The 134,762-nt window shown below is 42.3% G+C and overlaps 2 protein-coding genes across 3 annotated transcripts; one reads left to right on the top strand and one right to left on the bottom strand.

The window, feature by feature from the left end:
• Positions 1-26,734: 26,734 nt before the first annotated feature.
• Positions 26,735-52,809, bottom strand: gabra6b (gamma-aminobutyric acid type A receptor subunit alpha6b). Of its 2 annotated transcripts, none has more exons than XR_009924264.1 (10): positions 52,447-52,809; positions 52,154-52,278; positions 51,673-51,740; positions 50,386-50,606; positions 49,698-49,780; positions 48,527-48,670; positions 48,083-48,235; positions 43,803-44,083; positions 36,835-37,174; positions 26,735-30,124 (listed from the first exon to the last, which is right to left on the bottom strand). XR_009924264.1 is itself a non-coding variant. In XM_062406819.1 (10 exons), exons 1-10 carry the CDS (start codon positions 52,533-52,535, stop codon positions 30,112-30,114), a joined length of 1,434 nt encoding a protein of 477 aa, XP_062262803.1. In that variant the 5' UTR covers positions 52,536-52,808; the 3' UTR covers positions 26,735-30,111. The 2 variants fall into 2 exon arrangements, 1 of the variants encoding a protein (XP_062262803.1); XM_062406819.1 differs by having other exon boundaries at positions 36,918-37,174; positions 52,447-52,808.
• An 11,996-nt stretch (positions 52,810-64,805) lies between these two features.
• LOC133970181 (gamma-aminobutyric acid receptor subunit beta-2-like) lies at positions 64,806-119,574 on the top strand. The gene is made up of 10 exons (XM_062407050.1): positions 64,806-64,994; positions 65,138-65,235; positions 65,885-65,952; positions 88,169-88,389; positions 99,232-99,314; positions 109,110-109,247; positions 111,782-111,934; positions 113,807-114,051; positions 114,691-114,831; positions 115,100-119,574. Exons 1-10 carry the CDS (start codon positions 64,912-64,914, stop codon positions 115,445-115,447), a joined length of 1,578 nt encoding a protein of 525 aa, XP_062263034.1. The 5' UTR covers positions 64,806-64,911; the 3' UTR covers positions 115,448-119,574.
• Positions 119,575-134,762: the final 15,188 nt, after the last annotated feature.

The raw sequence follows: 134,762 nt of genomic DNA, 5'->3' as shown, positions 1-134,762 counted from the left end.
GTATGTGAGTGTGTATGAGTGTGAGAGAGGTTATGTGTGTGTGTTACCTCTTCACGCGTGCAAAGTAGTGCATGTGTCTGATTAGTAATGAGGGACATTGTGGATGTATATGTTATATCTATCTCTATCTATCTGTCTATCTATGTATCTATGTATGTATGTATGTATGTATGTATGTATGTATGTATGTATGTATGTATGTATGTATGTATGTATGTATGTATGTATGTATGTATGTATGTATGTATCTATCTATCTATCTATCTATCTATCTATCTATCTATCTATCTAACTGTCTGTCTGTCCCTCTGTCTAACTATCTATCTATCTATCTACCCATCCATCCATCCATCCATCCATCAATCTATCAATATATTTCTGACATGGACTCATCTTCTCCCTCTTCTCGCCTTCTGTTCATATTTCGTCCCCATTACCTGATGCTGCAGGTGCACGCGCTTATTTTAATAATCGTAATGAGAGAAAGAGAGAGAGAGAGAGAGAGAGAGAGAGAGAGAACTCCACGCCGAGTTCCTTCCGTGGAATTAATGTCATTATAATGCGAGGGGAGTATCATTTCAAGCTGCTTCCCTTCTCTCAAAGCCCAGACGCCACCGCTGCATGTGACTCCCGATTTGCCTTGTGAGCGCGCGTGCACGTGAGAGCATGCTTACCCAACACGTGCCCGCGTGCGCGCTGCGTTGACGCACGCGCGACTCATAGCGGAGAGCTGGGGAGAAGAAGAGCGACTCCCGTTTCTCCCTCAGTCCTCATCCTCCTCCTCGTCCACGTTTTAATAAGCTCCAGCTCTGCCAACGAGGAGAGTTTGTTCATGGGCAACAATAGTCGAGCGTCTGCACGAAAAACAAGCGATCATTCCACTGAATTTACAGTTCAAATATACAGCTCCATCTCTTGGAAGGTGTGTGTGTGCGTGCGTGCTTGTATGTGTGTGTGTACGTGTGTTTGTGTGCGTGTATGTATGTGTGTGTATGCAGGGCTAAACGAGTGAGATGGATGATGGTAATTTAGGTGAGAGATGTGCAGGTTATGGGAAAATAATAATTCAAAGTGAGCTGTGCTTCTGAATTTTTAAAGAAGAGGATATTGATAGACTCCCCCTATATATTAATGTGTTGACAATTGGTCTCATTCCACTAAAAAACCTTCAACTGTGTTGAACTGACTCAGGATCACTGTGTGGCACAATCGGCCTTGCATCAATGACACGTTAACACCAAAAGAAGTAACCTGCTGCGGTCACCTCTGAGTGTTTGCACTTAATTGTGTCTTATCGGTGTGTTTGTGTATGTTTGGATCAGTGGTCTCATACATGTCAGTCAGTCAGTTTTACTATTGGTTTCATCCCTTTGACCTTTTAAAGTCATTCAAACTGTACTATTATCATTGTGCATTCATGCGTGTGGCTACACATACAAGTGCACAACCATTTTTTTTTTTCTCTTTCCGCAATGTCCCATGGAGCCTTTGTCCGACACTTAAAGAGCCAGGATTGGTGTCTCACAAAGGAGAAGTGGTCCTTTGAGCAGATGTGCTCCCGACAGGTTCCGCTGACCCCGTTTCCGTTTAGTGAACACCTGCCTTTTAATGACTGTTAACACAAACCCCAACCCCCGCTAACACTCTATTTCAACCCTTGTCCACATAAACACAGGCGCAGCGGTCTCAGTTTGAAGTCTGGGGCTCAGCATTTTAAACAGGGAAGAAAGTGGGACAGTTGGGCGAGGGTTTTTCCAGGCTCCTCTTCACAGGGGAGGAATGTCTTAACTTGGCACGTGTGACGTCACTGGATTGGAGATTCCTGAGGCTTAGCGAGTCTCTGCGCTCATGGCGTCGTGCTGGGCCATGTTTTAGCTCCGGTTAGGTCATGGCTGCTCCTCCTTGAAGAGGTCGCTCAAGACCACTCTCCGTCCAGTAGGCAACAGCAGGCACGGCTCCCCTCTGACTGCGTCCAACTGGGGCTACAGCAGGAGAGATGAAGGGAAATACAAGCTCAATACTTCAGTTCACTGCAGTAAAGCTTGATTTGCACTTTTTTCTTTTTAGCCCCTTGTGCCGGTGCATTACACAGCACCGCCCGGTTGATACTCTGCTTCCTGAACCGAGCTCGTGTCTGCTGCATAAAATTTTGTAAATTTGCTTCTGTCCAGCTCCTGGTGTCAGTTTACTTTTAATCACTTCATCTGGATTCAGCAGACTAACTGTGACTGTCCACAGGTGCAGCTAAATATGTTCTGTCGGGTGTTAATCACACGTGTTTCGGGGAAAGAGGAGAAGCACTCGCTCGGTATGGAGGACGGCTGACACCAGAGTGGACCAGCATGCACTGTCAGAAGTAACAGTTTTACACAGAGGCTGACGCCCTGCAGTTTCCATTGTGCACTGTGACTTGCCTCAATCAGGCGTCCCGAGGAATAAATCCGGATGTTGCTGGAGACAAAGGAGCGTTTCCCCTCTGTGAGCTGCTCTCTGCAAACAGCCGTAAGCTGGGATCTTCTCTGACTCACCGCTTGAGGCCGAGTCCAGTGTGACATATAAGCACAGGTGCACCGATACACATTTGCTCATGTAGGCGGACATGCATGCTTATATAAATATAGATACACTTATATGATTATATGCATACCTATTGACATGCAGAAATTCCCATTGCACAATCCCATGGGGACTTTATCTGCACACCACACATAGATGTAACTGAAGAGATCTTATGTGGAAAAGAAAACAAATAGTCCTTCCAGCAACTATCAGATTATTTATCACTGCTGTGCTTGCATTACGATTACAGTAAAAGCATCATGAGCATGTGACATTAAAGACATTTGCAAAGACGGTGAAAGAATGGACACTGGATTACTGACCAAATATTCTGTGTATTAGTTTAGACTCAAACGTAGCTTTACGAAACGTGTTAAAGGAACTAAAGAGCATTGATATACAGCTTAGCGTACATTAGACACACCGGGAGTTCTTTCTCTATTAAAGCTGACTACAAAAATGTATTAAACACTTGATCCTCTCCCACATGTTGCATTATTATACAGCCTACCAGCATGCTGCGGAAACCAGTCATTACTGTTGTAAACAAACACCGAGCAGCACTGGAAAACAGGAATAACTTAGATCTATGCATTGTTTATTTGGTGATTAAAAGATCTGTCATTCCTTGTACATGGTTTAAAGTTTGGTGGTTGAAAATGCAGATTGTACTTTTAAATTGGAAATAGAAAGTCACTTTGTGCACTGCACTTGAGTGCTGTCAATTAGTGATTTTACTCAAATGTTAAGTCTGGTACGTACAATTAGGAACAACTTGTTCTCTCCTCTTTTATGCCACCGCATCTGTCTTCAGGCAGAGCACATCATGACATTCTGTAGAAAGGCTTCCATGAAGGATTACTCTGTACCTTTTAGTTGTACCTTGGCAGTCAGGAGTTTCCGTTTAAACCACCGCCCAATGGAGTGATGTGAGAGATGATGAGAGATTTGACAGACATACAAATGTATCTTCAATATTTATACTCTACCTGTTCACAATTAAGAAAGTGTAACCTTAAGCTTGATGGGTAGTTTTACCCAGTTGCTGTTGTAATTGGAATAATCATCCAAATAATTATTGGTGTAATAAAAGTAAAAGTTGATTCTGTAACGATCCCAAAATATAAAAAAAAATAATTTTGCATTAACATACATTAGTGCATAGGTGTAAATAAAGGTGCATAAATATTCCTTTATATACTTCTTATATATATTCTGTGATACCGGCTTTTGAATAAGCAAAAATCATACACACCGGCTCCGTCCACTTAGAAACACAAACACTCACACAACACACGCACAACACAATGCAGGACAAAATAAGGAGGCAAATCCGAAGCTAAAGCTGGAGATAGTTTGCAAATCTCTGCAGGCGACTCTCTGTATTATGCAACCAGTGGATTTTTTCACACTCAAATATTCATGATGGCCAATGGAACGCCATGATTTATAAACACCCTGTGAATAAATATCAAAAGAAGTAACACTGCTCAGAGTGTGGCATCTAATGTGCAACCCTGGTGTAAAGAACCCAGAGCCCTCTGCTGCATCCTCATACCGCACAGTACACCATTGATGTTCGGTACACCAAGAAAACCCGATGGAATTATGCATGTGAACTGTACAGGTGTGTGCACGTGTGTGCATGTGTGTGAATGCTCTCTACCGGCAATACCCTTGTACTTCTCAGTGTTTTCAGAGTGACAGCTTATGAAGTTAATTTGATCAACACTGAACCATAACTTCGACGGCCCTGCAGGAGACGCAGTCAAACAGACAGAACTCAAACTGATTGACAAACCGTCTCCATCTATTTCAGAATGCATGCTCGTCACATACACAATGTGTATAAAGTGTACACATGTGTTGCAAGTACTCACAACACATGTGGCCGTGGAGAGGAAATTGGCGACAGCAAATAAGAAAACACGTGTCCGCTGCATGCATCTCATCAGTGACGAGTCCTGCTGCTAGCGGTTACCTGCCTTTTTGTTTAGTACTTTGTGGTTTTTTGTGATTTGTTGTTGTCTAATGTGGTGCAAATTCACCACACACTAAAAAATAGACAAATGTGCTGCATGTACACACAACACAACAGACGACAACAGAGGTGTTTCCAGGGAACAACTGAAATGTGTTGGCTCATTTTCCAACATCTGACCCCTGCAACAGTAACTGAACACCGAGTGTGTGTCAGCCATGTTGTCGTCATTTGCTTCCTGCAGTGCGCGTCTGTATTCACCCCTGCACCTCTGTGTTGGATTGCATTGTAATTATTTGCAGCACACTTGTCTGTTGCGCTGTGACAGTTTATTTGAAGTAGAATAATGTTTTTGTCTGTCTACTCCAGAGAGGCACAGTGTCTGCAAGGTTAAATATGACACGTCCTCTTCATGGTAAGGAATTCATTTTCCACTCTGTGTCTTTCGAAGCCTTCTGATCTATGTAGAGTTCCACATCATGTCAAGCCATAATTCACACAATTAGCTCCCATGCTAATAACAACATGAGTGTACATGCTATTTGAGGATAATACAGCACTTGCATGGTCAAAAACACATTATTCCATGTTACAATTGTTTCAAGCACGTGCCTTACACACACACATCCCCTGTTTCTTGCAGTTTATTCAAATAGCTGTTTGCACTATACCTGTATTTTGCATTTCTTTACCGCTAGTACTTGTTCCCATGAAGCTAAACTTCTCTTCGATGTTTGGAGTAATAGGGAGGATTCCTCTTCCTTTCACTGCAATTTCTTGGAGCCAGCCTCTAGTGGCCATTATCAGAAGTGCTCCTGTAGATCCATCACACTGGCCTCAGTGTTCAGCTGTTCTCTGTGTCGAGCTGACGTCCTCTTTTGGCCTTGAACACGTCACTCGACCGCTTCCACCATAGGGAGCTTATTCAAATTTTTACCGAACATCTGAATTTGTCCGTGTCATTTCCTGCTGGCCTCGATCTGCCCCGTGTTTTCTCTGTGTCCTCTTGCTTGGCTCGTGTTCCGGAAATAGCAGCTCACACACACAAACACACACATGCACACGTCAGCTCATGAATACATGCTAAACCTACACATACAAACAGAGCTGTGGATGCAAGGGAATGGGGCCACGGAGCGGAGGCAGACCGCACAGCAGCAGCAGCAGCAGCAGCAGAGCCCTCACTTGTCAGTTTACATAACACTGATTATAACCCTGAGCTTTAGCCAACCAACGCGCAACAGTTTACTTTGGCCTGGGCATTAAAAATCGCACTGACCATCTGTTCCACTGTTTAGTTGCTTTTCTTCAAATACTTTTCCTGGACACTGACTCTACCTCAGGAGACACTGCCACTCACACATCAGAGCAAAACAAGATGTTTACTATCAACATCTATTAAATAGTCGTTTAGCCTGGAAAGCTCCTGTGTCTATTGACTTGGAATGAATATTTTTATATGTAGTGTGTCACTAATATCATTTTTTTTGATTTTTTCTTCTTGAGAAGCACTTGAAGCTACTTTAGACCTTTTGCATAATTGATAAATGTCATTACGAAAATAGGTAAATACGGAAATCGAAATCATGGCAGACTTTTTGGCAGCTGTTTTGTAAAATTACGGTGAAGAAAAATAAATACGCTCGTCTATTATCCCGAATTTGATCATTCGTCATTGTTAAAGTGTCAGACAACGCAAGGCAGAAATTTGCTTAAGAGACCGAAGCCATTTGATGAACCCGGAGAACAAATTTGCTCGAAAGAAACCGATGACAGTTTTAATCATTCTAATGTCAAAGTTAGTTTGCAGGACAGACAGTCAGGACTGTGTATCAGGAGCTGTATGAGCCTAGAAGACAGACACACTTAGCTGGTGTCAGTAGGATGAAAGTTACCAGGTTTCTAATTCACAAAGTTAATGTTACATGTTGACCATATCGGGGCAAGCTAATCACATATTTAATTACTGATTGATTGATAGCAGAGATATGAACAAACTGATCAAGAATGTAAAATAAAAGTTTTATCTAATGATTGTTGAAATTTGAGGTGAAAGACAAACTTTCAAAACAAGACTCTTGAGTGTGAACAGACTCTTCTCTTCTCTTCTCTTCTCTTCTCTTCTCTTCTCTTCTCTTCTCTTCTCTTCTCCTCTCTTCTGTTCTGTTCTGTTCTGTTCTGTTCTCTTCTCTTCTCTTCACTTCTCTTCTCCTCTTCTCTCCTCTTCTCTCGATCCCAATCTTACACAATGAGCCTTAGGAAATCAACACAGTGATTAATTGCATGTGCTATAATATGATAACCCATAACTGCTCCACACTGAACAACAGGTTTTATTTCATGTATTACAATGACAGCTACATATTTATTCCATTAGTGAATTAGCAGAGTGTGTTCATTACATTCATTACGTATTATCCTGAATATTAAATCAATGCTTTCTCGGCAACTAACGTTAAGATGAGGAAATTTCAACCAGACACAACTACCTGTCTCAAAAGAACAAACAACTAGGATCTGTGGTTTTCCTGCATGGAGAGGTGGTTCTCTGAGAACTGATCAGTGGTTATGTCAGCGCTCTTCTGCTTTGTGAAGATCTGCTGAAAGTTGCAGTCGATGAGTCCTCAGTAATTATGACACAGCCTCCTCTGCGATGGACCTTGCCTCCATCCCCGTCCTCCCTTTGTCTCCTGCTTCCGCCGAGTGCAGTTTACAAGTTAGAGTACTGACAATAATGGATCATAAACTCTTTCCTCTCCAGACGAGATGCCGAAATTGCAGTGTAGCACCATTAACCACGGCAATTATATGGAATGACGGCTCCTCTCAAACATATCACTGATCCTAAAATAAAGACGGAGCGAGGGAGATAGAGACACAGGGAGAGAGAGAGAGAGATACAGACAGAGAAGGATGTTCTCTGATTGTTAGCACAAGGTAATGAAACACTGAAAAGGTGACATTATCAACATGTGGGCTGAGAGATTCAGTGAGACTGTTGCTGCCTCTATTTCTGGAGGTGTAGGAGTATTCGTGTATCCGAACGTGTGTGTGTGTGCGTGTGCGTGCACATTTGTGTGTATTTGTGATTGAGAGAGAAACTTGTGGTGGCAGACATTGAATGCATGTGTGTGTCAACGACAGAAAGTGACAGACTAACAGAGATGGAGGGAATGCAGGACAAAGAAAAGATCTTTCACTCATCTCCTCCCTCATTAGAGTCCATCATTCAGTCATTCAGCAAAACTGTGAATTTGTATGTAGGTGCTATTCTGGGTCGCAGCCGAGAAAAGTTGCTCTGCTATTCTCCCAATCGCAGGCAAGCCTGACGTTTCCTTTTTAACTCGTATCATTATGATTAATTCCTGAAGAGTTAGCATTCATCAGCGTGTCGAATGGCGATTTATGCTGAACAATGCTGCCTGCCCCTGTTTCAAAAAGGAGAAAACAAACTCAGAGAAAAGTCAATTTCTACGATTAATTCATCTCCTGGTTGCTGTCGATCCCCGCACTGTGCTGCATTGCTTTGAAACAATCACAGATTCCACCCCCCCCGTGTGGACTCCTCATTAAAACGTGTGAAATCGGTGAACTCAATGCTTTTTGCTTGTGCAGTGTTGTATCTTTATCATTAGGCTTCTGCAGGAGAACCGGCTCAACCACTCAAAAGTTTGGAGCATTTTTCCAACTGTTAAAACTTAAGCAGTTCAAGACCAATACAAAACCTTAATCGGTTGAAAGGTCAGTGGCAAAAGTAGATAATAAAAAAGAGACCGTAAGTCAAGTAAATGTCATTGAAAACAGATTTTTCAGGGATTGAAATTGGTTATTTTATAACTTTCCTGCAGCAAAGGAATTAATGAAGCCTTGAAAGTTAAGGTGACGACCTATTAACCCTCTGTCTGTATTAAAGTATTATACATTATACATGACATGTTATATGTATATGTTATATGTTGCATTCACTTTCATCTCTTGTTGCTTTAATTCAACAGTCACTGACCTCCTCGATTAAGTCTAAAACTTGACAATTTATTTGTTTTCACTCTTTTAGAAGTTTTTCTGCATAAGAAGCTTCTCAGAATACATTTGGAGCAACAAGATTGACAGACACAGACACAGAAACACACAAAGACACCCACCCGCACACACACACACACACACACACACACAGAGAGAGTCATATTTTGAATAACAGCAAAACAAGTGTCTGCCTCTAAGCTGTTCACTGTCAGCTGCTGGCCTAAAGCAGTCTTACTTACATGTTGTTAAAATGAGGCAAAACAGTGTAATACAGAGGGCAATACATTCATATAAAACAGAAGGATTTTTGCATTAGGTTATATTAACCCACAAAGAACAGGATCACTGTGCATTCATCTAGTTTGAATTTACTGTGGTGGACAAAGTAACATTGAACTAACCTGCAGTTATATATATAATCTGTCTCCAAATATGATCCATTCCTCATCTAAGCTAACGAACAACAAGAATTCCATTTTAACTTATAAGACACCATTGCATTGTTAATGTAAATACCGAATACATTTTTTAAAGGTTTACATTGTGGGTTGAAAATGAATGGGAGCCCATTTTGTCATCAGACAAACAAAAGCTACCTAAACCCAGGAGTGACCGAACCTGGAGTCCATTTAAGTTTGGAGCTGTGGGATAGAACTACGGCTAATTATAAATAGAAAATTACAACATTTTGAATTGGCTCCTCTCCAGAAACATGAATCATACCCGACAAAAAACACAAATGAGAAAACTCCCCATCAAGACTTGTTGAGTAGCATAAGGCTCGGGAAGGGTTTGCATGGTTCACTTTAAATAATCATCAGTCCTGTAAAACAATCTCACTGAAACTGAAAGACAGTTTAGTTCTGTGGTTACTCATCCAAGATGTAGGCGTCCAGCTAAGATGATAGCAGCTGGTTAACATCTCTGCTTATGAGCCTGCATGGCAACATTACCCTTAACTAACAAAAGGTGTCTTTTGGAGCTTAACCCCATAAAAATGCTTCGGAATAATCTCAGAAATCTGTTCACATTTGATTTCCTTAGGCTACGGCTGATCTGAAAACATTCTGATGATCCAAAATGTCTCTTGAACTTTGTGCAGGTCTGACTTCTGCTACAAAAGATTGATCCACGACACCACATCACTAAATCGTTTCCTTATTCTCCTGCGGATGAATGTGTTATAAATCCAACACCGATTTTATTTATGTCAGTGTTATAGCTCAAGCACGTTGTGTTTGCCTGAACTCTTCACTTAAATGAAGATCAGATCACACTTTATGGCTAAAAGTACACACACTTTTATTTATATGGGAGTAACTTTCACTTTCCTTACAGATACAGAGCACATATCCACTCCTGTTAATCCCGGTCTGCTCCGAAATGGAATGGATTTTCCTTTGGGTCAAATCCCGACCTTCCGCACGGAAATGGGTTCAGTAGTTTTCAGTAGAGTAATCCTGCAGACAGACAGACAAACAAACAAATGGCAAAGAGAGCATAATCTCCTTGGTGAACAGTCAGTGCTCTCCCAAAATATACGCTGTCACTTGCAGCTGCTGCCGGCGTCAGGGCAGCTCCTGTTCATATAGCATTTCAAAAGACGCCCTGTAGGCTCTGAGTCGACGCCCCCCCCGAGCTGGAATTTATTATCGTGGCACCACAATCCCTGGTGTGTTGTTTGCTAGTGGGGAGTAACCAGGTCAGAGCAAAGACGTCAGAAATCAACCTTGTACATGTTCGACTGTCACACAACGAACAGTTTCAATTCGCAGAACAAAACGTTTGTTAATGTGCTGCAGCAAGAATTTACTCTGACGACCTCGAAGCCACAATAATGTAATAAAACCAATATTCAGTCAGTAAGTAATCAAAAGCAGCGGTTATAATAACAACGAGTGCACCATGTTGTTCAGGGTAAAATCAACACACCAGACTCAGACGTTTGCTTTTGACCAACTCTCATTGTCCCCCTGGACCAAACCCTCAGGGACGGACACCAGCGTCTCCCCTCACACAGATCTGCCTTCATCCAAAGACCTTCAGCCGTGCAACTGTTGTGAACACGGAAAACTGTTGTGATGTCGTTGTGTTATCAGATAAACAGCAGGATGTACTGTTTACTGATGTCACACACACTGAAGGAGCTCATATAGTTGAGGGGTTACTAACCGTGTTATAAATGTGTTATACGAGGTAAAAGGGGGAACCTGTTCCTAGCCTATGAATTACAGCCTTTCTGCCCTAATTTGAATTGATGAGAAATCCAGAGCCGACCCGCTGCTGACCCAGTTGCAAGCATTTGGAATCATAATGTACAAAAAAAAATCCAGTTTCCCCCACAAATGTTCCCTTTTTTCGTTTGCCAGTTATATAAAGGTGTCGAAAATAGACTGTTAAATAAACACAGACAAAAAAAACAAGCTCCTCATAGCTGATATGAATGATTTCCGAACACACACCGCTGCCCGTATTGCTGTGTTGACATGCAGTACCGCCATAATAGTCTTATAAACAAGATTGTTTTTTTTCTGCCGTTTGGGTAAGAAAGGAGCGAGTAAATGAGTTCTGCTGTGACATAACGACTGCGGTGCTGCACAGTGAAGACACAAAATGTGTATGAAGGCAAGAGCATGAATACGTAGCATTTATTTATATTTGGTTATTCTATCACGAAGACAAATACACCCTCAGCAAAACACACACACACCCAAGTAAGTACACAATGGCCCTCTGGCTTTGTGCTAGGTGATATCCATCCATGCTTCGACGGTCACATCCAAGGTCAAGTGCCGTGTAATGATGATTGATGTTTGTGTGATGTGACACCTAAATTGACGACTGTGCAACGCGGCGGGTGTGTGATTGTGTGTGTGTGTGTGTGTAAACATGCATGAATACAAAACTGTAAAGTGAGAAGGCGAATGTGTGTAAACAGCCCGTTGGGGTTTTGATATTTTCAAGCAGCTCTATCAGGCGTTTGAGTAAAATTCTGATCAAGTGTCATATAAATCTGTAAACGGCACACGCAGACATTCCACCGGGCCAAGTGCTTCTCCACCCTCACCATGCCTCCATCCCGCCTCTATAGCTGGTTGACCATGATTGATGAAAGGCACAAGCCCACATTGGTGAGGGAGAGGTGACCAGCGGAGCCTACAGAGGTAATAAGGTGTGATGGTGGTTGAGAGAGCTCCAGTGGATGTATTACGGCCTCATACTGGAGAATGGTGGTTCACACTCTCTGGAGCATCAATCCTATTTTGGAAGAAGGGCTTCGACTGTAAAGACCTCACAGGATATGACTCGAGATTGGATGGTTATTTATGTATGCAGGAAACATGTCACTACACAATGAGAATGGAAATAAAAGAGTTACTTTGCAGGCTCTTGGTGTACAAAACAATCCGAGCCCTGTTTCAACAGAATACGGAGCCATTTTTTTAAAATATCCGTCAGGACGCTCTCAGTGATACGGCAGAAGGATCTATTAGCATATGTACATCACATAAAACCACTCTTCATCAAGGTTCTGGCACTTACTCTTGTTTCTCACACTTTGAAACAGTTAGCGAGACACTCGGCCGGAGGTAATATGGGTTCGGAGCTGACAGACCTTGTACCGAGTTGCTTGTGTGAGGATGAAGACTCAAGGGAGGAGGAATGAGGAATAATTGAGAAAGGAGGTCCCTCGGTAGTGTTTTTGTTTGTAACTTTTTATCTCATTAGACTCACTTTAATAAGAGTTTGCCTGCCATAAATACTGCATGTAGAAATGGTTTATTTTAACAAAGTAGTTGGGGAAACTTGAAATTCAGGAATTTAGTTTTCTCCAATTAATTAACTTAATTAATCGATAAAATTGGTCGAGACAATTGGTTGGATTTGATAAATTATGGATACATTCTGGTGCTGTTGTAATACTCCAAACATGTCAGGATGCATGAGGTTCTATGGATTTTTGCTGCTTTGTCAGTTATACGTTTATACATTTGAAGAACCTTTGAACCTGTAATACAAATCGACTCACCATATATCACATGGACCCTGTAGCCAGCACTGGTCTTCTCCACAGCTCTGTCCCATGTGTTTCCTGCACCTGTGGCATTTCTCCGGCTCCGATTTGGAATTGACATATTAATGCTTTTTCTGACCTCCGGGGTCGAGACATCAATCTCTGAAGAGCGAATAGATTTTTGTCGGACACCTGGAGCCATTCACTTTGCTAAGAGGACCTGTCCACTTTACGATGATGGCACTTGTGTCAAGTGGTAAATTCCGAGACTCAGGATTATTTCAGCTTCCGAGTGGAGGGCCGGTGTTCGTCTGAGGCAGATGTTGAGTATGGTTACGGTCCTAGTGATGAGAAATCACAAAGCAATCTATTTAGCTTTTACTTATTTTGAAAGCAGCTGAACTAAAACCAAGTCATGGCTCGTTTCTTCTTCTCGCTCCCTTGACATTGCTGTAACGAAGTATAGATTGACCCTTGTACTCGTTTCTTAAAGGACACTCGATGTGTGGTCACCCATATTTTATTTGCATGTTTGCATGCAGCTGGTGCTCAGCCAGAGCTCTTTAAAATGGGCAGGGGATGGTTCAGGGTCGAGCTTAATGACAGAGTGACAGCGGGAACACGTCGGCTGCTGAGACGGCAGATTGGAGGTTTAGCTGTTCCAATATTTTCTGGAGACCGAGGTTAATTCTCAATTAATACAGAAAATAATTAGAGTTCCCTTGACATGACCCGCGTTCAAAGTCGATACTGTAACGACACAATAATACCAAATGGGAATTGAGTAACAAGTTGCTAAATTACGTCAGTTTTTGCTTGAAAAAATGTATTTATTTTTGACTGTGCTGTGAATTTAAATTATTGTCCCAAAATTCAATGCACAAATAAAAGGAAGAACCTGGAATTCAAGGACTTCAATTAAAATGCTAAAGCTAAACGACTCCAGAAGGATTTAGAGAAAAAGGTGTAAAATCTGTGTTGCCAGCTGGAGCAGAATCTTGTATCGTGCTCATTGCTACATCACACTTTTAAAACATGTGAAAAATTAAAAATTCATGACACCAATGCAGGTGTTAAACTAGTAGAGATTTGTGGCTGTGTTTTGTCGCTGCAGTGTTTTCACCAAATTGTGAAACCTGGACAGAGATAATTGCTGCTTTGGTGAGGAGCCACGGTTTCATTTAGAGATGTGGATACTGTTCAGAAACGCCAGCCCATAAACATTCCAATGAGAACTGCTCGGCCGCCCATAAAGCATCTGCATCAGAGTTTTTGTGTGTTTGCTGAATGGATATAAATGAATTTGCACTACATATAAATGACTTTACAGCTGCCTGCTTTCTTTTTGGACCAGACTAAATCACATAACCTATAATTCTGACTTTTACCACGTCACTAAAATCGCCCGTCAGTCCCACACTGCTTGAGGAAGCTTTTCAGAAGCAAACGTTGAACAAATCATTGACGAAAACAACGATCTGCACCTTATATCTGTTTTTGTTGACCTTCTTCCCAGCACTTTCGCCGTTAAGTCAATCGCTAAGAAATTTAAATTTATTGCAGAACACATGACACCTTCGACCTTTATGTTACCTGCTTGCCTGGAAGCAATCGTTTTCAGGGGATCTGTTGTTGGCTGCGCTTTTGTGGGACGACAGCTGTGCTTCCGAGGGCCACAGGGAGAAGGGAATGTTTTCTTTTGTTTGCGTCGAGCGTCAGGCCCCGAGAATATGTGCTGATGTGAAATATGTCAACGCAACGCCGGGCCTGAAGGTTCTCCTTGGAGCAGGTATTTGCTTTACCACCGTCAGCATATTGGACCAGGCTGCAAACCGGTTGATGTACAATACAGCTGCTCCATGTGTATTTCTATGGGAAGCAATTTTTGATGAGCAGGCCGGGAGGGCAGATAATAGAGGGGTTGGGCGTCAAGAGGTACAGCGTCACCACCGTCATCACGGCCATTATTATTTTCGTTTACCAATCAGTTCATACTGAAATCTCTATATACTCGTTTTCTGTCATTGATCTCCGCTCAAATCAGTTATCTGTTATTTACGGCTTTCTTCCTTCTTAACTCTCACTGACCGTGTTCTTCACATGCCTTCTCTTTTCATTTACTTTATCTGGCAAGCCCATTTCCATCAATCCATCCATCCATCCATCCATCCATCCATCAATCCATCCATCTGTCTGTCTGTCTGTCCATCCATCCATCCAAACCATTGTCTTGCTCCCACAGTGTCCATTTCATCAGCCTTCTCCATCCCCTATCCAGAGTTCACCTGTTCTGTTCTGTCTCTCATCCGTCTGCTTTCTTCTTCAACCCCCCCCCCCCCCCCCCCCTTTCGGGCCCACACTCCCTTTGCCTCGGCTCGATTTAACCTTCGCTCCAACATCTGTCACAAACTTCCTTGTCCTTGACGGTTATAGTCTCTCCTCCTCTGTCCCTAATTCTTTATCCCCCTTTTATCCCTTTGGCCCATTCACTAATTTGTTCACCTTTAAATGTGGCCAGGTGTCTGCCTTCCCGATTGCGTTCTTCATCAATCCACATCAAAACCATTCATTCCCCCCCTCCCGGTTTTTGTAATGGCACATCCAGCGTCTCTCGTGCTTTCCCTCCCCTCCCCCCCGTTGTCCTTTTTTCCCCTTAAATCCGACATGCCCCGTAGTGTGCAGTCCCGAGTCTCATTTGGGGTGGTGAGATTATTCACAGACTTTTAAATTGAAACTATTGTTAAATGAAGAGGGAGCAGCTCTTCATGTGCTCGTCATTACTGAAATTCTTGAAGCTGTCTTTTTTCAGTGACCTGGTTTGGAGATGATTCATAGATGAACGTGTGAAAAAAAAAAACTGTTTGGTAAAACTGGAATTTTTTTACTGTCAAAATGAACAGAAAATGTTCTGTTTTAAAGCACATTATATAAAGCCACATTATGCTGTGGCCTGTTACACAGAAGGAAAACATCATGACAGGCCGTATATATATATCGCCAGGAAAGAAAAGCTGTTTAATTAATGGGAAACAAAAATCCATCTTTCTCATGCAGCAAGATCAACAGGGATTATTTAGGTTTGCTTTCAGGTTGGTCATTCAAAACCACCCACCACTGGGAAACAAACAGCTTTTACATAAGATCGACTGCATAGCCTTCGGCAAATACTCGGGGATCAGTGATGCTATGGATTATGCTTAACTCATTGACAAACTATAGCCCACGGTAACCTAAACTGAAAGAGCTCTGCGATGTCTTCAGAGCTTTGTTTGTTTCAGTCTAGCACAAATTAGCGAGACTGTTTTTCCACTGTGTTGTGGGTGGTAAAGAAAAAACCCACCTGTGTATTTCAACCACAATCTTTCCCTCAGCGCAACTGTGAATGCCTCGGTGTAACCATTAAAAATGATGCTGCCATCTACAATAAGATATTTAGGAGGCGCAGTTAGGAGGTTGCGGTTACTCATAATAAGTCAGAGTCATGAAGACTAATGAAATGTACTAAATAATATCTGTGTTTGTTGTTACAACCATGACAATTAGGCTCCTCTCACATTTAAAAAGTACTTATTCACATCAAACAGGGTTAAATAATGCATTGGCTGGTTTCTTTTAACTATAACAAAACAGACGATCCCAAACCACACAAGGACCATAATACTGATCATGATGTACTCCCGACCATACATCACTGTTTTGTGCCTTTTTTCTGGACCGGGTGTGCAGTGGCCTTAAGACTCCATCATATTTGTCCATTTTATCAGGGTGAGGCAATCAGGAGGCGCTGGAAGTGTTCAGGCAGACGAGGGAACCAGTCAACCACAGCAGCCAATGCCTTGACCCTGTGCCACAACTGTCCGGTCAAGGCTCATCATTCACTAAGAGGTTTGTTAGGGAAGGGTTGTTCTGGTTCTGTATTTCAGATCGACCACCGTCTCGATGTAATTTTCTTCTTAGACACTCTTGAAATTGCACTGCCCTGGAGAAACGATATTTCAATCGACAAGGCCTAGTTGTTTGCTTTGGCTAGAACACACACACACACACACACACATACACACACACACACACACACACACACACAAACAAACAAACACAGACACACACTGATCACTGAGACAAAACCATCCAACCATATATCCATGAATGTATGAATTCATCTATCCACTCATGTATCCTGTCCTCGTCCCATCATCCATCCACCCACCCATCCACAGGGCCAGCCAGCCATAGCTAGCCATCTGTTATTCTCTCAACTTTGTCCATTGCTCCCTACTCTCTCTCTCTCTCTCTCTATCTCTCTCTCTCTCTCTCTCTCTCTCTCTCTCTCGATCAAAGCCGGATCTTGTGAGCGGTGTGCTTTTTTATCCCCAGACATTCTGACAGAGGGAGAAAACCTTGGAAGAAGACTTTATGTAAGCAGTTCATTAGCTTCTCTGCTTGGACCCCCCCCCCACACACACACACTCACATGATAATCAGAACTGTTGCCATGGTGAGAAATTATACCCTGAAAAATATCCATTTGAAATGCAGACGGACGAAACTCCAGCCAGACATGCACCGCCACTGTGAACCTGGTTTGTTTGCAGCTGCAGAGGTGAATGCACTGCTGAGCGGAAAGAGCCAGACCGTTGATTAAGAGGACAAATTAAAAGAGGCTTCATTTCACTGCTCTTTTTAAACTGTCACTTTATCCATAGGAGACACATCCCACTCTCACGTTTGGGAGCCCAGCACTGGGTTATGATATAATTGATTCCACAGCAGAGGGCTGTTACTATACCTCACCTGTCACTTGCAATGGAAAGCAGTAAGCAGTGGTGGTTGAAGAAGATGGAGAGGGGGATATTCAGCCACTGGGACATTTCACTGCTTTCCACTCATCTTTAAGTTGAGAATTTTTTTTCATAAGTAAAGGATCCATATACTTTTTGGAGAATATGGTTTGAAGGCCCACATTTCTGACATGTAGGAGAAGTGAAGAGTATTTGTTTAATTGACAGGTTTACAGTTTGTGGTAGGCAGGCAGACAAAGTCCGTTAGGAACAGCAAACCAAGTAGAATAAACGCGCAAGCACAAGGCAAGACAGACAACGACGAGTTGGAAGATAGGGAAAACTGGGGAGACAAATGGATGAACTGACTGGGAGCACAAGCCTCGGGCTGGTATGACGGCTGGCGCCAGGACATTCGGCAGCAGGTTGGTGCCGGCCCCACCACAGGGGGTCCACTGTTGTGGGGCTAGGTGACAATGGGAGCTAACGGTTCAAGGCCAGAATGGACAGGAATGGATGACTGTGAAACAGAAGCTGGATTGCCTTATTGGAAACTGGTGATCGGGAGCTGGTAGCCAGTATTGAGGCTCAGATTTGGGATCAGGACCTGGTGTCAGCTGGACCACCGCCCAGAGATCCGGACCAAATGTTCCCCAGACCGTCAACAGAGAATCAGCAATAGGAATTAGCCATGACCCCCATCACTGGAGCAGAGTGGACATAGGGTGGGACCACCAACACTGGAGAATAATAGATGTTGGCCAGGGTCTGGCAGGCTGTCATGGGGGTGCTGGGCGGATGAGGCTGTGGAGTGCTGGACAGCTTGAAAATGTTAACGTGACATTAGTTGCCAAACTGTTCATCACAATCAAACCAAAATAATTCCATCAACATCTTTCTGAGTTTTAAAACCAGATGTGTACATGAAGTGACTTTCCTCAAACGGTCTTGAGCTGAAGAAAATAAGGCCCCGATGCTCAGACAGAGCTGGTGACCTTCATCACCCACGGCACAGAAACACTCCAGAAAAGCCAGACTTCTTTCTTTCAGCAAAAATGACAAATTCAATAGTCCCATTTCTTTCTGACCTTTTCTTGTAGCTAAAAGGAAGCATTGTTTGTTTGTTACATTTGATTCGAGCCGGTGCAGTGAACACTGAGTGGGAATGTCTTCTTACTGTTTCTGTGCTCTATTAACACGTTCCTCAGAATTGGATTCCAGGGAAAGTGAACAGCATAAGATGTTGCTGCTCGGGCGAGAACACCGATCCTGTGTGGCCATAACAACAGCAGCTGGTACGAGGTGTGGGAGAACCGAATCGAAGTTAGCTGAGGAACAGATGGACCAGCTGGTCTCTTCTGGTGGGTTACCATGGTAATGTGGGTTTGACCTTATTTATGTCTAATATTTTGACCACCACCACACCATACCAGATCCTCTCTTTAATAAGATAAGGCCAATATCTCCATATTTATGCACACTTGTACTCATATTGATATCCACTTAAATGCACATTACTCAGCCTTCACCAAACACACACACACACACACACACACACACACACACACACACACACACACACACACACACACACACACACACACTTTTACCCGTGCGCAAACACAAATAATGTATGTACACACCTTTTCAAGCAGAATCAGGCAGCACCTGCTGAGTCTGGAGTTGCTGTTGCCTTTCCTCATTCAGTTTGCGTTCTAAACCCAGGGGAGGTCTCCTGTGTCCCTCATTAGCATAGGCTCTGTCCACAGCAGGTAGCCTGCCATCAAACTTCCACTTAAGATATGCAGACACGAAAAAAAAAAAAATAACATAACGCAGAAGACAGTGGGTCCATTTTACACTACATTTGCTGTCTTTGTGGATTTCCCAGAATGGATTTTAAAAGAATTTGCTTTTTCCACGTAATCCTCGTGGTTTTGTGGCTTTGTGTACAGAACGGGACAAAGTACCTGTAATAAAAGCTGGTTAGAGTGTCACCTCTGTCCAGGCAGCAATAGCATTTAACTCTACGGTACGTGTTAGTGCTTCATAAAGTCATAAAAGACCCACTAAGTTCTATTCTTCACACCGATAAAGGATTCCTGTGGCCACTCCGCTGATAAAGGGGGTGTATTTAAATGGCCTGTTGTACTTCTACTGTTGTTATTCAATGAACTTCCAGCTCCTTATCGCAGAGATGATTACCTCTTTTTTTCATGCTCACTTTACTGGTGCTAAACTCTCTCTTCCCTGCATCCTTGCTCCATTCCCTCTCATCACCCTGTCTTAATGGCTGCAACAAAAGAATCCCTAAGAAGTAAAATGCTTATTACATTGATTTGAAATATTTTAATGGGTCCTACCTTCTAAGAGGACAGGGGTTTTTCTGCCAGTAAAAATATTTTACCTCTTGTGCTCATTGATCCGTGACATATCGATGTGCTTGAATGCAAAAATCATGGCGCCTTATATACTGTTGGTGGCTGTAAATTCCTTGCATAGCTGTTTATATACTATATATATATATATATACTCTTTATTTACTGTAAGTGCTGGACAGATTAGAGGATGTGTGTATACTTTTACCTTTTGCACATGTTATTATGCTTGTACCAAAGTTATATACATTTATATGTATAAATATACAATATATATATAGAAACCAATGTATTATCTATAACATATCAGCTACTTTCTTCCCTGATGTGGTATGGATTAATAGTCAAGTGTGCCCATGGTACTGTCTATCTCCAGTATAATCTAGATGTTGAGGTCACACCAAGCTGCTTAAAAAAAGTGGTTTCTCTGTAAGTACAGATCGGCTTTTACGTGATGTGCTCTCTCTCTCTCTCTCTCTCTCTCTCTCGCGCTCTCGCTCTCTCTCTCTCTCTCTCTCTCTCTCTCTCTCTCTCTCTCTTCTGTAATCCTCACAATGAATGTCTTCTGCCTAGACTGCAGTTCCAGGAGAGTAACACTGTGCTTTACACTCTGAATGAATGTGGGATTATTTAGGTGCACCAGTTAGAGGGCGGGAACAGAGGTAATACATGACATCACCGGGGCACCTGGACATCCGGCGTTAGTGTGTGTCCACATTGTCGAGACAGTTTGTGGTCGTGGCGTGATGGATTGCAACCCAATGAAAGGTATCTCAGTTAATCTGTTCATGTATGTAATATTGAATTTAAAATTAGTTTATTAAACCACGAGGCGTCACCAACTATTCCTGAGGAAACATTAAAATGTGAGTGATAAATTAAATTAAATCAAATCAAATACTTAATATTGACCTTAGGTCTTGTTTGCTTAATTGTTTGAGGATCAATAAAACCAATCAGGCTTAAATGCTCCCATCCTCACCAGCTCTCCGATTCTTCTCATTAAGACCAAACTGGGAGTCAGCCATCAGCACTGTTTGGTCTGACACATCGTCAATATGACCTGTCTCTGTTGACACATATTCACAGTGGCAAGCTGTGTCTTGGCCTGAAATATATCAAAGAGAAGCATTTCATTTGATTTAGCTTTTCCTGGTTGTGGTGGAGCAATTAAAAGATGTTTTCCTTAATTTTTGGTTTCTCACCCGGTTGCTGCTACCTTGTGTCAGAGGACATTTGTGTAAAAAATTCAAACTTCACTGGGGTCACGCCGCTGGCCTAATTTTGAGTCTTGACTCATGGTGGGAGGCACAGGGACGTTATTTCAAGGTTCAATTAACATCCTGTGGAGCCTCTGGTGTGAGTGTGCACATGCAATGTCAGAAAAAAAAGAGCCTTGATTATTATTTTCTAAAACAGTCATTATAATTTAGAATATTTCAGTTATCATGTGGTTCTATGTTTAAAAAAAATTCTTGACCAACTTTTCTCCCCAGTAAGGTAAAGTCTGCAGGTAAGAAAAGAAAAAGCAAGAATAACGTTGTTGTTTCTAATCCTGGAAATAAAACCTGACACATTTGACGGGTCCTAATAAAACATATAACACAGGCTACACAGGGGCTGGTGAGAGCACATGTGTCCCTGTAATGTCAGTGAGTTGACAGACTTCTGTTGCCATGATGTGATTTATATAAATAAATGTCCACATCTATGACTAACTGTGAACAAACACTGGAGGAACTTCTTTCACCTCTTCACGAGTTTTAGGATCAGTTATCTACACTTTATTCAAAATGTGTTTTACAGCTACTTTGAGTGGAAATCACTGTATGCTTGATTAATTTTTACACAGTTGTATTATTTTGAAAACAAACAAACACAAAGCCAAGCTGTTCATCTGTAACGTCTTGTTTTAATAAACTGCTTTTGATGAGAATTCAGTTCACCGGTCGCCCATAATCTCTCCCTGTAAAAAGTCATTGTACAAACTGCAGCAACTTTCATATTCAAACTATAGACCTCAACTGAAATTAATCTGTTACTACCTCAAATCAAGTGTTATTTCGTTACCCCGGCATTCACAAGCTATATATAATACTTAAGTTTTAATTAATTGACAAAGGGGCTCGCTGAACCAATATTTATTAATCGTGCTCTCAGAGTCAAATGTACGAGACATGAGTCGCCCAGGGAGCAGATAAATTAAGATGTTTCTCTTCTCCTCGCTGGCAGCACGGTCTCGTGTGAAAGGTGTTTGTGAAAGGTGGTGAGAAAACCAAGAGCCGAAATAACAAGTCTGAATGTTGACTGAGGGCTGCAGCAGGGTGACAGGAAAAGAACGGCGAGAGTGTGAGCAGCACAACACAAAGACACAGATGCGTCGTGAGTCATTTGTTTGGAGGAGAGTGCGAGCCTGGATGCAAGAGGCATGTGCAGAAGTTGAGATGTGATCTTTCACCTGGCAGCTCGGGAGACCCGGCCGCTGGTTTCCTGTCATCTTCTCCACGAGCTGCAGCTGACCCCAGTGCGATAAGAAATAAAAGTGGTTGCTATGGTATCGAGAGATATTTTAATGATATGCTCGGGGGTGCTGCTATTGAGAGAGAGACCAGCTTAATGCTGCCAAAGAGTGCACCGCATCTCCATGGCTGCACGGCAATAGGTCATAGGAACTGCTCCGAGTGATTAGAACAATGCTTTGTGAGAAGCGGGGCCCAGCTGCTGGTGCATATTGCTTCAAACTTTGTATGGATATCGCACAGAATATCATTTAGACAAGAATATCAGCTGGTTACACTTAATAGATGCAGGAACATTTATTTAATATAAACACCACCTTCATTGCAGAGCATTAGACATATTTATTTCCCCCTTGACATCAAATTGATCATATCACTTTCATTCCTACAAACAATCACAGATGCTGTTTTTGCCATGTAATTTAAAATGATTGTATTTTCTATAGCTGGACTTGTTAATCAAGGATATTGTATAAGGGCTAATCATTTTAATTATGAGCTCTTCTGCTATACGACAGCGCCAGGATGTGCCTGAAGTCATTTCTCATACCAAAGTATTACATATCATGGCCAAGATGACTGAGGCTATTATTATTATTCTCAGTTTACCAGAGCCTAAAGCCAGTGTATTAATCATGGTTGAAATAAAACTACTTTCATGTATGTGTTTTATATTTTGCAAGCAGAACTTGTAAAGGCCGAAATGTCAATAGTAGACGAATAAACAGCTGAACAGCCTATGTGACAGGATGAGTCACAATTGCCTTGTATTTATTGATTCACATGGTGTTTGTGTGAGAATAAGAAACTGGAATGGAACAACAATTGCTTCTATCAGTTTGCAAAAGCACCATCACTTTGATATTGTCTCTACAGCCTCAGCTGAATGTCAGACTAGCTGCTTCAACTCAAGTACGTGTTGAACACTTGGAAGTTTAGCAAAAACTTAGAAGGGCTCTCCTGCTGCCTGACTCGCATGCAAAACAGAATGTGTAGCTCAAGTTTTAATAACTGGAGACTGGTTAAACTTTGTAGTGATCACCTGATATAATAAATTCATAACATGTACTGCACAATGATAATTATTCCCTGTATCTATCGTTATGCCTGAATAGAAAAACGGACACATTTTAGAGTTATAATCTATTCAAAGTCTATATTTTGGATCATTGGAATCCCGAAATTCTCCTCATTTTCCCAGGGTGGTATTTCCATTCCAGGAGTGTGTGGAGCTCTGGAGTGTATTGAAAGAGGTCGTCTGTCACTGATTCTCTGGTTATTTTTAACCGTCCCCCGTGTGCAGGTCTAATCAGAACAGGATGTTCCCCTCATCAAATCAAACAGGAAATATATTTTCATGAGACGTGACTGGGTCTGTACATAGGCCCGACCATGATGTGGCAGACATGAGGTGAATTACCACGGAGGGTTTCTGGGGCTAAACGCAGACCACGGTTGAGGTTTGCAATTTCTCCACTAATGGTTTAGAATTGGGAAGGTTTAATGATTAGTTTCTTTTGTTGTTATTTCATCATGGGGCGAGAACCCGAAGAAAAAGCCACATTTTAAATTCTATGTTGAGTTATTTATATTGATTCTTTACACTAGTAGCTGAAAATGCAAATTAGGAAAATGCAATTTAATTCCTCTATTCCTGGCACCCCCCAGCATTAGGAAATTAAGGACAAGAACATAAGAATCTTAATGTGTAAAGCCCATTCTCCTCACTGGTTTTATTATCAGTGTTTTCCTCCTGCAGTAGCCAAAGATTAACTCCAGGGGCGCTTCCCGTGTTTTTGAAGGAAACCAGAACTCATAATTGATGCTGTCATCAGTCTAGAGAGGAAGCTCCCCCTTCCTTCCAGGTGAAGGTCTGAGAGTCACTCACGTGTGATGAGGTCCTTCAGATATTTGTGTCACTGAGTATTTTCTCCTTGAGTCGATGAGAGAGCTGCTGCATAAGGACCACAGAAGCCACACCGCATTACATCCTTCAGAGGAAAAAGGAGATGGAACGAAATGAGATCCGATTCAGCCGGCACCTCCGAACAAAACACCAGCACCAGAGTTTCTGTGCTTCTGTCACACAGAGACAGAAAGAGGTCTTGAGTATGTTTTCCATCAATGTGACTCTCTGTGTGTTTCCTCTCCAACATCTGTCAGTCACAAGCGAGCTGGACTTCTGCTCCTCTGCCCCTTTTACTTATTCATTTTTTCTAATCCTCTATCCCCATCCCTCCTTCTACCTCTTTAAAAATCACTCCTTCTGTTTTTCTCTCCACCCACTAGTTAGTTTCCTCGCCTACTTTTCTCTCGCCTTTTCCATCTTTGCACATATCCTCGTGTTTCCCTCTCCCCCCCCCGCCCCGTCTCACCCTGGGTTGACGTTGTGGAAAGTTGATGAATCACACTGCATGTGACGAACTGGCATTTGAGCGAATCTCATGGAGTTAATATGGTGTGCGCTGAGACACAGCAACGCTCTGGCTCGGCTGCTCGCATTCACTCTGCTGGCTGTGTGTGTGTGTGTGGGGAGCATATGTTTAGATGTGCTTGTGTGTGTTTGTGTGTGTGTGTGTGTGTGTGTGTATATATACCAGTTTTTTTTCCTGGCGGTCAAAGGTCAGCAGAATAAGCCGCCCTCGTTTGTCTCTGCCTACACGTATCATCCTTGTTCTAACACCTATTCCTCCCAGAGTTGCATCACCATGACTGTGAAAGCCGAGCACCTTCACCAGATGAATTCAAGTGATACATATAAATTGAGCTTAAGAGAAAAACAAGAGACAGTTTAGGTGCTTAACAGTGGATTCACTATTAATGATTCTCTCTGGGTAACTTTAGATTCTTCTGAGTATACTTTTCACTTTAACACAGTAAATACTGAGCAATACTTTTGCATAAAAAGAAACCCTTGTTTTTAAAGTATAAGACATGAGATACTCTTTAACCTTGCACTACAGATTTCATTGTCATATTTGTTGTAGACAGTAAAATGTGTTGATTTATTGTTTTGTTTCTTCGGTTTGATAACTTTGACTTAAATTAAGTGATATTTTTATTACGATTATATAAAGAACACATTATCAATACTAATTGAAATGTTTTTCTCGTTGAATTGTTTGAATTCAATTTAATAAACAGGTTTCGACTTCCTACCGTAAACGACTAAATCATCAATACATCTCGACACCAAGATTTATGCGATGTTATTGAGACGGATTATCGTGCTTCATGGTTGCTTGACACAAACATGAAAAACGCTCTCGTTATATTTGTTTATCTGTGTAACTCAATCCGAGCACCGATTAACCATCAAATGTATTTTGCATTTAATTAATTTGATGATTATCTCTGACTTGTGAGTATTTGTCATCTTTTGCATTGGAATGAATCAGTCTGCTGTGATTCTGTGCATTTCAGTGCCGCGTGCGTGCATGCTCGCGTATACACATGCAGCGGGATGTCAGTCAGCGCGTGTGCGTGCGTCAAACTGTGATTCTTTTCTCTGTCAATGCATAAAAACATATGGTGAGTCAGTGTGTAGGAGGCGAGTGCCAACGCGTGTGTGGGAGGAGGGAGATGGGATACGAGGTGATGGAGAGGAGAGGGAGAGGATTCAGGTTGTGCACCAATAGGTGGCACTCTACCCTTTTGTGATTGGCTATGGTGACCCAGACTAAGAGAGGTCTGGCTGCACATGCGTTTGCATCAGAATAGAACAGGAAGTTGGATGATAAAATGTCCCTTTTCTCCCTCTTTCTTTCAGTTCTCCGATTATTTCTGCCCGCCGGCTGCTCTTAGTGTGGAGGCATGAAAGCAGAGACAGAGGATGTGGGTTACACCACTCTGGGTGGATGAATGGAGACTGAACACTGCTGGGGTTAGAGACTCACGTTCCCTCAGGGCTAAATGCCTCTATGGCAAAAAGCTCCGGCCGACGCAGTGTTCCTGTTTATATTGCAAAGTTTAAAAAAAAGTTTGTTTGTGTGTGTAAGCGAAGTAGTAAAGCAACAAACGCTGCAGGTTTGCTGAAGTGTAACCCATTCAAAGAGAGGAGCAGAATGAGTTAGTGAGTTACACAAACACGTGAGTCACTGACCACAAACGACACCTCATATCACATCATTACTATGATAATTGCAAGTAAAGGAGTCGTAGCATTCATGTGTGAAATGAGAATGATCATACTGTGCGGCGGATGGTAACAAGTGAAAGTGGATCATTTAAAAACAACAGTGAGCTTCCTTACAACGACGTGGTACAGTAATTATCAAGAAATGTAATCGGGTTTATGGTTGTTGTTGTTTTTTTTTATCCATACATGTCACACAACACAAATAGAGGCAACAATGATAAAAAAAGAACACACGGCTAAGGAGGTCCTTCAGAGACTGCATCTGCATCACAAGGAGCAGATCCCCGCTTGTTACTTTAAAACACAGAACGGTAGTTTTACACAAGAAGACTTGGGAGGAGAGAAAAAACATAATTGTCTTTATTGAATACAGTCATATACAATTCTGTGGGAAAAGTGAGTAGGAGCTAATTTCTGCGATTTATTTGAAGGACTTTATTTTCTCTTCTTCATAAATTCGGGGGGGACAAAACACCTGAATATGCAAATATCTTTTTCAATGTTGCAATACAGCAGGCTAACATCGTGACAATAGAAACTAATAGAGAGCGACGTGTACACGGAGCACAGGTGGAGGAACTAAACTCCCACATTACATAAGTTGTGGTTTGTCATTCAAACCAGTATGGCTAACGCAGATCATCAAGCAGGGTTATACAGTTGGAATACAAATAGCAACCTACAGAAATTCTTAATGATATTCACAAAATATACACACAAAAAAAACCCAGAGTTAAGCATTCATCGTCTTCTAAATTTCGTCCGCAGTTTCTAGGCGAGAGGAAAGTGTGGAAACGAATTAAAAACCGGCGAAATGAAAGAATCGAAAAAAGCTCATGAGACGAAGTGACTAAAAAGAACGGTTTATGGCTCCAGTCACCATGGCGATATAATTCTATTTTCCTATGGAGTTCACAACCTTCTACATTCAACGCCCCTAACAAGCAAATAAAGGGCTGGAGGTCATGCAAGTGCGGATTTCCCAGTGGTGCGATGGAGCCGAGCAGCTAGGCCGGGGTCAGAGGGCAGATCAAACGGGTCGCTGATAAAAGCAAATGAGCCCAGTCGTGTTTAAAAAAAAGAAACTGCACGCACGCACACCCACACACAGCTTATCTTTTTCTTTTTTACTACTCGACTGAAGTTTGTCCTGCAGAAAACACACCACTCCTGGAGGTGGGAGGTCGTCAGTTTTTCCGAGGCTCCACTGGGCGCTAGGGCCGGCAAGTTGTGTGGCGGCCTGAGTTCCCATGGGAGTCGGCTTTTCCCACAGCAGAGGCTGACACACAGGGCAACGAGAGCTGAGGTGCCCCGTCTCTTCAGCCTCTGCCTCACAGACGGAGGGAGAGGAGGGTGATGAACGGAGCGGAGAAAGGGGGAGGAAGGATCACAAGGTCTGACACCACTTTTATTTCAGTCCACTGGTGCACACACAGGAGGAGAAGTAACATGCAACAACAGGTCTTAGAAATGGACCAATCCTCTCGGCACTCCCGAAAATTGACAACACAAGGCCATCGTTACGCTTCATTCCATTGTTGACTTAACAAAGTTTCACAGTCGTGTGTCCGATAATAAGTCGAGATTTTCATTTTTCACCGTGACCCCTCCGAGTTTCAGTAGTAAACTAAACTTTGCCTTAGTCACATCATTAGCTGCCATGCACAGAGATACAGAAAGCGACAATTTAAAATCCTTGGCACTGCTCAGTTTTAACAGATTTGTAAAATACGGACAGTCTTGTGTGGCGATAGAATTGCTTGTTTGCAACCAGACCATTAAAGCTTTGCAGCATCAGTTAATGGTTTGAAGCCACAGATCCCAATTTCGAGGCTCCAGCTAGAGTCTATATTACATTTATTGATTTCATTGCATATTTTTATTCTTCCAAAAAAAGAAGAAAAATGATGTATAACATGACCAGTTGTAATCATGCGCTATTGATATATCACTGATGTTGAACCATGCTGCTCTGTTCACAAATCAAAGTGCTCATGAGATGTAAACATAATTGCATTACAACAAAAGAAGAGATTAATTCCCCAAGTGGAATTAAAAATAAAAATCATAATACTCTATTAAGAGAAGTAGAAAACAAACTCACTCCCTCATTGAGAACACAGGGGCCCTTTCCAGTCACTGTACAGTTGTCTTTGTATAGTTTGTGTGACAATTCCCATCAGACCTCAGCTGAAGAACCAGAGGAAGTGCACAGATTCCAGCACGTGTGTAATCCTTTGGCACACTCTGCAGGTTTACCATTTAAAAAGAAAAGGTGCCTGTGTTAATAAGAGACACCTTTAATGAGAGCGTCCTTGTGGATGATGGATGTCATGAGGAAGCAAACACACAGCTTATATTTAGACGCCACATGGCTTTAACATGTTACCCTCTCTACTTAATTGGAAACAGTGCATAATCATATGCAAATCCGCCCAAGTGGATTATTAATGAATACGTTTTGGCATTTGGTATAATTGATGATGATAGCTTTAGCTTTCTGTTTAATGCAGGTTTTGAAAAAATAAAAAAAATTATAAAGAAGACCAGAAGCCAGAGCTTCCATCTCAGGAGATAATTTGTATAGAAATGATTTAACTCCAATTAAGATGATAACAATAGAAACAATTAAGATATAAAGAAAACCATATCAGTGTTGGAATGAAAAGGCCTAAATCTCTCCAAAGACAGGTTACAGCCGAGATAACCCGATGCTTATGGTAGAACACGTGCAGTAGATTACTTTCTGTCGTTCTCCTTTGTATGCAGGTAATGCATTTTTCAGTGATTCTTCCTGAAATGGATCACAGCAGCTTTTAGCTGTAACGACTTACTTAATGCTACAGGACATAAAATCCTGTTAATATGAACAATTCGAAAAAAATGAAGAGTGTGTGTGTGTGAGTGCATTAAACGTTGATTATTTTATATTTGCATGAGCACATTTCTCCATAGTGTCACCTGCACTTGACATTGAATATTTAACCCGGGCCAATTTATCTGCAGTTCACACTGTAAAAATATCTTTGAAGATTTCGCTCCACATCCTTTGCACTCCATCAGCAGAGGGAAATTAAACCCATGGACCAGAAAAAGAGTGTGTTTTTTTAAGGGGGGGAAATGAAGAGCGGAAGGATGAACAAAGAGTGAGAGAGTTCTTTCCAGTTGGTCACACTGGCCGGAGTCGGGGCAACTGGTACACTCACTGCCTCAAATGTCAGGGAGGGGAATGCGTAATTTCAAACACGTGCACATTTTGCTCTTCTGTGTGTGGAAATGCGTGCTTGTTGTACACACACAGAATAAAAAAAAAACACAAAAGGTTCTGCCTCTGGTTCTGCAGCCTGGCTTACTTAACTTTCACATACCCCCATCCCCCCCTCATCCACTCGAGCAGGGGACCAAGGATGGACATCTAACTTTTTAATCTCAAATAGGTGGGGATGAAATGAGAGGGACGGAGAGAGATGCAGTACCTGTTTGAAATAGTTCCAGCGCCTGGTTCCCACAGGCTGCGGGCTCCCGGGTCACGTTGGCAAAAGGAACTGGTGCATCTGCCCTCAAAACACTCACTTTCCAAGATGTGAAAATAAAAACAATGCACTGAGGCGGCATGAAAGAGTGCTTGGCAAGCGTCTGTCATCTATTTATTGTGCATGTATGTGTGCATGTAAAGTGTGTGTGTGTGTGTGTGTGTGTGTGATTTCCAGGAGGAGAGGTTTAGACGGTATCCCTGTAAGAGAGAAAGAACAGAAACAGAGGTAGAATAAGTCAATGATGATAACTGTGTGTACCATGTGTGTTAAAGAGAGGCAGAGGGAGAAAGACGTGCGCCCCAGTATCCTGCCTTACAGGTCTCCTCTTAGAATTATGGAATGCATTTTAGCGTATTCAAGCATGTGTATGAATGCGGACACCTACACAAACTCCTACACCGTTTCACATCTGTCTACATCTGCAAGCACAAATGAGCCCTGGTGTGATGTAATACTGCGCTCCTGTTCAGCCTGGATGCGAAGGCTGGCAATCCGTTCCGGGCTGAATTTAAAAATCTTAATTTATTCGGTCCCCTCGCTGCCAGAACTGTTTCGCAAAAGACCTCGTGAAACTTGTCTGGGAACCTCTGCCAGGTAGTTCACACCTCCACCTCCTCCCCCGCCTGATGTGGTAATGCAGGAGATACTCTTGACAGCACTCAGAGCCATTTATCCTGCCAGAGGAGCTAGCAGCCGGCAAAATAAAATAACTAAAATAATAATGGTAATGATAATAATGAATGCAAGATTTCTGTGGGTTTTTCGTCTGGTAGATACTTGAGAAAGGAAACTGGGGACGGAGTTGGCGAATGAGAAATCTCAATTACGGTCAATTCTATTGATTACGGAGATAAAAGCAATTTATAACTGGTGTCTAATATATGAAAGTTTCAGTTGCATGTCACATATAACATGCATGAGTGTGAGACTGTGTGAGAGTCTTGGCTCAATAATAGGCACCATGGTCATATGCCCATTACTGTATATTGACTTATAGAACAGTCATTTATATTAATATTAATGCACGACACTATATCGATCCACTTGCTGGATTTTAATGAGCCATCTTGAACATTTGTGTCCACGTACAATGATAAAATAATTTATTGCACTTCAGGGATGGATCGGTCTAAATCGATTCCATAGCAACAAAGAAAATCAAATCAATCTTTTTTCAAACAATAACAAATTTTCCCAGACGACTGAGAAACAAAAGCTCATATGAAATCGATGAACACGCTAGTTTCATCGAACCACAGATCTTTTTTTTGTTTGATGCCGTAACACATGAGCAATAATACAACATAGTTAAAACAATATTCTCATGAATACACACACACACAATAATACAAACTGCAGAAGAAGAAGAATCCCATGGCACACAGTGCATGAATTCAACTACTTATAGATTTCTTGCTGTTTTGTCTGTGAGTCAATAAACACACTCGAAACAAGAACTGTCGATATTCATCTGGTGTATTGAGTTTTTCAAACTGTTAACTTATACAATTTTTTTTTAATGATGCTTCCAAGCCAGGTAGAGCGATGACATGTCTGTGCCGTTCTGTTCTGCCATGTGGTCATTGTTGACTACACCTCTAGATTATTCGTGACTAATACTTTTATTTAAGACACTTAAAGGTTCAGTGCGTAGAATTTAGTGACATCTAGTGGTGGAGTTGCATGTTTGCAGCTGAATACCCCCATCACCTCACCCTCCTCTTCAAAACATGGAAGAGAACCTGTGGAAACCTTCAGTTGTCATAAAAACTCAAGTATTTCAATGTAAATGGCTTATTCTAGGGTAAAAAAAACTACAATTACTGCAATTTAGATGAAATACACTATGATGACATCACTAGGAGTCTTTTATATTCCATTTCTGCCAATAGATCCCTTTCACCTATATTTTACACACTGGACCTTTAAATGGTGACAAGTCATAGCTGCATCTAGGGAGACTTTGAGTGAGCCTCTTGATTTGTGACTAGAATTACACCCAATGACAGACTCACGTTGGTTCTTGCAGAGACTGAACTTGTGACCTTTCGTTGATGGGACCATTTCTCTTCAGACAAAGCTGCCCTGCCACATTAACTGTATTTCCCCCCATGTCACCAGATGGCCTATATGCATTTACAGAGTGAGTAAACAGGACTAATAGACACACACGTTCCTACACAGACAGAATTCCTCCTTGCTCTGATGTGGTGGGACGCTTAATGCAGAGTAGATGAGGTAGAGGGACAGCACTCTGTCCTGGCTTATATGAAAGAGGGAGCAGAGTACTGGCAGCTCACCAGGGGAAGCAGAGAGAGATGGGCGTTTGTGTGTGTGTGTGTGGGGGGGGGGGGGGCAGCAGAGAGAGGGAGAGAGTGTTTCTGCAAGAGTGACACGGAGATAAAGTGAGAAATAGAGGAAGCAATTGAGTGTGAGGGATAGTAGGAGAGGGAGACACGACATGTATATGTTGAGAGTAAGTCTGGAGCACAGAGCAGGTTTCTGGTGTGATAGCAGTTTGTCTTATCGGGATTTTACCAACGCCAAATAGATGTTCATGTAAATTCAGGTATACACGCGTGTGAGGAGTGCATTGATGCGAGCACACACAAACGAGGTAACAAAGGCGGATGCAGCAATTCCCACAAGGCCACCGGGAGAAATGTGATAGATAGGGGGTCGCTGTTTATATCGGTCTTCATTGCTTCCTGACTGAGTGGCCTATAATTGAATGATCATTACACCAAAGTTATGGCCGCGGCCCCACATTCGGAAAAATAGGAATTGGGCTGGAAACAGCGTTTAGTGGCTTTGATTTACGAGCAACAATGAGGAAGTTGTTTTTTTCCAAGCGTGGCACTCTGGTGGGCAATAAAGAGGAGCGGGGCTTATCGCCCGCTGTACCCACTCTGACACACATACACCAGTCAGCTTGCCAACCAGCCGGCAAACCAGTCAGCCAACCAGCTGGGGCCCTCCATGGAAAGGAAGTGTTCACTGCAAATTTGTTTCCTTCATGTCTCGCCCTGAATGGCGCTATTCATTTAAAATCGCCTCCAGTCGGCGGGCACTGCTGCCACGGCACATTTATGCACTTGTGTCCTCACAGAAGTAGACACACGCACACAAGTCCACCTGCGTACACACTCTCACAAAAAACACACTCCTTTCTTCTGGTCCGGCTCCTCTTTGCAGGAGGGCCCTCTATAATAAAAGCAAAGTTGAAAAGAGAGACAAAGTGTTTTTCTTATACAGCGTCATCTGTTTTCAGTTGGGGTCATTGGAGCCGTGTATTTATGTCTCCGGTGTGAAAAGGACTGGACGCTTTCATTTGCTAGTTGTGATATCTGGTTTGAGTTGGATCTCACTCAGAATGAAGGGGTCACCGGTGTGGGCGGTGCTAAGTAAAGGCATTGATGAAATACAATGGATTAACTGTGGACGTGTGATTCTACAGCATATTCAGATATTTTTGATCGCCGCCTCCGAATGGAACAGAGCTGAGCCGCAGTACAGAGCACAAGGCTTCACACTTCCACAAACACATTCAATTTCATTACTATCTCAACATAATGTGTTTACTCCAGTCAGCAGGGTTCTGGTAATGCACCTGGAATGATTCACTCATTGTCATAGGCTCATGTCACCGACTCACCCATACAGATCACTCAGTGGATGTGGATCAGATGAACAAGAGCAAGTTACACCACGCTGCACATTTAATATAAATTAAAGTCATATATTGAATATGCTGACCCCCTTATTTCATGTCATTGTATTTGTAATCTCTAAAAAAAATGGATTTGCAGAATCTGTAGTCGAGGGAAAAGAGTTTTGAAGCGGGGGGGGGGGGGGGGGGGGGGGGATGTGATTGCTTCCAGATGCCTCCATTTTATTAAGAACGGATATATTTGGTGAAAAAGGAAAAAAACAAATTTTCCTTGACGTATAAATGACCATTACACCAACATGGATGGAGACCCAGCCGTTGGATTACCAGACTCGTCGGTGGCCGCAGCAGAGTCCGAGTGAACTCAGCCGTAAATTCCACCAGGCAATCTGCAGCCACCATATCTGCTGACAGCTCAACATGCCAGCTATCTTGACTTTTACACCGAGGTGAATGTGACCACAGCTGATCACAGTGACAAGCTGTGGTCGGACCGTTTATTTGCTCTGACCTGTGACCACCTCTGGGAGTTTCAGCTGGCTGCCCCGGGGCCCTGTGTGTGACATCACCTCCTCTTTTCTTTCATCGCTCCCCCCACCCGCTGCACTGGCTCCGTCATACAATGAATGCATCTGCAGAGTGATGTATTTAGGAACACACATTCATAAGAAGTGTTATCTCCTTATTTTATTTTTATGTTGTATCACTGAGCCTTGAGGCCTCCACTTCCGCTGCTTCCTGACAAGCCATTTGTCTGGATCTGCTTGTTGCTCCCGGTCCCTATCAATTAATTGAAAAAGTTAAGAGAGTGTCACAAAGGGGGTTAGTCACACGGAGCTATCCCAATGGCTGCCGACGCTGACGTGTCATCGGACTTGTCTCAGTTCAGGCCCTCAGGCATTTTCTCTTATTAGAGAGAGAGCATGGAAGGGGAATGAAAGAAGCTGAAACCACACAGTTGAAAAGCCTCAAGAGTGTGGGGGGGCACAATGATAGCGTGAACATATATGCACACGCAGGCATAACCGTCTGTTTAGAAGAAATGGTTGGAACAAATCAAACACACACACACACACACACACACACACACTTGAAAATGGATTTCTCTGTCATCAAATAAAACCATTGACAATCTGTCAAAGTGTCGAAGCCCAAAGGATCCAACGAGTTAATGAGTACAACTTGATGTCATCGTAATACTGCTACGTGATTTCTTGACAGACATTTTGTTTTGGCTATTTCTTGCTTTAGACTATTTCACATATCTGTTATCAATGACAAACTGGGGGTCACGTAAATGAAATTCACAATTTATCTTGACAAAGTGGTTTTGTTTGTTTGCTGATTAAAGTGATGTAAATTGTTTGGATTATTAAACTCTAAGACAGTTCAGTGGTACACTCTTGTTTGGGGTGTGGATTATAAAAAGAGTTTGGGCTTGAAGTCATTTTATTGATCTATCATATAAAACAAGGTTATCGCTTTTTAACAACTGCAAGACAAAGATTCATTGAATATCTTAAACCGCATTTTGTTGGCTGAGGATTGGAAATACAAATTAAATGAATGTCGGACTTCCAATGGTCGATTATTTTTGCTTTCGGAGAAACCACAGTGGTTCGGACCAATCAGTGTCCGATGTGTGAGCGCCTGCTGGAGGCTCCGGGCGTGTCTCAGAGGGAGAGGGCTGTTCATTCACAACAACAGCTGCTCCTACATAGGTTAGCCATAGTGGACACAGCCTCAATTGTATCAGAACTGGAGAGCATTCCTTCATTGAAAGAAAAGCAAAGAACTGCACTGACGGCTTTTCTCAATCGGGAAAATGATTTCTCTCTCCTCTCCTTACCGGCTTTGGCGACTGCACTGACGGCGATGGACAGATGGTTTATCCAATCACCTGCCAAGCATACTTTTTGAAGCCGTCTGCCCTTTTTCCAAATAATTCCCAACTAAGTTCTCCCGGGCAGTTCAGTGAAACAAACCATCTGGTGAATCAGATTGATTTTCAAACCGAAGCACTAGAACTCGGAGGACTGTTGTTATGACTATTTGCTGGTCCACATGGGGATATGCTGTCATTCATTGGGTCATCAGCTCCGGACCAAACTGAAGCATCTCAAAAAACAGGATGGACGTGTTCAGAGCAGATCAACAAATACAGCGTAGTAAAATGCCGGATAATATTTTCTCATTGAGTAGGCTGAATTTAGCCGTAAGCCCAGTTGTGCCTTGGTACAGGGTTATATATAGCTATTACGTCTGGTAATGTATGAACAATAAAAAGTCTTCCAGTGGTGCCTGTGTATCTGGTTTTGCAATTCCATCTTAACTGCTGTATAAAGCCTATAACCACACTGCCGTCATATTTGGAAAAGCCACATGGCAAATTATAGGCTACGGCTAAAGGTGTGACAGGTGTAGCTGCTGGATCTAAAGTATATCTCCCACATGCATGAAAAGAACACGTATGATGGAGACAGATTTACACCACATGACACACACAGACTCACGTGTGTACAAACAAAAGCTGCCAAACAAAGCAAGGTAAATCTGTAACATAGAACCTGCGACACATTTTATGTATTTGATTGTGAGCCACGTTATGTGCTTTGAACTGTGGCTTTAATTATTGTTTCTTGTGCTCAGAATCTACACATATAATACACTCAGGATCAGTCAAACACACAGTATGTGATGTGATATTTTTTGCCCCAAAGTACTTCGATACAAACTGAAATACATATAGTATATATATGTATATAGGCTTTCATTGATTACATAAGTCCTGCTTTCCCCTCCTTTAACAATTCAAAGTTATTATGTTAAATAATAAGCTTCCACAAGGTTTCATGAACTCATCAACATCCACACCAACTGTGTCAATAAGCTTTGCAGACTCTATTTTATTTTATGGCACCAATCTGCTATTTCATTGAGCCTTAGATGATCACAGTTACTCTTGTTAAACAAATTCTTGAGAAGTTATTTCATTTCACCCAATTGTCAGGATCAACCCATCTGCTAGGTGCCTGAACGTACTGGCTGTTCTAAACTAAGTCTTCCTATTGGAATAATGGGTTATAATGAAGCAATTTAATGTACACACACGTGCAGAAGGTGTGCATATGTTTCACTGTATCCTGCCTGAGGATTGTGCGAGATTTAAACAAACTAATTATATTCTGTAAGGAGGTAGTTGCACAGAAACAGTCACGCCATCGCCATCTGACTTACGCAATGAACACCGCCCTTCATGTGCTTCGTGAGCAACAAAGCAAATACTGGAATCGGTTGTAAGAACCGTGCCATCTGTTCACCTGGACAACTCCATGGTGTCCTTGGTGAGATACACGATCCAGTAGACCAGGTTGAACGCGCCGAACGAAAGGGGGAAGAGGATGCGGGAGTATTTGTCGATGATGCTGGTGCCGGTCAGCATGTTGTTGTCCGGTACAGCTGAGCCCTGCTGCAGGAAGGCCTGGGCATTGACCGGTGGGTTGGGAAACGTTTTGGCCGGGCGGTCGAACAGCGGAGCGGAGTTCATCCTCTTCTTCAGCACACTAGAGGCATCCACCTTGGAGAGGCACAGGGGATAAAAAAAACATAGAAACTGTGAGAAGGGGTTTCACATTAAAGAGAATATTGCATGATGTAATATGAGGGTATTAATAATAAAGCTGGGGCTGTGCTGTTGTACTCTGACGTTCGTGACGCATTCCCACAGCTGTGAGTCGATCGGTGAGGAATGTGTGCGTCTGCAGAATGCGAGGTCTCGCATAACAATGAGGACCACATTTAGTTCACTACTAAAACAGACAGAAAAAGGAAAAGCACATCAGGGATTTGGGTCAGGGAACAGTGTGTGTCCTGTAGGTATAGAGTGAAACTAAACAGAGAGAGAGAGCAATCCTCTTTCAAACCAAAGAAATTGTAGAAAGTCTAATATCGACCGGAGGACCACGGAAATAGAACTGACTGTAACTTCTTGATCCTTTGATTTAGGATAATGTCGTCAGGAAATGAGCTTTACAAACAATTAAAGAGAAACATAATTGAATATTTAGCATGTCCTGTAAGACCTTATAATTGCAAGACAATATTCTAGATAGGGAGATATGACTATTCTCTATATTAGTTATATTTAGATTTTTAAACTAATTTCTTTCTGAAAAACATGATATTTATTGTACTTAAGCTCATTCGTTACATTTGCCGATGAGAAAGCAAAACCAATGATTTAGAAATGAACCATACATTTGCAGAGTGATGTTCAGTCTGTGATTAAGAGTTCACCGACTCGTTCAGCCGCGCTGTTGGACTCAATTCAGAACACGGTGGATGTTTTTCCAGACTAGGGTCTTGGAGCCAAAACGGATCTTGCGAGATTTGCGTTGGATTTGTCAGGCTAAAGGATTACACGCCCCCTCTACAGGTTGAGAAACTATTAAACCGTAACAATCCTCTGATTGAGGGAAACCCTTCCAAAACTGAACGGCGGCCAATAGGAAATGAGATAAGATAAGTCCCTGATTTCACAGAACTCATCGACATATTTGCCGATGTAAGGGTTGCAACCAACAGTGAATGTGCAATTCTGATTTGTGCAGAATGTTTAATAAAATATTTCACTGTTTTTAGTATGACTTTTCCTTCATGCTCAACTCATCAGGTGTTCATTTAAAATATCGTGCAACACTATAGGTTTGATTATGTTGAGTCAACCTTATTATTCCAATATAACAGAGGAAAAATTCCACATAGAGAATTTCTGTTACCTCTGGAAGGGAGGTTATGTTTTCAACCCCGTCCATTAGTTGATTTGTTTGTTTAGGGAAGAACAAAAACAATTTTGGAGCAGATCGGGATCAGGGTGAATATCCAGGAATTGTATTCCTCTTTAACATTGCAAGATCAGGCGTATTTCAACATTTACATTTTTTTTCCAAGGGAATGATTCGTGGATCTTGATGAAAAAATCGTACCCCCCGACTCGCTCACGGTGCATCCAGGGGGGGGGGGGGTCCCCTGCTATGTTCACATATCGACTTCTCCTACATTACTACAGGAATTACCCTTGTAGGTCAGGCGGATAAAGTCCGTAGAAACCGCAGAGTGTCTCACATGGACATTTGCGTTCACACATTCACCTCCTCCGGAACTGCGGAGTCCAGTGTATGTCTGAAAGCAGCCTAAGTGGCGGACATTACAAGAGCTGGTCAAATTCAGAGTTTTCTTGTTCATCTTTACTTGATCTCATGATGTTTTCCATTGAGAACGAGGACAATTGGTGCAGAAATTAGATTCTGGAACAAATACAGAATGTCTTTCTTTCTCTCTGTGTAACTATTGTAATGATATCGACTTTCACTGTGTTGTAGCACCGCGGGTTGCCAAGTGCGAGTGTGAAAAAAGAGGGAGGACAAAGAGAGAGAGAAAAAACGGAATCTGCTCTGTGATTTAAAAAATTGCAATCATCGGTACAATAATCGTATCTGCATTTTACTCTAGATAGACAGGGTGATCAAACAGCTGATCACCCAGACATTAGGTTTCATTAGCCAGTGAAATAGAGTGTGTTCCCTGTGACCCTGTGCGTCTCCTCCAGTCGTATCAGTGTTTATTTATCAGGTCAAAGTTAATTTGAGTATTGGAGGATTTGTGCTCGAATAGGAATTTGGCTGCTCCTCCAAATGTCGGCGGCCTATCACTGTAATGGTTCCTACACGTTGACCGCATTGCCGTGTGCCATGTGGCATCCTCTACTGTAGGTATGTACAGATAATCCGATACACAAGCTATTTTTGATAATGAAAACAGGCTTTTTCCTGGTAAAATCCTGCAGGGATCAGCTCCTCTTCTCTTTATCCACTGCTCTACATTCCGACTGCCTTGACCAGCGACTGATGGATATATGGCTGGTGTTTAGGCGCGAATGTTCACATGTGGTGGGGGCTGGGGAGTGGGAGCCACTGTGTGTTTATATGTGTTTAATACTGTGTGTTACACCATCAGCGCGCACTACCACTATGCTTTGCATGCGAGTTCACGTCCGTGGGTGTTGAGTGGGTGTACATACGCTTGTGGATGAATATTGCGAGGCGGCAGAGATGGATTTCATGTAAATTTACTTTTTGAAATTGTGTATTTAAAGCAAGGCAATGAGTTTCCTCAAGATTGCAGCTGTTAGACTAATCACTTGTTGTTAAGGTGTTTTAAGAGAATAAGAAAGTACACAATAAGTATTAATATGTGTCATATTTAAGTAGAAGCATGTGAAAAGTTGATTAAAGTTGACACTAGACCTGCTGAAAATAAAATATATTTCAACATCCCCTAAATATTAGACTCCACTCTTAACGTGGAAAAAGCTTCAACTTGATGAACTCATTAATCTATAACCACTAACTTGCTTTGTAACTTGATCCCCAGGGAACTGTAACATTTCTAGCGCCAACACCTCTTTGCCAAATCAACAAAATGATTAGGTCACTTAGTGATCCCCGAAGGAAGCATTGGAGAAATATCCAACCAGAGCAGAAGTGACTTCTTGTAAATATAAAACAATTGCCCGGGGGCGAAGTCATTCTTAAGACCAAATATTGGATTTAAACATTGATTCTGACCGGAGCAGATGGAAGACATCTGCTGTATTATTAAAACAGCTTTTCGAGATGCAAACCATTGCTGCTTGATAAAGTGTGGACTTAATTTGTTTAAAATATGTGTAGGGAACACTGTGCGTCTGTGTGCTCTCCGGCAGGGGCCATTAATGATCCTCAGGTTTCATTATTGTGATGTGGAATAATGAAAGAATAATGAAAGAATGGCTCTCAGCAGATTTCAGACCTCCACCAAGGACCAAAAGTTCCCTTAAGTTCAATCAGGCTGCAACCTTCTGAATTTACACACACTTATACATATCATCAAGATTTATAATTCCCAGGGAAATCAGTGAAAATGTCAGAAAACAAAGTGACAAATATTTCTATGATCCTTCCTGTGTTTTTTGTGTAATCTACCAACAACCAATCCACATACAAATGGTCTGAGGTGAAAACACAAACCCACCATGCGGCTGCAAGCACGATGGTGCATGAAATCCTGTGTCGACAGCGATCTTGCCGAGGCTTGAAATTCTTTCATTCATTCAGTCTAATTATAGGGACACTGGGACGCCGGGACAAATGCATGAAAAATCTAAACTGTCCCAATTCAATCAGAGCGCTCCTTCAGCCAGGCAGCGATCACTAATCTACCTGTGGCTGGGCCAATAAATAAAGTTGCCTTCTTTCTATCACCCTCTCTTCTCCTTCATTTCCTCCCACGACTGCTTTATTTTTCCTTAATTTCCTGTACCACGCACTCCGCCACCCACTCACACAAACACACACACACACACACACGGACACACACACCATCGACAATGCACACAGCCCCTCCCCCTCTACACTGTCTATATTTGATTCATTAGATGAACCATTAAACTTGTGCTGCTGGGAGTTTGCTGTTCCTGTAGTGGTTCTGCCCGACATTCACAACAGGTCCTTGTGTTTTAAAATCCTGAAGGAGGAGCAGCTATTTCCGGTGATACACCATTGTTTGGTTTTATTTCGCTGTCTTTTTCTCTCTGTGTAAATGGAAAGTCTTCCCTCCTACATATTTTTGTGAAAGCAGTCATTTTCCATGATGCCTCCCTCCCACTCTCTCTCCTTCTCTCTGTGTAACTTTCTCTCATGCAAACACAAAAACAAAAGCACGCCGGCCCCTCGCGTCCGTCCCTCCATCCTCGCTCCACTAAAACGGACTGGGCCAGCTTTCTCGCCGCCCCCACCCCCCCACCCCCCACTCTGCATCAGCGTGGTGGCCGCCCTGCTGCTTGTGAGCCCGCAGTGATCTGCTGGATATTCCCTTAATCTATGGCTCTTACATAATCTGTAGCAACATCGTTCACAGAGCCACTGGCTGTCTCCTCGTGTCACTCTCTGTGGTTATCACACGGTTACAGGGCAGATTAGAGGACCGGGAGAAGAGCGATGGATGATAGATACATCGCGGATGGATGGATGGATAAGACATTGTATAGAGTGGATTGCACGGATCTGAGGGCCATCATTTGCTGCAGATTACATGAATGCATATATATATATATATATACGTGCCTGTATGTGTTTGAGTGTGTGCTGCAGATTAAGTGGGGATGTGTGTCCTTGTGTGAGGAGAAGCGTGGACAAAGTGGAGATTGTGTCGTCCCAGTGCGAGTGTGTAGTTACATTCAATAAAAAAAAATAAGGAGGGTTGGTCAGGAGATACTGTGTGAATAGAACATGGGGGGTGCACAGGCAGAGCACAGCAGGAGGTCACAGAGTTGAGGCAGAAAAAGAAGGATTCATGTTAAATGTTGCATTTTTGCGTGTGTGCGAGAGGGGGAAGACAGGAAGGAGGGATGTGGGGGTTTGTACGTATGTGATGTAAGCAAGATTATGGTTTTCTTTGGGCTGAGGCGGGGGATCAACAAGGTTTGTGTTTTGTTTGCATTGCACAGGCTGCACGTGGGATCGCAACGGGAAAGGAGAAGGGGAGCTGCAGCGGGGGCAAGTCAGAAGGGAGAGAAGAGTCACACACAAGTCATATAAACAGACTCTAAACCTCCTCGTCTGCTGAGTAATCAGTGCTTTGTGGGTATAACACCACTGAAGGAGCCGGGGATGACCTTCACCACTCATCATGAGAGCCACAGAGCTGTCTCATTCATCGGAGCATGTGAGATGTGACACCTTAGAAAAGATTCCAGGACACAAGCAACAGAAGAAAAGGGAGTGATCTTCGAAAACAAACCCTGAATGAACGGAGGCAAGATTTGAACCAATCGAAGAGTAAAAAATGAACCACGGATTTATTTGATTTTTTTATCTGATATCTAAAAAGATCATTAGGTGCATGTAACTATAAACTGGAACTTCTACATTTAATCTGTGAGTGTAAAAATATAAAACCACATGAGATAAGAAATATTAAAGCCTTCACATCTCTGGTTAATGAAAAAGATTCTGTTGAATGGCTATCGGCTTTATTTTTGTTTGTATAAATATTTGTGTGTATTTTCATATTTCTTTCAATAAATAAAAACATTTAACTTTAGATGTAGCTTCAATATGACAAGTGAGTGTGAAATATGACTGCATATCCCCAAAAAGTATCTGTAAACATCGAAAATCGCAGCCAAGCTTATATCCCAGGCTATCTACGCACTGGCCACATTTTCTGTCAGTTTCTTTTTAACCTCTCCCATTGCAATGATGCATATAGTATCAAACATCATATTCCTCCGTTTGTGAGTCATAATTTAGCCAAACCGAAGTCAATAATAAATCAAACACACGTTCTGCTGGAATCTCTTACAAGTGATTGCAGTGAAACCAGCAGCTTCATGTAAAACATCTGAAGTCATGATGCAATTTCATCAAAACCCATCCAAAAAGAGTTTTAACACATTAGCTGAAGATTGTTTATTTCTTTATTGTCTGTGGTTTAAATTTTCTACACATGCTTCAATGTATTCTATTGTACAGGTAGTGATAATGACTCTGACACCAGGAGTGTGGGGGGTAAGCTTACTAACATGTTTCACAATATGCCTTTTATAATTTGGACATTTAAAGTAGGTACGTTTTTTTTATTACAGCTCAGAAAACGGGTTCTGACGTCATGATGACAAACTTCCAGCAACAGACTTAAAAGCTCTGAGTAAAGTCAAGCTGTTTAGCAGCTTATGTCACATGTTAGGATGTTAATAAAGTCATTGTATTGTCAGATTTTCATAAACTTTCCTAACAATACTATTAAGAGTACAGGAGCTTCTCAGCTTATTGTTCAGAACTTTAACAGTCCCGTACTTTGAGGTTTGCATATGTTTGCATATTGAGATAGAGGGAAAAATTAATGGACTGCCAAATTCTTTGTTTTCTCTATCAAGTTTAAGAATGTGAATCGTCAGCAGGAAAGAAAAAGTTAAAACAGTGGAGCCCAGATTTTTTCCTTTTAAGCTTCTTTCTGTTCCTATCATCCCTCTAAGTGAAGAAAACAAATTTAAACTCGGTTGAACATTTGCATCTTTTCCTGGTTCCCTTTCCTAAACACACAGGTATAACATTTTGTGTAACATGCTAAAACAACAAATGTGAAAAATGGGGGAACACACTTACCGAGGAATCTTCTCCATTGGTCCCCGTGGCCACAGGCGGCGCCGCAGCTGCAGCCGCCGCCGCCTCCTGAGCCGCCACCTTCATAGCTGCTGCCTTCCGCAGCTCCCTGTTGGCTTGCAGGGTGGAGAAGTAGTTGACGGCCGCAAACTCAATCAGGGCGGAGAAGACGAAGGCAAAGCAAACGGCGATGAACCAGTCCATGGCGGTGGCGTAGGAAACTTTGGGGAGGGAGTGGCGGGCGCTGATACTGAGCGTCGTCATGGTCAAGACGGTGGTGATCCCTGCAAACAGGGATGAGACAGAGGTAAGTGGTCACAGGCACTTTGTTGGTGGGAACTTCTTTTTTCTCTCAAGTTAAATATACATATTATGTATACATGCATTTTTCTGCAGAGAGTTAAATAATAAAATCAGTGGCCTACAACATTTCTACGTATGACTTAAAATCTATAGCCCGAAGGTTGGCTCTCTCCAAATTTCACAAATATTCCTTTCATATCTTCATAACTACGAATGGAGCGCCCCAGGAAATCACAACTTCTTCATTTATTAATAGTCCATTTATTCTACATTTATATTTATGTGGGATCAAACAAATAACCTATAACCTGTGAAATTATCTTACTTCAGAGGCGCATGCAGGCATAATTCGCTTGCAGTGTTTATGCTAACCTAGGCTGATTGCCTCTTGGCTCTGAATTCATATTTAATGCTCAGACATGAGTGGTATCGATCTTGGAAGCGGATACACATTTTCTCTGAAATCTTTTCCTCCCGTCACATCTCTGCGATGGGGAGGAAACATATCAATGTCTCCTGAACAGGCTTCTTAATGTTTCAGGGATGTTGTTATAATCTGTATGAATTAGAAGAACACAATTCTGCCACAATACTGCAAAGAATGAGCAGAGAATAAATGGATGGACTGTTTGCAGGAATAGTACATTCACTGGTGTGTGTGCATTTGTGTGTGTGTGTGTGTGTCTGTGCATGTTTTTGGGTTTGTGTGTGTGTGTGTGTGTGTGTGTGTGTGTTTGTGTGTGCGTGTGATACTTTCAATCCTGATAAATATAACTCAAGGCCTGTAGGACCATTGGTCAATGAAAAACCACAGGCTTGATTGTGAGCGACCACTGCAATCAGCTTGATTAGGACACACACTCTAGATGCACTTGAGCTAGCAAAGATACATTTGCTAGCTCAAGTCGAATTGTTTTTCCAATTCGTTCTTGTAGAGACTTGAAATATAATTTGGACAATCACTAGGCAAATCATAGTGCTGCTTTTTGAATCCATGATAACAGGTAAAGTGAATTCTCAAAAGCTGCAGAACCCTCTTGAAAGTTACCAGTTCAGCCATTTTACCAAGAATCACCATTTGCCAATTGACCCCTGAGCTCCTTTCAGCTCTGCACAGATTGTAGCAGTTGACGCACTCGTGCTGCAGCTGCAGTGATACAAAGCTTCTTCTGAGGACTTGGCGTGCACCACAGTCGATCATTGACATGTGTGCTGAAAGTTAAAAATAGTCTTTACAACAGGGTGCATAAGCTGTTTATAGTATTACGCTCTTTTCCATGGTATATGTCGGGTGTCAGGACATTTCAGCTCGGCAAGGTTTGTCCAACTTCACTACAGGGGACGATGATCTGTCAATGAGCAGGCGGACTTCACATCCGCACTGGCACATCAAACAAAGATCAACTATCTGTAAACTGTCTCGAGAAAACCATCCGGTGAGGTGAGCGCACAAAAGCTCCAAAGCATCGGCTAATATTGTGTTGATCATGAGCCTATGAGGAATAGAGCCGATAATGCAAGTGAGGAATGATGAAGATTATTGAGGAAAGAAAGCTGTGGGTTGTACCGGGGGAGAGGTTAGACAGTAAAAGCATTTTTTGTTTAGATGGAGTAAACTCAGCTTTTCAGACGTCTGTAAAAACTTCCTCCAGACTTCTGGCCATGGCTCAGAAAATGAAGCGGTCTCTTTGTTTACAGTCTCAAAGTAAAGAAAAGATGGAAGAAAGAAAAACACTGTTTAGATCCGCGGCTGTTCACACCTTCTGTTAGTAGCTGAGAGTGCTCCACAATATATTAAACATCCTTAAGTCTGTGTTGCTCAAATTCTTTTCTTATTAAGTCAGACAAAGATGCTGACAATCAACATCTCCTTTAATGGCCAATTAACAAAGTACATATCTAATTCACTTCCATCAAGCTAAAGCGTAAGGGGCCATTTAACACTGCTGCCCATGCTTTTACCAAATGTGCGCTGTAGCTGTGCACTTGCCATTAGGATCTCATGGGGGATTTAATGCACCCGGCAATATATCAAAAGCATTTTCCAAGCGGCACTTTAGCAGTGGAAGTCAACGACTCTTAAAGAGAGCCTCCTCCAGAAGCCCAGCCGGTGCCGACTGTCTCAAGCTCCAGCAGAAGTTAAATGTGCGTAGGGGAGGAGGGATGAGAAGCTGTCAGGGTGGGAGGGAGAAGCTCAAGAAAGAGAAAAGAAAGAAAAGAAGGAACGAGTGTAGGAGGGAAGGGGGATGGCAAGTATAAAGGCAGGATAGAAATTAAATGCTTTGGGGCATTTCTGTGCTTTTATAGGGAAAAAGCAAGGTACAAATTAGGCCACACTCAATTAAGTCTGTGAGACTTGTGCTCAAGGGACTTTGAGCTCTTAGAGAAGTTGTTGACAATCCAGCGCACAACATACAATGGCTTAATGTACTGTCAGGGTGGAGCGCATCCATGAAGCTACTTCTCTCCTCTTCTCTTTTCTCCTCTCCTCTCTTCTCCTCTCATCTCCTCTTCTACTCTTCCCCTCTTTTCCTCTGCTTCACTTCTCACCTCTTCTCTCCTCTCCTCCCATCCTCAGCAGTAATAAAACTTAGTTAGATAATGGATTTCCACAGCACATCCTGTAACTCCCGGATACTTTAAGAGCACTCTCACAAGACACTCTAAATTTAGACCCAAACTATATATCGCAGTTTGAATATGATGCTCTGCCATTTGTGATGACAAATCCAATCTGAATTTGCCTTTATTACCTCTTCTAAAATACCCAGCGTCCCTGGCGTTCACCCAGAGCTCCTATTCAACGACAGCCAATCCAGAGATAAAGCCGTTTTTTTTAATCGTATACCCAATATTGAGCGAAATGGCAAACAGCAGGACGAGTGAGGTTAACGAGTTGCCACAGATGCTCTTGCCACATGGGGGCCTCGACTTCCACGCCAACGCTAACGATTGGTATCTCTTCGCCGAAGAAGTTCGTGGGCTCGCCCAAGCGCTGGCTCCCGTCCAATCACAAGTGCAGACCCCAGAACCGTAATCGACAAGGGCCAGCAGTGTCACTCTGATCAGCTGCAGCTTGTAGGTAATTAACACGAGCGGAATCAAAAAATGTTTTCAACGGTTTCATTTCCCCCCATTTTTTCCCTCCTTTGTTTCGTCCCAGTCTTATTTGTCTACCTCTTTTCTCGTAGCCTCTCTGTCTTTGTTCAGTGTCTCTCACACTCTCCGCTCCCGAGGCTAGAGCTTGGTGGCAAGTGTAGCGTGATGTAATGTGAGCAAGCGGAACCTGTGAGTGCTCGGAAGAGGGCCAAGCAAACATCCTCCCCCTCTCGGCCCTTCCATGACCAATTTCAAAAAAGGACATTTATTCTCTATTAATTCAGCTGCACCACAGTGGAGGAGGAATGGAGATAATGAGGAGAGGTTAAAAACATACGGTGATGACTGAGTCGCTCTTTGTTTTTCCTGCAGTAGACTGTATTTCAGGGGCCAATCTGGGTGGTTTTAAACCAATCAGCGTGCAGAGAATGCAGAACTACTTTAAGTTTCCCAAGCTGGAGTCACAGTGAAGTCAAGCAGTGGATGGGGAGTCGATAAATAAGAGATATATTTGATTCACATTTTGGATACATGCAGTAAAGAAAGTTGAATTTAAAGAGCTGAAAACTTGTTGAGCGCAGAGACTCATGCAACTCTGGCTAGACCCTTTAATCTAATGGGTTGTGTAACACAGTGTTGGAGATTCTTGTTCTGTTTAGTGAACCGACTTGATTTCCCCCCCACACTATGCTTCTCTTTTAGGTGATTGCAATCATGCAAAACCGCAACTGAAAAGACCATTTTGTTGCAATTACCATTTCACCAGTAATGCACTGAGCGGTGCGTCCTCGCTTTGCACTTGAGACTTTCAGGAATAGGCCTGTAACTTGCAATGGTATTTATAGACCATAATGAGTACAGTGAGTTTAAAGAGAACTCACCGAACACAGTCCGAGCTGGGACTGATTCCTTGTTAATCCAGAAGGAGACTTGGGCCAAGATCACGGTCATGATACAGGGAATGTAGGTCTGGATCAGGAAGAAGCCCATCTTCCTCTGCAGGTGGAAGTGGACCGTCATGATGACGTATTCACCTGAGACAGACAACAACAAAGACATGTGATCACACATCGGAGAATAGAAGGACTGACCCCAAAAACTTTATTTAAATGAGGCTGATTAATTTATTACCGTAAAAATATTACAATAATTTGATTTCATGTCTGAGTTATGTATTCAAATCTTTTTTTGGTTTAGATATTAGATATTGGATCACATAACCACAGAGAAACCTGAAACCCTTCAACGGTGTTCACAATATCACCACAACAGCAACGTTACTGTCTCATTGGACCTGCACAGAACCTCCTGGGGTGTTTTCTCACCTGTGTTGGACTTGAGCATCTCGCTCGACACCGTCTGACCAATCAGGTCGTACTGCAGCAGACTGGAGGATTCCTGTGGCACCTCGACGGAGGAGAGAGGACCTTTCTTCCACGTGTACACGATCTCACTGATGGGGTAAGCATCTGGACGGGGGGGGGGGGGGGAATGAAGAACTGTGTTAAAATCATAACATTGAGGGGTTTGTTCTTTATTTGTTATATATTCACAGGTGCAGAAAACCTTTGCATTGAATTGATTCAATCATTACAATTCACTCTTTTGTTGGTCTGGTTCTCTTGATAAATATCGAATGACCAGGCAAAGGATTTGTTGGTAACACCGGATAACACGTCCCACTTCTAACTGTGGAATTAAGGAGGAAGTATGGGAAGCATTCAATTACAACCCACATAACCTATTCTTACCATTTAATTGAAAAAAATAACAATTACTAGGTTCCTCCTCCATCATTAAAGGTAAGCTACTGTTGATTTACTTCTGGTTTGTTTATTTCTTACATTAATTTCTTTCTAATTCTTCCTCCTCAGGTGAGATAAGAAACTTTCTATAATTATGCACTTGAGGACGGTTTGTTTGTTGCACGCGACGTGCACCTTCAGTCGATTATGCACTGCAGGGTCCCATCTTCACATGCACTCACTTATTCCTTGACTTGATAATAAATCTCTACAGTGTGCATCTAATTATCTTACCATCAGATATACCATAATAAGGATAAGGTACTGTAGCTGTAATACTCTGCTTACACACTATATAAGCTAAGTTGTTTTCACCATCTTTCCCCAATGTTCCCTGTAGAAGTCTAGTATTTACATAAATAATTTATTTATCCCTTCCACTAACACGCCTAGTTGTTTATCCCTTATTCCCCTATGGTTTCCTTCTACTGTACCCCGTGAGCTTGTAACTATTGTATTTGTACCTGATTAATCCAACACTGTAAATCTGTGGAATCGTATTACTAAGTGTTACCGCATTGTGTGTATTTTTTTTTTTTTACAGTTCCTCTAATGCACCCCGTGTGACACTTCAAATTAAAATCTTCCGACATCCTGTCAGCTCGTCAGTTAGGCGGTGACAGAGCGATCATTTGATATTGACACCATCTGTCAGAGCAGTGAGGCTGAAGAGAAAAAAAAACAAACTCACAACTCCCAAACTTGAGCGGGCAGGCGTGGCCGTCCATCGGGAAGTTCATCAGACGCATCGGGCACTCTGCATTTATAGTTAATCTGTCAGAATAGATACGGGTTGAAAGACATGTTTGATTCATATTTCATTCACTGTTACCGCATTGGCTAAGAAATTAATGTTTTAGAACTGGATCCAGGCGCTGTGGCACAACGGCGGACACATTGTGTCACTAAACCAGAGACTCGAACCAGAGACATCTAAAGATTGGAGGATATATATGTAATATGTTAGTTTTTGTCTTGTTATACTTCTTTCTGAAAGGAAACTCAGCACCTCTTGCAAAAGGTAACTAAGAAAGAAAGTTAAGAATAAGGATTAAACTAAGCCAAACTCAACCAAATGTTTTAAAGCGAAGTAATTTAATCTATTAATCTAATTATTTGAGAGAAAAACTGATTCTGTGCCATCAGTAACTCCGGGGACGTGGTTCGTCCTTTTGGAACAAACTGGAGTCCTGTTTGTTTGAATTGCTTTCCAGGCCTGTTTTTTTTTTCAGATGGCACATATCTTGTTTTTTTTGGGGGGGAATGGCCCTCCTCATTTCTTTTAATGTCTCGGATGCTTGTTTGTTTGATTTGCCATCCAGGTCTGTGCTGTGCTCCGGTGTTGGCTGGGTTTGGCGCTCACTGTCCAGCCCTGTTACCTCATGGTGTACAGGATGGTTCCGTTCTGCATGATGCGGAACAGCTTGTTGGGGGTGGTCATGTTGTGAGAGATCGACCTCTTGCCGTTCCGGAAGAAGGTGTCCGGCGTCCAGATCTTGCTGACCATCAGGTTGTTGAGCCGCAGGATCTCAATGGGGCCCTCGAATTTCAACCGCTCGTCGATCCACGTCTGACGAAAGAACACGTCCATGGTGTATTCCTGGAGGGACGGAAGCATTTGTTTACTACGGTTTGAACCACTCCTACCACTGGGGCTGCTCCTGCCGCTACTATCTCCACTCCCCCTAGAGCGAATGGCAGATGGATTTGTGAGCCATGGTTTCGCTGGAACCTGCTGGAGAGAGCACTGGCAATGTGATGAGTTTTTTTTTTTCTTCTATTTCTGGAATGCTTCTATTATTGCTGCCAGTAATAGGGAAATTTTAAAGTTGGGTTTTTGCGTTTCACAATCAAGAAATTTGACTTAATTTAATGGCAGTTAAAATGGGATTTTTAGATATCTCGTGGGAGACAGACTTCTCCATAATAGCAATTAGATCATGTGTCTTTATAAAGTTTATAAGTTCCTTCAAAAGATGATGCAATTGATACTGAAGCGCAAGCATAAGATATATTTTCCTTCTATGTTTTTATTTTGATTTCTTTATCTTATTATATGAACAACCAGGTCTATAAATGAACCGACTGAATCATCTGATGAACATGAATGTAGATTACTTCACGTACAGAGTCAGCGTATAGTCAACAATACCATCCTGGATGCTTTTAGATGAAATGGATGCTCCTGCTGCTCTTAAGAGCCTTTTACACGCCTCACTATAGAACGGCCACCAGCGCATCACATGACCGTTCAAGTGGGCTTTAGATGCAATGAAACAGTATCTAAAGCCTAAAGCCTCAACAGTGTCGAGGACAACAGACATACAGAGTTCAGCCTATCCCATGGCAGGAGTCGTCGGCCGGTCCTATCCCAACATCAGCCAGATCTCTCCCTCTCAGACGAGGGGGGGGATGTCAGCCAGATTAAAGTCCTAAGCTGCACTAATGACATCCTGCCCACATGCTGGAATAATGAAGGCTAGGGTTACTTGAAGCTATATGAATTGAATCGCAGGGGGAATCTGTACATAATGTCTTAAGTGTGTTGACCAATGAAGCTGGCTCTTTAAACCAGTATTATAAAATCGAATGTTTGGACAGTAAGTGCACGTCAGTTTAGCCTTTGCCTCCCGTATCGGTCTCAGAGGTCAGAGGGGCTTACGTACCATCTCGACATCTGACACTGGTCCAAAGCTGGTGACAAAGATGTCGGTTTTAACCTCTGTGACTGGACCTGCAGCGGAGAAAGGGAATGGTTGCACAGAAACAAAATACAACTTTGGTTATCATCTAGAATCAGGCATTATTATATTTAATTAAAAGAATATAAATATAAAGCAGTTAAAGCTATATCGAATGTGTAGCTCATACACAAAGACAACATGCCACTGCAAATCACATTCATTTACAAACCTGAAAAGAACATGACAGTGACAATAAGTACAATTTTTTTTGTTCACTTGTAATTGTGTCATAATTGCGTTAAAAAAAAAACATTTAATTATAGCAGCACAGAAACCAAATGGACAATGACGCACACAACTGCTGGAGACAAAGTTTATCCACTAAAAAAAAAAAGGAAGCTCGATTCCATCATGCATGAGGCAACATTATATAAATAGTGATATGACTCGGTCATTAGCATACCTCCAAATCCAGGTCGCAGTCTGTTGTCATAGCCATCCAATAATCTGTCCAATATACGCGTGATGTTATCCAAATAGATGCTGGTGTCACCGTTCTGACTCCCCCGAACACCGCTCGCACTAAAACTAAAGTACAAATCGCACCGATGGAGAAAAATCATGTCAACACATTAGAAAGACAGTTACAGGAAAACAACACAGAGTTTCTCCAGCGCACATTCATCCACGGTCGTTTGGACGCCGTGCGTAAAAAGTGAGGAGAACATGCAGGGAGAAGAGTTGCCTCACACTCACCATGACAGGAGGAAGCAAGTTAAAATGAGAGCCATGCCTCGCAAACACCCCACGACGAGAAATCCCTGGTCAACTTTTAAAATCAGCATGGTCCATCATTTAAAAAGCATGATTGGAGGCGAGGGTCGCTCTTCTTTGGAGTTGTGAACCGTGCGAGGATATCGCGCCAGTCCAGCACGACTTGACTTCCCCCTCTAGTGCGGTTGCGCCCGCCTCAGCCTGAATCTGCTCAGTCGGAAAAAAAAAAAAAAAAAAAAACCTGAAGAGTTTTTAAGAGAGTGAAGAGGAGGGACGAGGGGGGACATCCACGTTAAGCGAGGAAGGCTTTTCTTTTTACGTGCACAAGGGTCTTTGGTGTCTCATATTTAGGAAAGAAAAATGTTTGTGCTTGATGGAAATATTGACGGTCACGGTGCGTGTTTGATGAGGAAGGTTGGAAGGGAGAAGCGATGAAGAGGAGGAGAAGCAGAGAGGGGAGGAGGGGAGGAGGGGAAGAAGCTTGTGCAAATACAGGAACATCATATCAGTGGACTGTGGTGACACTTTGAGTGCAGTGTACTTTTTGAAATGATTTCAGCCATGCCAGCTTTTGTCACCTTTGTGTGAGTGTGTGTGTGTGTGTGTGTGTGTGTGTGAGAGAGAGAGAGAGAGAGAGAGAGAGAGAGAGAGAGAGAGAGAGAGAGAGAGAGAGAGAGAGCAGCGAATGGCCATGCAGAGACAGAAAATTGCTACTAGAGATAACACATGATGAACTGTGATTCATATAGTGGTTGAGTGGAGTGGGCGGTAGATACGTTTAGTGCAACTTCAAACTCACAATATCTATAGTGTGAGAGCGAGGGGGGAGGTGTGTGGGTGGGTGGGTGGGGGACACACACACACACACACCGCACAGTGTCAAAAGTCAGCTGTATACCCACCGACACCAGTTTTTCTCAGTTGCACAAACACAATAGGAGAAATTGCATCACTTTCACCCGGTGCTCATTAGAGGCGAGCTCGCACAGTGGCACGTCCAGCAGTGAGCCTCGGCTAACGGGTTGCGACACCGAGCCACAGCGAATGTTAAACCTTGTCAGCCAAGTGCAAAAGTGGACTTTGCTTTTCAGTCGCTGTGGTTTAAAGGGTGGGGAGGAAAAAACTGCTCCCATGTTCAATTATCAGCCGAGGAAAAAGGTTGGCGGACAAATGAGAGAACGAGGCACGTAGACGATCTTTTGTGACTTAAAAGATAATTTTAACTCTTGTGCTAAGGACAACGCAGCGCACCCCAGCTTGACCTTTAAGCTGGAGAAATAAATAAAAAAAACATTAAAGTAACAGGGAAGAAGAGCCGTGGATCCATTGTTTCTGGCGTTCCAACTTCAGTGAGCGTCTTCTCTTTGTTATGTCTCCATTGATCAATGAACTAGAATACTTGATTCCAGCACAGCATTACTTTTTCATTATAAGTGGTATCATAGTCATGTTATCAATAATTCACCCAAGGGAAAGAATATAGGATGTTCTTCTGACAGCATGCGAAGACTGATTATGCAATACAACCAATAAACTCTATCTTCTACTCAAAACACAAGTTATATAATGATCTCAAAACTACGAGTCATATCAGGGATTGCTTTAAGTTCAAGTGCATCGATTCTGGCTGGTTTTTATCACTGTTTCGCAGATTTGTCTCAGATTCACCAAGGTATACATAAGGTAACCGGAATCTGTGTTCTTCTCGTGTTCGACACAAACAGGAGAACATATGTATTCCTCTGAGAAGTCGGTGAAATCGGATGTTATGGTGCAACACTACAGAGGAGCTGGACGCCAAAAGATACATGGATTCCTTGCTGGGTGTGTTGGGGGATTAGACCCAAAGATCGTTTGATATTGTTCTTCTTCCTTTGTATTCGCAGCTCGCCATCCGGGTAGTGGAGGCAGCAGCAGGAGTAGGAGTACAAGTGGCAGGCGTAACATTATTTTAATAGCAGTGTCGAGGGAATAGTGCAAGTGGTAGACACAGTAGTAGCAGTTGCAAAGAAAGTATCATCGTGTTGTAAACAATGTTCCTGTAAAAAAATATTTCCACATAACATCATTTGATATTTGAACTTAATGCCGTGATCAACTTGATCTCGTCAACTGTGAGGTCATCTCATCTGACCGAGCACGGAGCACTGACCATGAACGGCCCCCGACCCGATTCCCTTAGCAGGCCACTGGCCGAGGATGAGCCGCAACGAGAACCAACCTATTCCGTTCATCACTGGTACAAATGTGCTTGGCATGCTATGCAATGGCAAACACACACATGCGAGCAGAGGCACACACACGCGTCCACAGAGTCACACACACGCGTCCACAGAGTCACATGACACAAACAGGAGTCATTAATCCACCTCTGTAGCTCTGAGAATAAAGGCATGAACGCACCTAAACGTTATTAAAGTCTGTACGACATTCAATGAAGCAACATTAATCTATACTTTTCTTTAAATAAACATGACTTATTAGTCTGCACTTGAACGCATCTTCCTGTCCACACGTCTGTCTGTTTACCCAGCGTCAGTACAGTTGAGTATTGTCCTCCATGTACAGGTTTGCAGGCTGATTAATTGCCTGACAGGCTGGCTAAATGGCCAGTTGATAAAAAGGCTGGCAGAGTACCTGAACGCATCCCCTGAACGGCTGGATGACCGACCGACCGACTGACTTATAGACAGCTATTAAAATCAAAATGCTCGTCTTCCTGACTGGATCACTGTCTTCCTGTACACCGAGCCTCGAAGGAAGCCAGCTCCCCAGTCTCCCCAGCCAATAAGTACAGCACAGAGCCCAGAAGCAGATGGCTGCACTGGCTCAAGCCGGAGCTATGTAAATGCCAGTGATTATATGAGAGAGATATTAATCCTGCAACCTGCAAGTCGGTGGAGACGATGCCCGGCTCAGGTGACTCTTTCAAAGACCCCTTTATGTTTTTCCTGCCACAGCCGACATGTTCCAACATCTCATTCTCTACCCAGCTCGTACCTGCTCTGTAATTGGTCATTAGGGTTTTTAAAGCCCGTGTCAAGTGAACAATGTTAAATTAAGGGGGGCCATTATATCTAATAGACATTATTTCCACAAAATATAATCGCTGAGCCATTCATTAGACTTAAGGTCTGCAAAGAGATGAAAAGGCGCGGTGATTGTGATGGATCACAATTAGGTGTGCTCCGCTCCTCGAGAACAATTCACCTCGTATTCCGGGATGGGTAGCAATTCAATTACGTCAATTCAGGAAGCACAATTACTTGGGGAAGATAAGGGAACACACTTCGAAATACAATGTCCCTTTGACGGAGGGGGGGGGGGGGGGGGGAGACGGGACTTCAGAAGGAGTTTGTTAATTAGTTCCTTATTCAACAAAACAGGGATTTAATTAACCATTGCATGATATGTGACTCTGGGTTTGATTCCACGCGAACACATATTGCAGCCTCGTAGGCGGCTGCTTGGCGGAGCTTGCACATTTGCTGTAAGAAACTTTCCAAAACTGGCTGACCTATCGAGGGGAGGGGAGCTGTCAGAAGGCAGAATCAGAGTGAGTGTGTGTGTTTGTGTGTGTGTTGTCGAGCTGTGGAAGTAATTCACGTTTTTCTGTGGGAAACACTGGACTGTCACTGGGAGAAGACGAATCAGGTGCAGAAGCAGGATGTTTTAGTGTTCACCCCCCTCCACCCCTGAAGTGCTGCACACGAGTCAAAGTTAAAACACTCTGGTACTGGTACCTCTTACCCACTGCGGCACTTCATCGCTTATTACTCACACCACGAAAAAAAGAAGAAGCATTGTCTAAACTCATTTCTGGCCACACCACAGTGCTTCTATAAATACAAAATATCTCCCACGTGAGAGAGACCCACTGTACTTCATGAGCCTCACCGTGTGGTATCTATGGTAACCAGTTACAGTAGGAGAAACCGAGCTTCTCTCTGCGTGTGTGTGTGTGTGTGTGTGTGTGTGTGTGTGTGTGTGTGTGTGCGTGTGTGTGTGTGTGTGTGTGTGTGTGTGTATTTCTGCACTATTTAGAACTAATTGTCTTTACAGGAATAGAAAGGTGAGGAGTTCCTGGTCAGCGCTTCGACATGTGTGGGTTTGGGGTTAAAGTAAGGATTAAGTTTGGGGTAAAGGGTAAATTCAGGTCAGCTGGTATGTGCTGGTCATGAAATGTAAGGATTCTATTTCAGTAGCGATAGAGGGTGGAGTATTATATGTTATATGTGCATGCTGGTTGGAGGTTTGGGTTGTTTCGATGCATCCACCAATGGTTGGGTGGGCGTAAAGCATGCGCTTGTGAATGTGTCTGTGTCAGTGACCTGATTACTTGAGACCCGCATCAAACTTACTGATTTAAAACAACTTTTGTAAAGTTTCTGATTCGAAAGTCTTTCTCCCTCCCTCTCAACCCACCCCCCCCCCCACCCCCACATGCAAAACACTGTAACCACACAGCAGTTCTTTAAAACCTCTCCTCCTCAGACGTGATGTGCTGCACCACCTCTAGTGGATTCGATGTCAGAAAAAAAAATAAAAATAAAAACGAGATTCCTCTGCAGTTTCCATGGATACCAAACCATATCATAGTAAGGTAAAATAAATGTTGATTATGAGGAAAGCGTTGTGCTCGCTGCCTCGGCTGACCTCTCACCCCACTGCGGCCAAAAGCTTCACGGTGGACTGAGCTGAACAAACTGCCCACACAGCCTGAAGAGAGAGAGAGAAACAAGAAGTCAATCAAAAAGAAACACACAACTTTATTGCCTCAAGGGCTATGTTTGAACAGTGAATGGGGTAGAGCGGGTTGTCCACTAATCAGTAGGTCGGTGGTTTGATCCCCAACTTCTACATGTTGAAGGGTCCTTAGGCAAGACACTGAGACCATGAGTGCTTCCTATCTCTCTCTCTCTCTCTCTCTCTCTCTCTCTCTCTCTCTCTCTATATATATATATATATATATATATATATATATATATATATATACCGAGCAATGAGTAAGAGCACTCTATCACATCCTGTTCACTTACTGATGGAGCAGGCATGGCACTGTATGAATGTGTGTGCGAACGGGTGATTGTGAGTACAGCAGTGAGATTATAGTCGTCATTAAAGACAACATGAGCAATAAATAAATGCTTTCCATTTGTCTTTTATGTAAATTACACCAAACAGTCAACACAGAGCACTGAAACCCCCTTTATTTTTATTTATTAATTTGCATGTATAGGGTATATGTGATCTAACTCAAATCCCCTACGCACATAATGGGAGCAGATTGAAAACAAACATGTTGGTAGAAAATCAATTTGTGCTGCAATTTTATTTTGGTGACTGCATCAGCTCACATAGAATACTGCCGACAAAAACAGCAGGGGAAGTTACGCAGCCGAAAACTGCCAACAGCCCGCAGTGAGATACAAACAAGACACAACACAAGCTGAAATGAACAATGATAACAACTCTAAGAGAAGGACACTGCCTTTAACAGTTCATATATTTACTGGATTTTGGTCCGGGGGGGTCCGGATGTTTTAAATATATACATAGAATGTGTATGTTTATTTGTGATTTGTGCTCAGTCATTTAAGTCTGTTTATACTTGCAACACAACTAGAATTTGTTTATGTATGTTTTCTAAATATACTATATACACACCTATCAAACAGTAAACTGCCGGAACGCACAGGAGACCACTCATACATCCTTTCAGGCAAATGCTTCTTGTTTCTTATATAATACAGATGCTAGATTTGTGCACCCTCTTTCAAACATGACTGTGCTATACTGTCATATTTCTTCTCCTACACATGTAGTAATAGAGAGTTAGTATTTATTTAGTCACTATGCTAACTTCTTTTAGTAATGGGAAAAAAAATCAATGTGTAGTTAAAGTCAGCAGGTGTGCAGAGGTGGAACTTGGCTGACTGTCCTCAAACTGACTTGATCCAATTAAGCTGGACCTTGGCTAACCAGCGGGTTGTGGGGTTACAGTGAACCCCCCCCCCCCCTTAACTTCTAGTTAAAAAATAAATGTGTTATATTTGTCATATTGCACCACTGTGAAATGGAACGATAAACACATCGAGAAAAGAGTTTGGAAGTAAATGTCGAGTAAAAAGTGAAAAGTTTGAGAGCAGGTCTTGGTTTTTAATGGCCGTCACAGTATTTCTTCTATAAGAGCAGGGCCTCTTTATCTGAATTGCTGACATCCCATGCTGAAACCAAAGTGACTCTTTGAGTGCAGGTCTCGCTGTGTTACAGCCGCTCTTGATCTTTGCAATCCGCAGGTGGCACAGTGGAATGGCAACACCGGAGGCCGACTGCTGTGTCATCATCCTGTGTCACCGACTAAATCATCACTTCTGACGCCAAGACACCAAAAGAGGGGCTTCTGGCAGAGGCCCTCAAATAATCCTCCCATCCTTCCCCCCCTTCGTTCCGCCCATTCCAACTGTGGCTAAAGCTGACACTCGCCCCGGCCCCCTGTCAGCAGCTCTGGCAGCGATGATCAACGTCTGTCAGGGGTTACAGCGAGAGACGGAGAGCGGGAAAGATGAGGGGCGAGGAACCGAGGAGCTGACCGACTGTCTGCAGCTACGGGCCGAGAAGGACACCGCGACTTTGAAGATAGCAGGTGGCGCCTCCGCTGGTAGAGGGAGAGTGATGAGGCGTAGAGGTTGGTTGATGGACTTGTGTTTGTCCAGCTCACACCTCAGAGGTCACCACCACCACCGACGTGATGTTTTTAATGGGACAGGTGGAGATCCATGGCCAGCAGCACTAGCCCTCTGGTGGTGCCAGGACTTGGGTCCTATATCCAGGGCCAAGGAATTTAAAACTGATGAAAGGTTGTTCTGCCTTGAGTAAGTGAGCAGTGAAGGATGGATTGCCACACTGGTAGATAACATAGTGATCTATGAGGGATGGGGAGAAATTCAAGAACGGAGCTGGTGGGAAGCGTTGGACCATCAAGGCTTCTTCACAGGAAGAAAACAGAATAATGGTGGTGACTGGATTGGATGATGATAAACGATTTGTCACTAATAAAAAAAAGTACATGAGGAGGAATCGACACAAAAAAGACGAATGAGAGATTTTATATTAACCAGCCGACTTTAACTATCTAGGCTTCACTTACTGTACTGAGCACTTACCTGGAGGTGCTAAACACATGTTTTATTAATTTAATCTTTTATTTTGAGGATTCTGCAGGAAAATACATTTCTTACTGATCTGGATATATTCGCTGATCTTTGGGCACATGTCAAGTATAGCAACATTCAAATTCAAAATTCTGCTTTACATTGTGTAGTTTTATCTTTGAACGCTGCTCATTCAAATATTTAATTTCCTCAAATTTGACCAAAGGATGCTTCTTTGCAATGGAGCATTTTTGTGTTGTTGTATTGACACAAAAATCCGCGCTTCACTACTGCACAACTCTAAGTATTAGTACTTTAGCATTTCCTTTCCCAGTAATAAATTAATATATTAATTATATCAATCGTTTACCACAACTATAAGTACACTTTCCTGGTCATCAGTGTCGGGGTTCTTGAATTGTCATTGACATAAATATTCTCCTTGTCAATAATTGGAAAGGCTATAATTCTAATGTGCCTTTCCCAGACCTTTAACAGAGCCCTCCTGTTAAGTTAAAGAGCTCTAATCAGCTATGCCAGGGCTCTAATTGCAGTACACATAAAAGAGAAATACAGAGAGGCGTTTTAATTACAGGGAAAGACAGGGGGCATTTATTTCTTTTTTATTTCCTGCTGACAAATTGTGTCTGATTACACCATAAATGTTATGTACACGGCCGGTCAGAAGTTTTTGAACACCTCAGTATTACTGATATGTATCGAGTGGGATGTTTCTGAAATTGAGACAAGGAGCAGTCAAATAAAATCCTTGCACCCACAGGATGTTTTGCTTTCACCATTAGCCCTGTTCAACCCAAACCGGCCGCAGGGGGTTAGGTCTGGATATTCTGCTGTTTGTTCCATCGTTTGAAGCCACAGTCTGGTTCTGTTCTCCTGATGCTTTGTGTCATTAACTTGCTGTATGATGAACCACTGACCAGCCAGCCCATCTTCTGCTGTGGCTCGTCTTTTTCTCAGCGATCTGACAAAAATATTCCGTATCCTGCAGTAACAGTGTTGTGCTCAGATTGCATCAGAGCCGGTGCGAATAGACAGTTTGAAATTCAGCACCTTTATGAACCGTTTGCATCAACTTTCAAAGCTTCATTAACGGCTGCAGGAAGGGGCCGAGGCAAATTTACATTCTTGTCTATTTTTAGGGGACATTTCCCTTTATTGCAGGACTTTGAAATAACTGAAACATTAATCTTTTTATTAAATAAGGGGAAATTCACAGTGCTGTGCAAAAATATCATTCAGTAGATTTAAGCATTTGTTAGACATCTTTGATTTGACAGTTATTTGAGTAAGAAATCAGCTAATTTAATGAATCGAGGGATAGGTAGGTATATATATGTAGATAGATAGATAGATAGATAGATAGATAGATAGATAGATAGATAGATAGAAAGAGAGATAGAAAAAATTCCCTGTGGCCATTTCAAAGTCACATTCATGACAGCACGAGCATGAGATGATGCCACTCTATTTTGGCCAGGAGCTCTGGCACATTGCCGCTGCGTCTCCACAGGGCTGGATGGATATCAGACAGTTGATCCGTGGGAGGCGTTACCTGCTGAGAACAGACCAGGTGCAAACTCCACAGTAAGACCACAAGCTGTAGAGGTTTATTAAGCACTGCTTAGTAATCCGCCCTCTTCACTTACATCCCTCTGGACATGCCCGAAATGTGTGAATAACTAAGGGCTGATTGCGTTTGCTTTAATAGTTTAACAGCAGCTTCGTGAGATTTTATTGAGGACAAACAATTCTTGAATGAGACATGTAATTGGCAGAGGGAGAATTATACATGAACCACTTTACATGGATAACCCCCCCTTCACATTGAATCTGAATCTGAATTGTTGTGTGACAGTGAATGACAGCGTTTCTGTGTATTCTTCATATTGTGTATTGCAGATAGAAATGTCGATGTCATCGCAGAAAATGGACTGAGATGTTTTATCTGTGTACTCAGGAGCCCTCACATACACACACACACAAACACACACACACACACACACACACACAAATAGAGCGATTGCGAGCCTGCTCCCCACACATGCACATTTTCCATTAACTTTCATCTTGCCAAGATGCCAGCAAACAAACCCTTGTTTACTGACATGAAATGACACAAATGCAATTTTTTTATTCTTCCCAACAGAGTTAGTGGACATCCTGTTATATTCATAAGCACAGGACAACCTGAATATTGCACCGGCCAAAATGCATTTACAAAGAATCTCGGAGAGGCAGTTATTATGTTCCTCTCAGTGCAAAGATGCAGAAAGAAGAGGAAAGCTGCTAGAGCCCTTTTGGGAATGTTAAACAATGCAGTAAATCAAGCATTAAGAACAGCAGGGCAGGTCAAAATATTTGTTTGCTTGACTCAGTGCCAGTTTCAGAAGGATGTCAACATCCACCCACTGACATTGAAGGGTTACAATGCTAGTTTCCCCCCCCCCACACCCTCTCTACTCGCTGTGTTGCAATTGGCGAAGCGTTGGTGTGGCTCCACCATCTGTTTGCACTCTGACAGAGTAAGATATAAAAAATCTGATATAAAAAATCAAATCTGTGTTTTAAAAAAAAAAAAGATTTACTGTGACGCCGTCCTTCTCGTGCCACACAACTAAACCTGTGCGTTACTTAAATAGATTGGCTTTTCAAGTCAGTCACTTCAAATCTGCACCCCCCCACCCACCCCCACTCCTTTTTTTTTGGTTGATTACATAATTGATATAAGATAAGCTGGCAGGCCCATTAGCAATAGATATAGCAAATGTCACGAAGGCTATGCACGGTGCTGATCCCACTGCGTGCCCTGGAGCAGGCTCAGGAACCTACCGGAGTTCTCAGTGTTCCACAACAGTAGGTGACCAGGTATCACAACAAGTACTCGACACACATCCTGGTCATCTGAATGCACGATATATTGAATTAAATTACGTCTATGCTCTTATCTTATAGGTTTGACTCAAATTGTATACAGGATTTAAATAATTTCAACAAATGCCTTATAAATAATTTGGTATTACATATAAATTCAATGGAAAGGAAAAAGCGATGCAGACTCAATTAAAAAATGTAGTTTAGCTCTCAAGTAATTCAGTCTGAGTCTTTGCTACAATGGCTCAGTAGATCCCAAACCTCAACCAAGGCCCCACAGCCCCTCATGAAACCAAATTTAAATTGACTAGATCCCGCTTTTCAAAGGGATCTGCACCAAACTGCACCAAACTGCACTCACTCACATCATCACGATATCAGTCCCCTAAACATACCAACTGTTTTCCCTCAAGATGCATGAATTATTCTGTGAGAAACCAATGAAAATGTTGAAAACACCGTATCACGCAATATTTAAGAAAGTAAAAATAGAAATCCTGGATCTGACCAAGATTTCCGCAGGTTCTTCCCTGACCCCCAGGTTTAATAGAAATCGGTTCAGGAATTTGTTATGTAATACTGCTAGATAACAAAAGAGTGAACAAAGAAACCAAACATACAGATAAAAACATAATCTCTTTGGTGGAGGTAAATAAAAAAACAGTGTCATATCAGATTTGAATGTCAACTTTCCGCTACACTAAAGAGTTTATGTCAAGACCCATTTTAATATGTGAGTCCTCTGTGTTTGGTTGGCTCCAAATAATCTGTTCAGGAGCCACGGTTTAAATGTATGAAACAATTTCCTTTTTCATAGAAAACAAACTGGGAAAAGCAAATTCTAGGTATTAAGACGCGAGAAACATTTTAATTGGTTTTTGAAAGTAGCGTGGGTGATACAGTTAATTAAAATCCAGAAATATACAGCGCCTAAACCAGTCATTGACTCTCAGTAATTTCATACCAACCCCCTGCTGACAAATCACCAATTTGTTTTCTGAATCTTAAACTCAGCGCCTCCATCAGGTCAAAAGCGGTATGTCATGTTTTAATAATAGAATACATTTCAATTTTTACAGTTGAAAAATCAATAACATATTTCTAATCGTTTTTATGTTAGCTTTTACAGTTGCCCACATTTAGCTCAGCATCCCTCCTGTTCTCCTCCTCTCTCTCTCTCTCAGATACAGAGCTGCTCCTACACGGGGCTCACTTCTCTAACATCCGCCTCTGATCCCACCACATCCACGATCAGCCGCGTCCGAGTTTACGCAGTATAGCCCACATCCAGCTCCAGAGTGCGTGGAGCCACGAGCGTGCACGTGTGTGAGTGATGCGCGGTCAGGCTCTGACTATATACCGCTCTGCTCGATGCATGTATACCGCTTCCAGCCCCGAGGCACTGGCAGCACCTCGCCTCTCGGGGTCTTAATCCACGCTCCTCGTTTTAGTCCGAGGGCCGAATGCGTGCAGATCAATGAGGACGAGTGTTGGTGCAATGACGCGTTAGCAGAAGCACAGACAGCCACAGGAAGTGAGTGGATTCAGCACCATGGACAGAGTCACTGACTGAACACTTGATACTGGGTTTCTGTCTTTCATTCTTTCTATCTTTCTTTCTTTCTCTAAGTATCTATTTATTTATTGGAAAGGGGGTGAGCATGTGTAACTGTTCCCTCCTGACTCACCCCAAGAACAGTTTGATCTCCCTTTGGTATATAAGTTCACGCCAATGCACCAAGAGTTTGATATCATTGATCCAAATACATAACAAATAGAATAACAAAATAAAAGATTTTGTTATTCTATTTTGTAATAAACAGCAATCGTATCCTTATTATAGAAAATAATCTTTCTCATTATCCTTGTATCGTTAATATTACAAAATGGAAGTATTCTGTATTCTATAGCTGCATGAAAGTTGTTTTCTTCACTGTTTTGCTTCGTGCTGCCCACATGCCCAGTAAGTGTCCAGTCCAGATTCCAGAGCAGCAGGGTTAAGTGCCTTGCTCAGGGACAACTAGCTGAGTTGGTTGACGGACTTGTGCGTAACACGCTGACAACCACACCCACATTTTTCTACTTCATCTCCGCGGATTCGAACCAGCGACTCCCCCCCCCCCCCATTCAGAGTTCCGGCTTCTCCAGCAATGACACTGGTTGTAAAGAAACCGGGGATAGACCCGTGTGAGCCCCCGAGTAACTTGTAGTCCTGATTCCCCTTTAAATTTCCCAGGCTGACTACTACCCCTGCCACTACCATCAGCAGCGGCGGCGCTGCTTCTGGATGTTGTGGTCGGGAATACGCATGCGCCCGGCATTGGAATTACTGCACTGGAAAGAATAAGTTGGACGCCGTGTGTCTTCACTAAAAGAAAAAACAACAACACACAAGTAAAGTATGGCAGTGTTCAGAATACGAAGGATGCGGTGTCTTTGCGTGTGGTCGATCTGCATCTTCGTGTTCGTGGTGTGCGCGCAAAGGTAAGTGGAAAGGGTCGGAGGATGCTCCACTCGTTTTTTCCCTAAGTGTGACAGTGTCGGAGACGGCGTGGAGAATACTTGGACACTTTGTGGTGGAAGAATAATGTGTGATCTGATCCCTGTTCTCTGTGTTTTCTCTCTAGCGCCGCTGTTAACGACCCTAGCAATATGTCTGTGGTTAAAGAAACGGTGGATAGGCTGTTGAAAGGTTATGACATACGATTGAGGCCAGATTTCGGAGGTAAATGAACTCATGTTATCGCCAACTCGGCTCCAGTGTGCGTCTTGTCAGCCTGTATAATAGCACGGGGGGGTTTTCAAATCGCCACGGCGATCGCGGATAACTCAGTGACTGTTTCGGGAAGTGAAGAGGAGACTGCTCTCTCGGCTCGTGCAGGTGCCACGGGTCTGACGTCCTGTGAGATGCAGCCGAGGCAGAAGATGTGAAAATCAACCCAGAATACGCACATCGTGGACGGGGGACACGCGAGGGATGTGATGCTCGGCTGATAAAAAACACTGCAGCTCGTTTATCTGAATGACAAATCACGACAGAATGAGAAAAAAGGGGGGGAGGCTGTATACCCCCCCCCCTCCCACGGTTACACGTCTGCTGGAATTTAAGACAAATAGATGTGTTTTACCGATGCTCCATCACAGGTGGAGACTGCGACGCACACATGTTCAGAGCTGGAGGATTCCATGTCAACAACTTTTCAGGCGCATCAGAACAATCCACCCTGTGAACTGTTATACGGGCTGACAACAGCACCCATTCCCAAGTGTTGTGACCTGATTTGCACGTATCATATTATTAACACTTTCCCCATAAAGGCTGCCTCTGCTGTGTTGTGTGTCTGCTGCTCACGGCTGTTCTCTATCTGCCATAGGTGCTCCTGTCGGAGTGGGGATGAATATAGACATAGCCAGTATAGACATGGTGTCAGAAGTAAATATGGTAAGTTGGCTCATCATCACCTTCTATACACCTTTGACTATGGCTCCCCACTGCCTGAGCTAATGCCCCCCGCTGTGCACAGACCCACCAGGGGGAAACTCCCTCTCGAAGCAGCGGGGGAAACCCCTCTGAACACCGGTGTGTGTCAATGTGTCCTCCCCTCCCTTCCGATCCCTCGCATCGACTCGTGTGTTCGAGAGCTCAAAGGCGACGGTCGTGTTATTGTTGAGGGGTTGATGTTATGAACCAGAAAAAAAAAAACTCTCCTGGGGTTTGGGGATCGATTGACACGGATGGAGGATGAAAGATGTTTTTTGGGGTTTCTTAATTTGCTCAGCAGATTCCCACAGCCTCCCTGAAAGCATCCATTTAAGGGGGTTCAAGTTAAATGTGCTCATCTTCTAAATGCCCGGTGCAGGGGACCCTATCAAAGAACATTAGTCCAAGTGTCAACCTACATGGGCACGTTTCACCACGACATGCAGCACACATGTGTTGCCTCAGGAGACATGTTTTGCACTGTGCTGTCAGAGCTGCTCTGTAAATGCTTTAGTGACAGTGGGAGAACTCGAGGGCTGTGGATGCGAGGAGTGGAGATCAAGTTTTGCTTCATACAAGTGCACCTCCTAGTGATGAGAGGCTAGAATTGCAGCCAGGTTTGCAGAGAAATGCTGCATTTTTATCACGATGGAAGGTCACATCTGACACTTTCCATAGATTCGACAAAGTTGAGCAAAGATTGAAATGAATGGTATTACTCGAGGGATTTGAATAGGTCAACTGTCCCGTGTGTTTTATTGTTTATTGATATTTTTGTACGTTGGGTTGATCTGTACTCTTGGACTTGTCACATTTCCATCTGCAGCGTCTTCATGCTTTGCACGGATGTGTCCTGCTGTTGCGGTTTGTTTTGCTTTTCCTATGATGTGAGTCATGCTGTGATATCAGGGAGTGATTACATGCTGGAGTATTTTTGGCAGCAGCACCCAAAGGCACGTTGCTCATATTGTTATCTCTGTGCTCCCGTTGAGAAGTGGAGATGAGGAAAAGAAAATGGATGATGCCATGTCTATTTCATGCATTCACACAGAAGATCTGCACAACCATAGGTGCACACAAGCGCTCGTGTAAACAACGCAGGTCCACAGAGCCCCTCCACTGTGGCTTTGAATCCTTAATTAAGGAATCTTCCCTGGGTAAACAATGCACATCCTCGAATCCTGCATTGCATTGTGTTTGTGCATGTGTGTGGGTGCCTGCAAGGGTAGTGAGATTACTGTTAGTGTGTACACAGGAACTTCAAACTTATTCCTTCAATTTACATGGAGCTTTCCTCACACGGTTCCTTCTCACAGTCGAGCTAATCAACAAAATACATGTAGATTTTTGGGTTTATTTGCTCTTAATAGATTGTATAGAGCAGAGTGTGAAATCCCGGGATGAGAGAAGCCTGCACAAGCTAGATTTGTATCCATGGCGTTGCAAACATATGATGTGAAGCAGCAGTTACACACGTGAGCCGTCCGGATACTGCAAAGTTTGGTGTGCATTGTAAAGTTTTTTCTCCCCGGCTGATTTCAGAAAGATAAGTGAATTCACCAGAAGTACATTGGGACGGGTTGGTTTTATATTCACACACACCCACACATGGCCAGGAAAAAGAAAATCTCCATCTGAACACACAAAGCCAGCTCTGCACGGCTTCTTTGATGGTCCCATCCCTTTGTCGGCACTGGCCCACTAAACGCCCTCTAACGCAAAAAAGGGGAGTCGTCGCCACCTGACCCATTGGAGTCTCATGAAAAAGAAGAGGCCACATGTGTGCCTAATGGCTTGAGCATCTCTGATCTGCTCCCCTTCCTACAAATGTAACCACTTTTCAGGATAGCAGCTGGTGTAGAAGCACTTTCCTTTCTTCCATTTCCTCTCCCCCATCTGGCTCTCTGTCTGCCACTTATTTTGGTGAGAGGGTAGAGCCGCCCTGTGTACTTTCTTTTGAGAACAGATAAGGCTGAAGGGCTGAGGATAATGGACAGATGTCACTGAGGACCGTATCTAACTGTCCCCTCCATTAGCCACGAGGGCAGGGCCAAACATCCAAGCTTGTATTAGAAAACATCTTCTTCCGTCGCTCATTAACTGCTCTCTGTCCGAGGCCTCACATTACAAGTAGACACATGAGCGTTCGATAACAGAGTATAAATGTTGTTTTCTGGACGAGCCTTTAAAATAAACGCAGAGAAACAGTTTTGCTTTAAATCCTCTGCTTCATCATTGTTTCCAAAGTCTCAGAGCAGAACGCCATTAAGAAACATCACAGGCCTTTCCCTCACCTCGGATGAGTCACCAAAGTACTTTTGCCAGCCTTGGAGCGCGAGTGGCCCAGAGAACAAGGAGTCCTCTCTGGTCTTGGTCCCAGAGGCTGTTCCAATGTCCAAACGCAACATGTTTGTCCGGCATTTTGCAAGGTCTTAGCCCGAAGATCTGTTCCTCAGTGAGAAGTTAGTAAATAATGACTGTGAGTCCCCCCCCCCCCCCCCCCCGATATCAGCACACTGCTCTGTCCTGAGTCACGTAGCATGTAGAGAACGCTACATTATACCACGGCATTACATACATGTCACCGAGGCCCAGAGCCAGTTAGTAGACGAGGAGGCTGGTGTTTGTTACATTCCCATGAAAGGTCATTTGTTCCAGGGCGTTGGAGCCAAAGTCCCGAGCCTGCGAGGGTGGAAAGGGCTGGGGTAAGATTGTATAAGACCGAGGGGTCAAATCTCCCAGTCCTGTGTATGTGAATGAGAGAACACCCACAGAGAGAGAGAGAGAGAGAGAGAGAGAGAGAGAGAGAGAGAGAGAGAGAGAGAGAGAGAGAGAGAGAGATGGAGGGAGAGCTCTGACTAACAAGTTTCCACATGGAGAGCCAGCAGTGGTGCTGGTATTGGAGGGAAGGTCATGTACCGAGTGCTGCTGAGGGTTCATTCTGCATAACTCAGAGGTGGACATACAGAGAGGGGCCTACACACTGAATGCCAATGTTATGTTAGACATTCACCCCGAGGCAAGTGGCTCGACAAGCCTTGGCTCATGCACTGGTCAGAGGGAAGAATGGGAAATACAATGCACGCATGTATAGGCATGGGTTGAATCCTTTTCTCTGTGCAATTATCTTCTTGTACACTTCCTGCGCTGCTGTTTAAGTCTCAATATTTGCTCTCGCTTGAGCTCCTGAGCACTTGAATCCTAAGCCAACAGTTTCCAGAGGGGGAAGAAATTCTCTGAAGTTCTTATCCTCAACCAAAAGGCAGAAATACCATTATTGACGCATATAAAGGTCAAGAGGAGCTTATTGATCGTTGGAGTAAAATTCAGTGTCCCCCCCCCCCCATCTTACAGTACCCATTATTTCCGACTACCAGCAGAGGATACACCCGATGGGATGTCGGCTGTTAATGCATCAAGATTGCATTGAAAACTAGGCCTGTATTACACATAATGGACGTTGGATGGAAGCCAAGAAACTATTACTTGCCATTTGATAATAAAAGGGGAAACCCGAGCGATGGAAGCACTTATGTGGTATTGCATAATATCTCATCCGGACCTGAGAGCTTTAGAATCTTGTAGCATCTGCAGTCGTGTCAAAATCGATTCAACAGCTGCCGTCAGTGTTGTGTTGTTGACGCTGGCACAACTGTCAGTTGATGAAGTGGACATGTTGTAAACAATCCAACTTTCACGGCATTTAAACATTCACTGCCCAGGAATTAATGGCAATGATGAGGAAAGCTTCACCTCACCCACCTTATTTTAATGTTATTAATACTCTGTTATACTACATGGAGGACGAAAAAATAATCTTCGAAGATGATGAAAGGGACTTAATTGAATCTTCTTTAAAGATTATAATGACGCCATTACCTGCACGCTCACTCTCGTCCATTCTTCACCAAAGTCATGGACGTGCAGTGATCACTGGACTCTTTATTAGTCCTGAGATTGTCAACAAACCCCCGCTACGCGACGGTGGCGTGTCGACCAATGAGAGCGCAGAGAGGCCGTTCCACTCGTGGAGGGAGTTAAATAAAGAGAAAGGTGCTAAACTCAATTAAAATGTGAGAATTTATGAACTCACACTTTCTGGTGCGTCCTGTTGTAAAATGAACCGTCGCATTAAAATGATCTCCACACTATATTTATACCGTATAACAAGCTAATGAGCAGATGGGGATTGACCCCAGTCCGCACATGTAATCCTGGGTGATAAAGTATTTAGGAGACAAGTACAGTTTAAGATATTAATGTAACATGGGCCCAAGGGCTGTTGCTGGTTGGATTGTGTATTGTGTTTCGGATATTGTGCAGCGCGGTGGTTAATTATTCGAATAAATATCCTGAGTTGGTTGTAAAGGGTCTTTTTAAAATACACTACTGTATTCAAAGTTACCGAAAGTCCTGACAGTGACAGTGCCCCCTTGTAGATTAAGACAGGCAGCATATAGGACAGACGATGACATACAGTACTTGTACTCTTAGGATGTCTCTAGTGAGGACGTACACTGCCTCTCTGTCTCCCATGTACATACACACACACAAATCCTAATCCCCTACCAGTCTTCTGTCATTGTTTCTCATTATCTGCTATGCTAACATAGCCCCGGGGAAAGTAGCTGTCCAAATTACGTAATGGACGGAGCAGAGTCAAACCCAACCACGGTTCAGGGAGGATTTGACTTGCTGCTGTAATGCAGAGATCTAGAGAACAGTTTAGTGTATGAAGAAAAATTCATCCTGTAACGATTACAGCATTGATTTATTACAGCGGCGCAGGAATAGATCATCAGTCTGACTTAAAGGACGGATGTAAGGGCTCCTGTTTTAAGACAATTTCAATTCAAATTGCACTTGAATGGGACAGAGAGGTGTGAGCGATATTTGCTTAAGCACTGGAGTTCATGCACGTGCTAAGATAAGCTGTGGCTTGTTATGATTGTTATGATTATTTAAACACTGCTCTCACATCGGCAAGTTTAGATACATCAACTATAACGGCCCATGTAAGTACATGTTAGACTGACTAAGAATAGTTTCATCATTTTTGGAGTATTATGTGGCAGCCAGACAAATATCTGGATAAGTAGAAAACTTCTTGGACGTTGCCTGGCATTAAGCAATATAGGTTAATGAGTATTTGCCTGAGCCTGGTAACAACAGCCCTATGCTTAAATGCAATACAGTTTAAATTAAGAAAGACAGTTTCTATATGGTGCAGTGGATTTTTCACTCAAGTTCAGGTAAAAGAAAACAGGAGACAATTAATAGTTTTTTATATTGAAGCGACAACTCAACCATCAACGACTCCTTGTAACACTTCATATAAACTATCTGTCAGCATGTTTTGCATTCTTCCGAATCCACGCAGAGCAGAGCACCCATTATAAGCCACCAATGACTGAGCGTAAGTCCAATATTCAGTCCTCTTTTAGCCCTGCTCAGGTATTCATGAACACCTCTGGGAAAGATCAGGCTCTTTAGCAGATAAATGTTGAAAACAGCCGGCTGCTGCTGGAAAAAGCAAAGCTGGGATTGCTGAGAATAAAAACAAGTTTTTAGTCGTTTTTAGTAAAAAGATGAGTGGAAAGAAGTGAATGGAAGCAGAGTTTTGGTCAATTAAGGACTTCCTGATTAAATGTCAGACAGTGTAGTTGTCATAGCAAAGTCATAGTTTCTGCTATTCCAAAGTCTGCTTCGTTTGGCTATTGTCCTCGTGAGGTGAATGTCTTCCTCCACCTGTGTCCGCAAGGCTTCACATGGATCCCTATGCTAACATCCACATGCAGCCAAAACTCTGTGACAGCGTTGACTTCATGTTGACAGACTCTTTCCAGGCCAGTTGGTTGCATGCTCTTGGTTTGGTTAGAACATGAATGCCTGTTTTGAAGAGAAGCTTTACAGAGAGATCTGCAGGTTCCCCACATCTGTACAGCTCTGCTTTAATGGACCAGAAGGAGACAAAAATGAGAATGAACATTAGGAGAGAAATCAAAGCAAATGGTTAACAAACAACCTTATTGTACTTATTATACTGCCACATACTGGATTGCAATGGAATATAGCATAAGGTACACCAGGCCGACATGGACCCTCACTTCAGTACGAATGGTGTGACTGGAATGATCGAACTCTGTGTGTTTTCAGTGCAGTATTGTCTTTTCCACCTGACTTCTCCTCTCCCACCTGTAGGGCCTGGCAGTGACCTGCAACCGATTCAGCTAAAAAAACTAGAAAAAGATATACACACAGAAGCTGTATATACCTTACATGCATATATACATATAAAATACAACATTACTCAGAGGACAATCACAGGGGATGGTGGGGGGGGGGGGGACTGGATGAATTGTTTGAGAGCACTGAAACAAACTCCCACATGTATTATTCATGCCGCAAGGTTTAGATACATACAGCGTGGCTCCCTATAGAATTTTAGTAATCCATTTAGACACTCAATGTGCCACTTGAATGCGGTAACTGAACAGACATTAAGTGGGTTGTATATATCCTGAAAGGAGGATCTGTATAGTCAACAGTGCAAACACATCACATATGGGGAGGTGTTTGCTCATTAGCAGAACCAATTAACCTAAAGTAAATGGTAATAAATGTGTTGTTTGTGTCACTGGTTTGGAGATGTGATCGTGACGGGAGAAAAAAAAGGGAATAAACAACAGTAATTCAAGCAAATGGAGAAAGATGAGCAAGAAAAGTGAAACTCAGTTAAATAAAAATGAAAGTGGGAGAACTGGACATTAGATATAAAACTGTGTTATTGTCGTGCGTGGGTGTGAAATGGGAACGTACCAGCACGGTGGTTCAGCCTGTGAGTCGAACACAGTAAGTCCAACATTCTCATCAAAACAACACGAGGCGAGTTTACCTCTGCAGGACTGAGAGCTGCCTGGTGTTAATGTTGTCTAATGTTTATATCCTGGAGCCAAAACATCTGAGGCTTTATCGAATCAAGCTCACTCCCCTGTGCCAAACACCGACATGATTGAATTAAAAACCCAAATATGTCAATGAGCCACCGTGGGTGAAACGTTGAGCACTGCAGTTTTGAGCAGTTCCCACATAGTGTAAAGTCTCCTGCCGCTGTAAACACCGACAAAGGCTCTTTTATTTGTGTAACTTTGTTACTGTAGAACTTTGTCCAGCTGGATAAGGATGCTTCTGAGCCTTTATTAAAACAGGTGCTTCTCCAGTGAAGATGCTCATGCTCTACAGCAGGCTGGGTGAATAGTTTCCCATCAACAGCCACTTCAGTTTTTAATGACGTCCTTCCAGAGCCATGCTGTGAATCACACTTAGTTCTTTGTTGCGATGGCTGCATCTGCATCTCTTCAGCAAGGCGTCTGATGTCACATGGCAGTGATGATGATGATGTTATTAGCAGCTGTTTTTTACAGGTTTGCATTAGTCAGACCTGTGAGTGGAACTGAGTCTATAGCAGCAGTCATTTGTCTCCCAAAGAGCAAGGCTTCAGTACACGCAGATTCAGAGGGAGGCACATCAACTGGTTTCATATCTGACAATTAGAAAACGTCCTTGGTTCATTATGTCTTTTAAAGGAGTTAAATCCTCTCGCAGGTGAGGAAGAGAAGTTTGTATTCACAACAGGAGGGAAGCATTACACCACAGTGTATTTCTACTAATTGCTAGTAAATGATGTACAGATACATGTTTATTCCCCACAGAAATAAATGTAATAATGAGTTGATTATCTCACTCAGCATCGACCTTAATTATTCGGTCAATATTTCAAATCGCTCAACGCTTTTGCTTAAAGAGCTATTAGTTCTGTTTTGCATCGAATTCCCATCAGCAATTTTGAGCCTGCAACAAACACACTGAACTAAGATGGCTGACATAATCAACCATGTGTCTTTTTTTTTCGAGTTAAAATGAATCATATCCAAAACACACACAATCAAACACACACACACACACACACACACACACACACACACACACACACACACACACACACACACACACACACACAAAAACACACACTCACTCACTCCCCTTCACAAAGCAGCGAGGACTTATGGCTTGCATCATTATTAATGTTACAGACACTGCATATTGTACAATTAGTGACACAGCTCTGAATGTCAGGGGAAGGGAGGCGTGTAATCAATTCCCTCAGGTTAAACAAGCTCACTGGTTGGGCATCTGATTCACTGTAGCCCGTGACAGTGAATGATGGAGTGGATGTTTAGCCATCAGACGGCCGCCCGCTCCCCGCAGCTGTGGGTCTAACTCTCGAAACAGCAACATCTTGTTCTCGTGTCGGCGGTCGGAATCCGGCTAATTGACGCCACATTGCCTTCGCTGCGTTCGCTCGTTTGCCGGGCGATAATTTCCACACCTGTCCGACGTCAAGCTGAAGCTGCTCCACTCTGTTTATATTTGCTCCCCGTGTTTCTCCCCCTCTGGTCTCCGGGTCTCACTCTCATGTACTCTCTGGCTGCTCGATAATGATGCAAGGCCGGGGCCCTGTGGCGGGATGGGGGGGGATTAGACAGAGTTACAAATCGAACTGGGTTAATCGGCTCGGCTACCATTTCATGAGGCATCTCTCAGTTCACTTGCCCCACTGCTCTATTTGTTTGTGAGCTACCATTCACACTCACCTGCTCAGGGGTTTCAACCGGGTCTTTTAAGGAATAACAGGAGAAAAGATGGAGCATGGGACAACACAGCCTCTGATATCCACTATTTCCCAGAAGCCCCGGGCGTCCATTTCTTGAACGTGTTTTGACCCTTCAGGTAAATCTTGTGAATAAATTTCAAGGATGAGGAGGAGAAGGAATAAATAACAGGATACGTTTTTTAATGTAGCCTATGCAAATGAAGGTAATCAGCTTATTCGCACATCTCTTAGACTAATGCTTCTAGACAGTTTGACTAAAATTAAATGGATTAAGTTAGTGAAGTTGTCAACACATCAGCCATAGGGTCATTACGTTTTATCTCACCGATGACAGAAGCAGCAGTTCAATCAGCGTTGGTGTGGAGGACCGAAGACGAACTGACAAGTCGGGACAAAGTTTTGTTGTTGAGACGTGAAAAGTGTTGCAGGAATGATTGTCAGTCAACGTGGTGCTCAGCCGCTTTCTGTTGAGTCATCTGAGAACAAAATAATCAAATACTTCACCTGCACCTCTTCAAATGAAACCTGGCCTCTTCCAAACTCCGATCCGAACTCTTGGAGGTGGAGAAGGTGTCTCCTCAGAGAATCATCGCGTTGGAGTTCAATGATCTCCAGTTGCATCCTCTCATCGAACTTCTGCCACGTCAATGGAAAAGGGGAGAACTGAAGAATTTTCATTTCTTTCTCAAAGGCTGCGATGTTGTGGGGGAGCTGATTGAATTCTGTCAGAAGAGATGTGATCGACACCATGTTCCATCTCTTTTGCAGAGAGGGTTGACATTTGGGAGACAGTGCGGTGAGCCGGGACACATTCAAGTTTCATTGTTCCGTCTCAGAGAGATATGTAGTTCTTTTAGTTGCGTGTGCATTTGAGGCAGCAGCTGATCTCTGCCTCTCAGGCGCTTTTCAGTGTTTTTTAGTTTTACACTTCCACCCATCTTGGCTCCCCAGTTCAGTTCATGAAGGGGCCAGTCCTTCATTTAAAAAACTGGTCACATCTCAGTGAGTGATCCCGCTGCAGCACAGAGCTGCGACTGAGGCTGGAGCTCTCTGCGACGGAGTGTTCGTGCTTAAATTAGGTTGATAGGCTTCACCACATCACTGGACTGGTCTGCCTCGGCACAGAGCTCCTCTTGGTGAATAACAGCATCACTGCTACTAAGAACCTTCCTCCACGCCGAAGACACCATCTCTCTCCACTCACAGATGTCTAGCGTGATGCGAAAAGTTCCGTTATATTCAGAAGCATCCTAAACCAGCAGCGCAGTATTTTAGAAAACAGGACTCGATGGTGAATTTAGGTTTAAAGGTCTTCTACACAATTTAAATGACCAACAACCAGCAGATGTTAGCGGCCGCCAGCATCATCAAGTGTTTTTGCCTCGTGTTCAATGAGGTCGAACTGGAGGGTAGGCTGAGGCTAAAGGTCAATCTGACTGGCTAGTGGCTTGTACGGCAGTTGTATGAAAGCCATGAGGCCGCTCGGTAGATCAGAACTTCATTTCCTCTATGTCTTTTTAAACTAAACACTGTCCCATTTTAGAACATAGGACAAGATGGAGAATATCCCATGTATGTTCGCAATAATGTACTGTAGACTACTCAGTGTTATGTCTGGCTGTTTTTTCTGGACATGCTGACATCATTATATTTCTTTTGAGGCGATTCCAGTGAGGCACTCTTTAATTAAGTCACCGTCCAGAGAAGGATTTTCCTTTGCAGGACAATGAGCTGAGCTGTTTTAGCCAACGTGGTGAACGCTGCTGCTGTTTCAGGCTCTGGCTCTGGCTCTGTGTTTCATTTTCATCGTGTCTTCTCCCTTTATAAAACATTAATCACTGCAACGGACTCCTCGCAAATCAAACACACGTCCTCGTGGGTTTTCTGATCATCTTCCAACCATGTCAGAAATTTTCGACAATCCCTTCCTTAATTTCTGCCTCTTCAGTTCCACCATGTTCAATCAATTGAGGTCAATATTTCCATTGGTCTAGAGAAACAGCAGCAACATCTTGTGTTCAAACTTTTTAGAGTCAATATACATATAGTACAATAACCTTAAAAACTATGTTCTGCGAGGTCTTATTGCCCTTTATCTGTAAAACTGCCACAGCTGTTGATGGGCGAGGGTCTGGGACAGAGGAGGTAATGTGAGTATGATATGATTTGTTCTCAGCCAAAGCAATAACTGAGTCATTATTAACTAATTCAACAAATTTGTCATCTTTTCATGAGCTCCAAAATATTGCTTCCAACACCCTGATGGATTTTTTATCACTCCTCTGGTGTGTAAGCGTCCCTGTTCTGTGTTGTGTAGAGGAGATAACACTCATCACTGTGTGGGACCCTATTTTTAGACTGTTAATCAAGGTAACATGTTCAGACTGACACACTCAGCATGATATCCCATGAAGTGTGAGTTGAGTGAGATTGCTTCATTTCGGCTCATCCACCTGCAGTCACCAAACAGAGGTCAAAGTGAGTGCGTGTGTGTGTGTGTGAAGGGTGTGAGTGTGCCTGTCTGTGTGTGTGTGTGTGTATGTGTGTGAGAGAAGAGTGTGACTGTCAGGCAGGTTTGTGTATTTGGTTTGTTGTCTGTTGTCAAACAACAAATAGTGGCCTGCGGCCGCCAACAGCACAGGCATTTGTCAATGACAACATGGGTGTTGTTATTAGCTTTAGTGCCAATGAGCAATCACAGAGAGGTTTGGAAGCTTCGTAATTGGACAACTGCATAGAAGTGATCTCATATATGTTCCGCGGGTTTTACTTTATGAGGACTGCTTTCAAACACATCCACCAATCTTTACAACTTATCAGAGAAAAGGAGAAATTCTGCAATTTTGAATGATCTTTGTATCTCACTTTATTTGTGTTTTGGAGTTCCACGTGTCGCGACCTACCGGATGAATAGATTTCCATACGAGGCCCCGCTGCCCCGTCATCTCGGCCTTATTATAACTGGTCATGTGGGTCACTGGGATTTGTCTAATGTCTGGGACTAACACAGATCTCACAGTGCGTGGAGCCTCATACTGCCAGCTGTCGATGGAGCACCGGGCTGGATTCTGCTTTATCACAGCTTGTCAAAATACAAGAACTTGATAATGGCCAAACCGGAGAGGCGGCGGGTGTGGATTGGTTTTCACAGCAGCCGAACATGACACTGAGAGCTGATAATGGGATGTTGTCGAGAGATTTAATGCGGCGCTTCCTCTTGTTTGGAGTTAAACTTTGGCCGTCACTTCACTTTCTTCAGCTGGCTGTGCATTGGGCTCATATTTCATATAACTGCATTTTAATACTGTTCATTTTGAGCTTTGAGTTGAATATCAATTATTCGTTGTGCAAAATCTAAAGTAGAAAAAAATGAGTGTGCTCTGATCCTCGTTGCTCGAGGTTTTAAAAGCTTCCCTCTGTCTTTTGATTCCGTGAAGTAGCACAGTTGGGAAAATTAAGCCGGGAGCGAGTGCTGCTGTGCCAAGCTGTACTATTCTATTGAGTTTCCAGCTTTTTGAAAGATCCAGAGTTGGAATTTTACTACTCAAGGAAAAGATAAACAGAAAGAGAACCTGGATGAGAGGTTAGCATGAGGCTTGAAATGCTCTGCTCTCTTTAATTCATCTGACAAATGGCCTTCCCTCTCCTATTAGCATTTGAATAGATGGTCTTGTTCTTTGCATTATTCTCTTGTAGTGGGAGACATTGTCAGGAAGAAAGTAGAAGTAGTCTACGCATTTGTTTTATCCCCTTCTGTCCAGACGGTACAATATAATAAGTTATGTTTTCTGCATGATATCAATATGAACCCAGACCCCTCTGCATTGATCAATATCAAAGTTTAAGAAAGAAATTCAACAAAATACTTTTTGTGTTGTTTTTTTGCTGATAGATTTGAGTGAAAACAAGTCAAAGTACTGTTGGGATTGTAGATTGTGTTTTGGGCCGAGGGCAATGAAACGGAAATCAGGTCAATAATCTCTCCCACCAGTTAAAGAGGTCAGATCGGGTGAGATGAGGAGAAACAAATGACCCGGTGAGGATTAGTGTTGTTCACGATGTTTGCTTAGTTTTGTGCGAGATGCTCTTTCATTTCCGAGAACTGTGGGTATTAAGGCTTCTTCACATCAACTTGTTATTACTTTTTTGTGACATGTAGGAAACCACTACGGTTTGTCGTATAAAGTTTGAACATAAAATACAATCAGAGCAACTTAGTGTTTGACGATGGACGGAAATATCAAGGAAAGTATTATTGTAATCAATCCAATCCAAAAGCTGATTGTGTTATAATGAATACGTTCTATTAAAGGTCTGTGTGCACCTTCGTGTTTTAGTGCAAACCTCTGCCACAACTCAAACAGAGTGGAGGAGAATTTGATTTTATCTTTGGTGTTAAAAGAGACGAAAAGTAAATGGCGATAAATGTCAAATGTTACGGGGGAGTTTCAAGAGTTTTTTTTACAAGAAAATATACACTTTAACAAGAGAGTTTGACAATTGATTGTGTCACAGTAGTCACCACGTTTACACACAGTTTTAAAAGTCATCAGAAATATAAGCAGTTAGAGATTTTATGGGTTTTCATTCAAGCTGGTTTGAATGAAATATATATTTTTTCATACAGTTGAATGATGAAAGGATGAAAAGAAGAATAGGTTGTTTTGAAAAATGGCTTCACAGCGATCCAACCCTTTCTTTTATGTCACATCCATCAATATGTTTTTGTCCTTTTGAAGGTGCTGTTGTTGAGATGAACCGAATTACTTTCAACATAGCATGTGTCTATTGTTGCTCTGTCATTGTCACACACACACACACACACACACACGCACAGACACGCATGCATGAATCCTGAAGTTGACACCTTCCTAAAGCGCCCCTGCGTCTCTTGTAGGTCAGTCCAGCTGTGAGGAGATATTGCTTCTTCAGGGGTGTCCTTGCCCAAGGAGATCCTGTATACAGGCCATCAAACCTGGACTCACGCAACAGGAGAGGCCAAACACAGACAGACACACAGACACACATGAGTAAACTGAATTTGTGGTTCTGCAGGAGCTGATAAACCGGTTTTCTGCACTCGCTCGGGCTGTAGATGTGCAATCGATCCACAGAAGTCCATATATTGCATTATCTTCTGATTGACAATGTGTAGATGTGCTGTGCTCTTCACGCTACTCCTTCTGAATAGCAATCGGCCTCCTCCTCGGTTTCCTCACTCTTACATAATGCATGAGGATTCCTCAGGTGGATCGCTGTGTGCTTTTGTTATGTGAGTTGTGTATCATCAGAGGACAGCTGTCCAACACCCGAAAGCAGAAATTTGGCAATTGTCATAGAAGGACAATACACCTCTGCGCCTTCAGCAGAATAATGACTCAAATACACACATACACCCACACACACACACACACACACAAACACACACATACACAAACAATCGTTTAATGCAGGAGAAGCAGTAAGTGTGGCCGGCCAACCTTTGTCTCGTGTGAACGACAGCTGAGATTGAAACCTCCATCACCTTCCTCCACATCTTCTAGTCCAGCCGAATAATAATCTGCGTACCGCTGTGCCCTCCCTTCCCTTTCACACCAGCCCCCCCCCCCCCCCCCCCCCCCCCCCCCCCGCAGCCACAACCACCTCCTCCATCGCCCCCCCTCTCCGAATTGCCACTGTACTCCACTCCTCTCCAGGGACACAAAGGGGACTGCAGATGCTCCAATCGACTCTAATAAATTGTATGTAGTCAGTTAAGCTGCCCGGCTGCCAACTGGCAGAGCTGTGAACCTCTGCTTTGGGAGAGCTCTGAGAGAAAAAAGGAAAAAAGAAGGTTTCTCTAAATCTGATTCACCTTCAGCAGCGAGGTCTGTTGAAAGCTGTGTCCAGGGCAGAGTAAATGATGAAAGAGTATGGAGGGAAAACAGGATATATATGTTTTTATAAAGAAAGAGAGAGAGAGAGAGAGAGGTGGCAGACACCAGGGATGGAAGGTAACCAAACAAAGTCGGCTTTATTGAAATCCATCATCTAGTTTCCAACATGCCACCAGGAAATGGTCTTAATGGAATAAAATACAAAAAAAGTGAAAGCCAAGAGAGTTTGGGTCAGAGTAATGCCCTTGTTGGAATTTAATCCTAAAACCTAACAACAGACACATATGAAACAATATGAAACAGTCTGGCTGAAAAGCAATGTTTTGCAAATCATCTTTAAAACACATATACAGATTCATTTAATTGGAAATCAATAATTAATTGATTGTCTATTTGTTGTTTGGTTGATATTTTGAGGCCTGTGTGAACACGGAACATTTTACACAGAACATTTGACAACCAGACAAGTGATTGTTCTCTGATGAACAGAATATCATTTAAATTTGTGTGTGTATGTGCAAAAAGTGCTACAAAAGATACTTTAAAAAACACAGTCACATCCAAACAGGCATATTTCCAAGATAACGTTTCATTAAACACAACAACCGAATTAAATTGATTGGAGAAAGTTGGCAACACGAGGAGTGACTGTCTTTTACTGATTCGGTTATTTTGTGGGAATATGGACAAACACTTTCCTGTAGATGGTTTCCTTTGCTCTGGGGACTCTGACAATGCAGTGACACTGTTTTGAAAATCACCTTAGATATACTGTTCCTGTCACGGGTTTGTCTCGTTATATCTATTCAGATTTATACGTGTTTCTTGTTTAAGCTGTCGATCCGACTGCCAGCCTTATTCATTCTGGAGCAAATGGGCCAAATGCAACCCCTGCAGCCGCCCCTGTGTGCGATCCTGTGGCAGATTTACTACACGCGGTGCACAAGCTGTTCCAGATACGGCGCCGAATCCTAAGGACTCCATGCTCACAACTCCGCAGACTGGGGGAATATATGTCACTCAGCCCGGTGGGGAACGAGAAGTGTATTATTAGGCCTCTTTTGCAAATTCTGCGCCCACTACGCCAGGTTCCTCGTGTCCTGGGGCTGACGGCACCAAGGACAACGTGAAACGGGAAATTGAAAGGCACTTGGTGATGTTGAGGGTTTTTTTCTGTGGAGATCTTAAATAGGTGGATGATAGAGTGCAGTATGGACATATGGCTGAGTGGCGGTGGGATCACATTTCCTCCCCTGCTGACGGTATTTCAAAGAGAGGAGGGAAGGAGAGAGTGAGACAGACGCAGAGAGGATGGAGGCAGAGGAGGGTTCGGAGGCAGGCTGCATTAAGATTCAGCCCCACTCGTCAAGGTCACTGCACTATAGAAATCATTTAAAGCAGCAAATACCTCTTTCACGTTTACAATTACACCCCAAACAAACAAACTATTATTCAATATCCAAGTCCCGTCATAACCACGTGGTTTGTTTAAATAAAATATTCATCATCCGGTTGATTGGCTCCCCTTTCAACCTAAATGAGCCATTTTTTGGAAATGAATAGTCCGAGGTTTTACACGATGAAGATTCGTGGAGGAGATATTTAAATCAAAATCTTTCACGGGGCCCAACCTTGTCCCTCAGAGACTGATCCAACATCTGCCATGTTCTCTACAGCCCACTGCCTCCGCTGGCTCTGTTTAGTGGTAATGATCGAAGCCATTCACACTCTCCTGTAGCGTGTTGCAGCATCCCCCCCCCCCCCCCCCCCCCCAGGCAACCACATGCAAATAGATGCAACAGGAGCTGTGTGCGGAGGAGCTCGAGATGGAAAGATGAAGAGGGGATAGATGGGGCAGATGAGGAGAGGGATAAAAGAGGAAGGGGGAGAGAGGAGAGCGGCGGGAGGTCATCGCATGGTGCCGAAGACCGGGGGCCTCGGAGTGGAGAGCCGCGAGAATAAAAGCAATTTGCATCATCGTTCAACTGAGCTTTCCGATGCCTTTCATCCCCCCCCCCCCTCCCTTTCAGCCAACTCACCACACTGTACCGGGGCTCTCAAATTGAGAACTGACTTCAAGGGCAGCGGGGAAGAAAGAGGGAATATAACCAGCGCTCATTCTCATTCTGGTCCCTCTCTCCATTCTTTCTCCCAGCCTCCGTTCTTTTCCTCCTCATCATCATCACTGTCTCCCGCCAATCATACCTCATCACTCCCGAGCATTTACTCAACTATTTTCCCGCCTCTCTCAATATTTCCTTCATCTCCCTCCTCCTCCGCTTCCACTCGGTTCTTACACTTTGCTCTCCACTTCATCAAGAGACGACTTGGAGTGAAAACCCACAGCATCGGTCTTTTGTTATAAAAAATGCCCAAGGAGGAACATGTTGATTGGATAATAATTTTATTATATTGAATTATGAGCTCTATGATCCAGCCATTAATAGCTCCTTTTTGGCCACATGGGGGCAACAGAAACAATGCTCTGAATAAAACATTTTAATGTTATTAATCTTTAATCTGATTTACAAACAGATACTCTTTTACATATTAGATTAAGTCCAAATGTAATTTATTCATGGCTATGTATTCATACACCTTTCAAATGTAAATCCAGTGGTTTAAGTTCCCTCTCCTCTGCCGACCAAGTGAAGTATCTGGTATGAAACAGTTTGAAAGTCGATGTGAACTCAAACCCAACAGTTGACTCTAAATCGTCCATAGGTGTGAACGTGAGAGTGAATGATGGTCGGTCTCTGTATGTCGGCCCTGTGATGTCACCACATGTCAGCTGGGACAGTCGCCAGCCGTCTGCGACCCTCCCAGTATCAGCGGGTCATCAAACTGATGGAACATGGATGCATTTCTTTGTAGGTTTTGCATTTTTTTTTTTTCTGTTATACTGACAAAATGGTGCCACAACAAGCTCAGACAATTCAAGACACGGTTGAGTCCTTACAAGTCAAATCCTACCAGCCTCTTACTCTGATATCCATGGCATGTTTATTTGCATATAGAGCAGATGGTCACAAATGGTCACGGGAGAAATATTCAGGACGTGTCCTAATACCAGGTATTGATCGGATCTCTCAGGACAGATGTTAATACCAGATGTGAGCGAGCTGAAATTCACCATAAGGAGCTCAGTCCTGTGTTTCTTGTTTAATTTCAATGAATCCCAAAAGTTTTACTGCATATCAACTAACCACGTTCTTCACTTTTTCCTCTCTGTAAAACATTTCGTTTTTCTCATCCAATGTTTATTTCCGAGTACAAATATCCATACTTGAGAGTTGAGTTACCGAGCTGAACTTGTGCGAGTGCCAAGCTGACAAACGCTGACATTTTATGTGCAAACATCAAGTCACCCCCAGAAAAGAGTACTTTCAGTCACTTCTAAATATAGTTTACATTTGCAAGTACAACTCAACATTGCAGTAGGACTAGTCTACTCAGTTTGCAGTACCAGGTTGTTTTGGCAGGAAAGGTCTGGACAGTCCCGACCTGAAGTCGAACGCTACTGACGCTACTGACTGACCTCTTGGCTTTTTCCACTGATGTCACAGCTACTCGACTCCCTCTATCTGCTTTTCATCGACTTTTCTCTCTGACCGTTACTTCTGTCCTTTAGAGAGCAATCATATCCCCCCCTGACACGTTTTATTGGGTTTTTCTCAATTGAAAATCAAGGACTTGGCTGCTCCTCCCTTTATAATCATCGTGCTTCTCCACTTTATTGGTTTGGACCTCCTTCTTGTCCATGCTCCCAAGTCATCAAGTCCCCTCAGGATCTACCTTGTGTTTGTTAGGGCCTGGTCATCCATTGAGCCTCTCTAAAGGTTAGTGGTTACCAGCCCTCTGGATTCCTTGTCTGCAGCTCTTTATGAGCACATTCATCCTCATGATGAAGAAGGAGGAAGAGATTGTGATTTCCTTTTTTCGGTTCCTGGCAGCGGGTGGTGAAATGAGTCTTTTGAATCCTCCAGATTAGTCAGTGATCGTTCCCTTGACACGATCCGTGAAAACAAAACAAAAAACACTGAACAAGAAATCTTCAAAATGAGGGAACACAGTGGTTGAGCTGCCGGACATCACTTGATGGTCTCAAAGGATTCTCCGGTTCTGAAGCAGCTGTGAGTGTCTCTCTGGCAGCTTGGCAGCACAGAGCATTCCACACCCCTCTCCCGCATCTCTCTCCATCTCCTTTTCCTTTCTCTCTCTTTCCCTCCAACGTTTCGTATATTTTTGTGCTGATGCTCATTATGACCGTTGTTATGACAGCCTCCCTTGCACTTACATGCACACAGCTGCTGCAGCTATTCTGGTGATTTACAGCACCCTCCACCCACAGAGAGATAAAGAGAGACGTCCACTGTGGCTGTCTTTAAGGAGAGAGCTATATGTTCACAGTAAACTGGTCACAGTGGTACCTCCGCGAGGCCGGAGCCGCGAAGCAACCCTCTGCATCAAGTAGATGGGCGAGCAGTAATGGGCTCTCAGGGACGACAATAGGAACGTTCACTCAGTTCAATAACTCGACTGTCACTTTATTCCTTTATAACTTTTTCACAGCTAAGTACTTTGAATAAAAAAAAGGCAGAGGCTGTCATGGGGAGACTCCTGCATGTGCCACCACGGCTAATGACTCTAATGAATAGCTTTTTTAAATATTATATATCTTATCTCTACATGTTGCACACAGATTGTATGACCAGCAGAAAGTGGAGCTGCAGCTTTTTTCTTCCGTCTCTGGTCGGGGTTTTTTTATTAAGATGTGTAGAGCAGCTCTTGAGGTATAAGTGATGTATTTTTGTCGCCATCTTCGATATCCAAATGTCTAACAAACTAGGAGTAAATACTGTGAGTGCATCTGTGTGCGCTTGTGTGTTTGTGCTCCTCTCTGATTCTCATGATGTGTGTGAAACGACGAGTGCAGAGGAGATCGTGTTCGCAGGACGGCATGGCAACAAGCATCTCTCCAGCCCCACGTGCGGTGGTGAGCGCGAGCGGTTACACAACCACAGGCCAGGGACGCAAGTGTTGGGGAAGGCAGCACGTGCAGTCGAGAAATCATTGGTGCAAAGCGTCGAGCCGCCGAGATCTAAGAATTCAGTTGTGTGACGGCTGATTGCGCTGAAACCGAGAGAGCGAGCGACTTTAAAGTCAACACGGACGTTTTTTTTTTAACTATTTCACGCTGGAACCTGCCGTCTCATTTCTTATTCTCCCACATCTAATTAAGCCTCTACAAATGTTCCCCGTCAAACTGTCCTGAATAAGCCATTCCGATGTTTTCAAGGCTGTCAAAAATGAAAGTTGCATGAATCCCAGACTGTGTTTGACCCATGGATTTTACTCAGATCATTCTTTTCCCATTCCAAGTCCAATTACAGCGTCGCGTTTCAGAATTGCCGCTATACTATTTATGTCTTTGAAAAACTTGATTCTCAAACTCCTGGTTGTCAGCACCCCGTGCCAAATGAGATGCCAACAACAACAACAACAACAACAACGTGACATAACCTATTTAAGTCAGACAAGGATTTCACTGAGAAAAAGCTGCTCCCGTTTCCCCGACTCCATCCAGTCAGTGCACGAGCCTCCGGTTCCCAAGGTGCGGCGCGATGTCAGATCTGTAGCCGACGGGCGTATTCAAAAATGCATGTTCAGCCTCTTTGCCAGGAAGTGGATGTGCCAGTCATGACAAAAAAGTTCCCTGAGACAGCAAGTTTATTTAACTTGGTTTTTCATGGATGATTGGTGGGCTCCTTACATCAGTGAGCTACATGAGCACCGTACTGCTGGCTGGACTGTTTTATGATGTCCCAGATTTATCATCAGGGAATTCAGCTGCAGGTTATCAAACTTCCTCTATTTCCTCTATGAATGATTTACCCACTGTATGATTTTTCAGAGCGTGCACATGTATCACAACTGTACAGTAAAAAATGGTACGTGTGAGTCCTATCCTGAATGTAGTTACAATCAATGATCTGACCTTCACCAATTAGTGCTTATATATAGACGCACAGATAGTATTGACATAAAGGGGGGGGGGGGTATAGAAAGGTAACAGTTTGTGGAGCAAGAGACAAACAAACGTAACAAAATAGTCTTGACACTAATTTTAATGACGATAATGAAATAAACAAAAAACATAGTTCAGAAAGACACTTTTGTTTAAAGAGATAAGATTGACTATACACACTTTTTGGGGCTTTACAGGATGTGTTTGTTATTTAGTTTTGTTTATTCATTCACACATTTTTTCGGTTCCGGTCTTTTTTTTCTTCTCTGAATTCAAGATGAGAGTGAAGTAACCGACCTGAGTCACTGACCTATATATCAGGAGTTTGTAGGTTTGTTTTTTTGTTGTGTATGTGGCATTCAGCGTATTCTGGAGTGTTGACGGATGCATTTCCTTCTCTCGCAAATATCTTCAACACCGATTTCTGGAGTACTCAGAAACCTGCATCGCTCTTATTATATTTTACACATTAGCATTTGGAAGCTAGCCGTTTGGCCTTTTCTCCGTCATATTGTAAACACAAATTGACCGACCTGCGCTGTGCACGGCCGTTCAAAACCTTGATCCCACGCTTTAGAAGAGTGAGACGGTCAAAACCTCCACAGGGAACCAATTGCTTGGACAAGCTTCATTCTCGTCCTCGCTCTCACCATCCCTGCAAAAAAAAAAAAAAAGACTTCTCATGTTCATCTCATCTTCAAAGGAACCCTGTACCACGAGCATAATAAGATATATTTCTCTCATTTGAAAGTAACATGCATAAAATGTCCAGGACACTTTGATGTCTGCCTCTGCCATGTAGAGCAGAGAGTCCCTCAGAGGCAGATGGGCTGTGTGTGCAGGGTAGACACATCGATGCGATGTTTCTGGGGGGAACAAACAGAAGAAAATGGGTGAATGTGTTATGCGGGTGCAGCTCATTTCACAAACAGTGCTTGATCCCGGATAGACAGCCCCTGTCGAAGCAAGTAGAGCATGTAGAGGACGGTTTGCATAACAGATTCTCGAGGTTGCTCCGAGGTTTTTTTAATTTGTCTGAAACATGTGGCGTCTCCTGCTCTCTTCCGCCCCCCCCCCCCCCGTGTGTTTGCACGAGTGTCACACATGCACCAAAACACACAGAAAACAATCAGCGTATGTCTTTTTTTTTGATATATGAACAGACACAAACTGACACAAACACACAAACACAAACCGAATCCTAACCATCTGTCTCTCTGTCTCGTCCCCTCTGACACGTACACACTCTTTCACACTGTCTGGCTAAACCTCATGTTTCCACGAACAGACGGAATTCCCCGCTGCCGTGTACCGAGAGTTTTCCTGACCCGTGCTGCTTCTGTTCTGTTTGCTTTTAAGTGAACTTCATCCAATATTGAAGGCCAGTCTGGTCTAATTTGAGAGCGTGCAGTGGAAACATATTACAGAGCAGCTGTGTAAAATGGTTGCTTTTGAGACTAACTGTCCCCTTTTCTCTTCCCCCCCCCCTCCCCCTCTTTCATCCCTCTCTCTTCCTCCCCCTCCCACCTGCCGTCCTCCTTTCTTGCCCCCCCCCCCTCCCCTCTGTGTCCTCTTTTGCTCCCTCCGTGCACTTTCCAGGACTACACTTTGACGATGTACTTCCAGCAGGCCTGGCGAGACAAGCGGCTGTCCTACTCCGAGATCCCCCTCAATCTGACCCTAGATAACCGGGTGGCCGACCAGCTCTGGGTCCCCGACACCTACTTCCTCAACGACAAGAAATCGTTTGTCCACGGCGTCACGGTGAAAAACAGAATGATCCGGCTGCACCCGGACGGCACCGTGCTGTACGGCCTGAGGTGAGATATCGATCTCTTGAAATAACACTTGTGACAACGCGACGAGAGCAGGAGCTCAGATATTTACATGTACAATCTAATAAACACACAACTCCCACATGACGCTGTATGAGAACCACACCAGTTAATGATCGGCTGTGCGGTGCAAATTCTAGTAATTTACGTTTCGAGTCGTCAAACACTTAATCTTGTTTCTTTCAAAATCAAAAACAATCAAACCTCCACCAACTTTAATAAGCAGTGAGTGAGTCAGTAATTGGCTCATCAGAGCCATGATGGAGAAAAACAACTGACGTGAGCGGCAACATCGTCCCTTAGTGAAAATGATGATGTTGATGAACTGACCTACTTGTGTCCTCATTAACAGGACATGCACACACTGCCAACTACAGGCATCTGTATTGGATTCAACTTTTTATAAAGAAGCAGACACGCTTACAATAGGTCCAGGTAGAAAATCATACATTAAATTAAATTGTTTAAATGATTAAGCAGCTGTTAAACCAATATTAACCAGTTCAAAGCGCTGCCACTGCTAATATCAGTATAAACACTTCATGGGTGAAACGTTTGGCAGCCGCAGCACTTACAACAGATTTAAAACTTTTCTTTTCTATTTGCAAATGTCACGTCAGGTAGTTTAGATACTGGTGTGATGGCTACTCTTCATTGCCACAGCTAATGAAACGCCCATGGCTTCAACCTTATACTGTTTCCAGCCCCAGTTTGTTTATTCCTTCCATCCATTCCCCGGCTGCAGGGACCTCTCACACGCCCACAGGAGGAGAGGAAGACCTCGTTTAGTTTTCTTTCATCTTTTCAATCATAAAAAGCTATTAGCAGCGTGTTGAACACTCGACGGTGTCTCCTGACTGGAAAGTGGCATCGCTAATTGTGATTTGTTGGAGTTGAGACATAAACCTGTCAGAGGATCGAAACACCCATTCGTCTCAGTCACCCGACCGACCGAGGACCAATCCAAAAGAACATACGCTTGTAATTCTGATTATCTTCTCAAACACAGTGTGATGGATGAGTGTCTCAGCTACAAGACGTGGGGAGTGCAACTTAAAGAAACAACCGGTTTCCTTTTACATTTGTAAATTTCCCCAAGCTCACACATTTGCACATGTTTTGTGTTTGCACCACGCTGCCCACCTGTTTTTCCAATGCCGAAACCCCCCCCCCCCCCCAACACACGCGTTCTACGATCGTGAATTGATCGCCCCGTTCCGTGGAGCTCCGACCTCTCCCAGTTTACATGATGACTGTTCACTTCTCACACCTCGCTGATGCCTCATCAGTTCGTTTCGCAAATGGGCCTCGGATGCACAAACTCTATAAAGAAGTTATTGAAAACCATAACGTCTTAATGGCCATCACGGCAGCGCCTCGGCACCGGTGTGGGAGAGTGAAATTAAATAGAGGCGGTCGAGAGGAGACGCTGAAGGAGGCAGAGCAGCGTTAAGGAGACGGGAAGAGAGAAATCTTGTCGGTAAAGCTCTCTCCAGTCGTCTCCATCAGTGTTGTCCGTCTTCATCGGCCTCTCACAGCGCTCAGCATGTTTTCGATTGGTTCAGATTCCTATCAGAAGGGTTTGTAAAGTCTCTCTCAACATCTTCACCTAACCAAACGCCTGCCAGGATGAAGTGCGCTTGGTTCTGATTCCAAAAGAAACACAGAAGATGAACATTTGGGAAAGATGCTGAGCTACATTCCTGGATTTATCTTCACTTTTTGACTCGTCCTCACACGTGTTTTGACAATTGTTGGTTTAGTACATTATCGAAAAGAAAAAAAAAAGTGATCCACATGTCAAACTTAACTTTGTCTCTTTACTGGCGTATTCGCTGTCTCTGGATCATAGCTGGGTCAGCAGACACATGAAGACACTTGATTTGATGAAAGTCACGTTTCACACTGTAAACACATCATCACACAAAGCGATATCTGGGTTTTTAGGATGTTGATCTTTAAAATATCTTGAGGTTTATATCATTCCTAGATATACTGTACAGTGACTAGTCCCATGATTTGATGTCCCAGTCCCCTGTGGGACGTTAAACATCACATTCGTCCACAGAGTAAACACAATATCAAGCAAAGGACTTTATGGATTTTGAAGTTGTTTGATGATAATGTGGTTTTGAACTTTTGAGGTTTATTGCAGTCGGGGAAATATCAGAAACATTTAAATAAAGGTGTGTCCTTCGTGGGTATACTCTACCATGAATCATCCATCAGACTGAAGCTCCAGTCCCCCTGGGATCCGTTAGACACATAGTAAAGTAACGTCTTCTTAATTAAGAGTAGTTCTTGATTGTGGATTGTGTGAAGTGTGTTTGTCTTTCTTCACAGCCGATTGTCGAGAACAGCAAAACATGGACAAAAGCACCGAAGCGCAAAAAAAAGAAAGCCATAGAGGCAGCGGCAGATTGCGAGGGACAGATTATACTGAAATAGTTCAACTTGTCCTCGTGTCAGGCCATTTGAGTTGAGAGGGATAACGTACAGTATCAACCAGAACAATGAATCCAATATGCAGATGAAAAAAATCCATAATCACTTGGAGTATGGGTCCGGACATTTACGTTGGCCAAAGTCGTGACGCAAAGTCGGCACAAATATTACTTTGGCTGAAGTGGGATTAGAGAGAAACTGGGAGAAGAAATCCATCACCCTGGACACTCAATATCATGTAAGTAGGATGAACAGATTTGAACAAATCCTAAATTGGGTCAAGGGATCTTCGGCATGTCTGCAGACGCTCATCAATTCAGGGAGCACATGCAGATACAGCATATCACTGTCCTCCTGAAGTCTAATACAATGTATGCAGCTCGCTCTAATTTATGACGTCAATAAATTAGAGCACAGTGAACTTAAATGGTCCATGTGATGGTAGTTGGGTCATCGCAGAGTCAAGTCGTAAAGTAGTCAAACATGATTTATAAAAGGGGGTTATGAAAATGATGATTCCTATCTCTTACTGGATGAAATTATGATTTCAAAAGATTATTAAAACATATGTATAGATTCATAGCTCGAGGACAAGGTCAATTAGGTGGATATTTGAGGAAGAGTTTAACATTTTGGGGGAAGAGGTGATTTGATTGATGGAACCAGGAGGGAACAGCCAGTGTGGCTCTGTCCTACGTTCAACAATACACCTGACAGCCCCTCCAGAGCTCACAAATCAACATGCAGCGGCTATTTAGTGGACACACAAACAGAAATGAAAAGAAACGACAGTCTGCAGTTTACGAGGAGTTGCGTGTCGGAAGCTATTTATAGGTGAACGACAGCCTGGCAGAGTGATTTCCTGGAGGCCAGTCATCACCGAGTGGTCGTAAAGTATTTACAACACAACCCTCCATGATGAGCACTGAGTCACCCGCCAGAAAAACACCATGTGGAAAAATATCTCAAATGCAATGTGATGAAAATGATCGTTCTACTTGTCGTAAACAAATTGTCCAAGAAAAAGTGCAAAATCAAAATCTGAGATCAACTTCAGCTACAGAAAATGGATTATACAATTTAAGGAAAACAATAGTAATTTGTGTTTTCTGAAGTTGCAGACAGGAGCTGCCCCTGGACCTATGACCTTTTGGCCCACAGTGATGCAAACAGCAGGAAAGCTAAATTTATAAAACACACTTTCCACAGAGTAACGTCACCGAGTGCCTCAGAAAGAAGTGTTGCAAAATAAACAACCACAAAAAAAAACTGACAATAAATCGGAACATTTGGAGACGAAGGAAATCCCAGATTGAAAAGAGGCGAGTTGCTTTTAAAGGACGTCTACAGAGACAATGTGAACATCACGGTCAACAGCCGATGGTTAATCTGTTTCAGAAACACAGTATACGTCCTCTAATAGGGAAACGGGGGCCACATTATCCATGTACACAAACAGCAGGATGCATTGTGGGCAGGAGAATCTTTTCATTCTGGCTGTTTATTAGAAAATGTGATTGGATGCAGCGAGTCCTTGGATGCTGATAATAGGAAACACACACACACACGCGCACACACACACACACACACACACACACACACACACACAAACTACAAACACCTGATGAATATTTACCACACATATTTACTTTATAGGCCATTGAGCTGCAAATTCATTCAGAGGATCCATTATCGTGGTTGAAAAGGCAAAAACATCACCGACCCTTCTTCTTGGGCTCCCCCCCCACCCACCCACTGTGAATGAGCGAAAGCAGACATTGACTTGAGGAAGTGTAATAACGTGAAAGACAGACAACAGAGGTGGCTCTCTGTGTTTCCCGGGCAGGTTAAGCTGGGGACGGCTCATCCAAACGAGGGTCCTTGCCTTTGTTATTCATAGGCGGTTATTTGCCGGAGGACAGGCTTTAATTTTCCCTGCGGAACTCACTGTTGAGTTTGTCGCTGAGGATTAGGAAGCACATGGGAAACTGCAGGGATATTGCCGAAGCGAACAATGATATCAATCAAGTAGATGAATCGACCGACTTTAAAAATCAATATCGGGGTCGAGGGGAAACATCCGAATTAAACGGCAAAGATGATATTTTGCCTTCCGTCGCTCGGTAATGTTCTGTTTTGCGATTCAGCGTTACAGCATCCAAGTGATTTGATTCCGTGGGCATCCTCCTCCCGGTGTTTCCTTGGCAGGCTGTGGGTGGGAAGCAGCTGGCGGTGGGGTGAGTGCTCTCTGAATGCTGTCATTATCTCAAATATCAGATAATGCGGCTCCAGGAGAACACGAGTGGTTTATGGAAAGGAAAAAGTGGAAACAAACTTTTGTTTTTAAATAGATCATGCATTCATGTTCAGTAAAAAGAAAGGATTTAATATACACAACAAACTATTTGGTTGTTTGTTGGTTTTATTGCCAAACTATGGCTTAACTTTAACCGCCACACAATATAGTTGAGATAAAGGTTAATTTGTAACACGGGAAATTGAAAACAGTTCCAATGACTTCAGTGATTCCAAGTGATGGTTGAGACAATTTTTCAGTTGAAACTCTGAGTTTATAAACCTTGCCATGGGAGAAAACTCTTGGTTTTTCCATTCCAGGAACTGAAATGACTTTACCTGTGAGTCACGGTAACTCACTGTGTGAACTCATCTGCCTGCTGGAGCGTCTTCCTTTAACAAACCAGGAGTTTCTCTCCTCCGTCAGCTGCCTGAGCCTGAGGAAGCTGCTCTGACACGTGGCTGCATGTCCTCACTCATTCAGGAGACATCAGAGTCCATATCGGAGCACATTCATTTTACAGAACTTAATGTTGAGAGATTAAAGTATACGATTGGACATTAATTTGGTACCCAGGGGCCTATTTTTCGATCATGACCACTCTTAATATCAACCAGTCATCAGTGAGAGGACAGAGGACAGAGACAGAGCGATTTCTTTGTCATCATGTTCAGCTATCCTTGTACTGCAGATGGGAATGATAAACAATGGTATAAACATAATAAAAAGTGAGTGTATTATTTTTAAATAATGTAATAAACGCTGAATAGTCATTAAATGCCTCTGAGGAAGATTTTAAATTTCCCCAGTCACTTTTTATAGTGCAAATCATGAGGCTGGATCAGACCATAAGATCATGAGTCTATTATAAAGTCTTTAATGTTTCACGTATATTTTCATTTTCTGTTTCCAGCGGCACTTTATCCCGATGGAGTTACAGCTGAAAAAAACATACTTTTGAACATTTAATCTAACAAACAGTAAGATTTGTTAGAATGTGGTTTATAAAATAACTGTTTTAACTTATAGACTCTGATGTCTTTTTAAAGATGTCTTATTAAAGCTCTGATCTTTATTTAGCTGTTGGGAATCACTATTCTTTGACCACACACAAGTTAAAGAGTGAACACACTCCGAGTTGCTTGACCTCATATCAGCTGTACTTAAAAAAGAAAACTCAGAGTTCTCTGTTAGGTTGAGACTTTATTAAATCTTCTTCCTTAAACCAAACCCTGAACTCATTTCAGCCGTTAGTTTTCTGTTGTGTTAACAGATGCAGCCGAGGTATTTCAGGCTTAGCAAATACCGACTAGAACAGAATTGGAGAGAATAAAGCAGATTTATTGTTACACAGTATTTGAAATGTCCTGAGTTGCTGCTCCATTCTGAGTGTGTGACCTGACAGTCAACCCATTTACCCGGCCTGAATCCCAATGACTGCTGGAATCCCTTGGCGCTACTTGGCCCTGATTTGACCCCCCGCAAGTTTTTATCCGAGTCTTCGAGCAGCGTCTGGTAAATATGGAGGGTCACTGCAGGTGATGCAACATATGGGGCTCAGTCGGGGCGGCTAGGCAATGTCCTTGGGCAGTTTCCAAGCAACCGGGGGACTACACTAAAACTGAGTGAGAAATGCGGCTGTGCGTCATTTAATGGACGGGACGAGCGGGAAAGTACACGAGGGTAGGCGGAGAGCCAGACGGCTGCATACTTGATCGGGCACTTACGCTCAAATCCAGCTTGCAGCGGCATACACAAACACAAACGCACACACGTGGCCCCCGCGCGAACGTGCACAACCTATACCTTCACCACATAATCCTTTCAAAGACTCCGCCCGGGGCTCCCGCTCTCGCGCTCTTGACAAAGAGATCAGAAAGTTGCCAGAAAGTGACCGGCAATTTACTCCTTGGTTAAACACTTGGAAGCCAGGCAGCCGGCAGTGGATCCATCAGAGAGAAATAAACGCTGACAAAGACAGAGGCAGGAAAAGGGGAATCCATCTAAACCTCTTAGGCTCAAACAGCCTTCCTGTCTCACTCAGGGAGGTGGAAACCCCTGAGGTGTGTAATATGAAACAGAATGTTAATGTTAGAACTCTTCCCTTTGAACTCCTCTGTTGATATTAAAGTGCAGAGACGTGAGTCCCCTCTCTGTCTCACCTCATGTCCTCCGTCCTCCCAGTGTCGTTCTGTTCCTCCTCTATGGTCTCTGGTCACCTGACTGCCCCTTCCTTTATTTAAAGAGACACAGGGTAATATACATAAGTGACTGAATCTGTCTTTCATTCAAATGTTATAAACAGTAAAAACTACTCAGGATCAATAAAGCAATTTGACTGAAGGAGCCTGAAGTTGTTGAGGCTAGATGCTTTGTGCTGGACGTGAACACCAGGTTCTTGAGCAAAGGACACATTGATGGTGTTCATTTTCTCCAGAAGACGATAATTATCCAACTGAAGAAGCTGCTTGCCAGGAAAAAGGAAGCCATTTGACCTACATAGGAACCTCAACCCTGTAAACTCTGCAGAGGACGGGTCCGTCAGTGCCCACACTGACATTCAATTCTTACCGTGATCTAATTTCTTGAGTATCTTCAAATCCTTGATGTCTCAAAAAACTTTACGGCCTAATCTCAAAGGTTAGAACAAAAAAATCTGACATTCTTTTTCATCACTATTTGCCAAATGAACACTTAAAACAAATTGATCCAAAAGATTTTGAAATAAACAAACATGAGAGTATTGCTTAATACACCACAAGTTATTAGAACTTTTTAGTTTTTGAGTAATGCCCATTTTTCTCTGCTCCTTTGATGTCACTCTCTGGCACCACAATGCCTTATCAATATGTTTTGCACTGTGCGCAATAAGTGAGGATGGAGGGATGAAAAAGGCTGGGAAGTCTGTACTTGGCATCAGCCAACTTGCTTCATGAAGCATGTTTCAGACAATTTCTTTGGAACACTGAACATTGTATTTTGTGCAGCAGGAGGAGGCACAGTAGAACTACATATTGTTTCCAGTAGAACAAAAATCCAAGCTCAGTGAGATGAAAAATAGTAAATTTATCATCCTCAGCACAGAGTCTGTTGTGGTTTGGGTCAGTATGGTCCCACCTGTCTGCCATATGGGGCCTGTGGTGAACTTGGACTTGGATGCAGATGATTTACGCAGAGAATAGGATGCGTTTTCCTCAAAAGACACACAACAATGTATTTTAAAAACTGACCACAAGAGCTTTGTGAGTGTAGTTTCATTGTTTCAAAAGCTTTCTGCCAAACATATCACATATACTATTTTCTAAGTTGTCCAATATGCAAGTGAATGAGTCTGTGAATGGACTGGGGTTTAGAAATGCATAAATTATGAGATGCAGAAAACGATTGGATCTGCGGCATCCGTTGGTCCGAAGAATAGAAAAGAGGGAATAGAGAGAGAGAGAGAGAGAGAGAGAGAGAGAGGTAAAGAGGGTGATTATCTCTTCTGTGTAACACAGAGGATTGGACTCAAGATGAGCCGCTCCTCTGGCACAAATGTATCTATGTTGTCAGGTGTGCCTAGACGATTACCCACCATGCTGCGCTGCTCTGTGGCAATTCCCTCGGTGGGAGTCAAGTTCTCGAGCAAGACCAGAGCCGGGGAGAGAATGGCAGCCTATTACTCACAGCCCTGTCCTCATGTCCCCCTAACAGAGTCTGAAACTGACTCATGGCCGGCTCCTGTTATTCTCCTTTACGAGTCATCCGTGTCCATTTGTTTTGATGGCAATTGGAAGGCTCACTGCTATTATGCTGATGTATATGAGAGAGGCACAGAAGCGGAGGCCACGGACCTGTGGTCACTGCTGTTTACAGCTATCAAAACACTCATCATGCTGGAACTTTTCATCTAGATTATTAGATTAGGTTTATGGCCAATCAGTTATCCAGGTTCAATCTGCTCTATTTAGTTTGTCTTGCAGTTTGTGTACCTGCTTTAAAATACGTTGTAAGGCAGAAGGAGGTTTCAAGTAGAACTATAAAGAAACAGGTGATGAATTTGATTTGTCTTTGTCAGGAAATTCAGTAAGTAAGTGTGTTTAAATAAATAAAGGTTAAATGTCAAATAATTATTTTAATTCTGAATTGACTTGCATCAATTACTTTTTGCTTGATTTGGTGTGTAAAACATGTAGAAGCAAAATCACCTGTTTACAAAATCCAAGGTCAAACCATGAAATCTTCCTTATATATCAAATTAAATCAAGTCTGGATTTCATCCTTTATAAAGTACCAAACACGTTTTACCCTTCGCTCATCACTGACTGTCTTCAATAGGAGTTAACCATAGACCATTGGATTCTGGGACAGAGAGAGAGAGGGAGAGAGAGTGGAGTAGTGAAGCCTCGGGTGTCAGCGTCACGCTCGAATGTCCTGTTTGCCTCAAAGCTCTTGTATCTGTCTGTACAATCCCCCCTCAGGCCGTCCCAGTTGAAATGAAGATAATAATCTACAACCTTATTGATCCCTCTCCCTCGACACGCTCCATAGAGTCAGGTAGTGTTGATTCGCGGCGCCACAGGTGCTGGAGGAAACAGCCCGATTCCATTTCAACCTGCTGCTGGATAATACGATTCACATTTGTCATTTAAAGTACGTCCTTAGACGCGACTTGTTAGCAGAAAAAATAACTCCAATACCTTTGGCGAACACTTTTTGGACGAGATGGATAACGTTGCTAGGGGCCTATATCCCATTGGTCCCATGCCATGCACGATAAAAACAACTCCCTGGATTAACACGGGCCTCAGGACGGACCAGTCCGGCTTATTTACGTGTGAGATACATCCTGTATTCCCTGAATGCTTCAGCCATAAAGCTCATCGGTGTCTCGAGATGCGGAGGGGAGATCATTTCAGGAGCTTAAGGATCAAGCACTAATGAAAAAGCCGACGCCTCACGAACAAGTGAAAAGTGTGAGATAAACAACGTAAACAGGAGCAGAGCTTTGATTCAAAGTGGAGAAACACATGACAGAACCTCCCACCATCTCTTTTATTCCTGTTTATTTATACAACCTTCCCCACTCGGCGAAAACAAAGAGATGTCAGTCAAATCGAGGGAGGGAGGGAGAGAGGGGGAAGGAGAGTGTGTGTGTGTGGGGGGGATGGATGACTTTGACGAAACTCGACACTCAACAGAAGCCTTGTAACTCACAGGCTTGGTGAAAGCTCTGTGACAACGAAGAGATGAAATATAACTGAGGTGGCAGAAGTTTGTGAAGTGACCACACGCCGTCAGAACTCAAAGATACATTAGGAAGCTTTGTGCTACTTCCTCTATCTCTTAATATTAGTAGCAGAAGATGTTCTGTTCACTTTCGAGCAAGAATCTCGCGTTGAAAAAAACCAAATATAACTTAAGGATGTGATATGTCCCCCCCCCCACGTGTTTCCTGAGGTCATGACACGCACTCTTCAGGGCTCAACCGCTGCCACCGTTATCTCCGGCCTCTTGCTGTCACCGCTGTCCCACCGGGTTTCGATTCTTGTAGCGACTCACGTCTCAGGTGGGGCCGAACACGGGATCCGTGGGATTATCTTAACAATGCTAAAAGTGGGACATGAGGATTAGCTTTTGCCCTGTAATCCCAAAAGGATTTCCCGCTGTCATCAGCACCACTTCAAACCTGCAAATACATTTTCCCTGTGGAGCTTTTCTTGCTTAGTGACATATGATTGTGTGAGTAATATTAGCGTGCATCAGAATCCCTGCATTTGGGTAAATGAGTGTTAATTTACCTCCCATTTCTTCCATAAACATTGATAAACTTAACTGAAAACTTGTGTCTCAAATTAGTTTAACCCCCTGGTGACCATAACCCAAGTTGGTAAAGAAAGATAAGTAATCTTTTAGCTCAAGGGATCATCACCTTTCCCAAACTCAGCTTTAAGGTCTGGTCTTAAATTGGATTTATTTGTCTTTATATTCTAATATCCTCAAGACAATATCCTGGAGGTCACTGCCAATATTCTAATGAAACCAATAAACGTCCTGTTTCCTGTCCGATCCAACCTCATCATTACGTCATGTGCTTTTTTTTTAAGGATCACGACCACTGCTGCTTGTATGATGGACCTGAGAAGATATCCACTGGATGAGCAGAACTGCACGCTTGAGATCGAGAGTTGTGAGTAAATCTTTTCTTCATCAGTCACATCATATTAAAGTTGATTTAGTAGCAGTGCTGAATTATATATATTTCTTAACCCACTGTATTATTTTTTGTTTGATACATAGTTGTTCACCTTTACCCAGTTTGACACGGCCTCTGCTTTGATGTGTGTGTGAGTGTGTGACACTCGGCCTTCACAGGGTCCCGACAATTTGAACTTTGCTGTTGTGCAAGGATTTACCCAGGATTGTAATATTTTCATCGTAATCCTTCCCATCCAATTTGCAGTATTTCCCCTGGTGAAGGGAGAGACCCTCTTTCCCTGTGAATATATATATATACGCCCAGCTGAGTTTGCTTTTCTACACAAAATGACAATAGTACACAGATCATATATTTATAAATATATATATTTAAAAATATAAATAGAGGGAATTAAAATGGAACTTATTTATAGCACTTGTAGTTTTTGCTATTTTGAAGAAGAAATTGTACTTTCTTGATTCTTGTTGTTCTGGGTTTGCACCCTCATGGTTGAATGCACTTATTGGAAATAGCTTTGGATAAAAGTGTCGGCTAAATATAAAAATAAAATGTAAAAGGTACATTGCTGGTTAATCTCACCCCAGTTTGGTGTAGATGACAAACACAGGATAGCCCACATTAAATTAGCTACTTGTCATAGCTCAGCGTCCCCCCCCCCACGCCGTCACTGGTGCTGGGATCTACTTTGTGTAACGTGCACTGCCCCTGGTGCTGGAATGATGGAGAGAGAGTAAATGCTGTCAAACACTCACAGCTAGACGACCACAATTTAATGCCAGTACTTAACAAGGGAGGGGGGAGGGGGGGATCCTGTGGTTTGTGTGAAACCACTAAGATGACTATAATTTAACAACATATACTTGAATCTCCAGTAAATTTCAGTTTAAGATCAACTTATATAAAAAAGACGACAAACCTACAGTAGATTCATTTGATATATTCTACAAATATATTCGTAGAACTTGAGGTAAAATGTTCGTATTTCTTTTATTCAAAATTTGCTTATTAAAACTACACTACTGAGGCATATTGATCAGAGAAGCGGACATGACTGATTCAAACTTTAAAGCCCCAAATCTTGCTGCCCGTTGCTCACACACTAGCATCAGAAGTCAGCTCGATAACTGTGACTGCAGCCAGATGTGTGTAATGTGTAGAGGTGGCTGAAGGGCGTTTTGTAAAACCTGTGCCACTGAGCTGCTGCGCGGCCTGCAGTCGGTGGGGAACTGGAGCGTGAGGTGCAAGGGAGGTGGTTGAGGAACTTTTGCGAAATGAAGAACACAACAGAGAAAGTTTGAGTGGGGAAGTTCAGCAGAGGCCTGATGGTTGGATCAATGTGTTTGTATCAACAGAAAATGCCTTTGTAATAGAATTACTGTGTAAAATAATACCTCGGTACTTTCATGATCAGATTCTCCAGTGATTTTCTCTCTGCTCTAAATGTGAGAGGAGAACTTTCTATGTAAGAGTCTTATGTAACTCGCAGCTCTACTTTTCACAGAGGTCATTAGTATAATATACGATAAATACAAAAATTTAAACCACACTGTAATGTGGGAAGGTCATTTTTCTTGGTACATGATGCACCCATTAGACCCAGCTGCCCACTGGGGGATTCATTGGGGATTATAGAATTTGAGGCAAAAAGTTTGTTGATATCAAAAACTAAATACAAATGTACACTATGGCCTACAAAGAAACTCAGACTATAGTCTAAAATTTACTTTTAATTGACATTCTTTTGGCAGAACATCCCTAAAACTCTTCAATCTTACGTTTTGACCCTTGATGGTCAGTCAACATAAAGTAACCTCCAGAAAGCAGAGGGAGTCCATTGGCCATGACTATTATTATGGAGAAACCACATTTTGTCCATCACATGTATGGGAAGAAAAACCAGGGCTTCTTCCCTTGGGCCTCGTTTTCTGCCTCTCATATTTATAAACACCAATCCTGCACATGAGGTGACAGAATAGGGAGACAGCAGTAAAGTATTGAAGCAGCAGTAGGCCCATTCTATTGTTGACAGGGTGACCTTCATGCTGCCACTATACACGACGCTCCTCACTTGTCATCTGGAGTTTTCTCTGAGTTGAGGGAGCAGCTATAGCGAGGATGCCTTAATCGAATCTACACCTAACTGGGGATCTGGTGTGTCTCTGGAAAGATGGTGCAGAGCTTGTAACTGCAAATGTTCCCTTCACACTGTGCCACTCAAAGTACTTGTTTGGACATATAGTGCAGGGAGCGGTGGTGGGAGGCAGAGAGGGACAATGGCTGCTCACAAACGAGTGCACCTCACGACACAGCTCATCAGCGACCCGAGCGCACATTCCCCTCTTTTTATTTGGTGACCGGCCTTTTCCCATTAAGTTTAAAACACACTTGCTGGGGAGAAGCAGCTGTGGCTGTGGGGCTGGCTGGCTGTGTGTGTGTATGTGTGTGCTAGATTCGGAGAATGTGTGTGTGCCTCTTGGAGAAGCAGTATGAGTAGGATCTCTGTTGGTTGGAACTCTTGTTGATCTAGTGTTGCCTTCAGTGTCTCCACTCTTTGGTGGAGATGGTAGATTTTCATGCGGCCGTGTTCTTCCCCTTCTCTGAATCCCTGAGTGGGGCCTGCACCTCCTCACTCGTCGGCTCTCTGATCGCTCCCTCCTTACTTCCTCTGTTAACACTCCACCCCTCCCTTTCTCTCCCCTCACTCATTTGCGAGTGTCATTATCTCATACTCAGCTCTCTGTTCATCGGTTGGCTTGTTTCCAATGAGTTAGATTATTCTAATATCCCCAGTATTGAGCCGCCGCCTGTGATTTAATACGATTTGACAGGTTGAATAAAACATCCAGGAACTTCCATTCATGGATCAGGCCTCTCTCCCTTCAAGCTGACCTTTTGTAATTATTTCCGGCAAAAGTTATAAATCGCTGACCCTGGTTTCATTACTAACTTTTAATCGCATAATAACAAGCTGTGTATGGTGTCAGCATGGTTATTTTTATGTCAAGAGAGACAGTCACCATATGGATTTTTTAATTCTACAAGAAACTTAAAAATATAAATTAGTCATTTGGAAATTTTCTTATCCCTTAATCTGCAAAATCCTTCCAGAAACAAAACCAAAACTACTCAGGCCACACAGGAAACTATAGCATGAAATATATTTATTAACTATAATGGTTTTTCCATTATAAACGTAAACTCACCTTCACCATAAAGGTATCAGATGCTTATGTGGGTCAATTCAGGGCTAATGACATTGTATGTGCGATGCCACAACCCATTTCTAGAGCAGTAGATTTAAATAATATGATGAGGGAAGCAGCGCCAATCACAAGTCTGAAAAGATGGTGACATTTAACATGAGTATTTATTAAACCAATGGGCAGCCACGGTATCGAAGTCCCGCAGATACACAAGTTTGATCTGTCATGATTTGTCACCCCGTTTTTTATAGCTTGTGATAATATTGTCTCCCATCCATTAATATGGAGTAGGCAGGGTTTACGACCTATACTGCAGCCAGTCACCAGGGGGCCGTCAAGACGTTTTGACCTCTCTGTTGCGCAGCCGTCACGTCGTCCATCTCGATAAGCAGTCAATGATTGGCACATTCCCGAGAAGCAATTTATCTCCTCCCACATCTCAACAGTGCTGTCCCTCACGGTGAAGAGGATCTACCGATACAGACCTGCCTCCTCTAACCCTGATGGAGCAGAACAGCAACAGCAGAACAGTGAAGCCCGGAGGACGTGGCCCCCTCAACAGCCCATAACCCTGTGCTACACCAGAAATGAATTATTAACAAAGAGCAGCCGCGTGAAAATAAGGGACCCGAGGGCTTCCTTGATGGAAATAAATGAATTAGAAAGTCTGTAATATTATCATGGGTCCAGAGGCCCGAGGTGCGGGTTCAACGGTTAACAAGCTCCTGCTCTGTTATTTGTATAAGCTGACTCATAAATTCACCACGAATTAACTTGAACACTGGACTGAAAATATTGATTACATAAAGTAAAACTGTTAATCTTGGGAAATGTGGACCATTGTGAGACGTGGCCTGAAGCTGAACACAGCAAGGAGGATGTTTAAAAACAGGCGGTGCGGTCGATACCGAACCTAAAAGTTCTCCCTCCTAATTCAGCTTTTTCATCTCGTCTCATTCCAGGTTCATCACGTAGTTTAGCCGCTTCCCCGCGACTCTGAATTCAGTGTTGCTTTATCTATAAACATAAACCATAACTGGAGTAGATAGTGGTGATAAGAATGACTCCGTAGAAATGAAAACTGTATAAGATAGAATAAAAAAAATAAATTCCTCGTTCATGAGATATTTGTGCCACTGTTACTCCAAGGTCTTCATGGCACAAATACACCGCGGCTGTTTGCAGGCTTGTTTTTATCATGAGGCAAAGTTAACTTGACTTTAATGAGACACTAAACCCGGCGCTCACGTCCAGAACAAAGGGAAAGGGTCGGGTTCGTAACCTTTCAAGCGTGGCCCTGTCAACCCGCATTTGTTTTGCTGTAACTTGCTCAGCATCGCTACGATGTAATGCGTAATTCAGGGCTGTAGCGTAGTAGGCCACACGCCGTCTTTTACCTCAGAGCAAGGAAATACCATTCGCTGCATTATTAAAGCAGGTTAAGCCTGTGACGTTGTGGGTCAGTGTTACAGTAAAGCTGTTTACTATGTACATTAAACACACCGCTGTGCTGTAGCTCCACCTCCACAGGAAGCTGATTCAAGGGCTGCATAAGTACCAGCTGTGCATCTTTTCAATAAATCATAACAGGAGTAGGGGTCACTGAGCTGTTGAATAGTGAATACTACACAAGACCTTCTCTGTCCCGATTGTATGTGTGGCTTGAGGTGGATCTTCTGGAGACACCGAATTCCGGGAGTTTAAGTGAAGCTGAAACACAAGTTAGGACAAACCTGCAGCCATCGATTTTCATATTCACATCCTCTGCGGTCGTCAAAACCGATGTTTATTCAGGGGAGTGTTATTTCACACAGTGGCTCAGCACTCACCATGAAACCATCATTCCATTACGCCACCTTTACCCGCTAATGGCTATATTTTCTGCACCAGCGATCCACATCATATGGACAGAGCCCACTTCCGCTCTCCGTCCCTCTCCCGCTATCTCTTCCCATCGCAGCCCACTTTCAGAAACTGCACACCTCCTCTGGGGTGTGAACGGTCTCCACACTCGGGCTCGCGCGGCTTATTTATTTATCTTTATCTTCAGATGTTCCGTCCCTGCCCAGGCAGCCGCGGCTCGCTGTGTACCGCCAAAGGTTTGAAGACATTTTTTTTTTTAATTGGACACCGGGAATAACATTAAAGTCGCTTTGAAATGCAAGGAATCAAAAATTCATCACAGTCATATTTAAGAGTGGAGCAGGCGCTTGTTCGGGGGGGGGGGGGTTGTTGATTTGATGTGGGTGTGAGTGGATTTTTGTGTGCCTTCCGGTAAGATTGACCTGTGTATTAGACACACAAATAGAGTTTTGTATATCACAAGTTTTATTTTTCACACGCATTCCCAGGGGGTTCTTTTAAGCTAAAGTTGGCGCAGCAGTAAAGAAAACCTAGATATGACTCTTTATAGTGAATAAAGCAGGGAGCTGTGGTATCTTTTGAGTGTGCAGTTTTCGGATGAAATTCATAAATGGTTTCCCTTGAAAATATATCGGTTCTCTTTTGAGATGCAAAGAAAGTTGGATAGAAAAGATCTTGAGATACGTTATAGTGTTTTCATGGCCTTTAAAATATTTACTACACTACATTGTTTATAACATTGAGCCTTATTTTTCAAAGTTTCGTTACAGGTAGTAAGCGTAAGAAAGAAAGACGTTGAAATCCCTGATTATGTTTTGCCTGGGCAATATCAAAGCCAATGTTTTATCTCCCTCCAAATTCCTTCTTTGCCCATTAAAACAAATCAACTGAGACATTATTTCATAAGCCTGATAAAAAAGGCCTGGAGTCAGATTTGGCCGGGGAGATATGCCAGAGTCCCAGTTAAATAGCTTTGGTATTGTATTGCTATCTCCTCTGATGCTATCAAGAACAATTTCATTTATTTTTGGCCTGCTCGCACTCCCAGAGTCTGGAATCCACGACGGCAGCCTTTGTGTTAGCGTAAAATACATATTGTCACATTCATAGATTTTCTTTCTTTCTTTTCTTTCTTTTCTTTTTGTGTTAAATGCCAGAATTTGCATCTCGTGCCACCGGCGTATCAAAGGGGCTAATTCAATTATTTTCATTCCATCATTTCGGAGTTAATCAAAATACTCTCACGTCTGCGATGTGCTGCCAATTCGTCCTCTCTTTCACTTAATATCATGTAGAACGGGTTTGTCAGGAGGATCCATCTCTGCCAAACACCGTGATGTAATACACTCATAACAAAAGCACAGTGAAGCAAAATCAATTATGTAGAAACAATGATGGACAAAAGTATCCTCACAGAACTTATAGATAACTGATATTGACTGGGTTTACTGCAAGTGGTTTTGACCAATGGTGTCGTGTGTTAGCGGTTGCTGCTGATAGGATTTACCTCGCATGGAGCCGTCCTGTGGAGCAGCTGAGGTGTCCACAACAACCCAAGCTCTATATTGACCAATTCACTTTGAAGACCAATAGGGTCTATAAAATCAAATGGATGTCTCCATGGGTATGTCATGATGATTCATCCTCTGAGGAGAATGATTGTTGTAAATGTGATTGCAGTCTCTTACATTTTGATATATCCTGTGTAGAATTTTGACTCTTTCTCCACTGGAGGCATTAGAGGAAAGGTAACCAATAAAATGAGCTTTCCCACTCTGGGTCTGATTTCCGGGACTGAATGTATTGCTTTAACTTTTAAATTTGAACCTGCAGTAGAGGAGGTTATTCAGTTTTATCACTTAGGAGATGTATCCTAAATTGAGTTATTCCTGTCTGCCCCTGACCCGGCCTTTATCTCATCCCATCTCCACTAATAGAATTTCCCTACACTCGTACACTTGGTAAAGAAGCACTTCATCGTCTGCAGTTTGTTCAACAAGCAGCTGCTGGGCTTTTTGCTGAAACACATTAATCTCATTTTGCCATTTCCCCCTTTTTGACTCATTGGCTTTGGAAAATACATTTTGGAATTCAATTGATTGCCTCTTCTGTAAGGTGATGCGGATGATCATGATATAAGACTACGCTAACCGCCTGACTCATTCTTTAAGAGACACATTTTTTTTGGTGCATTTCAATGCGGAACACACTGGATTCCACTTTCATTAAGAGGAAGATGAGATGTCAGAGTGTGAGCGTGTTGCCACAGAAGAGTCTGCTTTAATAATTCAGAGCAACTAAATAGGTCACACAACTATTAATTAAGGAGAAAGAAGTACAGAGGGAGAAGGAACCGGGGGAGGAAGAGTGAAAGATATATAGTTATGGTGGAGAAACAAGCGAGAAGAGAGAAGGAGAGGGATGTAATCAAACGGGGGAAAGAAAGTGGTGGTGGGAGAGAGGTAGAGAAAAAGACGCAGCAGCAGAGCACCAGAGGAGGAAGAGGAGGGGAGAGAGGAGGTGTGATATAATGGTCTACACTTTATGCACTAATCAATGAAAGAGCGTGGGAGTTCCCTTTAAATTGTTCTGTCAAACATGCTTTTATACCTCATCCCCCATCATCAGCGCCTTCCCACACACACACACACACACCACACACACACTGTACACACACTCATACAAAACAAACGAGTTAATTCACTTCCTTGCTGTTAAACCTCCCCATCATCACCATTTGACAGAGTAACAGTCACGCAGTCTAAGGGAAAACAGAAGTCAACTTCCGTGCGTGCAATCAGACGATATAACAATAACCGCTCGGGCCATTTCTACACACATGCATGCAAATCCCCATTGCAGCGAACATGCAGTCCGAAAACCACTGCAACCATCACAGATGATTACTTTAGTTTCATGTTGTGAAGAAAAAAAACACATCACAAATGTCATTTAATCCGTCTCCTGCTGTTACCTTAAACTGTAAAAAGCCTGCAACAAAGGTACCTTGAGAGAGATTAGACGTTTTTATCAGTTTTATGAGATTAGATATTCGGCTGTTTGTGCCGAGGCAGGGAGGAGTACTGCAAGTCGTGGCCCTCCTCCTTCACAGAAGAGCGAGTTCACACTACAGTTCACCCGCCGTGACGAGCTGTCAGAGCTCTGAGATAATAAACCAATGCTAGCTTGCCATGTTTAAAGAAGATACAGCCTCCTAACCACGATGCACTGCAGGGTAAAAGGTTTTGTATCGCTAAAGAAAGTGGGTATGGAAAAGTAAATCTGTAAATGTCTTAAAAACAAGATTCATCGATTTGCATGATGACGTCTGGTTTGGCGCAGCAAGACCCAAAAGCAGCTTGAACTTAAATAGCCATTAGTCACATGCACCCAGGTGCAATGCTCAAACTTCAAAATTGTCTTTTCTTTGTATTATCCCTTTTTCAAATTTCTGTTTTCATAGTAATTGTAACAGGGTTTAAATGCTGAGCCCCCCTTCTGGAAAAAGTCCCCGAACACATCTGCTTCCCGTCCCTCTCCGTCTCCTCGCTCCTCCTCTGCCGCTGGGACCAGGGCCTTCATGCCCTGAAGTCAGCAGACATGACAACTGCACCCGGGCAGACAGTAGGCGGTGGATTATGCAAGAGCCGAGTTTCGTGGTCTTTGGTTGAGATTAATATTAATGGACTCGCTTCTTGTCCCTTTGCAGAGTTTTTATTGAGTTCTAGTGGTGAAAATTGAGGCCAAGCCTGGTTTTTTAATCATTCTTGTGCCTGAGGTTAATAATTTAGTTGCTCATGGGATGAACATAATAGAGTTGGCTCATATATATATTCAGTCATATATGTAAAGGGTTTCACCGGTTACTGTATGGAAGGATGTATGTTTAACAGCATTTCATAATTTATGGTTTTAACAGGCTTTTCCATTATTCACTCATTGTCAGGGTACAGTAGGCAGACATCAGTGTGCCTTGCTTAAGGGTCCATCGAAAGGTTGTGGCTTCGAACAAGGCTTGCTCACCCACTGTTGTGTGTGTGTGTGTGTGTGTGTGTGTGTGTGTGTGTGTGTGTGTGTGCTTGTGAATTAAGGTTCAAATGCACCATTTGTCCCGAGTGTTTCCGATTCCATGATGAAGGGGTCAATATGAGTGGAGAGCAAACAAGTGGATCATTTCAAATCTGAAATAATAATAATGATAACAGGTGATACAAGTCATGCAGGTACTTGGTGATAGAAAATACAAATGAGAAGTTTTTGAAGCACCCATGTCGAGTGAATGATTATGAGATCGCTTCTACTTGACAGTGTCAGAGAAATTAGTTTCTGGTCCGGACCTTTATTCATTCTGTCTAGTCCAGTTTTACATGTATGTGTAAGTACTTAAGTATAAACTGATCTGGCACTAACCAGAAATAATAATAAAGTGTAGTTGAAGTATGATTTCAACTTAATGAATATAAACAGGACCTTTAAATAGAAACTGTATATCATAGTCATTCTCTCCTTGCTGTTGTTAACCACATATTTTCAATCAGTGAACCAACGACCGAACGCTGTGTTGTCAAAATGTGAAATTATGACAAACGCAAACCTAATCACGCTAAGTGATGAATGGACTGAACTGGGCGAGATCCACATGGGACGTGGTGATAAACATCTCCAGTCAGACCATTAATAATGCCGTTCTCTGTCTCAGATGGTTACACAACAGATGACATTGAGTTCTACTGGCGAGGAGGACACAACGCCGTAACGGGGGTGGACAAGATTGAGCTTCCCCAGTTCTCCATCGTGGATCATAACCTCATCTCCAAGAACGTCGTCTTCTCCACGGGTAACGTCCTGAACAGATTGAAACGCATGAATCAACCCAGTCGTATAACAGACAAGTGGCTTTTGTTACCGAAAGGCACCAGGTTGAAAACACAACACCAGTAAAATGTATATAATGACGCCTAGCGTTATCATCACTACAAATATTATCTTGACGTTTGTATATTCAATTTAAGTGGGCCCTTATTTTACTTTGGCATTATTTATATAATGTATATATTGTGTTACTTAGGGTTATTGCATTTTATTATAATTACATTCCGTCAAGGAAGAAAAGAAGTAAAGCGAAAAAAAATGATAAATTGCAATTCATATCACACTTACTGCAAAGAAAAACAGCCTCTGCTAATTTTCAGAAAAGCTAAATGTTATGTGATTATACAAACGTACATAAACAACCTTCAAAATGAAGCAATAACCTGGGAGACCGAAGTCACCACGACTTATTTACCAGCAATAAACAAAACACAATGTTGTCTGATGCAGAGAGATATTCATTCCTTTTGCATTTTCATATTCTTGCATTTGTCATGCAAGTAAGCAATTGTAAGTGGGACACAGGTTCTGCTGAATAGTTTTCTGTGGAGGCGACTGTATTGAATAAAAATGAAACATTAACACAATAGGAACATAGTGATTCCAGCTACGAGAGTCTGTTTTTCTCTTCAGGGGACACACACTCAACGCAATCTTATTAAAAACATACAACATTTAATGGTACAACGTGTGCCATTGCTTAGCATGCAGGTAAGTCATCCCAAATGTGTCCCTGCAGTGTTCCCCATGTTATTACCTAATGCAGCAATATGGGAGACGGGGGGGATTCCTTTTTAACTCACTGCCTGTTGAGATATGGTGAAACCAACCCGGAGGTCACGCAGAAATGCCGACATCAGCACAAGAGCTGGAGCATTTATCCAATTTAAGTGTCATAAGTGGCGTGTTTCATTCCAAGGATAAGCAATGTCATTGTTGCCCTTATGAATAATAAATATTCACCAACCATCTCAGGAAGTGGTAGCCTGAAATATATTCCATTTATATCATTCTCAATTAATCCATTCACATTGGTTCTCCCTTTCCAACAATCTTTTAAGATTTCTATAACCCTATATTCCTCTTGAATTTATCTGTACTTTCAAGTTTCCCATTTTATAAATCATATTATTGTATGAGTTACACTTGAACTGAAAACCAGCTGGTTTACTCTCAGTTAAGGGATACAATCCACCGAATAGAGCTCTGCAGAAAGGATTAAGCTGCTTAATGGATTTGTCTGCTTGGCTGCTGCCCAGGCAAAGCATGCTTCATATATGTGATTCTACTCTTATAGTTCCACTAGTGGATCCCTCATCTCCCTTATGTCCACAACGATCTCAGATTCTCCTGCCACACACGCTCCCATGGCTCCCCTCGACTCACAGCGGCCTTACACCGGTCCGCCCGGAGGGGAGTGGCTGATGTTGCCAGATGATCCAGGCCCCAGGGTCGAGTGTTAAGCCCCTCAGGAAAACCAGATTTTAAGCCTAAAATTGACCATTTAATTTAATTCACGGAATGACCTTCAACATTTGTGTTTACCTGCTTCTCCCAAGCTATAACAGTAGGTGGCAGCTAATTACCCTTGGTTCGCCTGAAGATACTCAGATAGAAAACACTTGGTTCTGTCATGTTCTCCAGTATGTTGCACTGTATGTGTGTTTCAGCTCTTCTTGTGGTGCATGCCCCCCCCCCCATCCAGTGGTAATTTGGTTGAGCAACTCAAACAGAAACGTAGCCCAATTCCCAGAGGAGAGGAATGTGTGTGCTGATACAGTTTTCCCTTCACCCTGTTGTGGGCTTATTTCAAATACAGCAGAGATAAGCACAAAAAAAAGAAGAACTCTCAACAGACAAACATCAAACCTCAAATATTGAGCATAAACACAGGCAGGGGAGAACAGGTAATTCTGACGAGTGCTGATGCTTCAGTTCAGTGGAGACATCAAATATGGGTTTTTACTGAGAACTTCTGTAATAGACAACCCATGAATAAGGGATTATACTCAAAGTGAGCCAGAGCTTCTCTCTTTTTTTACGTTATTATCATTTAAAGTATAGGAATCTACATTTAGGACGTCAAACACTTATTATAAATCTCACTAAAGACAATGTTTATAGTCAATCACCTGGTTTTTGTGTGGTCATTCATTTTCATTTGAAAAAGCCGTGTGACAATAGTCCTCAGGAAAGAGGGATTTTTCAATATTTTCCTACAAAACACTTTTGTTGCTGGTAATCATCAAAACAAACAAGTCTGAATTTACCACAGTGGCCAGAAGCCATCAGCAATTCTCTGACACATTTTTTTTTTTTTGTAGTTTGCTTGGATAACTAGATTTTCCCAAAATACACACCGTCTCTCTAAAATAACACAATCAGAAAACATTCAGTCCCGGAGACGATAGCATCTGTGGCAAATACTGTGAAAATATATCCCCTAACACCGCCTCCACTTTCTCTCTCTATGTGTCCTCGCCCGTCCTCTCTCTGCAGGTGCCTACCCTCGTTTGTCCTTGAGTTTCAAGCTGAAGAGAAACATTGGCTACTTCATCCTGCAGACATACATGCCCTCTATCCTGATCACCATCCTCTCCTGGGTCTCCTTCTGGATCAACTATGATGCCTCTGCTGCCAGGGTGGCTCTAGGTGAGGCCCGCTCACTGAAATGCACAGACCGGGGAAGTCCATTGGATATATAGATATATTTTTTTCACCAATTTCTCCTATTAATATTTCATTTGGGAGGTAAGACATGTGTTGAAGAAACCTTGGATGAAAATATGCAACACAAAGAAGGAAAAAGGAAAATATACCTGCTTGATCCTCCTCTAAAAGAATTTCTATCAACAGCTAAAACCTTTTGTCTCGCCACAGATTCATGCGTCAGGCCTTTGAAGGACATGACTAAACGATTTTCCTTTTTCAATTTCATTCATTCTGGACTTTTCTCATTCATCAATTAATTTTTTTACACTTATTCAGTTCCTTGAAAAAGAACCGCAGCAATCCACAACTATTTTACTTCTTTAGCAAGAACTTGGGGCGTTAACACGTTCATATATCCACCCAAATCAAGAGCTGTTGCTTCTTGGACTAATACATTTCCCGCTGTCATATTAAGATGGATGACCAACTTCATTTGTTTCCACTCTGAGTTGATAGCCTCTGTGCCTTTCTGAAAGTCACAGTTCTCCCACCCGTCATCCTCAATTATGTAAACCCTCTCATGGCTTTGAGGTTTGTATCGAGCTCCTGACTTAACCCACGTTTATCTGAAGCTCCCTGTCTTCTCCTCACCAAATTCCATCCAACCAGCTCCGCCCATCATTCTACCCGGCCCTTGCTTTTGTCGACAAGGCAATTTCACTGATTGACGACTGAGCTGCATTTAGTGGTCCAGGGGGAAGGCGTGCATGGGATTTAATGAAAAAAAAGAAGAAAAGAAGGTAACGCTCCATAATGGAGAACGGGCAGCCGTGTTGGCAAACACGTGGTCACACCCCAATCTTCGCCAGATTCAGGAACCACTTTCCTCTGACCTGGTTTCGGGCATTAAAGTGGACCTGTAATAGCTGCAGCCACGGCCACGGCGCTGCAGAAATCCTTTGTTGTTATTGCTAAGCTCTTGCAGCAACAGCTTGGGAGAATTGCCTGAATCCTATTTTGAGCGGTGGTCACCTGACAGCTGGGAGACAGCTGTATAATAATTTAGTAATTGTTTACTTAGACCCTCGTGGAAATGTTCTTAAATAATTGCGCTGTGTGTGTGTGTGTGTGTGTGTGTGTGTGTGTGTGTGTGTGTGTGTGTGTGTGTGTGTGTGTGCGTTCAAAGGAGAAACAAACAAGTGCATGTGGGAGGATTCATGAGCTGAAAAAAATAAACCCATTATTTAATCATGTACGGAAAATCACATTTATTTAAGCATTAAAATCTGCCTCCTAATGCCAATTATAATTCAGACGTATAGATTATACAATAGACACACACACTGTTGTAAACACAGTTCATCCACGAGCCAGGGCTTTGCTAAATACAGCAGAAATATGAAATTTAAATCAATATTAGTACACGTTAGGGTTTCACTCATTAAAAGCACAATCTCGAACACATTGATGTGCCAAGTCAGTCTGACAGTTACTAACCCCCCAGCTTGCCTGGTGAGGCTTTTGAAAAATTCTCGACAACTCTTCTCAGTCGGAGTTCTCCACTAATGAACACGACCAAGGTTGACATTTGAATTTGAAATTGCTTTCACCGTTTTAGGTGCACCTCTTTTTTAGCTTATCTACCAGTGCCTGGTCTGAAGCAATGGGGGGTGAGACCCTCGGTTTGATTGGTCCTGACAGGGTTTAATCAAGCACAGAGTCAAGCTGATAGGTTGAAGATATATTGCAGGATCAAAACTGTCATGAAATCAGTCAGCAGAGTCCAGCACGGGGTTTGATATGATTAATGCTCTGGATTTAATTTGATACCAATGTGTCAGTAAAGTAATGACTGCGGTCTTTCACTCTCAGGTATTACCACTGTGCTCACCATGACTACCATTAACACCCATCTGAGAGAGACCCTGCCCAAAATCCCCTACGTGAAGGCCATAGACATGTACCTCATGGGCTGCTTCGTCTTCGTCTTCATGGCCCTGCTGGAGTACGCGCTGGTGAACTACATCTTCTTTGGACGGGGGCCTCAGCGACAGAAGAGGGCGGCGGAGAAGTTGACCATAGCCAACAACGAAAAGATGAGGATGGATCCGAACAGGGTAACAGGATTTTTCTCTCAAAGACGTGCGCTGGATGAGCTCTAGTATTCTCAAACTTTCCGTTAATTTCTAGATTCAGAGTGTCAAATGTTTTTAATAGTTAGCGGGGACAATTTAATTTAATTATTCATGAAGCCATGCACGGAGCTCGGAATAGTTATTAGCAAAGAAAAAGAAATGTCACCAAATCCAAACGGAGGGTTGACCTAATGTTTCCTGCCCTCTGTGCCAAGCAAAGCCAGGCTAATAAGCTTTCCCCGTTTTCTACTCCCAGCTGAAATGAACTGATTGCTTCTTAGAAGAGATGCAGAATGCCCCATCATAACACAAGTGCATATGGACGTGCTGATATCCCTTGAATACAAAAAACTGACTAAACTGGGGGGAAAAACTGTGGGCGCATTAATAGCCTGTGTCATCAAGTGAAACACAGACATTTCAATGCACTGATAGAGGATTGCATTATTCAAGAGCAGTTGTAAAAAAATGGCAAAGTTCGTGAGCACAAGTTTTAGCTGTTACATGTGCACACAAGGCCTCAAGAAATTCACATTATTTCCAACTGAAACAAACGTGCCTCTTGCCATGATGCTCGATTTGCTCAAGTAACCGTGGCCAATTGTGCTTGCTGGCTTGCAGTGGCTGGTGGGGAACGTGGTTGGCCGAGACGATACCCTCTACGCAAGAATGAAACAGAGGGAACTCGATGGTCATGACTCAATGTGGGAGCCCATCTTTGTAGATGACGCAGCAATGGGACTGGGGGATCAGAGGAATAAGGTATGGTAGAAACCTAATTATTAAATACTCAATTTACCGCAGTATTCTGGTACTTCACACACTTCTCTCATTTGAATTCTACCAGACACAACAGCAATAGCATTTCTTAGTGATGGAGTTGTGTTTTTTTTTATAACATAACTCCTAAGCACAGTTTTCCACTTGTGCTCGAGGTGTAAAACCAAGACAATAAGCCGAAGACACAAAGGCACTAGATTCTAGAACTCATATATTGATTCTGTACTGTTTATTTTGTTTTCTTAAACAGATGGACTCACATGAAAACATCCTTCTGGGAACCTTGGACATCAAGAACGACATGGGCGTTTCAGAGCTGGCTCTCGGCCTCAACGATCCACGGAATACCATGCTGACGTACGACAGCTCAACTTTACAGTACCGCAAAGCAGGGCTGGCCAGGCACAATTTTGGCCGCAATACCCTGGAGCGCCACATGACTCAGAAGAAGAGCCGACTACGGAGGCGCGCCTCACAGCTCAAGATCAACATTCCAGACTTGACAGACGTAAACTCTATCGACAAATGGTCGAGGATCATCTTTCCAACTGTCTTTTCCTTCTTCAACATTGTCTATTGGCTTTACTACGTCAATTAAGAAAGAGGAGAGATCATCGGCGAGGGCAAGAACACACAGCAAAACATGTTGCTCATTTCTTGTTTGTGTCTGGTTTGTGTGATTTTTATGTGTAACACTGAACTGAATTACTTCTGTACATTCAGGACTGGGTCCATCGTAACTCGGAGTTCGGCATCTGCTGACTTACACGTGAAAACCTTATAGAAGAGAGATTACAAACTTATAAGGTGCCTGTTCCTGACTAATTATTTAAAAATTTTACATATTTTGTGTATAGTGTATCCTGGCATTTTTTTAAACGTTTGTTTGCTATTTTTTTTATGTTTTTTATTACTTAGGATTTTCAAACTACCCAATTCTTTGCCAAAATACTGTAGTTAGTTGAAAAAATATACAAGTTGACGTGTTACTTTTAAATGACAGTTTCATTAGGAACTACTTAAAAGTGCTGATGATCATTTTCTAAGATTAATAATGTCAAGAAAACAAAATGTATAGTTGCTAGAATTCAAACCCGATATCCTCAAGGTCCTCAAGTTCACAATTTACAAAATCAACCTTTTTTGTTCTTTAACATTTCCGAAGTACAATTAAAAAACAAAGATTTCTAAGCATTTTTAAGTTCATAAACCATCAAATCAAAACTAACTAAAATTAACTAAACTGAAAAATTCCAAAAAGTCCAGGTCTTAATTCAGATTGCACTCAACGAGCCTGCTGAAGGTCCAAGAAGACGCATGGAACTCATACAGCCAAATCCAGATTGTTATTCCTGGGTTCTGGGTTCAAGATGTTGAAAGAGGAGCTGTTACAAATATTTACAATATTCTTTTCTTTAAGATATTTGGATTTTCTTAAATATTATTATAATTATCAACAGTGGAATTTATCCCAGAGTGCATTTCCATGGAATGTCTTTGGGAGCAACTGTGTCTGAAGCAAGTGGTTTAGTCTTTGAGTTACTCTAAATGTAAACATCACTCAATATATAGCATTTATTTTAGGGAAAATATGACCAACGTAGATACTTTACAATGGCTGGAAAGACACTTTATTAGTTAACATAATTCTTCCATGGTTCCAGAAGAACACAGACGGTGACGCGCTAATGACTCGACAGGTCCACAGAACAGAGAGATCGCACAAAAAGCACAAAAAACATCAACTATCAGGTGATGACAATGTCATTTTGTTGGAATTTTTTTTTTACACTGATTTCTCTTTTTTAATATTTGTTTCTTAAGTTGATACTCTGTCTGAATCTCTTGTAATGACACGTTTTAAAACCTTTAGTCATGTATTGTTTACAGATTTACAAAAATGTTTGATGATCATAAAGGACATAGCCGTGAATCCCAATATGAATTTACAGATTATAATTGCAGATGATTCACTAATGACACTGTGCTTCTGACTGTCTTTACAAAGGATTTTGCACACAAGTCGTAGGAAGCCATAGAGGCTGTACCGTAGTTCTACTGATACCTTCTCTTCTCCACTTCTATTATCTTGTCGCGGCTGTCTTGAAAGCAACTTCATTGATACGACTATGATCAGTTAAGACTCCGCGGATAAGTTACAAGGTTAAAATCTAAAAATACATCTAGGGCTGAAACACAGAAGGTAGTCACATCCTTCCCCCCACAAATACTGTCTTTTTTGAATGAAACCTCTTCTCTGTATTCACCCTCAATCATTTATCAAAGGGGTAAATGTAAAGAGGTTGTGCCAACATGGGCTTTGTTACAGATGTGGAAAGGTAGAGAAGGCAACTACAAATAGTATATTACGTACATTTAATGTTTTGTCTCATTTGTAAACAACAAAAATGTAACACAAAGGGATCATTCGTCCTGATATACCAATTGTTGGATTGTTGAGGTGTGAGGGACCATTTAAACATTAATATCCAAATTATTAACTTAAGATGTAGCCACTATCATTTATGTGCCACTGCATGCTCTGTACAGTAATAGATTATCTATTTTAGATCACTTTTTTCACAGAATTGTTTCCTTTCATTTGTGCTTTTCGGTTCAATTCACCTTTACTAAGTAGTCATACATATTTAATATCAGTAGTATAACAAGTATGTTTGATTGGAACTGCAAATATTGATAATATATATATAAATATATATATAATTTTTTTAAGTATTTATGCAATAGTTACAACTATTTCCAAAATAACACATTGATTAATGTTCCCTGCCCAAAAAATGATCAATGTGCAAAACATACAAAACATTCAAGTCCCGTTTGAAATGTCGCCTTTCACCCGTGTTGATCAGCAGAATTAACCATCTTCACACTTAAAGCTAGGTATTGAAAATTGCACATTAAAAAATTGTTATGTTTTATTTCCCTGCTGTTTGTTTGATATTTCTGGTGATTAAGTTAAGAAAATGATTCTACTTTTTAATTTACTTTCTTCTCAAATGTTGATTTTGTAAGTAAATTAATAAATACCTGTGTGTGCGGAGATATCGGTGATCTGAATTATAATATGAATTCGATGATTGCCATTGTAAATTTTTCTATAGATGAGCTGATGAACATAAATTATGATTCTTATCCCAAAATAAGTGTGTATATACCAGATAGAATATTTATTAATCATCAATTAGAGCTTATTATTATTGTACATACCTTGTAAACTTTCTATGGAAAAGACAAAAGGACATTTTCAATATCATTTATACTGTAATGTAAAGAGAATGCAAAGGGTGATGTGAAACAATGTAAATGGTTTATTTTAGTGTCACTCGATCACGTTTTCTTTTTTGGGGTTTTCTTTGGTTTTGTTTGTCAAAGCAAATTTCTTTGGTTTCGCCAAAATGTAAACATGTATTCATGAATGTAGTTGATATTCTTTTGCAGCTTCTACTTGCTGTAATGTGTCAGCAGAACTATAACAATCTTGTACCAATGATCTTCTAAATACAGCTCAATGTATAGCACCTTTTCACACACACATACGCACGCACACACACACACACACACATGCACACACAAAGGGTCCAGCGATAAAGAGGCGAGTGATGCCTTTGTATCTGCCCGAAGTTCAACCATCTCAGGTCAGCACAGTTCACACTACAAACAACACAACAACCACAAACCACAACTTAAAACCCAAGAATTGTACCTGAAGAAAAGTACCTAGTGAACTTGTTTCACAAGTTTTCTCTGTATTTCATTTGCTTTTTCTGTTTATAACAAATCCCACAGAACCATATACAGTGCGTTTACAGCACAAATAGTGTCTTCTCGAGCATAGGCAGAATCTAAAAGTTATTAAGGTACAAAATCCACCTTAGCCATAGACAAGTTTCAAACTACCCGATATACATATATTTACAAATTTTCAGAATACTACTGTACGTGATATGACGTGGTCTGAGTGTGAGCGTGTGTATGTTGGCCCGAGAGTTTTTCCAAAGCACACCGGCAACAGGAAAGAAAGGTCTGCCTCATAAGTACACTTTGAATATGTGTTTGTACTTCACAGCGCTTTTTTTGTTTCATATACTGTATTTTTATACTTCTATACTCCTGTGTAAAAAAAAGAAAAAAAAAATACACTGCGCACACTGTTGTTTGGCAAACCTTGTAAATCCAATTTTGGCAATTTTCACATTTATACTATACAGAATGATTACATTGTCCACAGGGGATTCTGCAGACTTACTGACATTTACGTTTCTGAAATCCTTTCATAGTCCCTTGTACACAGTTGTAAATGGTTTGAAAATGGCTTTTTTTCCCCTAACTCTCGGAAAAGGTTCGGTTTTTGGGAAATGCAAGGTTGTCATCAGACGGTAGTTTCCTCTGGAGAGCAAGGACAGACTGACTTCCTAAAAAGCCGAATAATGACACATGTTGGTGACAGAGTATGTTTGCACACACTCACTGAAGAAGCCTTAGCCTCCTGCTGCCCTGGACTTCACGCCAAGCAGCATCAATCCTTCTTACCCCCCCCCCCCCCAACACCCTCCACCTTGAACAAGTCCTTGTATGTGCCACTCACAAGATCATTCCTAGCATTCCTAGAAACCCCTGAGCTGTACCCTTCTTAAAGATAAACCATGTAAAAGTCAGTGTCCATCTTTACTATGAAAACTATGAAAATTAAATCATTGTCAATAAATATTGTATACAGTTCTAAATCTGTGTGTTTATTTGGACCTAATTTGAAGAAAAGAAGAATAACATGAATCCTGTTTCCAAGTTTTACAATTTGATTTGTTATGGGTTATCGTTAAAATGCAATGTGCTTTGGATTCCTGGTTGTTGCCTGGGTTCAAATCCCAGTTTGGGAATATGATCGTTGTATCTATGAATATGCTTAAATTACCACGTTTGATTAAGCTCTCGTAGTACTTTGTGATAGTTTCATTACTTCACACCCTTTTTTTAAGTAGCCTATTTACATACCAAAACTTCATGACTTTCACTTTTACTTTTTTCTGGTGAATATTGTAGTCAAATTAGAAACAGGCCCAAGCATAAGTGCAGCCTCATTTAAATACATTTTCAGAACAAAATCCTGTTTAATCAAGTTATCACAGACGAGCATGTGCATTTATTAAAACAGTTAACACAATCCATCCTGGGCTCCGTCTGCCACCACCAAATTACTTCTGCAAATTAGAGGAAACCATATAGTTGCCAAAGTATTAAAACTCACAAAATATGTCAGAAGTGTAACTTTGCAGAGCCATGCACCAGTAGGCCAAAAAAAGACAGCTCCAAACTTTACAGATAACATTTTCTCACCGATATTAGTCATTCTGAAACTGTAGGTGGCCATGGTAACCTCCTAGTTATGTGGACATGATAAAATATTTCATGTTTGAAAACCGTCACCGCCAGAAACTGTGAGGGGTTTCGGCTCCAGACAGAGTCATGTGGTGGGAGAAGGAGACAGAACATCCCCGGTTCATATGCTGCTGCGAGCTGAGGGAGCTTTAATGAGAGAGAGGGAGCAGTTTCTGGAAAACAGCTGTCAATACTGACTGCTGATACGAGGCAGCGCCATGTTTCTGCTGCACCTCTTGAAATATCTGAATTCCACTTCTGAGGAAATAACGCCAGGACGAGGGAGATCTCTCAAACCGTAAAAACTGAAAGTGCTGTCGGACAAAGACACTGAAGCAGTCCCACGTTCTGGTGGAAGCTCTTTGTCGGCAGCCATTGTGTCGTCTCCAGCTTAGAATGCGTGTGTTCAAAATGCATACATAGCGGCTGTGTAAACCGGCTTAATCAAAAGAATTTGCATCGCATGGCAACAAAGATCTTTTCGAAACCTGCGTTGTCTTTTTTTTCTGTGCGAGCAAAGTGTGTTGCTGAGGTTTGAAACCGAGCCAGGGTTGTGTAGAAATAGAGCTCTGGCTGCTCTGGATAGGAGGACATGAGTCATGACACAGAACTGTAGGCAGGCCTGGCATTACAACAAAGACATGAAAGCCCAATGCAAAATGCTCCTTTTCATCTTTCCCCCACCAAGCTCCTCTTGCTCATCACCCACACCTTGTGTGTTTGTCTGCGTGTGACCCACCTCGTTATTCTTCTTCTTCTTTTTCTACATCATCCAGTGTTTCAGGTTTAACTGACAGAGCGGAGCAGCGTTTATTAAGCCAAAATGTTCAAACGCCATCGTTGGAAAGGGTGACTCACCGATGAAAGATTCTTGTAATTTAAAAAGCAAGTGAAAGGGATGTGGGCTTAAATGGATAGTTCACAGAAAAAAATTTAAATTCACTCGTTATCTTCATTCAAATTCGACTCAAAACGGCGTCATTTACACCATGTTTGTTTGTAGCCGATATGTCCACTAGCGGAACTGGAAATGTTACACAACTCCAGAGGAGGATATCCAAGGACGTTTAGGCTAAACACACGTAGATGATGCCATTTCGAGTCAAGTTTAAATTTCGAGGTTTACGGACACTTGGAGCAGTCTGGAGGCATTTTCTGGGTGTTTTCGGTTCTTTTCTTATGTTTGAAGAATCGATCACCAGTAACTTCAGTTGTATTCGTTGGCTTTCGGAGTTTACCCATGAAACTCCAAAACTGTTTTGTGGACTCAAACACTTCCCCCAAATCTTTACAACGATATAGTGGTGAGAAGATAATGAGTAAAGTTTTTTGGTGAACTATCCCTGTGTCACCACTGAGGCCCATGTTGCTGCCTCGTCTGTCATGTGACATAATCATAAACTAATGATGCATATGAAGCAGCTACTAATAATTTGTTCATTTTTACGTCACTTAGCCGATTGGTTTGTAACTCAGGGAGCACTTAATGTATGCTCTCTTTTTGGCTCTGATAGAAACAGATCACATCAGCCCCTTGTCTTGATCATTCCTTGTTTGCTGTTCGAAGTCATCCGAGCTTATGATGAGTCAAATCAAAATGCATGGGGCCTCTACTAATAATCCTATATAAAAAAATTCGATTTTAGAAGTGCAAAGTTGTTAAAGACTGATCAATAGTGTTGTACATTCCAGGGGAGCAGCCTCAGCCTTCTCTCTTCTAATGACTCTAACACAGATGCACAGGAAATCAGTAGCCTGTGTTGTTCAAAGCCTCTCTGTCTCCTGTTGGCTTCTCTTTGATAGTCTCTCATTGATTGCTACGTTTGAATAATTTCTTAGACACAAGTTAACTATTGACTCAACAATGAGAGAGAATCTCAAGTTGTAGTTTGTTGTCGTTACCAGGTTATTACCAGGTAACATGAATGTGAACTCATTCTTTACTGAAGCTCAAACAGCGTTGTAAACTAGATGGTGTGACCCAATAAACTTCGTCAACTTCATCCAATAGCAGAGAATGGAGATTATTTTAAACACGCAAACACAACATTCTACATTTAAAGGTCCAAACTACAGGTTGTGTATGACTCAGTGGTGCTTTCTCATTCTCCCATGAGGTGCAACACAACTGGCTTGAACAGGATAGATAAGACGGGTCAATACAACACTATAATTAACAAAAAACGTAATTTCTGTTGAATTTTGTCGACAAAACGAGGTTGACATTTTAAAGACTCACTTTTGATACAATGCATCTTAAAAAACTTCAAGAGCCATCTTTCATTCCTGCAGTTCCGCCTCGCTCCCCATGAAAGTCTGTGTGTCGAGTTAATTAGGAGGAATATATGTTAATGGCACGCTGCTAGCAGACTAATTAAGATTCTGATTAGAGCCAAGACACTGTCAGCTGGTCCCGATGTGTGTGTGTGTGTGTGTGTCTGTGTGTGTGTGTGTGTGTGTGTGTGTGTGTGTGTGTGTGTGCGCCCTTGTGTCTTTCTGACTGCCGGCTCGCTTGTCGAGGAAATTGCCCGAGCTCAACCACACACTGGATGAACAGATTAAACAATATACTGCAACGGTTTGGTTTAAAAATGAAACTGATACGTGAATTATCATGTTATTAAAAAATATTGAGCTTGATTATGACTTGAGTGGAGAACATGGAGTTGGTTTTGTTGAGCAGGGGGGAGTTGATACCAGGGTGCAGTGTAAGTCAAGAACACAATGATCTAAAAAATTTTGTATGCGTGTGTGTGTGTGTGAGGTCGTGCAGCTGTTCCTGCCTCTCCTTATTGTTTGCGTCTGCTTTTGTCTGTGTATTTGACACTTTGCTGTGTCGCAGGCTTTGAACCTTTACACGCTGCCGCATGCAGACAAGCTAGGTTTGTTCGTGGTTGAAGAAAAATCAAAGAATCTTCTCTGGTGCTGCACATCCGCCACAGCCACAAAAAGTGATATTAGCGATTCCCTCTGTACGTCACGTCTCTGTCCTGCCGTCTTCCCGTCAGTTTGTCTTTGCGTCTCCATACCCTCGTTCTGTCTCCATTTCTCCCCCCTCTCTTTATTTCTGCCTCTCTCTTCATCCCTCTCCCCCAGCCTCTTTGTTTCATCACATTTTTGTTTTTTTCTAATGGATTTTCCACTGGGTTGAATCTCCAGCACTGGCCACATGCTGCGTCGTGTGCATTGGGAAGATGAAGCGAAGGATCCAGCATCATCTGTAGCTTGTGAGAAAGGGAGACGCTGCTCCGGTGCGGGGAGTTCCTCTGCATGGAGGAAAACGGGAGTCGTCACTATGTGCCTTCGCAAGTGACTCACTCATTCAGTATGCACATTATGATTGATGCGAACATTGATGTGTGCCTTAAAGAATGAACTACAAAGATGAGATTAATTCGTGGCAGGGAGATATGCTTCGCTAGCCGCTGGGAATAAGAGACTTTCATGTCGAATGTAGCAGGGTGAGCTCTCGCGCTATGATTAGTTGTGTAACAGAAATCATTGTTTGAAGTGTCTGAAATGGACAGAATTAAGGAGTTGAGTCTATCTTTCCTGTTTTCTTTGACATCCTGTGTTTGTTGTATTGTTTCAAGGTTGAAATGTTTGTGGTAAATTCTGAGATATTTCCATGGAAGGTGAAAAAGAATAACGGCAATGTATGTTAAGAATTAAGCCTTAAGTATAGATTTGTGTCATGTTCAGCAACTATTGCATTAACCACAGATTCTAAGGATCTTTGAGGAAGTCCTTTGATATTGAAGAGCCGAGTTAAATCAAACAAAAACAATAAAAATACATGTTATTTATGTTTTCGTCTCATCTTTGTTAGTTTATTGGATTGTTTGCAGGATTCTGTAATAATTACTTGACCGATTTCCATGGAACTTTGTCTAGGAGTGTGGCAGGAGCCAAAGAACAACCTGTTCAATTCTAGTACAGAACAGGATCAGGGGCAAGTCTAGGATTCTTTTTTTACTCACTTTCAGACATAGATATTCTTTGATTTTTTCAGAGAATAATTTATGGGTTTTGATGACATAGATCAGACGTGTTGAGGACACTGATGTTTATGAGTGGGTACAATTTGGTATAGAAGGGCCCCGAAATACGTAACTCAAATTAAGCTAATAACTTGGAGGGGAGGAGGTGAAGCAACAGTTTTAGAAGTTTCCTATGAAGATGCTTTGTTTCTATAAAGAGATAAATTATCCTGAAATAAGTGAGAAAAAGCTAAATGCTTTTTTATCCATTTCCCATCTTTTAAATATTTTGATGCAGCACCACTTGCTCCACCCCTGAAACCCACCAAGGTCCTTACAATAAAGTATTGAAGTACAACTCACGTGGCTGTTGAATACTATCCAACGTGAGCTGAAAGACAGATAGACAGGTATGCCCTCTGTAGTAAATGGCATACAGGATAATGATTTCACATTTTTCTCTGAGAAATACTGGAATGCTGTTCCTCGTTCTTGGCCTTCCCCAGCTGCAAAGCTTCATATGGGAATGTGCATTTAGGCTTCACACAGAGACGGATTGTTGAATTGATTCATTTTAGTTCAGACAGCATCTGAAAAACCTTGGGTGGCTTAAGAGATTGATCCTTGCCTTGTATTAATGCATGCACACATGCACACGGGCTCATATACCATTTAGAAAACAGGCTGATTGAGAGAAATACATGGTTCGAGGCTGAGATAGGGGACGTCATTAATCACAAGCCATCAGCGCACACCTTCTTTCATTGCTTTTATTTAAAGAGCACTATAGTGCTCTGACAGTTTGGTGGATGAAAGACAACAGTTAAATTGCAGATCTGCCCAAACTGCTAACGTCCTTGTGTGGGAGGCTCCGAATTACAATGGACCAAGATAAAAGATCTTAAATTTGTTTAGTCTGGAAGGAGAAACTCATTTGCTTAATATATTGCTCTGGTCCTTGAATGAGCACAGGGCCATTGTGTGAGAACAAATACATTTAAGTGTTTAGTAATTCCAGACCAAAAGCAAAACACACAGTGGAGTAACATTGTTTTACCTGAGACTTTTGAAACGACTACTTTTAGGGCATGCAATTATTTTAAAGTCTGAATTATTAAAAGCAATAAAAACAGAGCTGTGATCATAAAATAATCTTGATCAAAACATTTCCCTATGTAACTTAAATTTGTGTGTGTTAGAATATGTGGATGAATAGATAGATAACATACATATGGACTATATATACAAATACTAAATGATTGTAATTATTGGAAATCATTGATGAAAATGAACATATTTTTGGCCATTTTCCATTGGAAGTGACTGTGTAGATCTCCCCTGACGTTTCCTCTGATAACCTCGATGTCAGGTCGTTCAGATGACGTTAAGAGTATGTGCTGCTGCTCTCTCGTAAACACTACAGCATAATTGGCCTAATTCATGCGACTCAGTAATCTACTGGAAAACCCATTTTACCTCTTGACGCATAACCTCTGTGGAAAGTGAAACATGTTCCCTGTCCACCACATCTGAGTAACGGCTCATTTACAGGTTCAGTAGTTGTGCGACGCGTAAACAACGAGTGGCGAGGAAGCACAACAAAGGCAGATGCTTCCGTAAAGGAAACGACAGCTCATTGATTGGTTGGAGGAGTGATGTGAGTCATAATGTAATAGATGCTTTACAGTGCAACCCAGAATCTATATATTGATGATCTATGGAAATACACTTTATCTTTTTTATGCTATATGCACTTAATGAGAATAATAACTCAGAACTTCAGTTGTTTTGTTTTTTTTACATATGAAGGAACTAAAAGGGTTTATGGTATTTTGTTTATCTTGCTGTTTTCTTAATTTTCTTATGTTATTGTTGAGCAGGAAGGTGTTGTGTTCTAGCCACACAAACAGCACAGAGCACAACATGCACCTTTGAGCACTATAAGTGTCATGTGGCCAGCGCTAATCCAAAAACAGCTTCCATTAGGAACTGAGAAACCTCCCTCTATCTATTCTTTAATGATCACACACCCTTCCTCACACACACACACACACACACACACACACACAAACACGTCACGGCAACACTTCGCCTTCTAGTTATCCAATAATGGCTTCTTTCTTTTCATTTATTTTCCAGGGAGACAGGTTTGATGTCGTGCTGTCTGTCACCAGGTGGCCGTCACAGCCATTTGAAAATGTCCACTCAAAGCCGTGCCACTCATCTCCTCGACTCGCCCATCGGAAAATAGGGACTTCAGGAGATGATGATATAAAAAGGCTTCGTATGGACCTTAATACCTGTATGAATTTCAATGAGGGTAATCTGCTCTGTTCTTATTATCTGGACTTCATTAAAATCTAAGCAACAGGTCCGATCCGATATGATAGATGTACCTGTATTGGTATATCCTCTTATGAATGGAAGCCAGTGACCAAAGCCAAACGCCTATTTATTAACCACGAGGGATTACTGGGCAAAGAACACACACACACACACACACACACACACACACACACACACACACACACACACACACACACACACACACACACACACACACACACACACACACACACACACACACACACACACACACACACACACACACACACACACACACACACACACACACACGATGGTCCTACCAGTTCAGTTTTTACACTGTTTCCATGAAGCGATGGACCCCCTTTCCTGTCGTGGTCATGCATATTAATCGCCTGCCCTTTGATGTTAAACATTTATAGTACAGCACGCTTAGCTTCATGTATGTGCGGCCACCCATGGAAGATTGTTGCTCAGAGTTTATGTAAATAGGTCATTTCAATTGGAAAGAAAAAAGAGAACGAAAGAGGAACGCATAAAGGAAAATGGAAATAAATGTTCCCTGGTGAGTAACATGGACATACAGGAGAAAAAAACCACAAGAGTCAGGATCACTATGTTCAGATTTTAGTTATTGACTTATAAAACTATAGATTGATATTATATGCAATTTATTTTTATTTCAAAGATGGCAAAACATAGATTTCCATCTTTCTGGTGTATAATTACAGCAAAGATTATGATTATATGTTCAGAGTGAAGACCTGTATTTCATATAAAAACACATATATTCATGCACATCAGGCGGAATTTAATTACACTAAAAATACCGACACACGCTGAGTGGAAAAGGTTGTGCAGATTGTTTCTTCACGTCACGTCACCATCTGCTGAATTCACCCACACAAACACACACCTTCAGGATCAGTGCACTCACATTCGCTCTGGTATTTGCCAACAAAAGCGTATGGCAAGTTGCGTGAAACTGAACATGATGTTTTGACCAGCTGGCCCCTCTTTTCTTAAAACTTGAGTTTTAAATGCCATTACAGTACAATGACGTTAACAATGTAGTTTTGATCAAAACATGAAGTTTCTATATTTTTCTATGAATGCTGTGTTTTTATATTCAAATGATATTTTTATATATATCTTCCTATTTCAACTTTTCAAAAAAAATCTGAATACTTCATGATGTCAAAAGTAATTTCCTTTCATTTTGGTTTACAATCAATCTACCACGAGGGCTCCTACAATGTTACGACCAGATATCTACACACGATCAGATATCTACACACGATCAGATATCTACACACGTGCAGTTCGAGTTTTAAAAGATTATCTTGTTTGCATTATTCATGCCATATTATCTGCATACCTGGATTTTAAGATACATGTTAATAATTGTGTAATCTGATATTCTGAAAGGAAGGAAATGGATATCAGAGAGCTGATTAACTAACCAAAAAATTGGAAATATATCAAATTAGGAGAGAATTATAATTTGTTCACATTCGGCTTACTACGTTCTTCTGGGACTTCTCTTACAACATCTAATTTGTGAGAAATCATGTTTTACAAGAACATATAACAACATAAAGTATTTACATATTAGGGGGATACAGGACACGGGAATGTGTTTTGTTTCACTACAGTTGGATCACAACAACACAACCTTATCTGTATTCACCAAGTACACAAATAAAGGAATGGGATTTTAGTTGGTTGACAGGTGTCATAATGAAATGTCAAGCTTGTCAACAGTAATGATAGGGAGACTGCAAAATGTATTCAGGAATAAGTTAGCGTTAAATTGACTTTCCATGCACACGCGCTGTAACTGTTGCCACTATATTAATGTAACATGTTATAAAGGTTTCTAATGTTTATTTTGTATTTGTATATATCATTGCTGTAATAAGAAATAAGACTTGTATTTTGAAGCCTCCGCTGAGCTGCATGTTTTGAGAAGAACCATCTAGAAGAAACTCGGACAAGTAACACGAAGAAGAGACACAGAGAAACAGGCAGATGGAGGTACACACCTGTCTAACAGTTTGTTAAGTAAGAAGAAGATAAGAGGATTCCTTTTCAGAACATGCAGCCAACGAGGTATTTTGTTTGTTATTTATTTAACTTTAACTGTAATTGTTGATACTGTGTTTGCTAGTTAGCTAACGCTGTATGTTGTGTCTTTTGTTGCCGTGTGTGGCGCAGTTTTCACGGTCTGATGTGGATAAACAAGACTTTATTAAAGACCCGTGGAGGAAACCATTTGCTGTTTGACTGTGCTTGGGAGGGAGTCATACGCGCTGTGTTTATTGAGCTCCAGCAAGGGCACAGAATGGGTCAGGATTACTGCAACACACAGATGCAAAACATGGTGGAGAGTTTGATGATCATCATCAATAATAGAATGTGTTTGCAGGGCAATTTCAGACAGACAGTAATTGGGTGCCCACACATTTCCAGAGGATGGTGTACCCCAGCAGTAGCTCCATATAAAACACACTATAACACACACGCTAATGTCATTCAGTCCAAATTAAAACTGGCCACAAATGTAGCACAGATGGAAAATTGCATACAACCCTCCAAACACCGCCTGGCCCTGCTGTCCAGAGCAGGCGTCGGCGATCGTTTAGCGTCACGCGTGTACAGTAATACAGTATGAAAAGCCTATGGGGCTACTGGGAGGATGAGGTCATCATTTAACATGACCAGCACTTCCTGCGAGTAGCATTTGCAGAGGAAGCGAGGCGCTGTGAAAGCCACACCGTGGGCCGCGTCTGCCAGGTGGATCCCGCAGGGCGCCCGCGCTGTGCACAAATGCTGCATAATTACATGTTAATCATCCCGTGTGGATCGGAAAGACGAGTGGTGTGAGGAGACGACACTAACAGGCTGGACTGTCTGTCAAAGCCCAGGGAACAGCCACGTTAGTCACATTAGCACTTAATGATATGGCTGGAGATGTCCGAAATAGCTTCCCTTTCCACTTAACAGCGTGTGAAAGAGACATTAGTTACTGAAAGGATGAAGAACACACTGATTTAGTAGCTCTTGCAACTGTGTAATGACTACAGATGACTGCATTAACCAATGCATTGCTTCGTTAAGCTGCAGTTACGATAGGGTGTGAGAATCTTATTCTGCTCAAACAACTTCTATTTCTTTTGTTGGTGAGTTTAAGTTTTGCGAACATCTTTGCTGGAGAAGGATCATCTACAAATAGAGACGTCACACACGCGTATGCATTCTTGTTTGTTGTCCCTAATCTGCAGAAGCGTTTGATGCCGAGTAGTGAACACACAAGCAATTCTATAATTATAGAATCCTTTTACTCTGCCAGAAATATATTTCAATAAGTGAGCGTTTTGTGCCTCTGATTGATTTCATTGCATTTCAAACTGCACTAAATGGAAATGGTTGTGTGTGTGTGTGTTTGTGTTTGTGTGTTGGGGGGAAGATGCACAGTCGCTGCATTAGAAAAGATTTTAGAATGAAGGCAGCAAAAGGCAAAAAGCAAACATGAACAAACAGGATTATTTTCACTTTCATTTTTTAGAAACATGAATAGAAAATCGATTTTCTCCAACAAACAAAAGACAATGCAATTATTTTAAATAAGTTGGAAAAAAAACATGCCTTCAGTATATGCAGCTTGCGTGAGCTTGTTTTTGAGGAGATGTATATATCATACATTGCTCCGCATGCAGTTACATACAGTATGCACCCATCCACATACTTGAGGTGGAACTAGAACGATGACTCAACAAATCACAACTTAAATACATGCAAAGGCTGCTTTTGGTTTCCTGTTTCCAATTGAAAGTCAACATAATTTATTTAACTGGGTTTTCATGCCAGTATAGTGAAAGTGCATACATCCTGTACGGGTGTGCAACATATTCTACTCGTCAAATCTAACCGTCTGTTTCAGGATGCTCTTCATCCTCTTCAATCCAAACCAGATTCGTTATGGATGTGTTACGGATGTGTAATAAGCAGAAATGATTGATGTCTATTTATTCTTTCAAATGAACAGGGCGATACTTATTAGGATAAACATAAAGCGAAACGGGAAACAGATGGATTTTGTAGCACAGCATGTGGCCTCAGTCTCAGTAAATACGATTCTAATTCACTCAGTCTATCTCTACACAAACATTCCACATGCACACAAATAACTAAAACAGCTATGTCTTTCCCAGTTTTTAAGGGATTTCAACTGTACTTTGATTGTGTTATTTCTGCACAAGTGATGTAAAATAGGCCACATTCCCAACGCCAGTGACAGCGGTATGTTCCTTTGAAAGATGCGGCATAGTCCCTACATTATTAAAAACCATTCATACATGCACTGATGTGAACATGTAGCAGCATATTGCCTTCATTCCATTTACTGTATCCTGTGGAGTTTCTGCATAATGCATGACAGCTTATCAGAACTCAGTTGAAACACAACACAAATTAAAGCGTTTGATCCGAGACTGTTCAGCCGATTTTTTGACATTCATCATGTGCACGTGAACAGCTGATGTGGCGGCTCCCGTCAGGCTGTGCATTACGAATGCTAGCGCCGCTCGCCTTATATAATATATTTAATTATTACTTTCCCGGCACATTCACCCGCTGTAGCGATTTCCTGAACGCAGGTTGAATCCCTGACAATGTTTTATTGGTTCTGACACTTTGGGAATTCTCTGAGCAAAGAGTGGACATGAAATTAAACGTGAGGAAATTGATTTTGTTTCTCTGTTGAGATTTGTTTCATTATTTTTTTTTTGATTTGATGCTTTTTCTCCCTCTGGCTGTGCTTTGACATCCCATGATGATTGGAGGGATCGTATTGTTCATTTTCTTCTTCTTCTGATTATTCCAAGAGACGTGACAGATAACAGATGTAAGATGCTAGCGTTGCTTCACAGCCCTGCCACACGTTCCAGCACTTCCATCCCCGACATTAAAAAGCAATGTAACAAACAGGTTGATGTGCTGACACCTCGAAAGATGTAATGATGCATATGTTCTGAAAGCAGCTCTGGTGGGAGCCAATCATTCAATATGGAAGGAGAAATAAATGCAATTAACGATTTGTCTTTTTGTTTTTCTTCCTCTTCTTCCATTTATTTTTGAGTACAGTGAACCAGTGCATGGACGTATTATATATATATATCATATACCATCAAAAATACACACACTTTTTTGTGTGTATTCATTATGGTGCGGATTGGGGGTTGTCAGTTTTCAATGCGCAGAGATAAAACAACCAAGACTGACACAAGTCCGTGAGTTCCTACTTGGTAACGAGGGAATGTGTTTAAATTGAAAGATTTTTATCCCCATTCCATTGCAGGAGGGAGTAGCACTGTGTATGACTGGAAATAATTTGACCACATTTGACTGCATATATTTCAACCATATCACCCAACACCAGGATTTTAACTTTTTACAACAATCTTTGCTTTTACGAGCATAAAGGATGGAGGTATAAAAGATTCAGTAACACACTCATCAATGAATTTAAATTGTGTCAATCTCAGTGTCAATGATTAATTTGCAGGGGGAGGCCAGATGATTTGTAAAGCTCTGCAGGCACCACGAAGTCTGGATGTACAAATAGAATGTGTAAGTCTGTCCGACCCCTTGGAATGTACTGCCACCCAGTGCACGCTGATTGTCTCCCCGAATGTGAGGAGGTGAATCTGCCCTATGGGCTGTGCAAGCATGGCCATGTGGCAAATTCAGAAATGCACAAATAGCATCCAGCCCCATGTTTGGGCGCTCTCTGATTAAAGCAGTTGATTGTGCAGGATGAGTCATTCACTCGGTCAGTTAGCCAGCCTCTCTTGGCTCCTCCTGAAGGCCAGTTGATTACTGGATTCCTGGCCATCTATCTGGACAATGCTGCAACGGCGCCACTGCACAGACGGTTACTGCTGAGCCCCGTCTCTGAGCTCATCAGTGGCAGCAGGCTCTCATCAGCCATCGCCTCTGCACTCCCGCTCAGCATGTCTGCTTCCGCCAGGCAGCGACTGCACAAGGCTGAGGTTCGGTTTTTGGTTATTACCTATGAATATTGGACTCGGTCGGATGACGTGCACGGCGTTCATCGCGTTCAAATTATTAGTTATATCTCCGAAGAGCTATTTACAGTATGAAAACCTAAATGGAGCTAGAGAGAAAATCATCGGTTTTGCAATGAATCTGATGCATCTAAATATAGTAAAGAAGAATAAACATTATCCCAGCACAGTGTCATCAACACCCCGTCAAGATTCTACTATAACACAACTAATTGTAATTTATACAAAAGCAAATAAATCGGGTTGTGATTCAGACCAGCACTTGCAGATGTACTAGATTTACTGGAATGTCCACTCTAGGGTTTCCCTGAGCTGTCCATCACTGTATCTGTATCAGCGTCTTATCAGTGTCAGTAGATGGTCGGCAGGGATCTCGGCCCAGACCTCTGGTATAGATCGGCGTGTTGGAAAATGGCAAAGCACCAAGGTTGATCTGATAAGGTTCTGTGGGACTTTGCAGCCCAGTTACATTATAGTGGGAAATACAGTAATTAGGGCAGCAAAGGATAGGGACAAGGAGTGCATGATACTGCTCAGTGTGAGACGGATGGGACTCCTCAATGTAGCTAACTGAAGAAACACTGAAGGTAAATTCTCAAGGCATACAGTAAATTGGGAATATGGACTATACAAATACATTTGACTCATTGATTGATTGATATTAAGGACTTAGGGCTGTGAAGATTTTCTCAGAATTTTATTTTTTTATAATTTGTGTGGCCTATGGTTAACATCTAATTGGTTTAAATGTTGTTTTAAGTGTTCTCTAAAGACAAAATATGAAAAGAAGGTAATCTACACAATTGTGAATAATAATTAATAATGGCTAGACTCCATTTAGCTGACCAGTTTCAGGGTAGTGGTATCGGACATTGACACTGGGGAACTTGACAGTTACACACATGTTCGAATTGCATTGCAACTGCATTTTCACAGAATGATATGAAGAGTGAATCTCAGTCTGACCACACATTGAGGCTCAATAGATGATCTGGAAAATGTGGGAAATACTGGTTTTGTTTTACCTTTTAAATAAACCTTTAGCCACTACCAGTTAGCGGCATGGAGAATCTTTCTTAACTATGTCATGGTGTGAGTGACCTATTTTTTTTTTACTGTTATGAAACCATGACACAGCAGGAGGCATCTGGTTTATTCTCAGTAAAGATTTAAGACTGGAATATCCATCACACGAAGCCTGTTATAAAAATGATAATCCTCATTCACAAACCAGAGCGGAACATTTACGACAAACACACGTCAGATGGAAAACACACAGGACAGAGGCCGATGGAGAAAACATACAGGAAACTAAAGCACTGCAGTAAAGTCTTTCATGTTCCCCCGAAACATCAGGAGCAAGAGAAAACAGCCTCCTGTCTCCAATGTTAGTGTCTCGCTCGAATTGTAAAGCTACGTTGGCAATATTGTGTTTGTTCTTCGGGGTGTCATGAGAGTCTGGGATGAGAAGTCGGGAGAAAGGCTTTCAACCAGAGGTCTTACACAGAGAAAATCCCCGAGTGGATTGTCAGAAAATTGAATCAGAGCCCACATTTACGGGTTAGCACCATTGAAATATTTCTAAAGCATTACGCATTTCGAGCGGCATTTAAAATGCAAAGGGGCCGCAGTTGCAGGTCTCGGAGGGCTGAGGTGGAGAAGTACTTAGGGGATCTATGGGTTTTAATGGGATCCGTCACATCCATCCCTGGTTGTTTATGTAAGCAGTAGCAGAATGGCCTCGTTACATTTCCTGTATGAATGTAAGAGCACATGTAGCGTTCGGGTTTCTCCTTCGTTTTACACAATCAAATACAGAGAATGTGTGTTTATTCTGACAGAGAGTGAAAGATGATATTTAACCAACAAAATAGAAGTGATAGCAGCTGAACACTGGGTTGGACAGCAGGGCTAATTGAGGGTTAGGGTTAGAATAAGTTGAATAAAGGACATTATTGAGACCAGATTTACTTATTTATTAATATAAAAGGGAATGATATAATTTATGTGTTGGGTAAATATGTAGATAGTGAAGATATTTGTTTACAACCAAAATATCTGACCATGTGGTAAAATATCTATTCGTAGAAGCTAGTTGTATATAAATGTAATTTCCGGGAGA

Source organism: Platichthys flesus, chromosome 15 (assembly GCF_949316205.1).
Source record: "Platichthys flesus chromosome 15, fPlaFle2.1, whole genome shotgun sequence".
In the NCBI taxonomy this organism is placed as follows: Eukaryota; Metazoa; Chordata; class Actinopteri; order Pleuronectiformes; family Pleuronectidae; genus Platichthys; species Platichthys flesus.
The sequence above is the reverse complement of the archived record's forward strand: the minus strand, read 5'-3'. Positions and strand labels throughout refer to the sequence as shown.

Excerpts from the sequence above, each read along its gene's own strand:
- gabra6b (XM_062406819.1), bottom strand. The coding sequence starts at position 52,535 with ATGCTGATTTTAAAAGTTGACCAGGGATTTCTCGTCGTGGGGTGTTTG. Across the intron at positions 50,607-51,672 it reads CAGTGTCAGATGTCGAGATG|GAATACACCATGGACGTGTT; the intron begins GTACGTAAGCCC and ends CCGTCCCTCCAG. Across the intron at positions 44,084-48,082 it reads CCCAGCTCGGACTGTGTTCG|GGATCACCACCGTCTTGACC; the intron begins GTGAGTTCTCTT and ends CCCTGTTTGCAG.
- LOC133970181 (XM_062407050.1), top strand. The coding sequence starts at position 64,912 with ATGGCAGTGTTCAGAATACGAAGGATGCGGTGTCTTTGCGTGTGGTCG. Across the intron at positions 99,315-109,109 it reads CACGCTTGAGATCGAGAGTT|ATGGTTACACAACAGATGAC; the intron begins GTGAGTAAATCT and ends TCTCTGTCTCAG. Across the intron at positions 114,052-114,690 it reads TGAGGATGGATCCGAACAGG|TGGCTGGTGGGGAACGTGGT; the intron begins GTAACAGGATTT and ends GCTGGCTTGCAG.